We start from the raw sequence: 144,179 nt of genomic DNA on the forward strand, positions 1-144,179 counted from the left end.
TGCACCGGCCGCCGCCCAGCTCCGTCGTCGCCGCCCGTAGCACCGTCGCCGCCTCCCGCAGAATCGCCGCCGTCTGCACCGGCCGCCGCCCAGCTCCGTCGTCGCCGCCTCCCGCAGAATCGCCGCCGCCCAGCTCCGTCGTCGCCGCCCGCAGCACCGTCGCTGCCTCCCGCAGAATCGCCGCCGTCTGCACCGGCCGCCGCCCAGCTCCGTCGTCGCCGCCCGCAGCACCGTCGCCGCCTCCCGCAGAATCGCCGCCGCCCAGCTCCGTCGTCGCCGCCCGCAGCACCGTCGCCGCCTCCCGCAGAATCGCCGCCGCCCAGCTCCGTCGTCGCCGCCCGCAGCACCGTCGCCGCCTCCCGCAGAATCGCCGCCGTCTGCACCGGCCGCCGCCCAGCTCCGTCGTCGCCGCCCAGCACCGTCGCCGCCGCCGCCGGCTCGTCTTCCCCCACCTCCAGCCTCCACCTCCTACCCCACCTCCTCCTTAGGTTAGCAACTAACCTAAGTTAAACATTAATTAACTAACCTAAGTTAACCACTAACTTAACTAGACTTAGGTTAACTAACTTAACTAGATTTAGGTTAACTAACTTAACTAGATTTAGGTTAACTAACTTGACTAGACTTAGGTAAACACTAACCTAACTGACTTAGGTAGTGTAGACTTAACTGATTAGCTTAACTTACCTGACTAATGTGACTTACCTGACTTAAGTGCTTAATGTGATTAATGTGACTTAATTAATCACAACCTTCATTTTTTCATAAAAAAATTTCAAAAAATTTCTAAAAATTCCTTCTGCCAGTTGCCAATTTTTGGACCTTTGTCTGCTAGGAAATGCCTTTCCTATACTTTTAGAAAAATCCATCTTTCCTCAAATTACCCATAAATTGCCAAAAAAATAGGAAAAATCATTTAAAATTTGTAAAAATTTGTAAAAAATTCTAAAAACCTTCTAAAAAATTCCCCTCACCTCCCTTGCTCATTTTCCATTTATTCCAATAGATAAAAAATTACAACTACAAATAAAATAAAATAAATAAAAATAAAAACCCAACATCCATCAACTTAATACATCTGCTAAGGTGTTGTTTGTTGTTTCATCAGTGCTTTTTGCTTTTCCTTTCCTGGGACTCTTCCGTGCGCATTCCTGCATTTCATACACACCCTTCCAGGTATTTATTTTCTGTTATTTATTTATTTATTTATTTTCCCCCTTAATCACAATTAATTGTTAAAATAAACCCTTTAATTCACCCACCGTTTCCACGTGCATTCGCGCTAAACACACATTTTTTAAAAAAATTAAAATGAACCAGCCGATCACTTAGCACGCGCTACGTGCGCTACAGAGGCACTCTAAAATTTTTATTAAAAAGAACCAGCCGTCACATGAGCACGCGCTGGCAAAAAAGCGCTCCACATCACCTTAATTATAATCAATGAATTGCATTTAGAGACCCCGTCGGGAATCGAAGTCCGGGAATCGTATAACTGCACCGTTTAACCTAATAATTGGTAAAATAATTTGTAATAAGGAACCGCCGTTTTCTTATTAAGGTTTATCACCTTAAGCAAGAAAAGTGCATTCACATGGAAAACCAGCTAAATTGCGTAAAATGCTTCAAAAATTAATAACTCAAAAACCGTGCACCGGAACAGGGGTAGGTAAAAAGGAAAAATGGTCAGTTCAAAGGGAGGAACAGGGCTATAAGGTTGGATGTGGATTTAAGTGAACGTAGGGTGCATGCACATAGAAGGACCGCAAAATCAAGGAAGGAAGGAAAACTGCAAGGAAACAGTCCCAAGGGTGGGTGGAACAGAACCGGGTGGGTGGGAAGGGACCCCATTAGGATAAAAGCAAGTCATGGTATTCATGCATGAGCAAAATAAGGCATATGCAGATGAGGATGCAATGTAGACGCGCAGGGACGCGTCCCCACACTTAAGACCTTAACGGATAGGGTTAACTGAACAACAGGGACCTAGGACCATGCCACAGACCATCCACTAACTTCCCCACACTTAAAACATGACCATCACTAAGAAACAGAAGTTTGTAGGGTTAGAAAAACTTGGCCCGTTTCGTCAAGAATCAAGGTTGAGTATCGATGGCACGTCCAGTGTTGTTGTCGGTGCTGGAGGGACCAAAGCATCTTTACAGCGCGCATGTCCGTCATGGCAGGGACCACGCGGCAGCACCCAGGGAGGTAGCTAATGGAAGGAATCGCAGGAAATTCGTCGATGATGAGGGATATTGCACTCAACTCACAGTCACTCAATTGGAATGAAGGAACAGTCACTCGCCCCATGACTAATATCACTCGCAGAAGAATAATTAAAACCCATATCGCATACCCGATTGAGGAATCGACAAGGGGGAATGGTGTAGAAAGGAGTATGCCAGGGTGCACAGTTGATGGTGCATTAGTGCGTCCAACCCGTCTGGCATAGGTGCAAGGAGGAAGGCAAGGGAGCCTTATGGTGCCGTGTACAAAACAGGGTGATGTGTCTTGTGTTGACGGTAAAGACCCATCCCGTGGGTGCATAGGGAAACGGAAACATACCTGACTCCAAGTGTCGTAACGTCCCTCAATCTCACCTCTCGGTATTTGATTGAAAAAACTCCAGTCACACTCACCCCACCCTCTGTCTCACTCTCGGTGGATAGATACAGGAGGGCAGCCTTTTCCTGAAACCCATTGATGTAATCCTCACAGTCACTTGTGCAAAAGTGTATGCCTTGTGCGCATTTGATGGTGCAACGGTGCATCCCGCCCTGTGCCGGCATACGGTGCGAGAAGGAAGGCCAGGGAGCCTTATGGTGCAGTGCACAGAACAAATTGTGCTTTGTGCGTTGAGAGGCCCATCCCGTGCGTGCAACACTTCATTCACACTTCTCACCTCTAATTCGATTGGAAGGGAAAAGACTGGTCACTCACCCCACCCTCTGTCTCACTCGTTGTTGATAGATACAGAGGGCAACCATACTCACTTCCCCATCCGGTTAGGATGAAAGCTCACATCACTCAAGGGGTTGTCGATGAAGATCGCGTCATCAGTTGTTGAAAAGGCGTACCCAGGGAGGTAGCCATCAAATCGAACATTGTATTGGATAGGAACATGTCATCTGCTAGAGGACAGTTAGTCACTTTGCAAAGAGACCCAGGACACAGCGTACCAAGGGAGGCAGCTTCGGAATTGAATCCGAGGGATATCAATCAATGAATCCGCTTTCTGGACTGCTGGGTGTTACCACCTTTTCCACAGCCAGCTTCTCGCCCAAGGGTGTTTACCACCTTTTCTTGGAACGAGGCCCGCTATGATAGGGAATTGCTTCCTTTTCTCTCATAACAGATTTGTTTTGTTTTGTTTTTTTTTTTTCTTTTTCTTATTCTTATTTTTCCCTATTCTCGAGGGTGTTTCCACCTTTTCTCGAAGAATAGGTCGGCATGACAGGGACCTAAGTCCTTTTCTCCCATGACCGATATGTTTTGTTGTTTTTTTTTTCTCAAATTGAACAAGGGAATGGTAGAAAGACCATGTGTCAAGACCCACCTCGCCACTGTCGCTGGTGGAAAATAGAGAATAAGTGATCAAGGCTGGAAGGGGGTTTGGAGGGGACAGAGGGTTGCGTCCACTTCATCAGGAGTGTTTGAAGAACGGCTATCAGAAGTAGCATCATAAGAAGTACAATGCCGCGCCAACGAGGGAAAGGATCAAGTGTCCGTAATTGTCAAGATCCCCAAGGAGGGAAGTACTTCTTCAGGCGATATCCATTGATCAGAAAGGGATCATCAGAGGCATCAACAGTTTGTACTTGGACAGAGCCATTAGGGTTGACTGCAAGTACCTTATAGGGGCCCATCCATCGCTGTTGAAGCTTGCCAGGAAACTTGCCAAAGCGTGAATCATAGGCTAGGACCAAATCACCTTCTTTGAACTCCTTGTGCTTGATGAAACTGTCATGGTAAGCCTTACGTCGAGCTTGCGTGGCTTCCATGCACTGTAGAGCCATCCTGCGAATTTCGTCCAAACATTCCAAGTGCAAGAGACGGCGTTGCAGTGAATCGTCATCCCCCAAACGCTCTTTGATCGCCACTCTCAAAGAGGGTAGTTCCAGTTCAACAGGAAAAACAGCTTCTGTTCCATACACCAACTGGAAAGGTGTTTGTCCCGTTGCTGCTTTATGGGAGGTTCTGTACGCCCAGAGGGCCTCTGTAAGTCGATCGTCCCAATCACGACGATGTGCGGCAATCGTTCTTGTCAGAATCGAGCAAAGGATGCGATTGGTGACTTCGACTTGGCCGTTGGCTCTGGGGTAATAAGGAGTGGACTTGCGATGGCGGATCTTATACAACTCTGTCAACTCTTCCATGACTTTGTTAAGGAAATGAGTGCCTCTGTCACTTACCAGCTCTAAGGGACTGCCAAAACGGGTGATGATATTCTCGTACATGAACAGGGCCACGCTGTTACCATCGTCCCGCTTGAGGGCTTTAGCTTCACACCACTTTGTGACATAATCCGTACATACGAGGATGTATCGGTTCTGTCTCCTTCTGGTAGGAGGGTCGATCGGACCTACGAAGTCAATGCCCCACTTCTCAAACGGCTTCAAAGGAAGGATAGGTTGCAATGGCATGGCACTTGTCTTGGTGGGTTTCCCCATTCTTTGACAAGCATCACATCTTTTACAGTAATCATAGGAATCTTTGTGAATGGTAGGCCACCAATATCCTGCTAGCAGAGCCTTCCTGGCTGTAGCTTCTCCTGCAAAGTGACCTCCACATGGCTCGTCGTGGCAAGCCTTCAGAACAATCCAAATCTCTTCTCCTGCAACACATCTTCGGAGCACTTCATCTTTGCCCTTCTTGTACAGTGCACCACCGAGCAGGGTGTAGGGGGCTGATTCTAGCATGAGCTTCTTCCTTTCCCGACTAGAAATACCAGGAGGGTATTGTTGGGTTGCCAGCAGATTGGCAATATCTGCATACCAGGGAGTTACAGTTTCTACCAAGAATAGGTAAGCATCAGGGAGATCTGGATCAGCCTGCTCCTCGTCTGCAGTTTGTGGGATACGCGACAGATGATCAGCCAGGACATGGGAACGACCAGGCTTAGTAACCACCTCAAAGTCGAACTCCTGGAATAGAAGGAGCCATCTCATCATTCGTCCTTTCACATCTGCTTTGTTCATTAAGAAGGACAGGGCCTCATGATCCACATAAAATTTAAAGTGGGTAGATAGGAGGTAATGGCGAAACTTCTCCAGGGCAAACACCATTGCCAAGCACTCCAGCTCTGTCACTGTATAGTTTCGTTCCCTATCAGTGACTTTTCGGCTTGCATAATAGATCGGTTGATCCAACTTTGAGGAGCCCTTTTGGCAGAGGACAGCACCTAAGCCTTCAATTGACGCATCAGTGTGTACGTGGAACTCTTTCGTCCAATCAGGAGGTTGCAGAATGGGCGCCTCTGTAAGACACTGCTTCAGAGTGTGGAAGGCTTTGTCACATTCTTCTGTCCAAGTAAACTCTGCATCTTTCCTCAGGAGCTTATGTAAGGAGGTTGCCTTTGTCGCAAAATGGGCTATGAACCTTCTGTAGTAACCCACATGGCCTAGGAATCCCCTCAACTGTTTGAGGTTGGTGGGTGCTGTCAGAGCTGAGATCTTTTCGATTTTTGCAGGGTCTGTTGATATCCCTTGTGCAGAGACAATGTGGCCCAACAAGACTCCAGAAGAGACCCCAAAGATGCATTTGTCGGGGTTAAGGGAAATCCCATACTCCCGGCATCGGTCAAAGCATTGTTCCAAATGTCCCCAGTGTTCACTGATCAAACTATAGACACAGAAGTCATCCAAATATACCTCAATAAAGTCGTGCAGATGATTTTGAAATGCAGCCATCATGACTCGTTGGAAAGTAGCAGGGGCATTGCAGAGCCCAAATGGCATCACTCGGTAAGCGTAGGTCCCCCATTCTGTGGTGAAGGTCGTTTTGGATTGGTCTTCTTCTGCGATTTGGACTTGGTTGTATCCACTGAACCCATCCAGAAGGGAATAAAGCTCATGTCCTGCCACTGTGTCCAACAGTTGGTCTGTGAAAGGAATAGGAAAGTGATCCTTCTTTGTCTTGGAATTAAGCTTTCGGAAATCCACACATATTCGCAATTTGCCATTCTTCTTGGGTACAACCACGATGGGTGAAACCCATTCACTATTTGCCACTGGATAGATGAACTCGGCTTCCAGAAGCTTCAGCAGCTCCGCTTTCACCAATGTGGAATAATTTGGGTTCATTCGCCTCTGTCGTTGCCGTACTGGCTTGGCATCAGGCTCCAAGTCAATATGATGTTGACATATTGTGGGATCAATCCCTTTTAGGTCCTTGTAAGACCATGCAAACACGTCCAAATTTTCTTTCAACAAGTGGTACAAGGTTGACAACTCCTCTTCTGGGAGACTGCTACCCACCTTCAAGTGGCGTTCAGTGCCTTCTGAATCCACAAGGGTTAACTGCCTTTCACCCTCTACTTCACGGATGAAGGTCCCGCGGACTGCTTCTGGATACAGATCCGACTCCTTCAAGGGAGTGGTGTCCTCTTCTGATGTCCCACTAGAACCAACTTCGTCTTTTGGTGGAGACTTAGGTTGCTCCTTAAGATGTTGAAATGGAATTAGAGCCGTTCCGGGTTTGGTGTCAAAATTAATTACCTCTTGGCTTGAGGACTCATCTTCTGATGATACATCCAGGAACGTCACATAACAGGGACCCTCTGATGCTTGTTGGGTTTGTGGGACTGGTGCTTGTTGGCATGGTGCATCATCATCATCTTTCTTTGGCAAGGATAGGTTAGGACGGCATAAGCCACTGCTAAAAAACGGCTTGCTCTTCTTAATCCATTTCTTATAAAGGTTTTGCATATGAGAAGATCCATTTACCAAACCAAATGGTACCATTGCCATTCTGTCCCATAGCATGAGCTCATCGGCTTCTGATGCTTCTGGAACTTCTTCCCCAAATGTATCCTCTTCAGGTGGGATAGACCCCTCTGACTCGCTTTCATCATTCTCTTCGTCCATATCATATTCATCCTCTTCTGTCTCTGTCTCTGCTTCTGCGTCTGCTTCTGCTTCTGCTTCTGTCTCTGTAGGAGCTCTGTAACAGAAGAACAGATTCTCTGGTTCCTCTCCTGCCGCTGTCTCTGCTTCTGCTTCTGCTGTGACCATGTAACAGGGAGAGCAGTACATCCATGCTTCTATCTCACTGTCAGAAGTGATTTCAGAAGTCATGCCTGGTTCAGGCAGGAAGTATTCACCCATTGATAATGGCTTTGCATCCTTTGGAAGTCGGCTTACTGTATCCACTGTTAAGGAATGTGCCACTGTTTTCGTAGGAAGGATTTGTTTGACAGCATCTTCGTCTGCTGATGTTCCATCCGTAGCCTCGTTAGGGGAGTCAGAAGATAATTCCAAGGAGGTGGATCCATGTCCTTTTTGAGAACCATACAGTTTCAGCACCACTTTGTTGGGTCCTCTGCCCAAGGTCAAAGTTCCTTTAAACCAATCCGTCCTTGCTCGGGCTTCAAAAAGCCATGGTCTGCCTAGTAACAGAGGATAGGATGTACCATAAGAGTTTGGCTTCACCACCAGATAGGTTAGCCAATAATCTTTTCCAGCCACTGTAGTCTTCACATATGGGAGAATGCCCAAAGGCTTGATTCTGCTCTGATCCGCCAGTCTGATGAGCCATTGGGTTGGTTGCACACCTTGTAAGCCTAAATCCTTCATCGTCACATCCGTCATAATGTTCACTGATGAACCACCATCAATCAGTGCATTTGCAATGAAGCAGCCTTCTATCCACACGCCAGTCTCTGGGGTACCCGGATCTAAAAAAGCATTAGCCACGTCCACTTCTTTGACAGGCTCTGTAGCCTTGTTGGACTTTGTCGCTGTTGAGGGAGCAATCCTTAAGCCACGTCTTTTTGTCAGTATACTTTTGAATCTTTTCCGGCAACTGGGGGACAACATCAATAATTGTCGGAATGTGAGGTTTGGTTTAAAGGTATCTAGATCTCTGACCAGATCGTATTCCTTAATAGGATCCACTGGCTTCTCTAACCGGTTAGGGAATGGGGCAACACCCATTTTCATTTTCCCTCTTTTTTCCAGCAGAGGCATTACAGAAACTTCTTCTGCCACTTCTGGCACGTCCTCCTCTTCTGTATCCTGGACCTCTGGTCCTATCTCTGTAACTGTCTCTGTAACTCTCTGTGGCTCTGTAGGGCTCTGTACGGCACTGTTAAGCTCTGTTCTGTTCTGTTCTTCTGGTGGAAGATTGAACTTCACTGTTCTGGCCGGAGGGTTATTTTCTTTCTGGATAGGTGGTTCCTTCTGCTTTGCACGCGTGATGGCAGCAACTTCCAATTCCACCAAATTGGAGGTAGGCTCTTGGGCCTTGGTTGGACTATCAGTAGCACTGTTTTTCACTGGGGCTGGGCTTGGACAGTCTTTTGCAGTGTGGCCTTCTCCTTTGCATCGACTGCATAAGGGCTTGTAATCCACTGACCTTTGAGGATTTGGACAGTTTGGTGAGATGTGTCCCTTTTCCCCGCATCTGTAACACTCCACTTCTGATCTTTGACCACCGCCAGACTGTCTTCCTCTGTAACTTTGAGAAGGAAATCTTCTGGGTCCGAAATTAGGACCAAACTCTCTAGGCTTGGGTCCAATATCTTGTGTTGTCATTTTGGATTCCAACAAGTTGAATCTTGCATCTTCTTCCTTCCTTCTCCTATCATGCATCTCCTTCAGAGAGCAAATGTCCTCTGTATGGTTCTTCCGCAAACAGTAGGAACAGAAGGCCCCAGGAATGGTTGGTTTCCGTGTACATTCAGTGGCTAAATGGCCTGCTTGATGACACTTACCACACCAAGTATTTGACCTCATCACATCTCTTCCTGCTCCTGCAACGTTGGATATGCTCGCTGTGTTCACTTTCAGCGTCTGTAGTTGCTCTGTAATCACATCCATCAACTCCTTCTTAATGTTTGCAACTGAGTTAGATAAATAATCCTTCAAGCTTTCTCCTCCGGACGTACTGGCAGGAGGGTTTTGAGGAGTCTCTGTAATCACTGCATAAACGGGTTGGGCTGGTACAGAGGGGTCTCTGTTCTGGTTCTGATTCAGAGCTCCTGTTTGAACTGTTGGCTGTTGACCCCAGTTGGTAGGGTTCCACTGTTGCTGCTGATTTTGCATTGAGGAAATTGGTTGAGACCATGGTTGTTGTGGTGGAACCACCATTTGAGGCATGGATTGTGGCCATTGTGGATTTGGTGCACTGTACTGTGATACCGGGGGCATCTGTTGGTAGGGATAGGGAACAGTCCCTGCAACTGCATTTGGTGGGTACATCATTCCTGGCACCAGAGGAGGTAGGACTCCTCTTCCTGTATTCATTGCCAATCTAGCTTCCACTTCATCGTACAGTCTTGCACCTTCTGTTGCAGCTTGCAGGGTGGCTGGTCTTTGTAGCTCCACAAACTTACGGACTTCTGGTTGTAATCCTCTGAGAAACACTCCCTTCTGAATGCCATCATCTAGATTATGGTTAGTCCATCTCTTCAGGATGGATTCCATTCGTGAGACATAAGCTTCTACTCTTTCTCCAGAGGACTGACTTAGGTTCATAAATTCCTCTCTCATCCGCTCTTCAAAACCTTCACGCCTGAATTTAGTGAGGAAGGCCAACTTCAGGTCGTCCCATGTGCCAAAAGTTCCTGCTGCTTGTCTCTCATACCACTGAAACGCCGCGCCCTTGAAAGTGGCGGGGAATATCGCTAACCAATGCTCAGGGGTTCTGGCATTGTTAGCCACACACGCTACCATAAACTCTGCTACATGAAGATCAGGGTCTTCATTGTACTCTCCCTTAAAAACTGGCAATGGGACTACATTCGCTGGCCTGTCATCAATATTTCCAGGACGGATCTGGCTTGGAAGTGGACCTCCAGCAGGAGGAGGAAGGGCTTGATGTGCCATTGGGACTTCTGTAAAGAGTTCCGCAAGGGCGTCCAAGGCGGCTTCTGCTGCGAGCTCGCTCTCGGCTCTGATTCTTGCTTTCTCTCTTCTCACGTACCTCTGGACTCGTTCCAACGCTTGCCTTTTTATTGCGTCATTCATCAGGGGGTTGACTACACTATGTTGTTAGTGCTCCACAGAGGGTTAACAGAAGGCTTCAGTCTCTGGAGGACTCTCTTGCCAACATTTCTTCTACTTCTTTCCTCTCAACGTCCCTAAATTCTACTTTCATGCCACTGCACAGAGGAAGGTATTCGGTTCTGAAGGTGTCAAAATGCATACGTCTGAGCATGGTGGTGGTGCCATCATCATAGTAATGCCAGCTTCTGATGGTTTCAATAGTGTATGTTGTGAAAAACACTCTGTCTACCAACTTCCAGTGGGTTGCTAATTGAACAAACAGAAGATTATCAGTACACCAAGCATCCCATGTATCTTGCTGTTGAGCGTCCACGAACAAATTCCAACTCTTTTCCTTCTTGTCCCTGTGAACCTCTACAGACCAAGACTCCTGAAGCTTCTTCACAATCTCCCACTTGATGTTGTCTGGAAACTTCTCAATGAATGCCAAATCTTCCATGGATGTTCATTCTCTCTGTTTTTGCTCTTCAGTTTGTTCCCAAACAGTTTGCCACCAAGATGCAAGTTTCTGCTGCTTCAATAGGAAGAGGAAACTGTCCACCACATAGAGCATGCATCATGATGGTGATGTGTTTCCGCCATTGTGGGATGAACTTCTTGTGAAGAGTGGCTTTAACTATGAGAAATTCCAACTCTTCAGTGGAAGAAGGAATTTTACAAACATCCATTGAATTCTTCTCTTCTTGGCAATGCCAATTCCTTCATTTTCAGCCTCTTTTTGGTGCTTGTTGTTGGCAAGTTTCCCCGGCTGCGCACCAAAAACATGGAGCCCCGAGAGGAACACCAAGGAAAAGGGAATTCTCTTGCAAGAAAATCTATCTTGTAACATCAACAAGCTTGTTTATCATGTTTCATATCATCACAACGAAGAAAAGAACACCAGGCACAACAAATCTTCATGCAGCATTATGTAGATCTCCCACGGTTTTTAATAGAATCAACCATATTCTTCAACATCCTCATAAAATCTATCAATAGACCAAAGAAAGCAAAGAAGTACACCATCTTGGAATGGAAATACATCACATAGTATTCATCTTCAATATCTTCATAGTCTTCTCTCTCAATCTCTCATATACAATCACTCTGTTTCAATAGAATTGGCTATCTCTGACTCTCTCTCACACACTCCATCAATAATACATCATATCCTCACTAAAATCTCTCAAAATTACTCTCAATAATCACTCTTAGGTTGTGGATACCCCTCCCAAGAGGTATGTCTGATATGAAAGGTCACCAGAGCCACTACAGTGTCTCTTCACAGCTCACTACTGTCACTTCACTCTAGTCTTCTCTTGAGTCTTCAACAGCTACTTCTTCCACTTCCTTCAGCTCTTTTGCACTTGTATTCACCTCTTTCCAAGGCTAGAAAACTTTCCCCAAAGTCACACATACATTCCACAGAACACTTACAGAACAGTCTACAGAACAGTACCAGAACAGCTACAGTACAGAACAGAACAGAAACAGAACAGAAGCAGAACAGAAACACAAGCTCTACAGAAGACCTACAGAAGGTTACAGAAGGTCATCAAAACTACATAACTCATTCTCAAACCATTCAAAACTCTCACAAACCATTCACTAAGCTTTCACAATATCTCATTCTTCATCAATCAATACTCCTTCCCTCCTTACAGAAGACAATCAGAACAAAACAGACCAAAACAGAGCAAAACAGAAGGTATACAGAACCAATCAGAACCTATCAGAACATCACAGAACCATCAATAAACATCATGATCTTCCAAAACACAATCAATATCATCTAAAACACTCTCAAACCACTTCCTAATCAACCAATCATCTCATAAAATCAACCATTCAGCTCTCAAAAACAACAAAAATCAGCCAAAAAACAAGTCATTTCAACACTCAACATGTGCACTCTCATTTCTGTTTTTTCATCATCTTCCGTTTTGACTTGTTTCTTTCTTCAGCTGCAGCTTTGCCACTTCCTTTGTCACCACCTATCGTCGCTCTAGTGCTCGCCCATGTTCTCTTCGTTGTCTTCAGTGCTTCATCTTAGTTCTAGTCTTCCTTTGATTTCAACTTCATCGTCACCTCTTCAGTTTCCTCCCTGCATTTTCTTTTGGTTCTTTCACTATGGCCATCTGCAAAACCAGCGACGTACTTAGTCACCTTCATCTGCATCATCGGCAACCTCATCATCATCTTCTGCTGGTCAAACGTTTGTCATCAGCTTCTCATAGCCACTTCATCATCGACATCACCACCTTCTGGCTCTCTATCGGCACATTGTCCTCTCTCATTGTAACTGCAAGCCAGTTTCAGCACTACCTTAGTCCTGCGACGTCTACGTCTTTCCTCTTTCTCCTCCTGCAATAGCTTCGTCGTCAGCTTCAAGTTGTCACCCTCATCAACTTCTTTAACTGGGGCTTCTTCGTCGTCACTTACCGTCTTCTTTAGCAGCTTCACCGAACTCCTTCATCCGCTTCGTCTTTGCCTGCATCTTTGTCTTCCAAAGCTCTCCGATACTCTACTTTCCCTCTTCTTTCGTTCCCTTCCTTAGCTTTTTATCCCTTGTTGCACCACCCGGAAGGCCTTAATTTATCGACTTCTAGCTTTAGCTTTCTTATGCTTTATTGAAAACACACTTTCTTAAATGTCATTGATTATGTCATCCAATTTGCTGCAAATAGACGGATCTATTTTCATTGGAAAGGCTGAATGAAGTAACCCTTAATATCTTCTTAGTAGCTTCTCTCTTTTCTAGTCATCAAGAGCGCATTGTATGCCATTAAAGCGCTTTACTCCTCTACATTTTGGAATTCTTCCCTATAACCACAATTATTGTCTTTGTCTTGAATTCTACCATTGAAACCTTTAAAGGTTTCCACATTCCAAACCCTTTCAACCACAGCTATACTGTGGTCAAGCTCATATTGCTAGTGAAACTTTCTCTTTAAGAGTTTGTCTTCTTCACACCTGAGATCATACCACAGTAAGTTTCCTTTTTCTCATCAAAGAATACAAATATTGGATGTTGCAGTGCCCACTTAGATGTCATTGACTTTTGTAGATCTTAAGTCCTTGAGTCTTTAGCAAAGAACATACTTTAGAAAATACTTTAGAACATACTTTAGAAAAGAACTTCGTTCCTAGTCACTCATGCAGTTTGCAAATTTAAGTCCGTGCAATGCAATTAATTGAGCAATGCTTCTACGCAAAAAACTATGAATGTATTGAAGAAATTGTGCCTAGCCTAACTACATGTGCTCGTGTGTCATGCAAATGCAAACACAAATGAAACACACAACGAAAAATAAACTCATAATGACGCTGACTTAAGAGACCAAATTTTTGGCAAAAACTTCCACCCTCAGGTTTGCAGTGGTAGACGCGTAGCGTCAAGACAGCGTATGACAATTTGCTTGCTGGAAATTGTCTCTGTCAGGGTGTAGTTACGAACAGAGGCTTGCTGAAACTTTCGGAAGTAGTTCAGGAAGAGTTTGGCGTGAATAGCTGCTATGGGAAGGTTTGAAATTTTGAAGCTTTAGGAAAGCTCAAAACCTTAAGCTTAAGATTTTTAATAAAAAGCCTAATCAAATCATTTTGGTTTGCGATAGGATGTCGTCGTCCTAATCAGCATCGTCGAAAACATATTGCCACCCGCTCTGCAGACGCTGGATTTGAGTGGTTAAGCTTTATTATAAAGCTTATTAAGCTTTGTAATCTCCAAGCTTAATCAATTGTTCTTTGTCAATAAGACTAGTTTTCAAAGGAGCTTGGGAGGTGGTCCTCCATTGCAAGAGAGTGGTCCTTCGCGATTTGATGGGGTTCTTCACTACCAAGAATACGCTGATATTGATGGTTCATCACAAGATTGCCTATAGAGCCCGTTCTTTCCAAGAGCTTCGCTTTCTGCGAGATGGTAAGCGATTGGAAGCTCGTGATCTTAGCTTCGCTCTGATACCATCAGTGTGCAGATCAAATGCTAGATGCGTACGTAGTGAGCACTGGAAGGTCCCCAAGAACAAAAGAACTCTACAAAAGCTCATAAGCCACTACAACAAAAAGGCCTCTTCGATGCACTCTTAGACGCAATTTTTGAATTGAGAGAAAATCTTATGGGCGCGTCTATAAGCCAGTCTAAATGCGTGTGTACCATTTCGCGTCTATAGTCGTGTGTATAAGGAAATCCACACGCACCAATAGACGCGCATATACACGCATAAATAAACGTGCAGACGAAAATCAAAATTATTATTTATTTAATTTCTTTTGTGCGTCTACAAGCGCATCTACATGGAAGATTAGACGAGCACATAGACACGTGCATAGACGCACTTTTACATGCGCCAGTAGACGCAACCACAAAACCAAAAATCTCATTTTTTTAAAAGATATTTCATTTCTTTTTATTACTTTGAATTATGTAGAGCGTCTATGGGTGCATGTACTCTTCATTCTAGATGCGAGTATAGATGCACATTTTCTGTAATTTAGATGCGCAAATAGACATGAAGCACAGAATTGGAAAAAAAACCAGAGAGCATGGCTCTCTGGTTTTTTTCCCCCCTCCCATACATCAAATTGTGCATTTGGGAAAAACACAATGGATCTGAAGCCATGAGAATTGAAAACAAAAACCCATGTATTCATTATATATAAAACTCATTAGAGTCTTGGCATAGCCAGGATGTCCTACAAAAGGGGAATCATGAGCTTCCCACAATATCTTTTGCTAAGTGGCTGGCTTGCTGGTATGCACATCCTCGTTCTGTAGTAGACAAGTCCACTATTAATAGAAAATTCCTGATACTTTGCCTGCAACCTTTGGTTCTGATCCTTGATAGAGATCTCTCTTAGCATCGTTTGGTAGGCCGGATCATGGCATGCATCCTCTCTAGCTAACTCAAGTATTGGATTGTTTGGCATAGATACTTTTGTAGCTAGAGATCTAGCTGTTGATGGATTTTGCAGGATTAGAGAATTAAGGAATGCCTTGCAACTAAGTGCATCGGCAACTACATTCTCTTTTCCTGGTCGGTACTTGATTTCAAAGTCATACTCCTCCAACACTTCAATCCACCAACGTTGCCTCATGTTGAGCTCATTCTGGGTAAAGATCCATTTGAGACTCTTATGGTCAGTTTACTAGAGTAAAATTGTTACCCAACAAGTAGTGTCTCCAAAGCTTTAGAGCATGGATGACAGCTAGCAATTCCAGATCATGCGTAGCATAATTCTTTTCATGAATCTTCAATTTCCTTGAAGAGTATGCTACTGGATGACCTTCCTGCATAAGTACACACCCCAAGGCAAGTGTGCTAGCATCAGTTACTACTTCAAACTCTTTATTGAGGTCTGGAAGTTTTAGAATAGGTGTTGATACCAAACTTTGCTTCAATCTATCGAAGCTATTTTTTTCGGGAGTTGACCATGCAATGGAAGTTTGCTTCTTTAGTAAGTCCATCAGAGGTGTTGCAATCAAAGCATAGTTTTTTATGAAGATCCTATACCATCCTGTCAATCTAAGAAAGCTGCATATTTCTTTGACAGATGTTGGTATTGGCCATTCTAGCACATCTTTGACCTTGGCTGGGTCCACTAAGATTCCATCTACTAATACTATGAATCCCAAGTATTCAATCTGACGTTTGAAGAATGCACACTTCTTCATCTTAGCATACAACTTATGTGACCTCATTGTTTCAAGGACAATCCGAAGTTGGGGTTCATGATCTTCTTCCTGTTTGGAATAGACTAAAGTGTGGTTGAAGAAGACAAGTATGAAATCATCAAGATATGGCCTAAAGATATCCTTCATTAACCTGTTGAAGGTGGCAGGTGCATTCGTAAGCCCGAATGACATAACTAGGAACTCAAAGTGCCCATATCTTGTATTGAAGGCCGTCTTGGGGATATCTTCTTCCTTGATCCTTATCTGATAATAACCTGACCTGAGATCAATCTTGGAGAAGATCTTTGCACCTTGAAGACGATCAAGAAGCTCATTTATTCTAGGAATAGGGTACTTATTCTTGACCGTTGCTTGATTCAATCCTCGGTAATCAATACATAGTCGAAGTGTCCCATCTTTCTTTTTCTGGAATAGTACTGGAGCTCCCCACGGTGAACTGCTAGGCTGGATGTAGCCCTGATCTAGTAGTTGCTTGAGTTGTTCCTTCCGCTCAATTGCTTCTGGTATGGACATTCTATAAGGTCTTTTTTCAATTAGCGCAGCTCCTGGTACTAACCTAATCTCATGATCCACTTCTCTTTGAGGCGGGAGTTCTGTCAACTCTTTAGGGAATACGTCCGCATATTCCTTTAGCCAAGAAGGTTTCTCATTAGACTCTTGCTTTTGATCTAACTTGTTGAGTTTGATCAAGTAGATAGGTAATCCTTTTTTGACTCCTTTTATGATTCGAGATACTTTGGCCAATTGGATTCTTGGCACTCTAGTCTCACCTTGAGTTGTGACTAATTCCCTTTCAGAGTTTCGAAAGGAAACTTGACCCTTTCCACAGTGAATGTGGGCATCATTAGGCCTAAGCCAATCCATTCCGAGTAGTCACTCATGGATACCTAAATTCATGACTCTGGATTTGACCGAAGTCTTCTTTCCTTCCATAAAGAATTCCACCTTAGCAGTTTGCGTGGTACAAGTAACCTCACGACCATTTGCCAATTCCACAAGCAGGGTAGGTGCTTCTACTGTGGCTATTCCTAATCTTTTTGCACATGCTGGTGAGATAAAGGAATGTGTACTGCCACAATCAATCAAGGTCTTGATAACTTTACCTCAAGCATCCTTCCCTCTTATTTTTCTCTTCTGTTTCATCCTCATTCTACTGCATCTTCTTCTTCTTCTTCTTCATAATATGATATGCCTTCTCTTTAAAAATAAAAAGTTGGAATGCAAGTCATATCGAATCTTGGCAATAGTGATGGCCAGCGGGATGACAAGCCCTGCAGAGACAGTCTCACAGTGGTGCACTTGAAGGCCTTCCTTGAGGCTTTGATTCGCCACCACTGCTGCTGCTCCCCACCTACATATCATACATTTACTGAGGACTCGTGGATGTGGCTGCATCGTCAACCTGCAGTATCGATTGTTGCTTTTCCTTCATGTTCTTGCTTCGATGAGACCTTGCAGATCGAAGCTGAGTTATACCTCCATAGCTCCCTTCTTCTCCTTCTTCTTCTTGCCGATACTGTTGGTCTTGCTTTTATTCTGATACTTTTGCATCTAGATCTCTCACTCTCTCTCCACCAAAGATCAAAATACGAATGATATGGTTGCCATCTGCCAGAGGAGACTGCGACTCCATCAGTATATCATGATTCCAAACCCCTCTAATGGCTCCTCTAGTTGTTGCAGAACTCCCAAATGGTAGCCGAAAAAAAACTATCAAAGCTTTGCAAGAATTCAAACCTTGACAGAATGAAACAGAGGAGTGCATCAAGAGCGGTAGCATCTTGACAACATTGCAATGAACATGAACAACATCAAATCTATCCTTCTTTCTCGTTTGTTTCTTGTAAATCTTAAGAGCATCCATAAGTAGCCCCCTGGCAGGTTTTCCAAAAATGAAGAACCCAAGGACAGCACCAAATCTACCAAAAGAGCAAGCCTCATGGTGAAATCTACAATGCCCCTGCCCTCAAAAACCTTCAAGAAACACCCTTCTTCTCACCAAGAAACCATTCTCACACATAAGAGAGAGGCACACAAGAAATATGACCATCATCTTCATCCTCGCTCTCTTCTTTTTCCATTGAAGAGAAATGTTAATCGTTAGATGAACAAGGTGGAAAATCTGGAAAAGCTAAAGCAGAAGACAAAGGCCAAGGCAAAGTGAAACGGAGGACGAAGGCGCACCAAGAAAAATCTAAGAGTGCAAGCGCATCATGATTTAATCTAAAGAGTGCTGGGCTCTCATCCGTGCAATTTGTAAATGTAGATAAGCAGTGGAAAGGAAGCTAGGAAGATAGAAGGACAATGGGAAAAAGGGCCTAGGCCATGGTCGGGCATGTAAAAAAGGGGATAAGGGAATGACCACCCAAAAGGGATTTAGGGTTTTGTATATGAAGTTGAAAAGTGAATGAGAAGCTCATTCTTGTGTGTGGCCAAAGCTTCTTCTTCTTCTTCTCTTGTTTCTTGCCTTCTTGCTTGTGCTTGAGTGAGGAATTGAGGGAGTGAGGGAGTGAGTGTGTGAGAGTGAGGGATCGTGGAGAAGAAGCTCCCCATCTTCTCTCTTCATCTTCTCTTCTTCTCTTCTCTTCTCTTCTCTCGCGCGGCTATGGAGGATGGAGCTTGACGGAGAGGGCTTGAGGTTGCTTGAGCTTGCCGCAAGGATCGTGGAGCTACCGGAGTGCAAGAGAGAGGAGGGAACTCGATCGAGCATCAAGATAAGCTCACTACACCCGTAAGGTAGGCATTGCGTGTCGACTATGTGAGAGGTAGCCATGGCCGCTCGGCTTGAAACGCTTGATCATTAAGAGGTCCGTAGGTCTCGGGGTAGAGCTCTGTAGCTCCCCTTCATTTTGGTTCCGTTGCCGAGACCGACGGAATCGAGCCTTGAGTGCCGCGCATCGAATCGAGCATAGAAGTAGGGTTTTAATCCTTGGAGCAAGTAAGTATTTTGATTTGTTGTTGAATATTAGAGTAGCACCATCCATCTCCATCTCTGTTTTTTATTTTTGTTGCATTAGGTTAAGAATAGGATAGGAAAAAGAAGGAAAACGGAAAGGGTTCTATTGCTGCTGGAAACAGGAAAATAGGGGCACAAATTCAAATTTCTGGTTAGAAGAGTGTGAGGGATTAGCTTCTAAGGTTGCATCAGGCTGGGATGGGGCAATAAGAGGCCCAGGGAACCAAGAAAGACAACATTTGACATTCTACTTTGTGAGAAGAGAGTGAGCTTGAGAGCCAGGGAGAGAGAGAGAGAGAGAGAGAGAGAGAGCTACAGGGAGATCTTTGGAGTGCCGATCGATTCGAGCACCACAATGATTCTAGGTATATCTGGCATTTCGTTTTGCACCTACTTGGAAGGCACGGGATGATTCCATGGAGTAGGCGTTGAGCTTGAGGCATCGCGCACAACCCGCGGACTGTCATCTACTCAGTCGGACCAGTCCATCCGATTCCCACAATAGGACCACCCAATTTCTGGAGTCGGACCATCTGACTGCGAGAATCGGACCACCCTTTTAATCCGATTTCAATAGTCGGACCCAGTGCCAAAATCGGACCACGTGTCCTAGTCTCAGAATTGGACTAGCTGCAAGGATCGGACCACTTTTCCTAGTGTGAGAATCGGACCATTGGTCCTAGCGCCAAAATCGGACCACATGTCCTATCGCAGGATTTGGACCACCCTGTCTAACTAGGGAAATTGGACCAAAGTAGAAATCGGACAACCCCGTCTGAGTCCCACAATCGGACCACTTCAGCAAAACTTAAAATAGAGGGTTTTTGAACCTGCCTGACAATCCTAGCCACCCTGTTCACATTTCTAACCCCCCTTGGAAACCCGATTTAGCCCTTAGAAGCCAAAGACTAGACAGGATAACCGAGGATTCACCCCAAACAGCTAGACACTGAGTGGACCAAATTTAGAACTTGACTTGACTTTCAGTAACCAACCAACCAACCCTGAAGCAGAATAGAGAACGCAGCATGGACTTTCAGTAAGACCTTAGATCAGCTAGAACCTGCTCTTAGAGACATATTAGGGAAAGGGCTGAGTTTGCATTGATTATTTCCTACATCTGCACCTCACTTTTGATTTTATCACCAGAGGTGCACTACAGGAAAAGAAAAAGCTTGTTTTCGTACTAAGCACTAGAAAGCACGAAGCACAACTTGTGAATAAGATTGATAACTGCTTTCAATAACAAGGAACTTATCAGGAGATATAATAACATCAAGGAACCCACTATTAAAAGAAGATCCCAAAACATAGTTGGGTGCCTGAGAGCCCCATCAGTAAGACCTTAAGAGGACATGAAGATCCAGAAGGCGACAACATAGAGGATTAGACGCTGCCGGAGCTACTCAAATTGATCAACGACCTTGTGGAGCTAGAAGTGGGAGTAGTGTCAGGATCATGAGGCAGACAAGGAGAGGACCGACTGGACTTGGGAGAATTCCCAAGCAGTCTTAGTGCAAGAGTTGGTCAATGAGTATGACTTGTTGACTACAACGGTAGTTCAAGGCAGACCAGTAGAGGAAGTGGTAGCAAGCCTAGAAGAGGAAAGAAAGGCGATTAGAAATGCGCTAGAGAGCATAATTGCCTATAACCATGAGTAGAAGGCTAGGAAACTCCAACAAGATGTAGACATGTACGAGGCCCGGTGTGTGCTAGCCTTGGCTAGTGCATCCAAAGCAAGGCCAAATGTAGAGAGAGAACGAGCAGTAGAGGCTAACTTATCGTTGAGTGAACTCGTAGCCAAGTGGCTCATGGACAATACGTCTGCTGAGCAGAGCGCAACAGCCTTAGCCACTGCATTACTCTCAGGATTAGGGGTCACGCAAGGAGCAAAGGGAAAATCTAGAATCCCTATTGTAGCAAAGCAGCTAGATAAGTATGAACCTAGCAATGACCCATATAATTTGTGGAGAAATTTGAACAAGTTTGTGAAGCAAACGATCTCACGGACCTTGCACAACGCTCTCAAGCTTTAAGTCAGTGCTTAGGTGATAAGGGGAGAATTTGGTATACTAGTCTAGATGCAGCTGAGCGCACGAACTTTGCCCATCTTAAGGACCTCTTTATCAAGAGATTGTCTAAGGTAGGGTACTCTGACAATCTCATCGTCCAGTTGATGAATGTCAGACAGAGGGAAAAGGAAGACATAAGGGACTATGCCACCCATGTGCGTAGCCTCTTCAAGAGGATCCCTGCAAATGAGCAACCTAACAAGAAGGCTGTGTCTACCATATTTATAAATGGAATTCAAAGCGAGGAGCTCTACAAGGCTTTGGCTAGTAACTCCACTCTACACCTAGCCAGAGTCTTTGAAGAGGCAATAAGGGTGGACGATCAGCTTAGGGAGCGAAGCACGAGGAACTCCAGTTGGGACAGTACAAGTCAGAGAGCTCTAGAGCGGTCAACATTTTCAGGAGAGAGACAGAACTCTAGCATACGGGATAAGGGAAAGAGTGTTGACCAAGGCCAAGGGCTGGCTAAGGTGAGAATGGAGCTTGTACGATTGCAAGACCAAATGAGAAAACCTATGCGATTGCATGTGCAGTGTATACACTGTGGTGATAACCACCTCCCAGTCAAGTGCCAAGATCCTAGATCTAGACCGTGCTCGAACTGCGGTAGGTTCGGTCATGATGCATTACATTGCAAACTGCCAAGGAGATTCCCATATGCACAGCAATACAACCCTCCATACTTAGGCAACAGGCCACCTAACCTCTTTGGCAGGGGAGCCCAGTTGGCGCTTCCAGCACCAAATGACGCAAGACCGGCCATCCCTAGGCTAGAGATGAACCCAATAGGCATACCCAAACCACCAGGGTCCTATGTAACCCATCTATCGAGTGATGCTTCTATTCACTATGTGGAAGAACCTAGTGAAGAGGAGACCTACGTGAACCCATACATATCCTATGATGAGGAAGGCAATCCAGACGACCTGATGGACTACCGACCAGTACCGGTAATGGTGCTAGGTAGAGGAAGAGGCAGAGGCTTTGGGGGACCAAGCCAAGATCCAATCTCATGCTGGACTTGCGGTCATCCAGGCCATATTTCATCATGCTGCCCGGAAAGGGAACAAGCAAACAATGACAAAGCTGACCTTCAATGCACCGAGTGTGGAATCACACACCTATTCCCTGACTATCCTAGAAGGAAGCCATCGACTAGTTCTGCCAACGTGCCCTCATTACCCTTGGGTTTGTTCAGTGTGGAGACCTTTGACAGTGAGGATACGCCCATCCCACTACTTGTCATGACACGAGCACAGACAAAACAAGCAGGCATCTCATTGTCTGGGCCAAGTAACCTAAATGCAGTCTCATCGGGAAAGAAAAGCTGAAGGAGAAGGAGAAAGAGAACATACGCAAAGATTACCCTTAAGATTGAGGAACCTACAATGCTAGTGACAAGAAAGAGGGTCACTGATGCAGAGACAGAGACCTTAGCTCCTAAGACAACAGAACTAGGGAGTGCCAAAGTAGAGGAATATCCCCATCCCAAACGGCAACTCGAGGCTATAGCCAAAGTCAAGGAGTGGGTCAAGGATGCCCAGGAACACCTTATGGACGTAGAGCCTATACTAGAAGACCAAATTGAAGACCTCTCTAGTGTGAATACACCTGTTTCACCATCGCGACCTCAATCGGGGAACGCACCCACACCACATGAGATGCCATAGAGGCAAGACCAGGAAGAAGCATGTCAGCAAGCTAACCAAGACATATGGCCAAAGAGTGCTGACCAAGGAGGAAGGCAACCACCCAGCAACCTCCTCACCACTTTAGTAACCATGCTAGTAACCTTGAGCCTAGGAGATCTACTTCGACAGCACCCTTCCTTATGGCAAGAATTAAAGCACTAGGTGGAGGGAAAAGAGGAGCACACTGCCGCTGACTTGCAAGAGCAGGATGCAGTCACGCAGATTCCAAGCCTAATGCTACACTCAGTTCCAAGGTCGCTGCACGTCAATGCTTTCTGGGAAGGCACTGAGATGCATGCAGTCTTACCTATCTTAGCCTTGGGGGATGTAACATGAAAATGAATCGTAGACACAGGTGCCGATGTCAGTGTCTTGAGCCACGTAGTTCTACAGGCTTGGGGAAACCCACTCGTGGAAATGGCTAGGTTCAATGTCACATTAGCCAATGGAATGAAGGTCAGACCATTCGGGGTCCTAAAGAGCTAGCCAATGAAGGTTGCAGAGGTGCAATTTTTCATGAATTTCATTGTCATGAAGGGAGTGGACTACGACATACTGCTAGGCTGACCGTAGATGAGGAATGCTTGAGTTATTGAAGATTGGGGTAACAATCTCATCTTCTTGGGGAATAGAACAGAAGCGATAAGGGTTGAGATGGATACTTGGAAGACTACCCCAGCCAACCTTGATGCTATCTCAACCATGCTAAAAGGTGATGCACAGGCAAGCAAACCCTATGGGTCATTGACCAAGTACATCCCTTGCCGTGAGGACGAGCGGGATTGGATGCACGTCTTGGCAACCATTGACCTACCGTTCTCAGATGAGGAAGAGCTATATAGGCAAGCTGCTAAATCCCCAAGCATGCCAGCAAGGGAACCCATCGTGCCACTTTGCATAATGGCAGGAAGCTCACGTAACCCAGGGAAACCGGTCTCGTTCCATATCCCCACCAACAAGCGCGAGCTTCAGGAAATCATAGAGTACCTGACCGATAAATTGAAGGGCAACATGGCTGTCAATCTAAAAACCCTAAGTGATCTTTTGGCTAAGCTTGATTGGAAATGGAACAAAATTCACGATCTGAACCTATTATAAAATTGGGCTTTAGTCACTAACGAAAAGGAGATTGGAGAGGAAAGTCTGGGGGATGACGAGCAGTCATAGGGGCAAGACTCTGATGATGAGGAGTACGAGGACTACCGCTCTATTGGAGACGAGAGTGAAGAAGAGTTAGACACGATAGAATATGACACTGAAGGGAGAACGATTGAATAGATCAAGGCAGACTCTAGGCCTAGAAGGGAAAGGGCAGGCTGGAATGAAAGAGGAGTCATGCGGATGGAGTGCGATAGATCCTGGTTGGAGCACATGGGAGCCATGGATTACGAGTAGGAAAGAGTGGAGCAACCATTGGTAGTTCCAGTGCTTAAGACGGATACACCTACTGAATTACGACCCCTTGGCGAAACTCCTTCCTCAAGCGAGGGATGTGAGTTTAACTCGGAGTCAGAAGTCAGTACGGAGAGTGATCCCGAAATACCCCAACCCTCTAAGGTCAAACACACCAAAGGGGACTTACCAGTCCACCTAGGTGTAGACGACTAAAGGAAGAGGCCATGAAGTAATCTAAGGACTCAGAAGCCGAGAGGCAAAAGAAGCCACAAGATCTCCCCAAACGCTTCACAAAGTTTAAGAAGGGTGATAGAGTGGTGATTATGCTAGGAGCAAAGAGACAAGGGCAAACCAAGGAGCCAATTGAGGGATCCGCCAAGGTCAAAGAAGTCAACTTGGCAGGGGAAGGCGAGAAGTCTTGACCTGTGTTCGTTGGTGATGACTTGACCAGGGATGAGGAGGCTAAACTTGTTGCTCTTCTACAAGAGTATGTTGGTGTGTTTGCATGGTCCTTGGAGGAACTTAAAGGAGTCAATCCTAGGGTTGTGACCCATAATATCCCAATGGTTCCAGATGCAGTGCCAACAAAGCAACGACTTACCCTATGAGTCCCAAACACGCCTATGTAGTGAAGGAGGAAATCGATAAGCTCATGAATGCAGGATTTATATATGAGATAGAGCACACGAATTGGGTATCACCTATAGTGATCATTATGAAAAAGAATGGTAAAATTCGAGTGTGCATGAATTACAAGAAAGCTAATGCCGCTATGAAGAGGGACAACTACCCCTTACCATATACCGAGCACATGTGGGTAGCAGGCAAAGAAGCCTACAGCTTCCTAAATGGCTTCTCTAGCTATAATCAAGTGCAAGTGCACCCTGACGACAGGCACAAGACTACCTTCACCATGGAGTGGTGTGTATTCGCCTGCATCGTTATGCCCTTTGGGCTAATGAATGTGCCTGCAACCTTTCAACGATTAATGTGCACTATCTTCAAGGATATGCTTAGATGCGAGCTAGAGGTGTTTGTAGACGACTTATGCATACACTCTAGTTGGGCCGAACACATAGAAAAGTTGAGAGCTATCTTTGAACGGTGTCAGTTATATAACCTCTTGTTGAATCCCTTAAAGTGCCAGTTTTGGGTGAAGCACGGATGCATCCTAGGGCACGTAATGTCAAGGAACGGCATTGCCACTAACTTCTCAAAAGTCAAGGTCATTGTTGACCTACCACCACCCATTAACTACAAGAGCGTTCAGTGTTTCTTAGGCCATACGGGATACTATCGATGCTTTATATTGAATTACGCACTGATTGCTAGAACATTTGATGGACCTAAAAATGGGCCAGCACTGGCTCATGCACTAGCCGGGCCTCGTCACTATGCACAAGATAACCCCTCAGCCTCGCGGCCAGGAGCCTCTATCAAAATCTCTGCCTTCCTAAACACTGCGTTTATAATACGTTGTAGTCTAACTGATCCTAACCCAATATTACTCCTCAGAGAGAGTCCCTTTCACATAGCCAAAAGGCTCGAATCACATACACATGGGGTTCCTCCTACGGCTGAATGCCGTCAACCCTCTGCGACTCTCCTACACCTTGGGGATTGGCCCCTCGATGCGTCGCTCAACATATAGACATTTCGCACAAAATCCACTCAAGGTACCATTTAATCGTATACAAGAATGTACCATTCTCCTTACTTCTCTTTTCCCTAGACCCCACGACTAGCATATGGCTTAGGGTGTCCTGTCTCTCACTCAACGTGGGTCAATGTCCTAATGAAAACAATTGCTGTGCATCTAGGATTTCTGATACCTTTAAATATTTCCATGATTTATGCATAGTGTGGATGCCAAGTGCTCAAATAGTTATGAAATCAACATTGTGCACATGTGGAAAACATCCTTTTAATGACTTCCAACTACCGTTCTTTTGCGGCGTTGCACAGACCTAGCACCAAGGGAACACTCGTGCTACTAGGCCCTTATTTTATAATTATTCACCGTCCTAAATGCTATGCATAGAAATCAGCAACTCTTCCATCATCTCACATGGCATTTAGACATATTTCAACTACTCTATCCTCCTATCGATCAAATGTTACCTTGTTGTATGGATTTATAGGGCATTTTGCCATCATTTTATGTGTAAAAAGCGGGAAAAACACACTAGAACAAGAAGGTGGGGTTGAACTGAGGCAAATCCTCATGCTTCAGTCCCCACAAACATTCACAAACATTTTTCTTAATTTTCATTAATTTTTCGCACCCAAAATGCATTTTTCCCCTATTTTTAGTGTTTTTTCTCTATTTTCCTTGTATTTTCCCTTATTTTCTGCATTACTTAATTACTAAAAAATCAAAATAGGTTATGGCCTGTGGCCCTTAGTTCCTTCTTGCAGCAAAATTGAAGATTTAGTTGGTGTTCCTATTCATTTTTCCATTTTTATGTCCAAAACCATCATTTTCCCTTAATTTTCCATATTTTATATGTTTTAGCATATTATTTTGAACCACAAGATGCATATTTTTCTGATTTTTTGATTATGACCAGTAAGAACTCATGGAAAACAGCAACATAAACAATTTTTAGCCCACATAACAACATTTCATCAATCAAAAGCCATAAAATCCTAAATTTCCTTTGAAAATTTTGAATTACCGCTTATTTGCGTGTTTCGGGTTTCATGTCCATGGCTGTAAATCTGAAAATCAGCAGCACTTCATGTCCAGCACAATCACAAATCACCATTTCCAACCCGTGGAGCAATCCAATCCATGCCGGACAAGCCTCCATCATTCTTTCTTCTTCCTTCTTCTTCCCGCATGAACTTGCCTTTAGAGGAGAGAGCGGGAGGAGAGAGAAAGATTGATTTTCTCTCTCCCTCTATAGGCTGCCATTCCCCGCGTGGATCGAAGCGATACGGAGCGGATGATGAATGCGGAAGCCTGGCAGGATTCAATCTATGGCTTACTTGACAGAAGGAATCTCCATTTGAGGGGGGGGGGACACGTTTTTTTTGGCGGCTGAAAACAGCCGCCGCCCCCCCTCCATCACGTTTTTTTTAGGGGGGGTGCCAAAGGTCACCCCCCTCTAATCACACCTTTTGGAATTTCCCCTTTGGCCCCTTTTTGGGCACCCCGACCGGTTTTTTGGCCACTACCTCATACGGACTCCGATTGTCGTGCTGTAAATTTCTGGGCGTCCCTCTCGGCATCCCAGACAGGCCTGCAGCTGCCACATCCTATCCTGACTGACAAAAAAATTACTAAAAATCCGGACGTGTCACTTGGGCGCCCGTCGACTGCTTATGCTTAAAATCGTCCTAGATCGAGCCGCCGCCTTTGATGGTGAATATTTTTCCCTTGAAATTCATAATTTTTTACTAATTTTAAGCACTTATCGGCACCAAAATTCTGCTTTCATTGGCGACCACGGGATAGGGTGACTCAGCCCGTCGAATCCACGAACATACCTGCACATACACAACCAAAGAAGCATCAAACTGATACAAAACAATTATATAATAAAACTCAGCACAATGCTTCCCCTACCCCTGGACAGAACCAAAGCATGATATCCACAAGGAGTAGGCCTAGCATCATCTAATAAAAGATGCGAAGTGAGTCACTGACCACCTGCTCCAACACGGCCAAACTAAAAACCTATCAAAGAGGTTGCCCTAAGTGGTAGTCTGAATTACTTACCCACTAAAGACAACACAACTAGGAGCTTCTACAAGGTGAGGACTCCTATAGCCTGATCAAAGAGTATTTTCTTTCAGTACATTTCTTCTTTTAGGGTTTGTATTGGATGAACATACTTGGGCATGTAAAAAGGAGGGAGATGAGCGTAGTGACCCAAGGAGAACAGGGCATCGGCCTCAGGACCTGTCTCGGCACCCAAGAACCTACCAAGCCCTCGCAAGGTGACACTTAATCCTTTTCTAATGCTCACTTTTATTTTCGCTCCAACCTTCCTTGTTTTGTCATCATTTTTTTTTTTCCAGCAAGAAGCCACCCCTAGGAAGACAAGGTATCGGCCCTGGGTCTGATTCGTCCCCAGGAACCTACCAGGCCTTCGCAAGGCAATGATCAACTGCTTATATATTTTCATTTCTGTTCTTTTCTTTCATAGGGGTTAGAACCCCTTTTTACACACCTTCGTATTTATATTCATCTTTTAGGATGTACAGAATTTCTTGGCATCATCATTATTAGCTTCTGGCAAGCTTCTCTAACTGCCTCACTACTAACAAGAACTCCTAGAGCGGCCACCTAGCAGGCTAGCAGGACAGGGCCACTAAGACTTCCTTCTAAAACAGGTCTTTCGATGCCTAACAATGTCTTTACAGGAGGCAATGACTACTCCGACCTCCCTCGAACATACTTAGCCTAAACCTGGGACTTCATGCCTTGGTTGCTGGTCCCCAACAAAAATGTATCCCCTCGACAAGTACAAATACACATATAACAGGAAAGAAATGTACTCGTAAAGGAGAGATATCACCTGGATTGGCCACAAGAAGCTTCCATCGCAGTAAAGGCTCCTCCAGGCTCCACCAAATTCCACGAACACGAAACCTGTCCAGCACAACACGTAAAACAAAAACCCGATTAAATGCATCTGCACTAGACAGGGAAATGGCCCTCTTGGCCTAATGAAATCAAACACTTCACTACAAAACTGAATCGGCCCTCTTGGCCTAACGAAATCAAACAATACTACGCATAACATCCTCCTGGAAACAACTATGATAGACATCAAAGCATACCATTCCCAGGGGAACAGGGCTTGTAGCCCTAAACTAGGTGCATTAAATTATGACCCATCCCTCCTGCGTATATCGCAAGAGGTGTTTGCATCACATGTCGTCTAATCAGTCTATGGCTCCAAGATAATAAAGGCAGATGAGTCTCGCTTGCCCTCTGCATCACCCAGATCAACCATCGTCTGCCAAAGAGGGCATGTTCAGAAAGCATACCTCACAAACGACCAGGTCCTGTCTCACCATCAATAGATATATCGGGACAAGGGCCACAATTAAAGAAGAGGTCTTCTTCATACGCAAAATTAGCCAAAGAATCGGCAAACTGATTCCAATGCCGTGGAATTAGCTGAAAAGACACCCTATCAAATTCGTCCAGCAAGGCTATGGCAGTATGATGGTACATGAAAAGGATGGGGTTTCGTACCATGTACGTCCCATTGAGTTGATTTAAAACCAACTGAGAGTCCCCTTTCACCAACAACTGGCGGATACCACCCTTCTTCGCAATATTCAAACCCATAATCAGGGCTTTGTATTCTGCCATATTATTGGTAAAATTCACCCCGAGATAAGTAGCTAACTTCATGACAATGCGTCGTCGGGGGTCTCGGATGACAACTCCTACACTTCCTTTTTTGCATGCACCCCTGGACGCCCCATCAAAGTACAAGGTGTACGTCCATAAAGGGTTTACATATCTCGCCATCCGAAACTCTACTCGTAATTATGGTAATCGAAATTCAGCATATTCAACGGGTGGACTGTAGGCTCTATCCCTCCATCATCATTGAATTCAACAGGGATGCTTGTCAAAATTTGTAGGCAATGATGGCAGAAGACCTTGATCTCCCAAATAAATGTCCCGCCTTCTTGCTCAATCACCTTGTATCCTTTGCTCCACCAAATGAGCTTTCCCTGATGATACCTCTGTTCCAAATATGGGTGTTCTAAATAAGGGATCAGACGACCCATCAACCTCTATCACGATTTCCTTGCAGATGTTTGATCGATCTCGCCTAGAGCTGCAAGGTAGTCATAGCATTAGTGCAATCAGAAATAATAAGGTTTAATCTTATTAAGATTAACCTTATTTTTAAATTCTATCCCCTCAAGGTCAGTTAACAAAACTGTGGATTTATTCTTTCCTATTCTAACGATCCTATAGGGCCCATCCCATTTGGGCTCTAGCTTGCCTGGAAATAATTCACGTCGTGCGTCATAATACATAATAATCTGTCCTTTCTTGAAGGTGTATTTCTTGGCTTTGAGGTCGTGTAGCTGCTTCATTCGGCGTTTTGCCACTTCTTGGTGTAATAAGCTCTACAGCTTAAGCTCATCTAAATGTGCCAGTGTCGTCAAGCGCTCAAAAAGTACGTCTTCATCGCTCAAAGAATGATTGATGGCAAACCGAATAGTCGGCACCTCAATTTCTAAAGGCAAGACACACTCCTCCCCATATACTAACTTGAACGGAGTATGGCCAGTGGCTCGTTTGAAGGTCGTATTATAAGCCCACACTGCCACGTATAACTTTTTATCCCAATCTCGTTTCTTTTTTGACACAATTTTGGACAGCGTGCCCACAACTACTTGTTGGTGCTTTCAACTTGCCCATTAGCTTGCGCATTATATGGGGTTGTCTTGTTATGCTTGACTTGCCACATCTCTGTCAAACCTTTAATCATCTTATTCAGGAAATGTGTTCCGCGGTCCGACACTAATTCTTTCGGCAAACCAAACCGGCATATTATCTGCTCTAAAAGGAAACTAGCAGTTTCTTTAGCATCATCTTTCCTTGTTGCACGTGCTTCTGACCACTTTGTGAAGTAGTCAGTTGCTACAATGATGTGCCTCTTTTGTGTAGTCAACGACGGAGTAATAGGACCCACAAAGTCTATTCCCCACTTCTCGAATGGAAGTATCACCATAATAGGGGTGAGTGGTCGTTTCCTATTCTCTCGACTATCATGTCGTTGGCAAATATCGCATCTCTTAACATATGCAAACGCATCCTGGAAGATGGCAGGCCACCAATAACCTGCTCTTAAAGCCTTTTGTGCTGTAAGCCGTCCAGCAAAATGGCCACCGCAAGCAGAATCATGGCACTCTTCCAAAATGAATGGCACCTCGTCAGGCATCACACACCGGCGATAGATATCATCAACCCCTTGTCGATATAATGTACCTGCAATCAAAGCAAACTTTAACGCTTGCTACTTAATTTTTCTTCTCTCAGCTTTAGATAATTCGGATCCCGCCTCTCCTGTTGATAAATAATGCGTTATTGCAGCATACCAAGAGGGAATAGATGCCGTATCTATTTTAAATAACAACTCCATGTCACTGCCTTCAGCCACAGATTCTTTCGGCTCCCCAAAGTCCACAAGACATTCCACGATGCCTTGCAACCTTGGTGGCTTACTCCTAATTTCATAATCAAATTCCTGCAAAGTGATCAACCACTTTGCTAGACGATCAGGCAGCTATAGCTTATTCATCAATAATCGAAGCCCCTCCGCCTTCGTATAAAGTACGACTTTCTCATAGAGAATATAATGCCTGAATTTCTTGGTCCCAAAGACAGGGATGCCTCTCAACTCATCATAACTCTAGGCAAAGATATCATGGAATTCCTGGATCAAGACCACATAGTCCTCCCTTTCTGCTGAGCTGAGCATAGAACCTAATTTGATTGGCCGCGAATCATCAGGCGTACCAAGGTCTAGCTCGATAACATCTGCATCTCTTATACGATCTTGGCCCTCTATCGGCTCATTCAAAGTGATCTGATAGATGTCTTCCGTGGTGGATTCCTCTTTGGACTCATCACTCGATGATGTCTCACTGGCAGATAAATCTTCTAACGTCTCCAATTCTGTAGAAGATAGAGGAGCTCTCTCACTCTGCGGGGACTCAGGATAAGCATCAACCACCACACGCTGGGCACCTCTACCGAATATTAGTTGACCGGCGGGTATATCTACTTGGCAGTCTGCTTGCAAGATCCAAGGTCGTCCGAGTAATACTTGGTAACTTGGATGGCCTACAAAACGAATCACCCTAAAGTCCAACAGGCATTCTACATTTGCAATAGTGACATGGACCTTAGTAATGCAGCCTTCCGGCTGTCTCAAACTATCATCTGCCATTTTGAGGATTGTGGAGGTATCTTTCTGGATCGCAAGACCCAACCTTTCCATCAGTTCAGAACTCATAATGTTAACAGATGATCCCGTGTCGACAATGGCATAGTCTACTAATATCCCATCGACATAGGCTGCAACCCTTGGGTAATGCTTCTCAGCATGCTCGAACCAGTCATCACCAACTCGTGCAATACCCAAAGGTTCTACGATATACCCAGTATGTAGAATCTTTCTAAATTCCTTGCGTACTCCTGGGAAAAGCTTAATAAGCTGTAAAAGATTCACATCCGGCTTGACTTCGCAAAGAGAGCTCGCCAAATCGAATTCATGATAGTTCGATAGAGCTCGCTTTTCACGCCAAACCATCCGCTCTTTAGGTCGCTGAACTGGCTTTAATGCCTCCTTTTTAACTTTCACCTTCTTCTTTGGTGGTTCCTTATCGGCTTTACTTTCTACGGGCTTCAAAGGTCCCCCTTCCATGGCAGGATCCAAAACTTGTGTTCCTTTGTCGCCTTGTTTAGGGTTTCCGTCCATAGGCTTATCCTTGTCGACTTCTCTACCCTTTTGACCTCTTGTAAGAACAGCACGTAGATTAGAGGTTTCAGCATCGTTAACACGTACAACCTCAATCAAACTAACCCCACTACCACTTGGTAGCTCCTCCAATGTAGTCTTTGGCCGTTGAAGTATTTGTTTAGGCCCGTCCTCTCGCTGGGAATCATTTCCTTGGGCACGATGATTAACAGGCCCTGGTTGCCGACCTCCTCGCTGGAGGGAATTGATCTTACTCCAGCAAGTAGCTGCTAAATGGCCAGATTTTCCACAAATGTCGTACTTAACATTTGGGCAATTTCTTGAATAGTGCTGCCCACCACACCATTTGCAACTAAACCTTGACGGTGCACCCTCCTCTGGGTATCTACTTCCTATCAAATTTTGTTATTTTTTAAGGAAGTTGACATCAACGGCTATTTGTCGATACTGCTCCATAATCATGTCGGTATAATGCTTCATCATGTCCTTAACCTCGCCAAGAACATTGGAAGCACTCGACTCATAGCCTTGGTCATTACCATGTCGTTCCATCGGCCTAACAATTCGATTAGGCACAGGTTGTTGAACCACAAGCATGGTGTTAGAATTGACCGCCTGGCCTCCACCACTTGAAGCCATTTGACTGCCCGTAGGCATCGACATGCTAGGGGGAGCCAGTAATAAAGGCACATTCTGTATCATGTTCCCTCTCCCATTAGGGTTAGCCATCGCTATCCCTTGACCACTACTACCATTGGCCATTGCCACATTGTTTCCCAATACTAAACCCATATTCGAATTGCCTCGAGAAGCATAGGCTGCTTGTAGTCGGGATTCCACCTCTTGTGCTCGTGTAATGGCAGTATCTATATCCCCCAAGGGGACACTACTCAACTGCAATTGGATATTAAAGTCCAAACCATATAGGAAATATTGCAATTGGGCAGCTGCGGGGATAGGAATAGAGGTGTCCAACTTACGGAAAACCTCTTTTATTTTCTTCGCATAAGCACGAATATCCTCGTGTGGTTCTTGGCGGGTCACGTTGAGTACACGCAACCAATATTGCCCACCCCTTTCAGGGGCAAACTCCCTTCGAAAAGCTCCATAAAATGAATCAATATTCAATATGGTTCCGACTTCTAAACCATGATACCATATAGCAGCTCTTCCTTTGAGAGTCATATTGAAGAACATCATTAAATGTCCTTCTTCTTGAATGCGACAGTTAAACATCAGCTTTTGAAACTCCCTAATGTGGAGTTCCGCATCTTCCTCAACTAACCCATTAAAAATGGGTAGCGGGTAACCTAGAGCCGGCAAATCCGTTGTTCCTGCTGGAATTGCAATAGGCTGCACCATGACGAGGATTGGGTTTGCACTAGGAATAGGGGACGGTGGGGTTACACCTCCCCTTGATGTACAATGGCTTATGGCAGAAAGGGGAGCACTAGAGCTTCCACCTTCTCCTAACTTGGTACTTGTGGCCCCAAGACCACTAGATCCACTCCCTCGTAAGGATTCAGCACCGATACGCTTAGGGGAATATCTCCTAAAAAATTCAGCACGTCGCCTAGCTCTTTCGTCTCTTTCTTGCTTTTGGATTTCTGCTAGACGATGCTTATCAATAAATAACGGATCAATCTCAGTATCCTTTGGCATAAACTGCTAGTTGGTCCCTAGACAACTAGGATTCGAGAACCGCCACTTTTAAGGGGCTCCCGACAGACGCACCACTCATGGACCTAAAAACGGGCCGGCACTGGCTCATGCACTAGCCGGGCCTCGTCACTACGCACAAGACAACCCCTCGGCCTCGCGGCCAGGAGCGTCTATCAAAATCTCTGCCTTCCTAAACATTGCGTTTATAATACGTTGTAGTCCAACTGATCCTAACCCAATATTACTCCTCCGAGGGAGTCCCTTTCACATAGCCAAAAGGCTCGAATCACATACACATGGGGTTCCTCCTACGGCTGAATGCCGTCAACCCTCTGCGACTCTCCTACACCTTGGGGATTGGCCCCTCGATGCGTCTCTCAACATATAGACATTTCGCACAAAATCCACTTAAGGTACCATTTAATCGTATATAGGAATGTACCATTCTCCTTACTTCTCTTTTCCCTAGACCCCACGACTAGCCTATGGCTTAGGGTGTCCTGTCTCTCACTCAACGTGGGTCAATGTCCTAATGAAAACAATTGCTGTGCATCCAGGATTTCTGATACCTTTAAATATTTCCATGATTTATGCATAGTGTGGATGCCAAGTTCTCAAACAGTTATGAAATCAACATTGTGCACATGTGGAAAACATCCTTTTAATGACTTCCAACTACCGTTCTTATGCGGCGTTGCACAGACCTAGCACCAAGGGAACCCTCATGCTACTAGGCCCTTATTTTATAATTATTCACCGTCCTAAATGCTATGCATAGAAATCAGCAACTCTTCCATCATCTCACATGGCATTTAGACATATTTCAACTACTCTATCCTCCCATCGATCAAATGTTACCTTGTTGTATGGATTTATAGGGCATTTTGCCATCATTTTATGTGTAAAAAGCAGGAAAAACACACTATAACAAGAACTTGGGGTTGAACTGAGGCAAATCCTCATGCTTCAGTCCCCACAAACATTCACAAACATTGTTCTTAATTTTCATTAATTTTTCGCACCCAAAATGCATTTTTTCCCTATTTTTAGTGTTTTTTCTCTATTTTCCTTGTATTTTCCCTTATTTTCTGCATTACTTAATTACTGAAAATTCAAAATAGGTTATGACTTGTGGCCCTTAGTTCCTTCTTGTAGAAAAATTGAAGATTTAGTTGGTGTTCCTATTCATTTTTCCATTTTTATGCCCAAAACCATCATTTTCCCTTGATTTTCCATATTTTATGTGTTTTAGCATATTATTTTGAACCACAAGATGCATATTTTTCTGATTTTTTTAATTATGACCAGCAAGAACTCATGGAAAATAGCAACATAAACAATTTTTAGCCCACATAACAACATTTCATCAATCAAAAGCCATAAAATCCTAAATTTCCTTTGAAAATTTTGAATTACCGCTTATTTGCGTGTTTCGGGTTTCATGTCCATGGCTGCAAATCTGAAAATCAGCATCACTTCATGTCCAGCACAATCACGAATCACCATTTCTAGCCCGTGGAGCAATCCAATCCATGCCGGACAAACCTCCATCATTCTTTCTTCTTCCTTCTTCTTCCCGCATGAACTTGCCTTTAGAGGAGAGAGAGGGAGGAGAGAGAAAGACTGATTTTCTCTCTCCCTCTACAGGCTGCCATTCCCCGCGTGGATCGAAGCGATACGGAGCGGATGATGAATGCGGAAGCCTAGCAGGATTCAATCTATGGCTTACTTGACAGAAGGAATCTCCATTTGAGGGGGGGGGCGCGTTTTTTTCGGCGGCTGAAAACAGCCGCCGCCCCCCCTCCATCACGTTTTTTTTAGGGGGGGCCCTCTAATCATACCTTTTGGAATTTCCCCTTTGGCCCCTTTTTGGGCACCCCGGCCGGTTTTTTGGCCACTACCTCATACGGACTCCAATTGTCGTGCTGTAAATTTCTGGGCGTCCCTCTCGGCATCCCGGACAGGGCTGCAGCTCCCACATCCTGTCCTGACTGACAGAAAAATTACTAAAAATCCGGACGTGTCACTTGGGCGCCCGTCGACTGCTTATGCTTAAAATCGTCCTAGATCGAGCCGCCGCCTTTGACGGTGAATATTTTTCCCTTGAAATTCATAATTTTTAGCTATTTTTAAGCACTTTCCGGCACCAAAATTCTGCTCTCAACATTGTACAAGCTGCTGATCATATTTGAGTGGACTGAGGAATGCCATGAAAGGTGAGAAGGATTGAAGCTTGCACTTGAGAGCTATGGCGGGAGAGCAAGAGCAAGAGAGAGAGAGACAAGAAATGGGAACTCCAATAGTCACAATGTGTGACCGGGCCTTCTTTTATTCAAACTGTCACTAAAAGAATAAAGAATAAAGTGATGGTGATGGGCGCTTGCCACCTGCAGTGTGTAGTGGCAGTGATTGTCAGTGTAGTAATACACGAGCGGCTAGGTGGAGGCGCCTTTACCCCTAACAACCTCCCACTTAAAGGCGAATCTGCCCTAGTGAGGAGTGAAAAGAAAAAGAAAAAGACAGTACAACATGTACACATGTACAACAGGATGAGGAAAGATGTCATCTCATCCCACGCCCATCAACCTCCCGAGGAAGGCAAAGCGCTCTGTAGAGAGGCTTTTCGTGAGCAGATCTACAAGATTCTGGTCAGTCGAGATCTTGACAAGATCAATAGACTTGTCCTCAACGACCCCACGTATGAAGTGATACCTCACCTCAATGTGTTTCGTCTTCGCATGGAAGACCGGATTCTTGGCTAGGGTTCTTGGCTAACTGAATAGCACTCATAGAATCTGAATGCAGTGTAGGGAGAGCATCAATACCAAGGTTAGCACCCAAACAACCCAACCAAATGGCCTCCTTGTAAGCCTCAATGGCTACAACATACTCGGCCTCTGTAGTAGAAAGGGCCATGCATTTCTGCACCCTGGATATCCAAGAAACAGCACCTCTAGCATATGTGAATACATAGCCGGAAGTGGACTTTCCACTATCTACATGTCCTACATAATCAGAATCAATGTACCCCACGACTCCTCTATCCTAGCTGACATAGCATATGCACATATCTGCAATGCCCTTCAGGTACTTCATGATACCCTTCACGGCATCCCAATGCTTCTTGCCAAGTGTAGCCATATAGCATGCCACAACACCAACTGCAAAGGCAATATCTGGACGAGTGGCTATCATGGCATACATAAGACTGCCCACTACGGATGCATAGGGAATCTTGGCCATCTCGGACCTTTGCTCATCTATCTGCCGACAATCAGCATGTGATACCTTCATATAAGAAGGCAATGGACAGCCAATAGGCTTTATGTCCTGTATGCGGAAGCGCTCAAGAAATTTATGAATGTATTCCCTTTATGACAAGTAGAGGAGTCCTTGATGCCTATCGCGTCTAATGCGCATACCAAGTATGTGAGCGGCCTGTCCCAGATCTTTCATCTCAAATCTCTTCTTGAGCTGAGCCTTAAGAGCATCTAGCTCATCATGAGCTTTCCCTACTATCAGCATATCATCCACATAGAGGACCAAAATCAATAAAGAACCATCACGGGCTTTCTTCGTGTAAAGACACGGATCCATAGCACTGCTACTATAGCCCTGTGACTGCATAAAGGCATCAAACTTATGATACCACTCCCTAGGTGCCTATTTCAAGCCATAAAGACTTTTCTTCAATTTGCACAATAGGTGCTCCCTGCCAGGTTCTGCAAAGCCCTTAGGCTGTTCCATATAAATCTCATCATGCAAGTCCCCATGTAAGAAATCCATCTGGTATAAATCCAAGTCAAGTTGAGCAACCAAAGCCAAGACTAAGTGCAAGGTGGTCATCTTAACCACAGGAGAAAATACCTCATCAAATTCCACAACATGCTCCTGCTTAAAACCCTTTGCTACCAATGTAGCCTTGTATACTGACTTGGGGTGTCTAGGGGTACTTTTCAGCTTGTACACCCACTTGCATGGCAAAGCCTTCTTGCCCTTAGGTAAGGAAGCCAAATCCCAAGTCTCATTCTTATGCAAGGAGTCTATCTCAGACTACATAGCCCTCTCCCAGGAGTGACTGTCACCCCTGCGTATAGCTTCATCATAAGTGAAAGGCTCTCCTGCATCTGTAACCAAGACATAATGCATCGAGGGCTGAAATCTATCAGGTGGACGTCTGTCTCTAGTAGATTGTCTCACAATAGCCCAACTGCCTGTCCAACACCCTGACCATGAGCATCTACTGCAGCTGTAGGCTGTCCAACTGGCTGTGCGGGAGCTCTCGGCTCCTCCTGAAATATAACCCTGCGGATCTCAACAACTCTCTCAGGCTGCCTATGCATCTTGTCTTCATGGAATACTACATCATGACTGTGGATGACTTTCCACGCCTGCAGATCCCAGAGACGGTAACCCATCTCGCTTGCATCCCCATAACCAAGGAAAATGCATTTGACACTCTTAGGATCCAGCTTACTTCTCTTGTCCTTGGGCACATGGCAAAATGCCTCACATCCAAAGACACGGAGATGCGCATAAGAGGGAGGTTTTCTAGTCCATACCTCCTTGGCAACCTAGAAATCCAAAACCACTAGAAGGTGATCTGTTTATGATATGCACAGTTGTACTAACTGCCTCAGCCCAAAAGCTCTGTGGTAAGCCTGCGTGACTAAGCATATTACGTACACACTCCTAGATGGTTCTATTCATCCACTCAGCCAAACCATTTTGGGGGGTGTAGGGGGCGGTCAATTGATGCTTAATACCCCTCTCATCACATAACTGCTCAAAAGTACGTGAAACATACTCACCCCCATTATCTGTCCTTAGGCATTTTAGCCTATACCTAGATTGGTTCTCAACCAATGCAAGCCATCTCTGAAACACAGCCAAGACATTGGATTTTAGCTTAATGGGATAAGCCCAAAATTTCTCTGAAAAATCATCTATGAAAGTAATAAAATACTTGGCACCACCCATAGACTGATAAGGCATGAGCCCACATACATCCGAATGTACCAATGCCAAGGGCTCACTCATGTGTGGCCTACCAGACTTTTTATGCATAGACCTAGTCTGCGTGCCATAAAGACAATGCTCATATGAATCAAAACATGCATAATCAAGGGCCGGTAAGTACTGCAAACTAGAAAGCATTTTCATTCCCTTCAAAGATATATAGCCCAAATGGGCATGCCAAAGAGATACATGGGGAATAGAACCCACAGACAAAACATGATCAAGGGAAGAAGCTGATACAATCAAGGGATAGAGACTGCCAGCCTTGGAACCTCTCACAATCACAAGTCTACCACGAGTGATCTTCCATGCAGAGTCTCAAAAACATACATGATATCTTGCATCATCAAGCTATCCAACCGACATGAGACTGCGTGTCAAAGTAGGTACATGACGTACATCCTGCATAACAAAACTGCTGCCAGAAGAAAACTGTAGCCTAACATCACCAATGCCCACAATATCAAGAGAGCTGTCATCTCCCAAGCGCACAGAATCCGAAATAGTATGGTATGAATGAAACCACTCTTGGCAAGGTGTCACATGAAAGGACGCACTTGAGTCCAAGAGCCAACACTGTGCATACATAGAGTGTATCTCTGTCATCTGCAAAGCACTAGAAGAAGCTGTAAGGATATAATCATCATCATCAATATCCTCAGGCTGCATAACATTGATCTCTTCAATTTTAACACTGGACTTTGCAGGCACTATGCTGCGATCAGAAGACTTATCCTGCACTTTGTCTTTCCCCTTATCTTTGCGCCTTTCATTGTGTTGTTCATGGCATTTGTGGCCCATTATGGCCCTTTTTCCCACAATAGTGACAAGTAACATCTGCATTCCTGCCACGGGATTTGCTACATGACTTTCCACGAGACTTGGACCGAGATTTCTGAGAATCCCATCCACGGCCACTGCCACTGCCATTGCCACTGCCACTGCCATGCTTTCCATATCCATCATTCTTGTCTCTAACTCTCATAGAATGCGACACACGAGAGGCATCCAAATTCATACGGTTAACTTCTTCTTGCAGAAGAGCACTCTCAACATCAGATAATTTCAAGGTAGCAATAGAGGCACATAATGCAGTGCGAAATACATCCCATGACTCGTTAAAGAGTACCAAGCAAGAAAAGAGGAGTGACATCCTCTACAAAAGTGATGTCTTGCGAAGTCAAGTTCTTGGGTATAGTATGGAATTGGCTCAAGTGAGGAGACATAGTCACATTCTCCTTCATGCACAGATCCATAAGCTGCTTCAACCAATACACCACGTCGATGACGAAGTGGCTGTGAGAAGCCGACGATGAACGTCTGACCAGCAGAAGATGATGATGAGGTTGCCAATGAAGCAGATGAAGGTGACTAAGTACGTCGCTGGTTGCAGATGGCCATAGAGAAAGAACCAGAAGAAAACGGAGGGAGGAAACTGAAGAGGTGACGATGAAGTTGAAATTAGAGAAGACTAGAACGAAGATGAAGCAGTGAAGACGACGAAGAGAACATGGGCGAGCACTGGAGCGACGATAGGTGGTGACAAAGGAAGGGGCGAAGCTACAGCTGAAGAAAGAAACAAGTCAAGACGGAAGATGACGAAAAAGTAGAACCGACAGTGCAAAAGACACAAAAGACCAGGACCGAACTACAGTTGAAGATGAAGGACATGAACGATGAAGGTGACGGAAGCATGAGAGTCGAAGGACGTGGCATATAGGGAAACGAGGAAAAGAAGAGAATCGGCAATCTGCAGAAGAAGAAGGATCGAAGGAAGAGAAAGGTGATGCAACTGATGACTACGGAGTTACCATTGTGGGATTCGGACATGAAAATGATCGAAGTGAAGTAACCGAGGAGCTCTGCGACTTCGGCGGATGTCTGGAGCTGCTGAAGGTTGACGAGGATGACAAACCTGTAGTGTTCGCGTGGAAAGGGGTTCCTAATGGAGTTCTGGCCACTGTAGCGAGAAGGGGCTAAACAACCTGAACGCTTCATCGACAACCGTGAAGATTAAACAAACAAAATGATAGTCTGCGAAGACACATGGATTCTGAAGAGGCTGGCTCTTCATGTTTCTCTTCCTCTCCTATCATCATCAAAGGGACAAATCAAACTAGTACCCACTATTTTAGAATATGTTCTATTTCTATCCTTTCCAAATACTTGAGATGTATTACTTGTATTGAGCTCTATTATTTTGTAGCCCTATACATGCCTCTATCTTGAACTCCTTATATTGAATCATGATTATGCTCATCCATGACATATAGATGTGTTGAGAGTTGGTTTAAAATTCATAATATTTTGCTTCCATCTCGCAAAGTGTCCCTGTGGTGAGCAACTTCACAAAACCTCGTACAAATCCTGTGCAACAATGTAGTCTACATGCAAGAACTATTCATGAGAAGGAGGCCGTCATCAATTACCATAACCGTTTAAAAAAAAGCAAGATCAATAAACAAAGCAAGTTCATGGTGATCTTATTCACGTATGACTAGAGAACGAGCGACGGATCCTCATCAAATCCAGGTTAGGGTTTTCAATTTTACGCAACTTTTGTTTAGTATTCTACACTAGCATGTCATTATTTACATTGAGATCTTAGTTAATAAATTAAATGAAATTTTATTTACGACAATTTATTCTAAAATTATATATATATATATATATATATATATATATATATATATATATATATTATTGACACCTTATGCCTACCTGTTACTAAGCCCTAATATTATACTAAGTTCGAGAATCTATATTCCTTTTTTTTAAACAATTGTCTAAAATTAGCAAGTTTTTGTTAAATCTTTAATAGAATAATAGATTTATATTAAATTCCTTTTAGTCTTGACATGTAATTAGATTTTGTTTTAGCACCACAATTAGTAGTCAAATATATTTAAAAATATGCTCATAAATTACTCTTAGATAAATTAGTTAGATTAAATGTCGCAATTGATATTTTAAACATTCTATATAAATTGGTTGAGAAAATGATTTAGATATATATTTTAAAAGATATTTTATGCTTACGTAATTACATGGTAAAACCTTACCTAGGTATTCTTACATTTTCTTTTGGTGTTGATTCTACTTTAAGAACATTGGTTGAAGATTTTTATTGGCCACAAATGGAATCTGATGTTTCTAATTTTGTTTTCAAGTGTTTAATTTGTCAAATAGTCAAGCGACACCATGGTAAGCAATATCATTTGTTAATGCCTTTACCAATTCCTAAACGACCATGGGAACATATTTCAATGGGTTTTATAACTGGTTTGCCTAACACACAAACTAATCATGATATGATTGGACTATTGTAGATCGATTTAGCAAACAAGCATATTTGCTTTCATGCAAGAAAACACTAATTGCATCTCAAGCTGCACAATTGTTTTTGAAGACTTTTTCACTAACCATGGTTTGCCAAAGGCTATTATTTTTTATCGTGATTCTAGATTTTGCAATAATTTTTCACTACAAGATATAGACCTTATAGCGACGTTTAAAGGGACGAAAATACAAACAACAAAATTTGCCCCTGTCGTCGCAAAAAGCGTCGTTATTGACGACGCCATAGAATCGTCGCTATAACCGTCGCTATATGCGTCGCTATATGCATCGCACGGTTACAGAGAATTTGCGATGCTGACAGCGACGGCAATAGCGACGCGTGCAGTAAATTTGCGACTCAAATAGCGATGGTAACAGAGAAAAAAAAAATTTTGTGGCAGGGCAGCACATATAGCATTGTGTGCTGTATGAGAGCCATACAAAATAGTTTTTGCACTGCTTCATACAAAGCGTTTGCAAACAAAAAGAATGTATACTGAAATCATAAAACTGATGGATGAAATAAATACATGATATCGCATAAAATGCGATTGGTACAATCATAAAACAATATCACTAATACATAGAAAATGTCTACATAGATCGGGCGACTAAAAACTAAAGGTATGTGAGCTCTAAGGATCCAAGGGCGAGCTACAAATCGTCGTCCCCCGAAAGCTCTTCCCGCTGTAAAGGAGCATCAAACGGATTCTGCAGAAAAAGAAACAACATATCAATCCACCATACAATAATGCATTTAAATATCTCATGGTAACTACGGACAAGAAAGATGAGTGACTTACTGGGCTGCCGCGTCTATACAATCGGTCGATCAATGATCTGAGACCGTGCCTCTCCGCATATCGAGTCTCAAGGCCTTGCGGATAGCGATTTGTAATGGAGTGCTGCAAAGAAAACAAAATGCTAACTGTTAGAAACATGATTGTCAGTACAAAGAATATCTCAAAAAAACAAATAAGCAAAACAAAAGAGAATCTTACAAAGTCCTCCAAATATGTCCTGTGGCCACCACTCCCAAGATGATGTACCGATCTGGCCTCGATTCGTGCCCTCGCCGCCTCCCGCTGCTGACTCCAACGTCCTGACGAATTTGTAGCCTCCTCCCTCAGTCGGTGCCAGTCGTCTGCATCTAACCACTCGGGCTTTGGAGCCCCACTCTTGATTGCCTTGCGTGCGTCAGATCGTCTATGTGACATGTATGCATGCATGCAATCCATCATCCAGCCCGTAGAGAATCTATCCACTACGGCTGGCACCGGGAACTCCTCGTGCAAGGATGCTACTATGTACTCCTTGCTCCCCTCCGGTATGTTCCTCCAATGATCCAGGACGTTGTGCCCAAAAACTTGTTGGCACAACTCCCTCATGCGAGCCATCACCCTCCTCCCCTCATCATTCATGATGATGGCTCCTGACCTGCCATCCACTAGGTATCCATAATCCCTAGGAGTGTGCCTTGTATGGGCCCTCTCCCATCTCCGTCCATGCTCCTGGGCATATCCAGGAGACCCCTGAACATCCGGTGTACCGACGGGGGTACCCTCTCCCGGAGTGCCACACAAAGGGGTGCCACCAGAGGGTGTGCCACCAAAAGGAGTGCCACCAGAGGGGGTGCCACCAAAAGGCGTGACATCTGCCGATGGCTGCGCAAAAGCCGGAGTAACTGGAGTGGACGTCCCCACAGGTGTGACAAATCCTAGAGGTGACCGAGCTCCAGCTGAACGACGAGACGGAGACACCGCGCCCGTGTCTCCACAGCAGTACCCCCCTGATCCTCCTGCAGTCGCAGTCCCTCCCTCTGGCCCAAGTCGCGAGCGTCGAGATCGTCTACTCGAAGCTGAAGCATCTGATCGCGCCGAAGCTGATCTAGCAGAGCGCCCTGACGAAGAACGAGACAGCTCCTGATCTGCTATCTCTCTGAATCTGGCGAGCTGATCTGGAGACATACGTGCCATCATCTCCTGAAACTCCTCATCGCTCATCCCTCGACTCATCCTGAAAATGTCGATACCTGCACAGATAAAAAATAATGTTAGAATAATCAATTTAAACTATACAAAGCACATTAATAAAATCATTTTTGAAAAATCCCTCTTAAAATGCATATCTTATCTACCTTTATGGAAGATCTAAACAACGAATTGAGTAATACAATTCTCCAAGAATGAAGTATTCTATGGTCCCATGTTAATCTCCTGACACAACTCTGCATACACTGGAAGGTCGATAGACATGTCACCACAAAACAACGAGTCTGTCTCGTTCTCAAAAAATTGTACGACTTCTGTATTTCCATCATTGTTAGCCGATGCAGGCTCCAAGCTTGCGGTGGCCTCCACCCCTTGTAATTTCGATCCCTCTTTTTGCATATTTTCTTCATCTATGCCTGGAACATCGCTTTGATCGTATACTCTCGCACCTCGAGGAGTTGAAGGTATAACATACCACCATCGAGGTTGTCGGGGATTTGGATAGAAGATTACCTGTTCACAAACACTTACAAACCGTCTTCAAACCATTGTGACATAAACCATGTCGTATTACAATTAGCAAGCAAATGCCTAGTTGCACCTGTTCACAATGGGCCGGCAACACAAAGGTGTCGCGCAAATCCATCCATTTTTTTTCGGAATCTATTTCGAGAAATCCAGATGGACCTCATCGAACTATTGCGCCAGCTCCTCCAAGTACCACTTTGAACCACTGCACGTCGAATATTATCATGGAGAAGCTACGGTAATTCACCGTAACAATACTTTGCAAATTCCCAAAATAATCCATCTCATCCACAACCGTGTTCGGATCCGTTGCTCGTCACCGGCTCTCTTGCTCAAACCTTGCCATGATACCACAGTCCATTGTGGAGCGCATTTTGTCAATACGCTCCACCCGAAAATGCCGTCCGCGTGACCACGCTGCACTATATATTTTGTACTGCACATTGAAACACTCAAATTAGATGTAGCAAGCAAATTTAGATACGACACATTCTAAACCCCTCATTACCTTTGGACTACATCCCCTCGAGAACTCCCATTCCTCCATTGAGACCTCTGTCCCTTCGCTGGATGCTGCGGTCAAGGCTCCATGCAACCATCGTGTTGACATAAACCGCGGCATCTCCTCCATGCCTTCGGGATATCGAATCGGTCGGTGACGCGTACTGCGTCGGAATACACGTCCATATTTTTTACTTTGTAGCGGCCCGAGACGAGCAAGCTAAGGATGAGATGTCCTTTCTTCGTAGAAAGCCATGGAGGAATGTTATAGTTGACAAGCACTATAGGCCACACACTGTAAGAAGTCGAGCGCAGACCGAATGGGTTCACACCATCCATGGCGAGACCGAGCCGAAGATTCCTTGGCTCTCGGGCAAAGCCTGGGAAGGTAGAGTCAATGTGGCTCCATGCGCGCGAATCTGCTGATATTCGTTGCACTCCATCCGTGGACCTATTCTGCACATGCCACGTTGTCAAGCTTGCCATGGCAGACGTGCGAAACATGTGGTTTATGCGGGGGATGATCGGAAAGTGTCTGAGGACTTTTTGAGGGATGGTCTGCCCTTGCAAGTCCTGTCGATACCTGTGAGCACCACACTTTGGGCATGTCTCCATAGTCTCGTATTCATCTCGAAACAATATGCAGTCGTTGATACATGCATGGATGTTATTGTAGTCCATGCCAAGCTTCCGTAAAACATGTCGCGCATCATCACGAGACTCGGGCATGGTGTTTGCAGGTGGCAATATATGATATTTCAATAACCTGAAAAAATCATAAAACACCTTGAAAAATCTATCCATGTTTGTAATAATACTGTTTTTTAAAAAAACAATGAAGTTTGTGTGCAAGGTACCTGAATAACTCAGTCACACTCGTATCGCTCCAACCGTATTTTGCTTGCACACTTAAGAGTGCAAGCAATGTCTTCAACCGAGATACTCGGCACCCATCATATAATGGTATGGATGCTTCCTCTCTAAGCGGGTCAGATGTCTCAACATCCATGGGAATCAATGCATCGATCATTGCCTCCATCTCAGGCTCCAAGATTGTAGGCAAGTCGGGAAGGTTGTCTATCTCCTTTGGCATTGACGGTATAGATGGGCCTTGCGAGTGGTCGATTGGCTCCTGCAATCCATCCATCGCACGTCCACGAACTCTTCTAATTGGCCGCAAAGGGTGCACTCCCCCTTGGGTCGAGACATCACCCCTTGGATACAAAATTTACCAACAAGACCCAATCTTATTGTGTATGGTTTTAAATTAGCTTGAGAGTACAATGCATGAAAAATGCTAACTTCAAATTACCGTTTGCTGAAAGTCCGCAATCGCTTGATCAATGATCTCAGATTGAAACTTGCCAAATCGTCGTACGTGTTCTATAGACAATCGGCGTTTTCGTCTAATTGCCAACTTGCATTGAGAGCAAGGACATGGGACACGCTGATTAAGATACGACTCGCGGTCTTGAACAATAGGACCTTCTTCGTTTGCCATCTTATCTACATTACAGCAAACAAGGCTTAAATGGATAGCTTTATGGAGATGTACGTCAAGTTGCAAGTTGACCATAAACCTTGCATAAACCTTGCATTGTATATAGTAGTCGAGAGATTTTCCGATGTTATATCTTGGCCTTGTATCATGCTCAACGATTTGTTTGTCCCGGTAGATAATTTTTTGTTATATCTCGGCTTTGAGTATAAGTAATCCATTTTAAAATTAATGCGCGCCATCTATGAAATTTTATAACTATAGTAATAAAATTTATTTCAATCAATTCTACTCATAGTCATAAGACCTGAGAGAAATTATCCTATACTCAATTTAAGGGTTTCTTCTTCTATAACAATAATTTTGGGTTCATTTTGATGAAGTACGTGGCCGTATGCAAAGCACATTGCATACCATTATCAATACGTATATTATCTTAAATTTCCTTCCCTTCCCTCTCCCTCTCTTTCTCTCCCTCTCCCTCTCTTCCTCTCTTTCTCTCACCCTCTCCCTCTCCCTCTCGTTCTCTTTCTCTCCCTCTCTCATTTCCTCCCTCCCCCTCCCTCTCCCTCTCCCTCCCTCTTTCTCCCTCTCCCTCTCCCTCTCCCTCTCCCTCGCTCCCTCTCCCTCCCCCTCCCTCTTTCTCTCCCTCTCTCATTTCCTTCCCCTCCCCCTCCCTCTCCCTCTTCCTCTCCCTCTCCCTCTCTTTCTCTTTTTCTCCCTCTCCCTCTCTATCTCTCTTTCTCTCTCATTTCCTAAACAAGCAAAAAATAAAGTGATTTAAACATCCTCCAAGCAAAAGGGAGACGGAGAGATACAATGCACTCTCCCTCTCTTTCTCTTTCTATCCCTCTCTCATTTCCTTCCCCTTCCTCTCCCTCTCACTCTCTTTCTCTCTCATTTCCTCTCCTAAACAAGCAAAAAATAAAGTGATTCAAACATTAAACAAGCAAAAGAGAGAGGGAGGGAGAGAGAGAATGCACTCTCCCTCCTTCTCCCTCTCTTTCTCTTTCTCTCCCTCTCCTATTTCCTCCCCCTCCCCCTCCCTCTCCCTCTATTTCTCTTTCTCTTTCTTTCCCTCTCCCTCTCCCTCTCCCTCTCCCTCTCCCTCTCTTTCTCTCTTACTCTCTCGTTTCCTCTCCTAAACAAGCAAAGAAGAAAGTAATTTAAACATTAAACAAGCAAAAGGGAGAGAGAGAGAGAATGCACTCTCCCTCTCTTTCTCTCCCTCTCCCTCTCTTTCTCTCCCTCTCTCTCCCTCTCGCTCTCCTTCTCTTTCATTTCCTCTCCTAAACAAACAAAAGAGAACGATTTAAACCTTCAACAAGTAAAAGAAAGAGAGAGGGAGACTCACCAATGAGATATGGAGAGCGTGGGCGGCTTCTCTTTGCAACGAGGGCTCCTCCTCTCCTTCACGAACAACGACGGTGGCGGCGGCGGCGGCGGCGGCAAGTCTCTTCCTCCTCTTCTCTCACAAAGCCTTGGCTCTCTCCCTCGCTCTCTCCCTCGCTCTCGCTCTCAAAAGGCGAAGAAAACAAAATGAAAACGGCGCTCTGGTTTCGGCCGCGCTTTTTTTCCCTGCGGCGTCGCTATATGCGTCGCAAATGCGACGCAAATAGCGACGCATATAGCGACGCCAATTGCGACGCCTATAGCGACGCCGATATCCGCCGTCGCTAATCGGCGTCGCTATTGCCCCATTCCCTTGTAGTGTTTGGACTGCTTTGTTTGCTAATTTAAGTACTAAGCTTGATTTGTTTGTAATAATTTTTGGATTGCTTTGTTTGCTAATTTAAGTACTAAGATTTTGCAATAATTTTTGGACTGCTTTGTTTGGACTACTTTGGACTGCTTTGTTTGCTAATTTAAGTACTAAGATTGATTTCTCGTCTGCATTTTATCCTGAAACAAATTGGCAAAACAGAAGCTACTAACAGTACCATCCTAGATCTTTTACGTGCATACACAATTTCAAAACCACAAACATGGGATATACACTTGCATTTACTTCAATTTGCATATAATAATACACCACACATAGCTACACAAAAGCACCATCTGAAATTATTTATGGATATAGATTGCTTACACCTGTTACATCATTGTCAAACAAAGTTAAAGCTACTGATGATATTGCCAATATGCAAGCTACTATTTTCGCTGAAGTTAAAGATTTGATTGTGAAAGCCCAGCAATCATACACTAAACAAGCTAACAAGAAAAGAAAAGCCTTGAGTTTTAACGTTGATGATTATGTTTGGTTACGCATTGAAAAGAGAAGATTGCAAAGTGTTGAGAAACACCTTGTTGTTAAGTTAGCACCTAGATTTTATGGACCTTTCAAAATAATTCACAAGATCAATGACAATGCATTTTAATTAGAACTACCCCAACATTGGAAAATCCATAATACTTTTCATATCATTTTGTTACGACCTTTTAGAGGCCAATTACTTGTACACCCTGTCTATGAAAACCCTCCTTTATTAGACGAAGAAACTGAAATCCTTGAACTTGAAACTATTCTAGATACTGACTTTATGACCACTAGAACTGGCCATAGATATTCTAGATATTTGGTTAAATTTAAAAATCATGTTGTTGAAGAGGCCCAATGGATGCACGCCCACGACCTAAGTGCTTATCCCTCACTGCTCACTCCACATTGAGCTAATAGCAATTGAGGACAATTACTATCCCACCCTGGGGGTATGATGCCATGAGGCATATTCCACTGTGGATTCCGTGAGTTATATTTATTTTCCACGGTGGATTCAGTGAGGTTTTGCGGTGGATTTTGTAAAACTATATTTATTTTTTGGGGATGGATTCCTTGTGCAAGAAGTTGATTTGTAGCTAAAGACTGCTAGATATTCACTTTTGTCAGTTTAATTTTATTATTTTCTAACAATTGTGAATGCTTCAGTTGATGTGTAGAGTAGGTAGCCATGGCGTTGGGAAGCATCAGACGATGCCATGTGTAATATTTTCGTTGATAATATTTATAAACCATGTCATAGTCATGCAAGGGAATTCCAACATAAAAAATACACTAACGGTGTGATTTTCAAATTATCCACAACGTATCTTGATCTCCACTTGCATAAACAAGTTAAAAGAAAAAAAAACCAATTTAGTTACGTGGAAACCTCCACTTAGGAGGCCAAAAATAATAAACTTTAGGAATAATGGAAATTATTATTATTATTATTCCCCCCTTTCCCCCAGTCGACTGTCGTGCTGGAGGGGAGGGGAATAGCAAGGGTGACTGAGCATCCTTGTTGGATGCCGTAGAGGGGATGAAACCCATGCATGAACCACGTGGGGGAGGGGAGGTACCTCTCCCTCTCCCATATAAACCCCCTGTGGGGAAGGGAAGGATTGGAGGTGGTCGTGAGAGGAAAGAAAGGAGCCATCGCTCTGCTGCAAACCTCGTGTTGCTGCCGAGCTGGAGGAGGAAGGTGATAATCGAACGCCGCCAGATAAGAGTGGTGGAGAGGCAAGAGCCGTCACGCACTGAAAGGGAAGAAGTGGGGAAGTACAGCCGCCACAGGCTGTCAAAAGCATGTGAGGGAAGGAGCTGAGATTCATGAGGGAGAAGCATAATCCTACTGGCCGTAAGGGAGGAGAGCTAGGTAGTCGAAAAGCTGCCGGAGAGGAGGAATGATGGAGGAAATCTCTACGTGAGGAGTGCGCCAGCGCCGCTGTCTAAAGCCCGTACACCGTCCCGAGACGCTGAATCGATCTGCCTCTTGGTGGCCGCCATCAATTCTCCAATAATCATCCCCTTGTTTTTCTCCCCACGTGGTTCTAAAACCCCAAAAGCTTCTAAGAAGCTTCTTGGAAGCTTCTAAGGGGAAAAGCGAAGCCCCCCTTCCTGTGGCTTCATGAAGCCTTCTTCTTGAAGGTTCTTATAACCTCTTTACCCCCTCCCCCTCCCCCCCCCGGATTTAATTCCCTCACAAGCGATTCATACACCTTTAACCCCCGTGTTAAAAGTCATTAAGCCTTTATAAGTCTTTTTTCCCCCCCCTCCGTGCTTAAATCCTTAAGCCCCCTTCCCATGGATGGAAACCCCCCCAAAAATAATTAAGGCTTAAAAAGTCTTATTACCTTTCCCCCGTGCTTGAATTCATATGCCCCCCCTTCTTGTGCTTTTTGAAACCCCTTTTCACCCTTCACCTTTCCCCTTGGCTTGGAACTTACATCCCCCCCCCCCCCCCCCCCCCCCGTGTTCAAAAATCCCTTCAAGATCCCCCTTCCTATACCCTTTCACTCCCGTGTCCAAAGATCTCCCAAGGCCCCCTTCATATGCTTTTGAAACCACACTCACACACACCCTTTTCACCATGTATATACCCTATAGGGCCTTTTCTTTAGGCTTTGTAAGCCTTTTCCCCCAAAAGAAACTAAGACCTTAAAGGTCTTATTACCCCTCCTCGTGGCTAGACCCTTAACTATTCCATGCCTTTCCAAAATACCCCTTGGACTTGGTTTCTCCCCTACTCGAAAAGGAGAAGAAGAGTATTGATGTGCAAGGGAGCGACGGTGGAATTCTGAAAAGGAGTGTAAAGCTGCTTCCACGTTCGAAGGACTACAGCTGCGATGCCTCCTAAGAAAGTTCAAGGAGTAGCTGCGGGAGGGTCATCTCCCGGTATCCATGTGGATATCTCACCCCAAACCCAGGTTTTTCCTTCTTAATTTTATATCGGTTTTAATTCAATCGTGCAAGATGAATTATTAGGGATAAGATATATTTTGTCCTAGTTATTTACGACGAAGGAATTTAGTTTAATTGAACATGCAAAATAAATAAAGTATAAACATAGTTTTCCTTCAAATAGCATTATGCATTGAAACGAATTATGAGCAAGATTATTTACCCACTAAAGTAGTATACTTCGATTAAGTCTAGAAGGTATAAAACTGCATCTTGCACTATTAACCCCTATTCTTTTTACAACGAATCATCATGGGAAGTGCAAATCATGAAAGGATTCTTGTGATGCTTACTCTAAGAAGTTATCATTGCTAACTGCATAACTTAGCAAGGGAAAGATTGCTTATTTAGCATGAGTTTGTTCGCAAAGAAAAGGAAAGATTAGTTGAATTAAACCTAACCCCAAATCGATGAGGTATATGATTGAAAAGTCAATTGACACGTAAATAACAAATCATACTGAAGTAATCTCAAAATTACCTTCTAGAGTTAACCAAATTAAAAATGCTACGAAATATTCATTGGGAATGAATTAAAATCCAAGAAACATTTATACCTTAAATACTTGCCCACATTCCCTGATTGTGGGGTCAGTAAATTGTAAACGTAAAAGAAATTAGGGTTCATCCCTGAGTTTCTTAAAAGAATATAATAAAGCTAGGAAACCCTAGGTCTGACGAACGTCAGCTTAAAGAAACTGAAACGGATTGTTTCGTAACTCCATTATTGCATAGTACGATGCAAGACTTGCGCGGCAAGTATGAAGTTATATGGTCATGTGATTGATTCACAAGAAGAAAGGCTAAATTCCCGCAACAAGGATGGCGGATCCTTACGCAAGTTATCTTGCAAAAGAATGTATACTTTGATATCCTTCCACGTAAGGAAGGTTAAAAACCGGAAATTGAAATATCCAATGAACTTTAGGGTTTGACCAAGTTGGATTAATAGGATACGCCCTAACCCAGAATATAAGGAATCTTGCCAAGTTGTAAGACACCTCGGATCGAGTGCTGGATGCATTTGAAAGGAAAGACTCCTTCCTTAGTAGTTTGCCAACAAAAAAATAGATCAATGGAAATGTTTGTGCTTGCTAGAGATTTTAGAGCACTGTTTGACTTGTTTGACCAATGAGTTACAAAATAAATAAGTATCTATACTTCAGGTTGAAGGCCTGAAGGAAATGGCAGCTTCAGTTACCCCCGTCTGCCTGCCTTACCCTAACCAAGGGGGTTGTTGACCGTGCCGGGAACGTGGACTGAACCCGCCACGAGAGGTCTCTCCATTGAGTGCTCCTTGGAGCAGGAGGACGCTTGGGTGCCAGGGGGGCTCTGGCCGTAAATCCCTTGCCTTTCGGGTCCTGCACAAGAGGCTAACGTGACTCGGGATTGGATCTTGAGGCCCGCATACTAGTCTACGGGCGGAAACTTGGAATAGTGATCCCTGTGGATTGCTGGATAGCCTTCGGGCAGATTATGGATAAGCCTACGAGCAGAGCTTTTGTATTTCAAAGATAAATATGATGGCATGTTAATAAAGAACTTATCTAATATTGTTTTTCTATGTCACGTGATAAGATCACGTGAAGGAACTGATGCTTAACGGATTAATTAAAGAAGCTGGGTGTTACATGTCCAACTAATGTGCTAGATAATTACATAACTAAAACAAACCGAGGAAAGTGCAGAGGATGGGCCATGGGTCCGTCCTACGGTTGGGTGGTCCCGGTTGGCCGAGAACTTTTCTCAAATCAGGAGGAACAGGAGGATGGTCGTCAAAAGGCACGAATAACAAAAGCGTTGACCTAGAGTTATGTCTTACCCGATTTACGCTGTTTTAGGGGAACGGAATGGGACTATACCTTATGTCAGAGAGGTTGAGCTTTGCATTCTCTCTCGTTTCCCATTCTCCTTGAACCAAGTGCAGCATGAATCCGCTTCGGACCTGGCGTTTCTACGTAAAGTAGTTTGCTTGGGTCCAATGCTAGTTTCCGTTAGGAAATGACCAATCAGGAAAACCCTAATTTCGGTCGATCCTAAGTGGGAACGGCCAGAATACTTCCGCTACATGGCAGACGCGGAAAGCCCTAGATCGCAAATCCCGTAACATTCCATAGGAGTGCCGGGCGGAGCTTTCTAGACATCCTTTCCAATGGACTGCTAAGATGTGTCCTGGATGATACTAGTGGACATGTTACGGTTTGTATCAGAGCCGACCAACAATGGAATTGTTTTTATAAAATCTCAAAGAAGTGAAGTAAAGTAATTGTTGTTGTCCAAACATTTCCTTACCTTCAATGTTGTCTTGCAGAATCACGAAGCGTGGAACAAGTTCTTGGTATTTTGAGTCATGTTTATGACTGCAATACATTCTCCGCTTTATAGACAAAGGATTGGGATGATGAACATCCTAGAGCACATCTATAATCCATCACCTTTATACATGGAACGAAGATGGACGGGTGCTTCAGGAATCTACTATATAGCCGCCCACCGATTTTCTTATCTACAGACCAACCTAAAGAGAATCAAATGGTTGGAAGACCTGAAAGTCGTGAAGCTGTTCATTTTTGTGGAAGCTCACGTAAATTTGACTTTACATATTCGAGGTCAAAGGGTTGAGATGAACTCATATGTATATGAGGAAGTAACCCGTGTAATTCCCGCTAACAGGATTAAAGTGTTGGGCCGCTGTGAGAAGTATGGATTCCAACGAAAAGGATATCCGGAACTTCCAATGATTTATCGATTCCTGAAGATCCATGACCCAAACCCTTACTATTACACAGTTCCTATAGATAAATGCAATACAATGTTGTTCTCCCCAAACTAAATGTAACAATTGGCTTATCATCGCATGAAATGTTGTATTTGAAAGGGCTATGCCCATATAAATACAAATAAAGACTTCTTTTTATCAATGTTTGGCTATGCATAAGAGTTGATAAAAAGTTAAGTAGCTACATTGTTTACGAGATAGTTGAATTAAAATTGTAATATAAACTAACGTCGATTATTGTATAATAACGTTAAGAAAACCTTTATTCAAGCACAACCCCAGGTACAGGTTCCTAATTCGTCTCCTACATCAAGTACTGCTGTGATCCAGGAGAAGAAGTTCCTTCTCAAGCAGATTAAGCCACCCGAGTTTGACGGGAGAGGTAGATTCGTCTAAGCTGATGCTGAAATTTGGATTGAATTCATGGAGGATTACTTCGAAGTAGCTGGTACTGCACCCGCTAATTAAGCTATGCTCGCCAAGTTAAAATTCACCGGCGAAGCCAGACTTTGGTGGAAGCAATGGTGCAGGGATCAAGGGATCGTAGAGGGATCCGTTACCTACGAGAAGCTGAAGAAAGCCGTACAAGGAATATACTTACCACCTGCATATCGCACGCAGAAAATGAATGAGTTCTACGAGCTAAATAGCTAGGACTTACTCTTGATGCATACTACTCTAAATTCGTCTCACTTTTAAAGTATGCACCACAGATGGACATGACACAGCAAGTGTCCAAATTTTGTGTGGATTTAAATCCACCAGTAAATACCCGTCTCGAATCTATGCGTCCATCAGACCTTCAAGATGCACTCATTTGAGCGGCACCTATAATTCAGGAGGTGCAAGCTAGACCAAGGGGTAACAAAACTTGGTCTTATAATGACCCAAATAGAGGAGCATTCAGACCTCAAATGAAGAGAGTTCAAGGTCATAATCAGGAACAAAGAAAGAAAGCAAGGACGAATAACATCAACAACTTTGTTCCTACTCAAAGTAATGGCCGAAACCTCCGTTGTTTCCATTGCAACGAACCTGGTCACTTCAAGAGGCAATGTCCCAAGCTTGGTGGAGGACATCGCCAAGTGCCTTTCCAAGGAACAAGCCGTGGTCAAGGAGCCGCTACCCGAGGAAGAGGAAGAACCGCTTGCATTGCCAATAGGCAAATGTGCGAAGAAGGTGAAGAAGAAGATCCGACCATGGAAGTAGAATTCGAAAGAGCGACAGTCCATGCTGCTTTACACAAAAAAGGGCCGAATTGCCAGTTCTTGGTAATTCAGACACCGTCAGACTATCAAAGTAAAGGTTTCAAGACCTTGATTGATTGTGGCAGTACACATTCCTTTATCTCACCAGCATGTGCAAAAAGATTAGGAATAGCCACAGTAGAAGCACCTACCCTGCTTGTGGAATTGGCAAATGGTCATGAGGTTACTTGTACCAGGCAAACTGCTAAGGTGGAATTTCTTCTGGGAGGAAAGAAGACTTCGGTTAAATTCAGAGTCATGAAATTAGGTATCCATGAGTGTCTACTCGGAATGGATTGGCTTAAGCCTAACGACTCCCACATTCACTGTGGAAATGGTCAAGTTTCCTTTCGAAACTCCGAAAGGGAATTAGTCACAACTCAAGGTGAGGCAGGAGTGCCAAGAATCCAATTGGCAAACGTATCTCAGATCATAAAAGGAGTCAGAAAAGGATTACCTATTTACTTGATCAAACTCAACAAATTAGATCAAAAGCAAGAGTCTCATGAAGGACCTTCTTGGCTAAAGGAATACGCAGACATATTCCCTGAAGAGTTGACTGAACTTTCGCCTCAAAGAGAAGTGGATCATGAGATTAGGTTAGTACCTCGAGCTGCACCAATTGCAAAAAGACCTCATAGAATGTCCATACCAGAAGCAATTGAGTTGAAGGAACAACTCAAGCAACTGCTAGATCAGGGCTACATCCGGCTTAGCAGTTCACCGTGGGGAGCTCCAGTACTATTCCAGAAAAAGAAAGATGGGACACTTCGACTATGTATTGATTATCGAGGGTTGCATCAATCAACAGTCAAGAACAAGTATCCTATTCCTAGAATAGATGAGCTTCTTGATCGTCTTCAGGGTGCGAAGATCTTCTCCAAGATTGATCTCAGGTCAGGTTACTATCAGATAAGGATCAAGGAAGAAGATATCCCAAAGACGGCCTTCAATACAAGATATGGGCACTTTGAGTTCCTAGTTATTTCATTCGGGCTTACGAATGCACCTGCCATCTTCAATAGGTTAATGCAGGATATCTTTAGGCCATATCTTGATGATTTCATGCTTGTCTTCTTCGATGTCACTTTAGTCTATTCTAAACAGGAAGAAGATCATGAACCCCAACTTCGAATTGTCCTTTAGACAATGAGGTCGCATAAGCTATATGCTAAAATGAAGAAGTGTGCATTCTTCAAGCGTCAGATTGAATATCTGGGACTCATAGTATCATCAGAAGGAATATCAATGGACCTAGCCAAGGTCAGAGATGTGCTTGAGTGGCCAACACCAGTATTCATCAAAGAGATACGTAGCTTTCTTGGATTGACAGGATGGTATAGGGTCTTCATCAAAAAACTATGCTTTGATTGCAGCACCTCTGATGGATTTACTGAAGAAGCAAACTTCCATTGCATGGTCAACTCCCGAACAAAATAGCTTCGACAGATTGAAGAAAAGTTTGGTATTAGCACCTATTCTAAAACTTCCAGACCTCAATAACGAGTTTGAGGTAGTAACTGATGCTAGCATTCTTGCCTTGGGGTGTGTACTTATGTAGGAAGGTAATCCAATAGCGTACTCATCAAGGAAATTGAAGAGTCATGAAAGGAATTATGCTATGCATGATCTGGAATTACTAGCTGTCATCTATACTCTAAAGCTCTGGAGACACTACCTATTGGGTAACAAGTTTACTCTAGTAACCGACCATAAGAGTCTCAAATGGATCTTTACCCAGAACGAGCTCAACATGAGGCAACATCGGTGGATTGAAGTGTTGGAGGAATATGTCTTTGAAATCAAGTACCGACTAGGGAAAGAGAATGTAGTTGCCGATGCATTTAGTCGCAAGGCATTCCTAAATTCCCTAATCTTGTAGAATCCATCAACGGCCAGATCTCTAGCTACAAAAGTATCTATGCCAAACAACCCTATACTTGAGTTAGCTAGAGAGGAAGCATGCCATGATTTGGCCTACCAATCAATGCTAAAGGAGATCTCTATCAATGATCACAATCAAAAGTTGCAAGCTAAGTATTAGGAATTTTCCATTGATAATGGACTTGTCTACTACAGAACAAGGTTGTGTATACCAGCAAGCCAGTCACTTAAGTAGAAGATAATGTGGGAAGCTCATGATTCCCCTTTCGTAGGACATCCTGGCTATGCTAAGACTCTTAATGCAGTTAGGAAGAGATGCCATTGGGAGAGGCTCAAAGGTGACGTTCTCAAATATGTCACTGAGTGTTTGTCTTGCCAACATATCAAAGCCGAACATGTCATGATGCCAGGGAAATTGCAACCACTTGACATCCCCCAAATGAAATGGGAATTCATCAGTATGGATTTTGTTGTAGGCCTACCCCAAGTCCAAGGAGGATACAACTCCATCATGGTTGTGGCTGACATGCTTACTAAGGTTGCACACCTTATTCCAGTAAAGACAAACTATAAAGCCTCAGACATTGCAAGATTGTTTATCAAGGAGATATTCAAGATCCACGGTTTACCCAGAAGAATCATTAGTGACCGTGATTCTCTCTTCACATCACACTTCTGGAGAGCTATCTTTGAAGCTATTGGGACTCAACTCTGTTTTAGCACCGCCTACCATCCCCAAACGGATGGCCAAACAGAGCGAGTAAATCAAGTCATCGAGGATATGCTTAGGGCATACTGCTGTCGAGAGCCGAAGAGGTGGATTCAATACTTGCCTTTGGTAGAATTTGCATACAATGCTTCTTATCAGCAGAGCATTCAGATGACTCCTTTCCAAGCATTGTATGGTCATGACTCTCGAAGTCCCCTAAACTTTTCTGATCCAACCCTAAGGGTTGAAGCGTCAAGGAAGATGTTGGAAGAGATGAATGACCAAATAAAGTCAATAAGACAAAACATCCAAGCTGCCAAGGATAGACAGAAGGCATACGCGGATTTGAAGTGTCAAGATAGAATCTTCGAAGAAGGAGACATGGTCTTCATTTGCGTACGCCCTAAAAAGAGTTCTCTAACCTTAGGAGATTGCAAGAAACTAAGTCCAAGGTATTGTGGACCATACAAAATCCTCAAATGCCTAGGACCTAATGCTTATAAACTGCAACTCCCTGAGAACCTAGAGGTTCATAATGTATTCCATATCAGCCTATTGAAAAAGTATGTACCTAATCCTAACCACGTACTTGACGACCAACAAGTTGTAATGCCTAGTCAAGGAGTCCTTGAACTATGGCCTGACAGGATCTTAGATGTTAGGGAAAGACAATTAAGATTGAGAACTCTGAGAGAATGCCTCGTCCAGTGGAAAGATTATCCCGAGGAGGATGCCACTTGGGTAGATGAGGGCACTCTCAACCATCAATATCCCCAGTTTACCTCGAGATGAGGACATCTCGATTCCTCCAAGGGGGAGAGAATGTAATATTTCCGTTGATAATATTTCTAACCCATGTGATAGTCATGCAAGGGAATTCCAGCATCAAAAATACACTGACGGTGTGATTTTCAAATTATCCACAACATATCTTGATCTCCACTTGCATAAACAAGTTAAAAGAAAAAAAACCCATTTAGTTACGTGGGAACCTCCTCTTAGGAGGCCAAAAGGATAAACTTTAGGAATAATGGATTTATTATTATTATTATTCCCCCCTTTCCCCTAGCCGACTGTCGTACTAAAGGGGAGGGGAATAGCAAGGGTGATTGAGCATCCTTGCTGGATGCCGTAGAGGGGATGAAACCCATGCATGAACCGCGTGGGGGAGGGGAGGTACCCTCCCTCTCCCATATAAACCCCCTGTGGGGAAGGGAAGAATTGGAGGTGGTCGTGAGAGGAGAGAAAGGAGCCATCGCTCTGCTGCAATCCTCCTGTTGCTGCCGAGCTAGAGGAGGAAGGTGATAATTGAACGCCGCCAGATAAGAGTGGTGGAGAGGCAAGAGCCGTCACGCACTGAAAGGGAAGAAGTGGGGAAGTACAGCCGCCACAGGCTGTCAAAAGCATGTGAGGGAAGGAGCTGAGATTCATGAGGGAGAAGCATAATCCTACTGGCCGTAAGGGAGGGGAGCTGGGTAGTCGGAAAGCTGCCGAAGAGGAGGAATGATGGAGGAAATCTCTACGTGAGGAGTGTGCCAGCGCCACCGTCTGAAGCCCGTACGCCGTCCCGAGATGCTGAATCGATTTGCCTCTTGGTGGCCGCCATCAATTCTCCAATAATCATCCCCTTGTTTTTCTCCCCACGTGGTTCTAAAACCCCAGAAGCTTCTTGGAAGCTTCTAAGGGGAAAAGCTAAGCCCCCCTTCCTGTGGCTTCTTGAAGGTTCTTATAACCTTTTTACCCCCCTTGGGATTTAATTCCCTCACAGGCGATTCTTACACCTTTAACCCCCGTGTTAAAAGTCATTAAGCCTTTATAAGTCTTTTTTTTTCCCCCTCCATGCTTAAAGCCTTAAGCCCTTTCCCCCTTAAGCCCCCTTCCCATGGATGGAACCCCCCCAAAAAAGAATTAAGGCTTAAAAAGTCTTATTACCTTTCCCCCGTGCTTGAATTCATATGCCCCCCCTTCTTGTGCTTTTTGAAACCCCTTTTCACCCTTCACCTTTCCCCTTGGCTTGGAACTTACATCCCCCCCCCCCCCCCCCCCCGTGTTCAAAAATCCCTTCAAGATCCCCCTTCCTATACCCTTTCACTCTCGTGTCCAAAGATCTCCCAAGGCCCCCTTCATATGCTTTTGAAACCACACTCACACACACCCTTTTCACCATGTATATACCCTATAGGGCCTTTTCTTTAGGCTTTGTAAACCTTTTCCCCCAAAAGAAACTAAGACCTTAAAGGTCTTATTACCCCTCCTCGTGGCTAGACCCTTAACTATTCCATGCCTTTCCAAAATACCCATTGGACTTGGTTTCTCCCCTACTCAAAAAGGAGAAGAAGAGTATTGATGTGCAAGGGAGCGACGGTGGAATTCTGAAAAGGAGTGTAAAGCTGCTTCCACGTTCGAAGGACTACAGCTGCGATGCCTCCTAAGAAAGTTCAAGGAGTAGCTGCGGGAGGGTCATCTCCCGGTATCCATGTGGATATCTCACCCCAAACCCAGGTTTTTCCTTCTTAATTTTATATCAGTTTTAATTCAATCATGCAAGATGAATTGTTAGGGATAAGATATATTTTGTCCTAGTTATTTACGACGAAGGAGTTATGTCTTACCTGATTTATGCTGTTTTAGGGGAACGGAATGGGACTATGCCTTATGGCAGAGAGGTTGAGCTTTGCATTCCCTCTCGTTTCCCATTCTCCTTGAACCAAGTGCAGCGTGAATCCGCTTCGGACGTGGCGTTTTTGCGTAAAGTAGTTCGCTTGGGTCTGACACTAGTTGCAAAGGGAATTCTCTTGCAAGAAAATCTATCTTGTAACATCAACAAGCTTTTATTTCATTCTTTTGATCATCAAAACAAAGAAAACAGCAAATCTTCACACATCATCATAGTAGATTTCTCCCACGGATTTGATATAATCAACCATAATCTTCAACATCTTCACAAAATTCTTCAATAGAACAAAGAACACAAAGGAATACACCATCTTTGAATGGAAATCAATCACATATTATTCATCTTCAATGTCTTCACAGTTCTCTCTCTCAATCTCTCATATACAGTCACATTGTTTTGATAGATTTGACTATCTCTGACTCTCTCTCTCTCTCCATCAATAGTACATCATATCCTCACTACAATACTCTCATAATAACTCTCAATAATCCTTCTTAGGTCGTGAATGCACCTCCCAAGAGGTATGTCTGATATAAAGAGTCACCAGAGCCACTACAGTGTCTTTTCATAGCTCACCACTGTCACTTCACTCCAGTCTTTCTTTACTTGAGTCTTCAGTAGCTACTTCTTTGACTTCTTTTAGCTCTTTTGCACTTGTATTCACCTCTTTCCAAGGCTAAAAAACTTTCCCAAACTGCACTCTCATCCAACAGGACACATACAGAGGCATACAAAAGGTCTACAGAACTAATTAGAAGTTCAACAAAGAGTTACAAAAGGTCAACATAAAGCATCAGAATCACATAACTCATACCAAAACCATTCCAAACCATAAAAAATCACTCAATAAGCTTTCAAACAATCTCAAACCCTATCAATCAATACTCCATCCTTCCATACAGAGAGAAAACAAAACAAAACAGAAGCTATCAGGACCAAATAGAACATATCAGATCATCAACAGAACTTCACATCTCTACTAATAACATCATGAGCTTAATAAAACCATTCCAACCTATCCAAAACACTCTCAAACCACTTCCAAACCAATCAATCATCTCATAAAATCAACCATTCAGCTCTCAAAAACAACAAAAATCAGCCAAAAAATAGATCATTTTAACACTCAACATATCCCCACACTTAATAAGGAAACGTCCTTGCGACCCAGGAAAAAGGGAATACAAGTTCATTCAAGAGCTCAACTTTGATCTTCAATAAATCTTCAAAAACAATCTACCCTAAACCACGACCCCAACTTATAACCTGTATCTGATATAAAGAATACAACGAAAGGAAAACCCTTTATACATTAACACTTCTTATCAAACTAGAAATCACAGCAAACTTGTAAAGGATATAAGAGGTTTCTTCTTCTGTATCAGCATCTTCAACTATCCAACCAGCAACACCATCACCCCAATTCTCCAAAAATGTAGCTCGCACGAAAGCAAATCGAATAGGCAACCACCACGATCTTATCACATAAATTAACCCACAACACAAACACTACACACAACACAACCATCTGAAGGACCCCTCCAAAAAGAGAGATTTATCATTAAATATCATCCACAATACATTGCAAAGGTATCAATGGAGATGATCCCTTTTGAAGGCTTGGTGATTTCGAAAACGATCCATGGACAAGGATTCATCTACAAATGTCTTGGGAGGATTCTGAAATTGAAGGCAACACATACTTTCCAATAAGATGAGGTATCCGCTAGGCAAATAGAGGGCATGAAAGTACAAGACATCTAATTGCTGGGAATCAATGCTCACATTGACATTCATGCACAACTTTGGAATAGGTTTTGAATCATTATGGGAATGCCTATGCATATACGCCAGGTACCAAGTAAAATGAGCAGTTAAGCGCACAGGAGGATCTGCAGACTGAGAATATTGCTGAGCAAAATGCAGATAATTCTGATAAGCCTGACTTGCACTTATCCATTCTCCTGGGATCAATGGCCAATTGATTTGAGGTCCAGTAAGGGAATCATTTGAACTCCAGCCTCTTCTTCGAAGAATCTTCTGATCAAAACCTTGATACCCACTAACCAACTGAGGAGGATTAGGAATAGAAGTGTTAGGAGACAGAAGAGGGACTAATGAAAGAGGATGAAGCAATGGATAGGCAAAATCATAAAATGAAGAATGGATTAAAGATGGATTTGCTGAAAATTGAGGAGATTCGATTAAGAAAGGCGTTAAAAGATAAGCAGGAAAAGTTGATAGAATGTTAGGGGATGGGGAAGAACAATGATCAGGAGGTAGAAAAACTCGATCTTCAATAAAAGAACAATGGGTAAATATAGGAATTTGAGGAGATCCTTGAGGTTGGAAAAGAAGGGGTAAAATGACCTTTGGGTTAGATTGAAAAAGGGAAATATAAGCATCATACCTATGATCCATTTGTTGATAATGAGTTAGGCATGGTAAGGACACCTAAAGCTAATCTATGATGATAGGCTTCAAAGAAAGAAGTATCAAATGGGGGTTGGTTGGAGAGATAGGCTAAAAGATCTACCCTCAGTTGGTTAATGTTCTGGGCATGAGCTGAATCTTTGACCTGACAGTGATTCAAAATTACAGCATCAACCATAGTGTGCCATGAAAACTTAGGACACTCAGCCACCTTTGAAAAATATCCCTGGAACATCTCATCAATCCTCAACTCCAAATGTTGGACATACAAAGAAGCTTGCAATACCACATTGTCGACATACCAAGCCAGATCTTCATCATCTGGAATCAGTAAATCACCCCTCAAATACATATAGGACAAAAGCATCGTATCTGGAGTGATAGAGTCTTCAAAAACCATCCACACTACTTCTATCAGCAAATCAGATGACGAGGCCCTACTCCATCCATCCTCTGGAATAGGTAAATCCATCGCGGAAAGTTTTATATAGAAGGCCAACTTCTGTTGTTGATAATGGACAAAAAAGGAATGATCTGGTGGAACATATTCTTAATACTGCTCAAAAGAAGACCATAATAAATCTATGCGAGATTGCAATCTTTCCACCTTGGCCTGAAATAAGGGATATAATGTAGCATGTCTCTGAAGAGCTACCAAGTCTGCAGGGGATAAAAGAGAAACAGGCTGCATAGGACTCTGTGTATTAGACCGATACTAAGCCAACTGATCTTTGAGTTGCTGGATTTGAGTATTGCTCTGGTCTAAGATAGTTGTGGTGGATTTAAACTTCTCTGCTTGGGCAGCTATCACCTCCTTCATCTCTTAACTCTCCTTCTATAACTTATCCCTCTCCTCTGTTACAGCAACCACTTGAGACCTAGCTTCTGCCAACTCAGCTTTCAACTTAGAGATTTCAGCTTTCTAAGTATCCATGAGTTTACTCTGTTGCTCCATTTGCGTACAAAGGTCAAATAATGTCTCCTGAGCAGAGGCTAACTCAGTATTGGTTTTATTCAGTTCCTCCTTAGACCGCTGAACTTCATCATAAAATGAAGAATATAATTGCTGGATACAGGCAGTCATCGAAAGTTCAATAGAACTCTGGATATCCTTGCACAGGAATGGAATAGCATCTCCTGTTACCAGGCGGTGAACAGAAGGAATAGTAAGCTCTAGCATCCCATCTCTATGGGCTCTGAAAAGATTTGGCGTCTGAAGGAATGCAGGCAAGGTGTTGCAAGACTGGGCAGGAACTGTCACTAGAACTGGAGGAGGAGGAATAGGCACTGACTTAGCCACCCTCTTGAGGCGTTTTCTCTGAATGACAAGGGGAGGAGGAGAATCATCATCCTCAATTATCACATCATCATCTTCATTATGAGGCGGAGGACGAACTTCTGGAGGATCAATTGGAGGTAAAGGAACTTCCTTTGCAGGGGCAGCATGTAGCAAGAAGACATAAAGGAAGGACCCAAATGTAACATTAGTCACATTTCCTCGAGTAGCTCGGATAAAGTGGTGATCCATCTTGGAGAGAAGGTAGGTACTCCTATCAATAGTTATGCCTTTCAAAATCATTCGTGAAGCTATAAACAACTCCTTGGAAAGATAATGAGATGGGGATTTTGCAGGCATGAACCTATCCTGAAGGAATTGGCATAGCTGTTTTCATAGGGGATTGGAAATCATGGAGACACCGACTCCTGACATGGTAATGACCTTCTTCGAATCAAGAACATCTTGAGTTTGCTTCTGCAATAGCTTCAAAATATCGTCATTGGCGAACAACTGTCTGGCAGTAGAGACAGACTCCCCACGATATGGCAGACCAAGAGCCTTACCTAGACTCTTCGATGTCAGAAGAACAGTAGTGCTACGGACTAGACCAGACCTCTTACTGTTAGAGGTTAAAAACTCGTCACAAATGGTAGGATCATCTGGAACCAGTGGGAAAGAAAGGCTCACAAACTTGGACAAGCCCGCTTTAGCGACAACGTCCGAATGCAGTAACAAAGAATAATCATGTAAAGCCAAAGGAACATACTGGATTCGGGGAGGAGTACGAGAGGGCGCCATTCAGATGGTTACACACACACACCACAAACATAAACAAACAAAGAGAATGCTTGCAAAGCAACAGACGAAAACCAAGGATAAGATATCAACCAAGGTGGTAAAATGTGACTCGACCAACTATCCCCAAGCAAACCACAGCCTAAAAAAATTTCGACATGACCTCTACACATATGTGACCGAAAGCTTTATGCGATGCAACATGCAAACACCCAAATCCCCGTATGAGGCAATAAAGAAAAAAAAAACTACACACCATATCCACAATCGTATCAAAGAAACTGAACCAAAACATAACAACAACCCACACATATCATGACCATAACTTTGATAATCAGGTTTGACCATGGAGACAACTCCAAAGACTTCATGTACCCATCCCACGAAGCGTATTTATTGAAAAAGGAGAAAAAAGTGCAGTGAGGGGAAGTAGTTTAATGAACGGTTCATTGTATGAATTATTAAGAAATGGGTACATTTTTAATTAAGTGTTAAACCTTAACAAGAAAACGACGGTTCCTTCTTAAAATTTTAATTACAAATTATTAAGTTGGAGCGGTGCATTGATCCGAATCTCGGACTTCGATACCAGACTGAGGTCTCTAAATGCAAATTCATTTATTAGAAATTAAGATGATGTGGAGCGCTTTTTTGCCAGCGCGTGCTTTTGTGACGACTGGTTCATTGTTATTAAAAATATTAAGGTGCCTCTAAAGTGCACATAGCGCATGCTAAGTGAATAGCGGGTTGATTTGAATTAGAAAAAGGTGTGTTTGGCGCGAGCGCGCGTGCCATGGTGGTGTTTAGGATTCATGTTAAAGATTAAACGTGAATTTTGGGGTAGCGGAAAAAATAAAAAAATATAAAAGAAAAAATGCCTGGAAGTGGGTGTATGTGTATGCAATGAATGCGCATGTCTCAATCCCCAAAATGTAGGTCAGCAATCCAAAAAGAAAAACCACGGACTGAAAATAATTGGACACACGACATAACAAGATTAGTGTATATGAATTTGTTTGGATGACTGATGGCTTATATGTTGTTGTTTTTTTTAAAAATTAAATGTTTTGTATTGTTGATTGTGTATTTTGGTTTTTATCTGTGTTTGTTTGTTGTAATGTTTTTTTTCGTGTTTTTGTTGATCTTTGTGGCAAAATTTTGACAATGAAACACATATAAAAATGTTTAAGATTTTCAACATCTATCCACCACGTGTGACCAAGTTATCTGGATTTTTCCATATTTTTCATCTTGTGTTTGGAATTAAAGAGGATTTTTCATGAACTTAGGCATTTAATGAAGCATTTTTGCCATAAAATAATAATGGAATAAATTGACACAGCATTTTCAACTTAGGAAATATTCCAAAAAAAAAAGCAAAGAAGTTGATGAAAATTCTAAGAATTTTTCTGCAATTAAATTGGTATTTTTACTAATTTTAATGAATTTTTACTCATTTTGTATGCATTTTTGAAAGAATTTTTACTTTTAGAATTTTTTGAAATTTTTTTCCTGAGATTTTTAGTTTGGAAAAATATTTCAATTGACTGCAAAAATATTGGAAATTATTTTTTGTTTTTTAGGAATTTCTTGTATTTTTTGGATTTTAATTGATTTTTAATTAATTTATGAATTGTTAAATGTATTTTTAGGGTTTTTTCGGGTTTGGAAATTAAAAATTTGGGAATATGTACCCAAGAATGGATTGCGTGTCAGCTGCGTGTGAACAGCTGGCTGGTGCACACCACCGCACGGACAAGCTAACGCGCGTCCCCGCGCGTGAACGGCCGCTAACGGACTCCCGCACGAACAACGCACATGCAAATCCACGCATGCGAACGACAGTCGGGGGAGGGTGGGGTGAAGGCAACGGGGGCCGGGGGGTGGGGTCTAGTTAAGGGGGGTTGGGTGGGAATGGGGTTTTAGGGAGGTTTATGGAAATGGGGGGGATGGGGGTGTGCTTGTGGTGGGTATGGGGGTGTAGGGTTAGGGTAATGGGGGGAATTAGGGTGTGCTAAAGGGGTGGGTGGGTGAATGACTGGTGTGTTTGGAGGGTGTGTGAATGGTGTGTAATGGGGGGTTGTGTGAATGGTGTGAATGGGGGTTTGGGGGGAGGTGGGAATGGGTGGGATGGGGGGAGGTGTGAATGGGGGAGATTGGAGGGGAAGAGGTGGGAGGTAGGGGCGGAAGAAGTGGGAGAGCAGGCGGAGGAAGGCCGGTAGGAGGGCAGCGGAGGCGCCCCAGTGGGAGGGCGGGTGGCGGAAGGCCGGTGGCGGGCGGCGTAGGTGGCCACAGGGCGGAAGGCGTCAACGTAAGGGCGGCGAGGTGTGGCGAGGCCCAGGGCTGGCGTGGCGGAGGCCCAGGCGAGCTGGCGACCAGGGAGGCGAGGGCGTCCACAGGAGCGGCGGGCGGGGGGGGGGTCCACAGGAGCGGCGGGGCCCAGGCGAGGGGAGAGGAGGGAGGGAGGAGAAGAGGAGGAGGAAGAAGATGGAGAAGAGGAGGAGGAGAATGAAGATGAGGAGGAGGAAGGAGAATGGAGGGTACGGGGAGAGAGAGAGAGGCGGAGGAGAGAAAAGAAAGAAGGAGAAGAAAGAAGGAGAAAGAGAGGGGGTGGTTGGGAAGGGACGCGGGAGGAGGGAGAAATAAGAGTATTAATTAATAAATTAATTTTAAAAAAAGAAAAAGAAATGAAATGAAAGGCGGGCCCTTGTCCCGCGTGCGTGCGCGGGGCGGGGTAAAAAAATTTACAATGACTGGATCAGAATGGCGCCGGGATGTCGGTACGGGGCACGCGTACGCGATTGAGGCGTGCGGAGACGCGTGAAATTGAAAACGGCCGCGTTCACGCGCGGGACGAGTCGCGCGAAACACGTATAAACAAGGAAAAATTAATATCTCACAATCCAGGCATCAAAACAAAATGTCGTAAAAACAAAAATTGGGCAGGACGGCGGGGGGAAGACAGGGAAAAGGTGCAACGGTAGTTCCGGGGGGTAAAGGGCGTTCACATGCAAAAAATGTAAAAAATGGCCTAAAAAACGCAAACGAAAATTAATATCTGAAGATCCGTGCATCGGAACAAAGTGCGGGAAAAAGGAAAAATGTGCAAAAAGACGTGTCCGACAATCTTATCACGTCAAAACATGGTTTCGACTGGGATAAGACGCGTTTACATGGAAAAAACCCAAAAAACAGACCCGAAAATGGAATCAGAAATTAATATTGGACGAACCACTTGCCAAAATGACATGCGGTAAAAAGGAAAAATGTCCGCAGGAAGGGGTGGCATAGGGTTGTCATGTTAGAACACAGTTCCGGCGGAAGTAGGAGGGGTTCACATGCGAAAAACACCAAAAAGACACCCAAAAACACATTTAAAATTTAATAATTAAAAATCCAGAAGTCGAAATTGTCAAGATTGTGGGAGAGAAGGAAGGAGTCTCGCTTGAAGCCTTCTTGCTTGCACAATGGGGGAAGACACACAAGGGTGGAGGCTGAAAACAGTTTTCCTCTTCTTAGTTGTGTAAGCCAAAAAGAACTCAAGTACAAAGAAATAGAAGAACCCTATATATGGGTCTCAAACCAAACTCAACTAACTAAGGTGGCATACTAACTGAGCCACGAACTAGAGTAGATAAGGATAGCTATCATGTAGCTATTATTCATGGGCGGTGTACCAACCGCGTCTGCAACTGACAAGTCGGTGACATAAATACACAACGGTCACCCTGGCGTATCATGAGTGGAGCTCGATATCTCAACACTCCCCCTCGAGCTCAATCCCAATTCCTGCACTCCAAGCAGGTCTCTGAACTTGCACAGCTTCTCTGCGCCCAATGCCTTCGTGAATATGTCAGCTACCTGATCCTCTGTGCTGACATAAACTAGATCAATAAGACCTAGTAAAACCCTCTCTCGCACATAGTGATAATGCACCTCAATGTGCTTTGTTCTAGCATGATAGACTGGGTTATTTGCCAAGTGTATACTACTCATGTTGTCACAATAAATGACAATTGGTCCATCTGTAGACTGATGCATATCATAAAGTAGCTTATGCAACCAAGCTACCTCACATGCAGCCATTGCTGCACCCCTGTACTCAGCCTCTGTGCTCAACAAGGCAACTGTAGGCTGTTTCTTGCTGCTCCAAGTGACTGCAGCACTCCCAAAAGAGAACACATATCCACTGGTAGATCGTCTATCAGAAATACTACCAGCCCAATCAGCATCAGTGTATCCATGCAACTGTATCTGAACCCCAGTCTCATAAAATAGTCCATACTGCAATGTGGACTTTACATACCTGAGTATGCGTCTAGCCGCATCCAAATGTGGTTTCCTTGGAGCCTGCATAAACTGACTTACCAATCCAACAGCATAGCTCAAATCTGGCCTGGTAATAGTCATATAAATCAAACTTCCTACTATGCGTTTGTACATAGTAGGGTCTTCTAGAAGCTCACCTGCATCTGTGCTCAGCTTCACATTTTGCTCCAAAGGAACTGAAATAGGCTTACAGCCTGTCATCCCATATTTGGACAGCATGTCCAATCCATACTGCCTCTGCAAGAGCTGTATCCCACTTGGTGATCTAATCACCTCAATGCCCAAGAAATAACGCAGCTCTCCCAAATCCTTCATCTCAAACTTCTGCTTCAATAGCATTTTCACATGAAGGATATCTTCATCACTGTCACCTGTCATAATCAAATCATCAACATAAATGACAAGTAGCATAATACCTTTCTCTGTTTTTCTCACATAAAGTGAGAAATCTGCCTTGGAAATCTGAAAGCCAATAGTGACAAGATATTGTCCTATCTTGTCAGACCATGCTCTAGGTGCTTGCTTCAAGCCATACAAGGCTTTCTTCAACCTGCAAATAAACTCAGGATGAACAGCATGCACATAACCTGGTGGTTGCTCCATATAGACCTCTTCTTGCAAATCACCATGCAAGAAGGCATTCTTTACATCCATCTGATGTAAAGACCATCCCTTTGATGCAGCCATAGCAATGACTGCTCTTACGGTTGCCATCCTTGCAACCGGACTGAATGTTTCTTCATAGTCAATGCCATATGTTTGTGCATACCCCTTGACTACTAATCTTGCCTTGTATCTATTCACAGAACCATCTGCATTGTGCTTCACCTTATAAACCCACTTACAGCCAATTGCATTTTTACCTTTAGGCAAAGGTACCAATTCCCATGTAGCATTTGCTTCCAAGGCATCCATGGCTTTCTCCCATTTTTCTTTTCCCATGGCTTCCTCAAAAGAAGTGGGTTCTAGTTCCTGTATCACTTTAACCATATATGCATAGTGAATGGCTGTAAGTCCATCATATTTCAGCCTATCCACAGGATACCTAGCTCTCGTAGACCTGCGCAAAGTAGGTTCACTCCCAGGTGCTCTCAAAACATCCCTGGTCTTCCTTACTCCAGGTGTAACAATAGAAGGAATACCCAACTCATCATCAATGCTCTGTTCTGAGCCACTGGATTCACCATCCACATAAGAGTGACCTGCATTCACATCAAACATGGGCTGATCAACCTTCTCTTTTCCTTTTCGTGATACCTGCATACCACTATCTACATTACTTTGAGAAGATTCTCCTGATCTCAATCTGCCTGTCCATGGTGAAGAATGTGAACCACTACTAGAGGACGCTCCAGGTCCACTAATATTTTGTGACTGCTGCTGTGAATTTTGTGCAGCATTACCATTTTTTGCATCTACATCATCAATCACATTTACTGGTTTATACCAGCTACTCATCTCATCAAAAACAACATCTCTGCTCACTGTAAACTTACGAGTAGAAGGGTTATAGCATCTATACCCTTTTTGCTGCAGAGAGTAACCAATAAAGATGCACTTCTCAGCTTTTGGATCCAACTTGGATCTCAACTCATCTGGCACATGTACATAGGCAATGCAACCAAAAATTTTCAAATGAGAAATATCTGGTTTCCTACCAATATACCTCTCCTCTAGAGTCATTCCATGTATTGCTGCAGTGGGAGTCCTGTTCATTATGTAGACTGTTGTAGCAACTGCTTCAGCCCAATAAAAATCTGGCAAGTCTTTTTCATTGAGCATGGCACGAGATACCTCTCCAATATGCCTGTTTTTTCTTTCTGCAATTCCATTTTGTTGTGGGGTATGACTGCATGAATATTGCTGCTTTATGCCATGCTCCTGCAAGAACCTTGCAAACTCATTTGAGAGGTACTCTCCCCCTCCATCTGACCTTAGGCATTTTATCTGCAAGCCTGTTTCTTTTTCAACCATAGCTTTAAGAGTTTTGAAATGCCCAAAAACTTCACTTTTCTTTTTCATAAAATACACCCAAACTTTTCTGCTATAGTCATCAATAAAACTGACAAAATAATGACAGCCTCCAAGAGATGCAGCTTTAGTTGTCCACACATTAGAGTGGATTAATTCCAATGACTTCTTACTCTCTTGAACATGTCTAGGAAATGGTTTCCTTGCCTGTTTTCCAAACTGACAGGCTTCACATACCTTATGCATTTCTGCAACCTTGAATTTTGGCAAACCTGCAACAATATTTTGGGCCTGCATTGATTTAAGTTGCTGTACATTAACATGACCAATGCGTTTATGCCAGATATCAATATCTGCAACTACACCGGTCCCATGTGCAAACATTGCTGCACTCAATTCAGACATGTCTGCATCCAATGTAAACATTCTGCCCTTATTCTTTCCTTCTGCTATCAAGCGACCTTTATTTTTCATATCCTCAACAAAGCATCCATGAGGATTAAATCTGACCTGCAAGCCCTGCTCAACCATTTGACCAACAGAAACCAGATTCTTGGTGATATTCGGGATATGAAATACATCGGACAGGTATTTCTTTTTCCCATCCTGCATAGACAAATGAATTTTTCCAATCTGCACAATAGGATGTGCAGTATCATCACCAGTCTCCACAAATCCTGGTTTTTCCATTTTCCTTGCATCCTCCATCCATTCTGCATGACCTGTCATATGGTTTGATGCACCTGAGTCAACATACCATACATCGTTGCTTTCTTCTGCACTTGTCACAGAATTGTTCATGTGCTGCACCATAAACAGATGCTCATTTCTGTCATCATCCTGTCTACTAGAGGATGCATAATTTCCTTGTTGTAGTTTTCCATTCATGATGTCATTCTGCTTTTTATAGTAGTCTTTAGCCATATGACCCATTTTACCGCAATAGTAGCATTCAACATTACTGTTTGCATTTTGGCCTCTTTGCCATCCACCATGACCTCTTTGGCTCCCCCTGCCTTTAGAGTTACCACGTCCTCCTCCATAGGACTGGTTTTCTTGAGTTTGCTGCATATTCTGATTTCTACCACGGCCTCCATATCGGCCTCCTCTACCTCTGCCTCTACCTCTTCCAGCATTTGAGTAGAAGATAGCTTCTTTTGAAGTTCCTCCTGAAGAAGATGCACCACCATTTCTTTGCTCCTCAGAAATTAGAAGAGCAATCAGCTCCTCAAAATCAGGAAATCTTTCACGAACTGAAATGGATGTCCGAAACTGTGCATAATCCTTTCCTAGACCATTCAAGGTCACAGAAACTAAATCATCATCTTCCACTGGTGACCCAATGGAAGCAAGTGCATCTGCAATCTTCTTCACCTTCATGTGGTAGTCGTTGATGCTCATATTTTCTCTTTGCACATTGTGCAACTCTTGCTTGAGCTGCATTTTCGTGGCTTGCATATTTGTGCTATACATTTTTGACAAAGTATCCCATGCCTCCTTTGGCGTACTTGCATCCTGAATATGCACAATCATAGAGTCTGAAATGCTGATAGACAGCCAATACATAACTTTTCTGGCTCTCTCATGCCATGCTTTAAATGCCTGCATTTGCTGTTGATTGGGAACATCAGGAAGAACTGGTTCTTCTTCATTTCCTACAACAAATTCCCAATATCCTTTTCCCATAAGGAAATTCGTCACTCTAAACTTCCATGCTTGGAAGTTGTTCTTGTCAAGCTTTTCAGTGAGAATCTGTGAAAGAGAATCAGATGCCATTACAGAAGACTGCAAAAAATTTTGTCACTGCAAAAACCACAGCTTCACCCTCACAAGGGAAAATCTTCAAAACTGGCGAAAGTGGTATTTGACCACACAGTCACTTCCTAGTGACGATTTTGCATCAACAGGCAACATGGATGATTCTGTAACTCCCAATGTCTCTGCGCACAAGCATACAATGCAATTTTTACAGTAACTATTCACCGACCTGTAGAACAGTGGCTGCACAGCATAAAACTGGGCCTTTTCCTGAGTGCGTGCAGAAAACTTCCGCCTCCAAAACAGGCCCCGAAATGGCCTCAAACCAAAAAAACAAGGTCGCCAAGGGCTAAAGCCTTTCCCGCAGCATATACTGCCCTCTTGCTTCACCGCGAAGGGCGTCTCAACCTGAGACAATGCACTCCTACACTTTCCGACTGTGCTACCTGCAGAGATCTGCTCCCAAAACAGAAAATGAAAGCAACACTACTCCTCTTACCAGAACACCGCGAGCTTGGCTTGGTTTCTTGAGCTCCTTACCACGAACAAGGCTCTGATACCATGTCAAGATTGTGGGAGAGAAGGAAGGAGTCTCGCTTGAAGCTTTCTTGCTTGCACAATGGGGGAAGACACACAAGGGTGGAGGCTGAAAACAGTTTTCCTCTTCTTAGTTGTGTAAGCCAAAAAGAACTCAAGTACAAAGAAATAGAAGAACCCTATATATGGGTCTCAAACCAAACTCAACTAACTAAGGTGGCATACTAACTGAGCCACGAACTAGAGTAGATAAGGATAGCTATCATGTAGCTATTATTCATGGGCGGTGTACCAACCGCGTCTACAACTGACAAGTCGGTGACATAAATACACAACGGTCACCCTGGCGTATCACGAGTGGAGCTCGATATCTCAACAGAAATAGGGTGGAGAAAAAAGGAAAAAGATGGGGGAAGGCGCGTGGACACGGCTGTCAAATCAAATTGGAATTCCGATGCAAACATGGCAGGTTCACATGGAAAAATGTCAAAAAGACACACGAAAAAGTCTCGAGAAACCACAAAAATTAATATTGGACAAACTGTGCATCAAAATGACACGGAGTAAAAAGAAAAAATGTCAGGGAGAAAGTGCTGGTCAGGGTTTCCACGTCAGATTACTGTTCCGAAGCAAGAAAAATGCGTTCACGTGGAAAATTGTCCAATTTATGCAAAATACTTCACAAATTAATAACTTTAGAACCGGATGTCGGAATAGAGGTTGGTAAAAAGTAAAAATGGTTAATGCAAAGGGATGAATAGGGCTATAAGGGTGGATGTGGATTTCAATGAACGTAGGATGCGTGCACATGGCGGGATAGCAAAATCAGGGAATGAAGAAAAATTGCAAGGGAACAGCCCTGAGGGTGGGTGAAAAATGAACGTGTGGGTTGGGAAGGGACCCCATCAGGGTAAAAGCAAGTCATGGCATAGAGGCATTAGCAGCTTGAGGCATATGCAGAGGGATATGCAATGTAGACGCGTAGGGACGCGTCCCTACACTTAAGACCTTAACGGATAGGGTTAACCGAGCAACAGGGACCTAGGACCACTCAATAGACCAACCGCTAGCGTCCCCACACTTAAAACATGACCGTCACTGACAAAACAAGGTGTAGGGTTAGAAAAACTTGGCCCGTGTCGTCGAGAATCAAGGTTGACTATCGATGGCACGTCCTGTGTGGTTGTCGGCTACTACAGGAGGTACCAAGGTTCGCTCCAGCACACATCCGACGTGGCAAGGACCACACGGCAGCACCCACAGAGGTAGCTAGTGGATAAATCTCGTCGAGTCGATGTCATTGACGAAGGAGAGTCACTCAGCTTACAACACTCAGATGGGATAAGAGAACAGTCACTCGCCCCATTACGGACATCACTCGATGAATAATGATTGAAACCCATATCTCACACCCGGTTTAGGAATTGATAAGGGGGATGGTGCAGAGGGAGTATGCCAAGGTGCACAGTTGATGGTGCATCAGTGCGTCCAACCCGTTTGGCATAGGTGTAAGCAGGAAGGCAAGGGAGCCTTACAGTGTAGTGTACAGAACAGGGTGGCGTGTCCTATGATGACGGTAGAGACCCAACCCATGGGTGCATAGGGAAATGGAAACATACCTGACTCCAAAGGTTATAACGTCCCTCAATCTCACCTCTCGGTAATTGATCGAAGAAACTCTAGTCACACTCAGCCCACCCTCTGTCTCATGCTCGTTTGATAGTTACAGAGGGCAGCCCTTGCCTGAAACCCATTGATGTAATCTTCACGGTCACTTGTGCACAGGTTGTATGCCTTGTGTGCATTTGATGGTGCAACTGTGCATCCCGCCCTGTGCTGGCATACGATGCGAGAAGGAAGGCCAAGGAGCCTTATGGTGTAGTGCACAAAAACAGATCGTGCTTTGTGCATTGAGAGGCCCATCCCGTGCGTGCAACACTTCATTCGCACTTCTCACCTCTCATTTGATTTAAAGGGAAAAGACTGGTCTCTCGCCCCACCCTCTGTCTCACTCTCTGTTGATAGTTACAGAGGGCAACCCATACTCACGTCCCCATCCGGTTAGGATGAAAGCTCGCGTCACTCAATTGTTTGTCGATGAAGATCGCGTCGTCAGTTGTTGAAGAGGCGTACCCAAGGAGGTAGCCATCAAATCGAACGTTGGGTTAGATAGGAACATGGCGTCTGCTAGAGGACTGTCAAACACTTTGCCAAAAGACACAGGACACAGCGTACCAATGGAGGCAACTTCGGAACTGGATCCTGGGGATGTCAACTGATGAATCCACTTTCTGGACTGCTGGGTGTTGCCACCTTTTCCGTAGCCAGCTTCTCGCCCAAGGGTGTTAAACACATTTTCTTGGAACGAGACCTGCTATGACAAGGAATTGCTTCCTTTTCTCCCATAACAGATTTTTCCTTTTCTTTTTTTTTTTCTCTTTTATTTTTCTCCTACTCCCAAGGGTGTTTCCACCTTTTCTCGAAGAATAGGTCGGCATGACAGGGACCTAAGTCATTTTCTCCCATGATCGATATGTATATTTTTTTCTTTTTTCGAATTAAGCAAGGGAATGGTAGAAATACCATTTATTAGAACCAACCTCACCACTGCCGCTGGTGGAAAATAGAGGATAAGAGATCAGGGTTGGAAGGTGGGGCTAAGGGGACAGAGGGTTGCGTCCACCTCTTCAGAAGTGGCTGAAGAACGGCTATCAGAAGTAGCATCATAAGAATTACAGTGCCACGCCAACGGGGGAAAGGATCAGGTGACCGTGATTGTCAAGGTCCCCAAGGAGGGAAGTACTTCTTCATGCGATATCCATTGATCAGGAAGGGATCATCAGAGGCATCAATGGTCTGCACTTGGACAAAGCCATTAGGGTTGACAGCAAGTACCTTATATGGGCCCATCCACCACTGTTGAAGCTTGCCAGGAAACTTGCCAAATCATGAATCATAGGCTAGGACCAAATCACCTTCTTTGAACTCCTTGTGCTTGATGAAGCTGTCATGGTAAGCCTTACGTCGAGCTTGCGTGGCTTCCATGCACTATAGAGCCATCCTGCGAGTTTCATCCAAACATTCCAAGTGCAAGAGACAGCGTTGCAGTGAATCATCATCCCCCAAACGCTCTTTGATAGCCACTCGCAAAGAGGGCAATTCCAGTTCAACAGGGAAAACAGCTTCTGTACCATACACCAGCTGGAAGGGTGTTTGTCCTGTTGCTACTTTATGGGAGGTTCTGTACGCCCAGAGGGCCTTTGTAAGTCGATCATCCTAATCACGATGATGTGCGACAATTGTCCTTGTCAGAATCGAGCAGAGGATGCAATTCGTGACTTCGACTTGGCCGTTGGCTCTAGGGTGATAAGGAGTGGACTTGCGATGGCGGATCTTATACAGGTCTGTCAACTCTTCCATGACTTTATTAATGAAATGAGTGCCTCTGTCACTTACCAGCTCTAGGGGACTGCCAAAACGGGTGATGATATTCTCGTACATGAACAGGGCCACGTTGTTACCATCGTCCCGCTTTAGGGCTTTAGCTTCACACCACTTTGTGACATAATCCGTACATACTAAGATGTATCTGTTCTGTTTCCTTCTGGTGGGAGGATTGATTGGGCGGACGAAGTCAATGTCCCACTTCTCAAACGGCTTCAAAGGAAGGATAGGTTGCAGTGGCATGGCACTTGTTTTGGTGGGTTTCCCCATTCGTTGACAAGCATCACATCTCTTGCAGTAATCATAGGCATCCTTGTGGATGGTCGGCCACCAATAACCTGATAACAGAGCCTTCCTGGTTGTGGCTTCTCCTGCAAAGTGGCCTCCACACGGCTCATCATGGCAAGCCTTCAGAACAATCCCAATCTCATCTCCTGCAACACATCTTCTGAGCACTTCATCTTTGCCTTTCTTGTACAGTGCTCCACCTAACAGGGTGTAGGGGGCTGATTCTAACATAAGCTTATTCCTTTCCCGGCTAGAAATACCAGGAGGGTACTGTTGGGTTGCCAACAGATTGGCAATGTCTGCATACCAGGGGGTTACAGTTTCTACCAGGAATAGGGAAGTATCAGGGAGGTCTGGATCATCATGCTCCTCGTCTGCAATCTGTGGGATACGTGACAGATGATCAGCTACAACATAGGAACGACCAGGTTTGGTAATTACCTCAAAGTCGAACTCCTGGAATAGAAGAAGCCATCTCATCATTCATCCTTTCATGTCTGCTTTGTTCATTAGGAAGGACAAGGCCTCATGATCCACATAAAATTTAAAGTGGGTAGACAGTAGGTAGTGGCGAAACTTCTCTAGGGCAAACACCATTGCCAAGCACTCCAGCTCTGTCACTGTGTAGTGTTGTTGTGGTTGAACCATCATTTGAGGCATTGATTGTGGCCACTGTGGATTTGGTGCACTATACTGTGATACTGGGGGCATCTATTGGTATGGTAGGGGTAGGGGACTGTCCCTGGGACTGCATTTGGTGGGTACATCATTCCTGGCATCAGAGGAGGTAGGACTCCTCTTCCTGGATTCATCGCCAATCTAGCTTCCACTTCATTGTACAGTCTTGCACCTTCTGTTGCAGCTTGCAGTGTGGTTGGTCTTTGCAGCTCCACAAACTTACAGACTTCTAGTTGTAATCCTCTGAGAAACACCCCCTTCTGAATGCCATCATCTAGATTATGGTTAGTCCATCTCTTTAGGATGGATTCCATTCGTGAGACATAAGCTTCTACTCTTTCTCCAGAGGACTGACTTAAATTCATAAATTCCTCTCGCATCCGCTCTTCAAAACCTTCACGCCTAAATTTAGTGAGGAAGGCCAACTTCAGGTCATCCCAGTGCCAAAAGTTCATGCTGCTTGTCTCTCATACCACTGAAATGCCGCGACCTTGAAAGTGGCGGGGAATATTGCCAACCAATGCTCAGGGGTTCTGGCATTGTTAGCCACACATGCTACCATAAACTCTACTACATGAAGATTGGGATCTTCATTATACTCTCCCTAAAAAACTGGCAATGGAACTACATTCACTGGCCTGTCATCAATATTTCCAAGACGGATCTGGCTTGGAAGTGGACCTCCAGCAAGAGGAGGAAGGGCTTGATGTGCCATTGGGACTTTTGTAAAGAGTTCCTCAAGGGCATCAAAGGCAGCTTCTCCTGCGAGCTCGTTCTTGGCTTTGATTCTTGCCTTCTCTCTTCTCACGTACCTCTGGACTCGTTCTAACGCTTGCCTCTTTATTGCGTCATTCATCAGGGGGTTGGCTCCACTATGTTGTTAGTGCTCCACAGAGGGATAACAAAAGGCTTCAGTCTCTGGAGGACTCTCTTGCCAACATTTCTTTTACTTCTTCCTTTTCAACGTCTTTGAATTCTACTTTCATGCCACTGCACAGAGGAAGGTATTCGGTTCTGAAGGTGTCAAAATGCATATGTCTAAGCATTGTGGTGGTGCCATCATCATATAATGCCAGTTTCTGATGGTTTCAACAGTGTATGTTGTGAAAAACACTCTGTCTACCAACTTCCAGTGGGTTGCCAATTGAACAAGATTATCAGTGCACCAAGCATCCCATGTATCTTGCTGTTAAGCATCTACGAACAAGTCCTAGCTTTGTTCCTTCTTATTTTTGTGAACCTCCACAGACCAAGACTCTTGAAGCTTCTTCACAATCTCCCACTTGATGATGTCTGGAAACTTCTCAATGAATGCCAAATCTTCCATGGATGGTCATTCTCTCTTTTTCTGCTCTTCAGTTTGTTCCCAAACAGTTTGCCACCAAGATGCAAGTTTTTGCTGCTTCAATAGGAAGAGGAAATTGTCCAACACATAGAGCATGCATCATGATGGTGATATGTTTGTGCCATTTTGGGATGAAATTCTTGTGAAAAGTGGCTTTGATTATGAGAAATTCTAACTCTTCAGTGGAAGAAGGAACTTTACAAACATCCATTGAATTCTCCTCTTCTTGACAATGCCATTTCCTTCATTTTCAGCCTCTACTGGTGCTTGTTGATGGCAAGATTCCCCAACTGCGCATCAAAAATATGGAGCCCCAAGAGGAACACCAAGGAAAAGGGAATTATCTTGCAAGAAAATCTATCTTGTAACATCAACAAGCTTTTATTTCATTCTTTTGATCATCAAAACAAAGAAAACAGCAATTCTTCACGCAGCATCATAGTAGATTTCTCCCACGGATTTGATATAATCAACCATAATCTTCAAAATCTTCACAAAATTATTCAATAGAACAAAGAACACAAAGGAATACACCATCTTTGAATGGAAATCAATCACTTATTATTCATCTTCAATGTCTTCATAGTTCTCTCTCTCAATCTCTCATATACAGTCACATTGTTTTGATAGATTTGATTATCTCTGACTCTCTCTCTCTCTCTCCATCAATAGTACATCATATCATCATTAAAATACTCTTATAATAACTCTCAATAATCCTTCTTAGGTTGTGAATGCACGTCCCAAGAGGTATGTATGATATAAAGAGTCACCAGACCCACTACAGTGTCTTTTCATAGCTCACCACTGCCACTTCACTCTAGTCTTTACTTGAGTCTTCAGCAGCTACTTCTTTGACTTCTTTTAGCTCTTTTGCACTTGTATTCACCTCTTTCCAAGGCTATAAAACTTTCCCAAGCTACACTCTTATCCAACAGAACACATAGAGAGGCATACAGAAGGTCTACAGAGCCAATCAGAAGCTCAACAAAGAGTTACAGAAGGTCAACAGAAAGCATCAGGACCACATAACTCATACCAAAACCATTCCAAACCATCAAAAATCACTCAATAAGCTTTCAAACAATCTCAAACCCTATCAATCAATACTGCATCCTTCCATACAGAGAGAAAACAGAACAAAACAGAAGCTCAACAGAAGCTATTAGGACCAAACAGAACATATCAAATCATCAACAGAACTTCACATCTCTATTAATAAACATCATGAGCTTAATAAAACCATTCCAACCTATCCAAAAAACTCTCAAACCACTTCCAAACCAATCAATCATCTCATAAAATCAACCATTCAACTCTCAAAAACAACAAAAATCAGCCAAAAAATAGGTCATTTCAACACTCAACATAGTTGCCGTTAGGAAATGATCAATCAGGAAAACCCTAATTCCGGTCGATCCTAAATGGGAATGGCCAAAATACTTCCGCTACATGGCAGACGCGGAAAGCCCTAGATCGTAAATCTCGTAACATTCCATAGGAGTGCTGGGCGGAGCTTTCCAGACATCCTTTTCGATGGACTGCTAAGACGTGTCCTGGATTATACTAGTGGACACGTTACACCATGTATTCTGATTATCGCGTGTATTCAAATTACCTAGAAGAATTATTATTTTTTATGGGCATGTGCCTTATCATTAAAGGTGTGGCGTCAATATTTATTTAGGTGCACTTATTTATTAAAGTCCTTGACAAACATTTATTATTTAGGTGTGCTTATTTATTAAAGTCCTTGACAAACATTTATTATTTTGTATGCGCATAGGCACTCCGGTTTAATATTTCATTATTGGACATTGTATTTGGGCACATCCCGTGATTTTTGGGATGCCCAACCGCTTTATTCTTTATTTGGGTAAAAGCATACAAAAAATCCAAAAGCATGCTAATTGTAAATTGGGTGATTTTTGAGCTTCAATATTAATAAATTTATAAATACATGCCTTGTGGAGTGCTCACACAAGACCGGGGGGAGATTGTACCCAATTTGTCTCTTTTCTTCATGTCGTGCAAAATCTTCTTCTTGCTTTATGAGCTTTTGTAGAGTTCTTTTGTTCTTGGGGACCTTTCGGCACTCACTATGTATGCATCGAGCATCCGATCTGTGCACCAATTCCAAAGAATGATGTCCTCTAGACCTTCAAAGTGAGTGCATAATAAAATGATAATTAGTGAATGCCAATAGATATTGGCCAATCCTCTTTTACATCACTAAGTACGGACTCCACCCATCTGAACTCAGGGTGTGTGAGGTGGTAAGTTTTAGCCATTCCTTAAATGCCGATCTAGCAATGGTGATTACTATAATAGAAATCCAACCACTTAGTTAAGCATCTCAACTATAAATAGATAAGTCATTTTGGGTCATGCTCGACAAATACTCTCAGGGGGTCAAAGGAATTCAAACATGGATTCTTGCTTAGAGAGGAATTCTCTTGAGTCTAGGTTTTGTAACAATATACTTACAAAATTAGATTGGATCTATTGCCAAGAGTGGACCATGAGCTACACTAGAAGCTTGTACTTTAAGCTTGAGGGAGCAGCAACATATGTGATCTTGCCAGTCTAATTGAAGCCATTACTTGACCTGAATGGGAGATGAGGCAATCCAACATTGCATCAAAATGGACCATGGTTGACCCAAGTTCACATCTTTCTCATGAGATCAAAGGTTAACCTTTGTGTTTTATCCTAAAGAGATTCAATGCCTACCCCTCCATCAATCCTATCAACAGTGATGACATGAGTGAATCTTATTCCCTTTGTAGCTCGAAAGGAATTTCTTGAAGAGTTTCTCCAACAACCATTGCTTGAAAAAACTATAGAAGTAGAATAGATAAGATTTGAAAGTCAAATACACTTTTATATCTAACAATCTCATAGTTAAGAAACCATTTCTAAGGCTCTTTTCACATGTGAGAGTAATAAGCTCTATCTTGGTTTGATTTATCTTGGAGAGGTAGATAGCTCAACAAACTCCCTTGGGCTGATGCACTACTCCCATCGACTAAGGGAAGGGGTTTGATGATGCCTACTCTTATTTTGAGGTCAATCTTGTGCAAGAGAGGATCTATTATTAGAGCAAAGAGGAGCAGGGCTAGCAAACAACCTTGGTGTAGCTTTAATGCAAAGGAATTAGAAATAGCACCATTGATCTTGATCACTTTGTTGATGCATTTGTGAATAAAGCTAGCCACCAATGATATGAAAATAGGAGCAAACCTTAAAGGAGATATAACTCCCATACTAAAGACCAATTCACACAATCATACACTTTGTTTAGATCCATGTTGACTAGGACACATGCCAAGAGCATAGTCAATATGAAAGACTAGATTAAGGATAACATCTTGAAATTTTATGCAAAATAACCCATATTGTTTTTCATGGATAATTGTAGAGAACAACATCTTGGCTCTCATTGCCAAGGCTTTGTAACTAAAATTTAACATAGTGGGAGGTCTCTAGTTAGTTACCTTGGTCTTGATCGATGGTTTTGGAATTACTTTATCATCCCCCTATTGAAGGACTATAGTAATGATCCTTTCTTTCTTATTCAATCAAGCATGACAACCATATCATCAAGCAAGAATCCTAGATTGACTAAAATAGCTTGGCAGAGAGACCATCATGGCTCGATGATTTTCTCATGATTTCCTTAGCTTCATCTTCATCAGCACCACCTTGATCTCATTGACGATGAAGGGTCTCTCAAGCAGCAATAAGGCTTCATTGGGTGGAATCAATATGCATACATCCTCAAGAAAGCTTTGAAGATGAGAGACGTAATCCGCTAGTAAGGGGGGCTCAATACTAATAGTTGTTGAAAGGTGGTGTTAAAAAATGATAGATATGCTCTTCACATTAGTCACACTAAACTTTCACATGCATCTTCTATGCATGGAATAGCCTTTGTTTCTTGTTTCACTTTCAAGGATTTGAAGAAGGTAGTCCCACTTACCTTAAGCATAACTTTGAAACTTACTTCTCATCATTATGAGAGTGTCCATGCATGTACACTAGGTACCAAGCAAAATGAGCAATCAATCTAACTAAAGGATCAATAGTTTGATGATGGATTTGAGCAAACTGCAAATAATTCTGATAAACTTGGATAGGAGTCTACCAATTCCCGAGATTTACAAGTCAATTAATGTGAGGTCTTGTCAATGAATTAGTTTGGCTCCACTCTCTTCATCTTTGTATTTGCAAATCAAAACCACAGTGGCTACTAACCAAGTAAGAGGGGCTAGGAATAAAAAAGGTAGAGGGAGGAAGAGGAACAAGTACCAAGGAATGAAGTGATAGATATGCAAAATTATAAAAAGGAGAAAGGGTTAAAAGTCAAGATTTGGGTGATTTTACTAAATTAGTATAAGAAAGGATTTAGGAAATAGGCTGGAAAAGTGAAAAGGAGTGTGATAGACAGTGTAGAACAAGGAGGAGTAGGAGAGAAAACATGATCAATAATGAAGGGGCAATGAGTAAAAATAGGAATTTGAGAAGCACCTTGTGGTTGGAAAAGAAGAGAGGAAATAATATGGGGAGTTTTTTTAAAGGAGCGATAGATAATAATCCAATCTATGGGCCATTTGTTTGATAATAAGTAAGGGAAGGCACTGATGGACCTAGAATAGAGCAATGATTATAAGATTCAAAGAAAGAGGTATCAAAAGGAAATTGATTAGAAATATGGGCTAAAATATCCTCCCTAAGTTGGTTAGTAGTTTGTAATCATGTAGGAGCTTTCAATTGCCTCTGATTCAATACCATAGACTCAATCATGGAATGCCAAGACACCTCATAACATGCATCCACTTTGGAAGGATAAGCCTAAAAAATGTCATCCATCTACAGCTCCAAGTGTCTAACATAAAGAATAGCTTGTAAGATCACATCCCCCATATACCAAGACATATCCTTATCATCAAAAATCAGGAGATCACCTCTAAGGTACAAATAAGATATCAGCATTGTGTCTGGTATGACTAAATCTACAAAAACCATTCTTGTAACTTCTACTAAAAGTTCTGAAGACCAAGTACGAGTTCATCCATCCTCTCGACAATGCAAATCCATAGTGGACAACTTCATATAAAAAGCCAGCTTTTGTTGCTCTAATAGTGTATAAAGAAGGAATAATCTTGCTGGATGTATTCTGGAAATTGCTCAAAATAAGAGCACAGAAGATCCATTCTAGACTAAATTATTTCCACTTTAGTTTGGAACAAAGGACGTAAAGTAGCTTGACATTGAAGAGTACCCTAGTACATAGCTGATAAAGATGGTCCTAATGGGCACCCTAGGACTTGGAGGAATGGAGCGTAGTTGAGCCAACTCTTCTTTTAATTCTTCAATCTTGGTATTCTAATTCTCAAATGTATAATTGGCTGATTTTAACTTCACTGTTTGGGCATCAATTAAAGCTATAAGCTCTTGGGTGTCCTGAAAAAGATGGCACTTATCCTCATTGGTAGTAACTACTTGAGCTTTGGCTTCAATCAACTAAGTTTGCAAAGAGGATATTCCACTTTTTGGGCTTCTATCAACTAATTTTGTGACTCCATGTGCTTGAAAAGATTGGAAAGAGTTTCGTTAGTTGAGGCAATCTCAGTGTTAGCCTTATGTAACTCTTCTTGTAGTGTTACATCTCCTCATGAAAAGAAGAATATAGATGTTGAACACAAACACAAGCTGTAAACTGAGATCTCTATAGAACTCTAAATATCCCTACAGAGGAAAGGAATAGCATCTCCTGAAATTAGGTGATGCAGAGAAGGAATTGGTATATCCAAACTATCATCTCTGTGTGCCCTGAATAAGTTTAGAGCTATGAGGCATGGAGGAAGGGGACTGCTCGATGTTAGAGGGATCAACACTCAATATAGCTACTCGCTTTAAGCACTTCCTCTAAATGACCATAGGAGGAGGGGAGTCATGATCTTCAAGGTTCAGTTCAGTATCTTCAAGAGAAGGAGAGGGAACTACTGAAGGATTTTCAAGATATAGTGGAATTTATTTGGCAAGGGTAGAGTATGTCAGGAAAACATACAAATAAGAGCCATATGTGACATTAGGCACATTACCCCTAGTCATCTTAATAAAGTGTTGATCCATTGGAACTCCATTCAATGGTTATGTCCTTGAGCACTATTCTAGCAGTAGTGAATAATTCATTGGACATACAATTGGTCAGAGTCTTGGCAGGCATAAACTTATCCTAAAGAAACTAACACAACTATTTCCAAAAAGGATAAAAAATCATGGAGACATAGACCCTAGATGTAGTGATGACCCATTTGGCATCTAATAATTTGTTCTATCTCTGTAGTAGTTTCAAAATATCAGCATTGAAAAAGAGCTTACAAACTGTTGGAAAGGACTCCCGATGATAGGGAAGAGATAAAGCCTTCCCCAATCCTTGAGATGTCATTAGAATAGTGGTACCTCGAGCAAAGCCAGACTGCTTTTCTATATGAGGTTAAAAATTCATCACTTTATAATAAGATTTGATATCGTCAACTAAGAATAATCCCAATTGACCAACGGAATATACTCAACTGGAGGAGGAGTATGGAGTGCCATTTAGATAGAAAAAACAAAACACACCACAATCAGACACAGAGAAGACTTGCAAAATAGTAAAACAAAGAACCAATAAGATATTGATAGAGGATCTATTCACAAAAGACCACCCCAAGCAAACCACATCCTAGAAAAAAATTCAGCATGACTTACCCACACATGTGCAACTGATAGCTTCATGAAATGCAGCAATCAAGCATCCTAATCCCCATATCAAGCAAAAAAATAAAAAGAAATATACATATTGTATCCCAAACCACATCAATGTGACCAATAAAACCAAAAGGAAAACACAAACTACACCACTCGAGACACAATTGCACCAAGTCTAGATTGAAACCTATCAACATGGACTGAGTAATCAATTGTGTCTCCCTTATCCCATGTATGAGGTTCATTGATTAGATGTGAAATGTATAATAAAGATGGATTTAGGTCTAATGGTAGGTGGATTTTATTAATTATTGACAAATAGCTCAAGTTTTATTAGGTAATTAACCTTAAAAAGAAAATGTAATATTTTCCCATGAAATATTAAAGAATTTTGACCACTACACACCACATGCAAGAGCAGCTTAAAATAAGCTCCTCGCGACTAGAAGAACCTTGGGCTAAATGTTCCACCCTCGCGCATTAATAAACCCCACCCGCATGGTGCATAAGAGGCCACGGCTTGAAGACTGCAAGGTCGCACGAGAACACCCTTTACGGGAAAGGCAAAAGGATAATGGTTAAAATTGAGGCAATTTTTTTTTTAATTTACCCCCTCCCCTCAGCCGATGCATGGCAGGGGGAGAGGGAGTGTGAGAGGAGTGGTGTAAGTGGTGAAGTGCATGGGGGAGGGAGGAGGCATGTGAAGCCACGTGGGTGGCTATCTCTCCCCCCCTTTAGCCTACATAAACTCCCCCTTGGAGCTTGGGGAGGAGGGAGGGAGGCCGTGCTGTCAGAGGAGCGCGGCTGTGCCGTGTTGCCGCCAGGATCTACCGCCATCGACACCTGCTGCACCACGCCGTGTTGTTGCCGCCTCATCACCATCGCCATCACAGTCGTCATCCTCACCCTTCTCCCAATCATCACTCTTTTCTCTCTCCACGATCGTTCTGATAGAGAAGCTTTAGAAGCCTCTTTGGAAGCTTCTAAACTAAAGCCTCCATAGCCCCTTGTTACCTGTGCCTCCTTTGAGATTGAAAAACTAAGTCTCCAAGGCCCTGGTCCTGTGGGGAGAGGGAGATAACGTACGGACATCGATTCGATACACGGACTGACTTAGAGGGGATTTGCTGGAACGAAATTACTGTGTCACATGGTCCCCCAAACAGAAGATGCGAGGCGCACACGCGGGAGCTTCTACTCCAAGCTAGCGTATGGATAACACCCTGAACCTCAATGCCAAGGTTCTTAGAAATTGATTTTGCATGGAAAGAATGCATTTAATCATGTCTTTAATTCACGTAGCCAAGTTAAAATTACATGGGAAAATGTATTTCCTTGAACGATTTACAAGAGTTAGTGCATATCGTGCATTTGGGTTTGCTTGCATTTCCAAGTCATAATCCTAAACGCATATTGCATAGGTTAAAAAGATGAAAATTGTTTAAATGCATCCTTGTCTTCCTTGCAAGAAATAACAAGCGCATAATGCATTTAGGTAATAATTCCCTAGATGCGACAAAGAGCTCTTAAAAATATTGAGAATCTCAAACGAGGAGGAGAAGGCTGTGGTAAAAGAATCCAAGTAGCAAGGTATATTTTCTTTCACTTGAAAAATCTTAAATATGGCTTTATTTAAATTACTTGCATTGATTTGTGATGTTAATTTTGCTTAGATCTCTTCTACAACCAAATGCAAGTGAAAGAGATTCTTTAAAAGCAGCTCAGTTTTATTATCATCTTCTTCCTTTAGTAGTTTCAAAGGATATTTTGGAGAAGAAGAAATTTAAAAAGGCAAAGAAACAGTGCTTGGAGTCATTTGTAAAGGATCATTCTTTGGATTCTGAGTTAGTACAGAAAACACTGGATAGTATTAGTATAAGTCGAGATGCTTATATGCAACTTTTCTAGCTTTTACAATCAAATATGAAGCAAGGACAGGTATGCAATTGCATACTTCCGAAGCCATTTGTGGTTAGGACTATCAGATAGAGAGTTAATAACAAAGTGATGGGGATTCTAGGTGAGCCTTTTCATATCAAGGCTACCTTCAAGGGCAAGAAAAAGGAGGTTACATTCAATGAATTTAACAATATTTTCCTTGACTTGCCCACCCTACAATGCATAATGATTAAATTTTATGACTTGTTAGTAGCAAAGGCACAGGGAGTGGCTAGATTTGTGATTAAACTTGAGGAAAGTGAGATTCTGAAATGCAAAAAATTGGAGAGAATCTCTATCACCTTCATGAATAGAGCACTTTCGTTAGGTCATTGCAATCACTCAACATCATTTAGTGTTCAATCTGAATATAACATCTGATGGCTAGGAGCATTTGAGGTAGATACTGAGCATGACATCTGTAATTTTTCAAGTGTTATTAAAAATTCTTTCTATACTAATCAACGAGATTTTGTTCAAATACTTGTAATAACAAAATTTTGTTACCTATAAGAAATTGTTGAACTACTCTTCAAACAGGAAGCAAGGACCTTGAAGGGAAATCGAAACAAAATTTTGGGAGAAAGAAAGACAATATCGGAGAGGATGACTTCGAAAAGCTTTTATATTGATTGTCAAACGTGTGTTGATAGTTCCAACGAAAAAGTTTGCGTAATGATGGAAAAATAAACGCGGCTGCAAATTTGGACGAAATTTCCAATATTTTTGTATGCACGAAATACCTAAGAATATGTGCGCACGTGTCTCACTTAACACACCATATCAAATTTCTTAGAAGATGTGCGCACTCCCTTTTTTCAAGAATACATCGCACGTGTTTTACTTTGCACTTCGCCAAGTAATGCATGTACCATCGATTTTTAAAAAATCCCCCAATAAAGGGAAACAACGGTCGAATTCGTTTCATATTTTTATGGTCATGGAGCACATTTTCGTGTTCATGTAATAGGGTCTTTGAGTTGTGGTTGTGAAGAACGTATTCGCGTTTCACCAGAGCTATTGACAAAATTGGTTCTAAACGGATTTTTCCTAGCAAAGCGCCAAAGAAGGTATGGTTTTTTGCATTTGTCCTTCTCAATGCCTAGGCATCCATTCAATGCATTTTTTTGATAATTTTCCTTAATGTTTTTTATTACTATGAGCTTATGAGTACCATAGACGAACTTTTTCCATAGTGTGAGCATTCCTTAATGTTGTGAATATTTTAGGTAGTTGTAATGTTGTGGAGATTTTAGGCAATCCTTCAAACTTTTTCCTTAATGTTGTGGAGATTTTAGGTAATTGTAATAGCATTCCTTAGATTAATGTTTTGTTTTTCTTTGTTTTGTTGATTCTTTTGCTATTTATGTGTTTTCTGGTGAAATGCGAAAATAACATGCTGCAAGGAGGTCTCTTATCTGAAACTCGCATTTCACTGGACACACTGGACAAGAAGTAACATGTCTTTTTTTGGCAAATGGCTAGGACTAAAGCAACATCAAGGAAGGAGAAGATTAATCCTAGGGGTTTAACATCAAAGATTCATCAATCTTCAAAGCCTCAGAAGCTCTCTAGAAAGTCAAAGCCAAAGAGAAAGGTTTTTCAAAATGTCAGGTGCCTAAGGGAGATTAGGAAGGCAATAAAGGCTCTTGACAATGCAATTCCAAAGTTGTCTTTTCAAAGGCTTGTCAAGGGAGATATGTGACAAATATAGTTTGGATAGTTTCAGATGGACAAGAACAGCCCTTAATTGTATACAAGAAGCCATAGAGGATTTTTTTAGTTGAGTTTTTTCATGCTCATAGGCTCACACTCATGGACAAGGACATAGTAATTCTTAGGAGGCTAAGATATAGATTTTCAAAGTTCCTTGAGCCAATTCCCCTCACTGATGAGAAGACATTTAATATCCTTAATGTGCCCCCAACTAGGAGAAAGAAAGAAGATTCTGGTCCCAAGGTTGAGGATGTCACCCATGAGAGGGATACAAGGCAACATGAAAAAGAGGAGAAAGCTAAAGAGGAACAGGCAGATAAATGGAGCGAGTATAGGAGGCAAAGGGCTGAAGAAAGGGAAGTAGAGCAACTAGAGTCCTTTGAAAATGAGCTGGCCACCCTTCTTGAAGCAGCTAATCCAAAAGGATTCAATGTGTTTTGTTTCTTGCCTGGTGACTTAGACAAAAGAACTTAGATTATCTCCTTTAATGCTGTATGTGTTCAGATTCTTAAGGATAAAAGAAGAGAAATAAATGACAGTATTATTCTTGCTAGCCTAAGGTATATCCACCCATAATTACTTCTTCTTTTTGATATTTTTTTAACAATAAGATTTTTCTTGTTTATACTCACTATTTCTATGCCTTTTCTAGGTGTGTAATGCATAAGTTTCCTTTGGATATGCAACAAAAAATTGAGGTTCTTGATCCATCTATCTCATTCTTTATGAGGAATGAGCTTGATACAAGTTTTGTTGAGCAGTGGTTCAATCTGATTGACTTCGATACTTTGGAGCTCTTTATAATTCCATATAATGAAAATTAAGTGATTCAATATTCTATTAGAGTTTTTGAGATTTTATCCTACTAATTTGTTGAGATATGATTGCTTTTAGTTCTCATTGGAGCTTGATTGCAATAGACAGTGTGGATAAGCAATGTTTTTTAATTAACTCTATGAAAGGAAGCCATGGAAATGCTAAATTGTAAGTTATATTATCCAAGGGCTCCTTGATATTTCTTTTTTTTTTTAAGTACTCTAAATTTTAATATATTTTATATATAGAGGTGCAAAAAGATTAATTGAAGAGCTAGAGAAAAGGCCCCCTATGCCGTTTAATTTGCTTGCAACAATGCAATATAGAAAAGTTGCAGTAAGTTATTGATTAAAATAATTGAAACATAAGTTTATTCTATGAACTACCATTCGTAAATTTTATAGTTTTACTTTGTGTTGGTGGTTGCAGTGTCCTCATCAGGATGATAGCTATTCTTGTGGCTGGAGGGTGATTGCAAATGCTAGAAGAATGGTTAACTTTGTTTATCTTAATGATGATAAACATGTAAAGGTAATATGAAAGATGCTAAACTTTAAGATAGATATTCATTGTAAATAGTCCATTGATTATAAAAATATAGTCTATTGTAAGAACAATAATGAACTAAAACTCTTTTTTCTATAAATGTGTGATAGTTTTCGAAGGATTACTATGCATCTGAGCATGTTTGGTACGTCAGAGCAAAGCTCTTGAAGTATATAATGGTCAATTGTATACAACCAACAATAGAGATTGGTGGGGATTTGCACCATGAAGGAGATGCGGTGCCTATAACCACGAAAGGTGAAGGCACAACTTCAACACCTTTACCCATACCTTCTATACCCAAGACATTAAAGAAAGGAAAAAGGACTCCTAGAAAGGATAGTTCTCCAAAAAAGAAATAGCTTTGCCATATCGCCTTGTAAGCCTTCATATATAGAAATTTTCCCTTCAACCCTTGTATATCTCATAGAGATGGCAGATAGACATCTGCTACAAAATTTGTACATATATTTTATATTGATAGTAAAGATATCTTTTCTTGAATGTCCTTGCAGTGTATATTATTTTCTCTCCTTTTCGATATCTACAAAAAATAAATTACAAATGTTTGTTAGTTAGGAAGTGAGATCTTGATATACATGTAAGTAGATATAATATGATGTGAAAACTTACTCGTTTCTTGTCAAGTTGGAATACAAAGGAGCATGGTAGTTCAATGTCTTCATTTGTAAATCCATCCTCACTTGATGTAGCGTACATGATTTTCTAATATTTAAGATTGCAATAATATCCTCATTGAACCAAATATCAAGATCCACTATAGGACCTTTGCTGAAATCATTAAGATTCTGGTCTAAAGCAACTAGACTACTACCAACAAAATGCCATCAACTATAGTAAAAGCTAAGGATAAAATTTTGAGTAGCAATCATATATTTACAAGCTATAGAGTCTTGATCTATCTTACATATAAATTTTCCTTCTGTCCTTCTATCCCATCCTTCATCAACAAATTGTATGATATGATCATATGTTAGTCTCTTCACTGAAAGCATGGTTTTTGTTATTCTTATCTCCATATTAGAGAAGAAATCAATAAATATATTAATAGGCATAAACAAAGTAACTTTTCTTAGCCTACTTGAGATATTAGATTTTAGTGCTTTCTGGATCTCAAAAAATACCTTACATCTATAGCCCTCACTAGTAGCTAGACTTGGCAAAGGCCACTCAAAGCTTGAAAAATCTAGCAAAGGAAGGAGGTTTATTGATCCCCATTGGCAACGCCGCATAGGAATAACATAAGAATGGTCATAAAAGAATATTCCATTCTTTGCAAGCTCTGTCTTCTTTTTGCCTCTATACATTTCTTCTCCAATTGAACCATGTATAACATCAATAATATCAATAATAGACTCCACTGGTTGCCATTCCTCAAGATTAGAGGGATAGACATCTACAAGACAAACAAATATTATGATGGAAAAACCTAAACCATGTTTAAGAAATGAAAAACTTTAAGAATCAAATTCTTACAATTTGGTCTATGCATTGGAAGCTTTGAAGATCCAGGTTTCAAACACAACTCTCTATTGCATGAAAACATGTTGCACTAGTACCTCTTTGATACTATTCTTATTTGCTCCAATCTTAAGATCTCGGATTCTGCCCTTCCAAGCAGAGATAAACGAGCTCTCATGTCTTTGCCTTTTTCCACGTTTTGCTTGTTGCATGGTGATCCAACTACCTTTGTTAATGATAGTAGGAATCCATCTTCCATCAGTTTGAAATGAGTTAAACACTGATATGGATGTGATTTGGGAGCTTGGACGCCTTGTTGAAGGTTGAATTTCTATATCCATGGTAGAAGAGAGAGAGAGAGAGAGAGAGAGAGAGAGAGAGAGAGAGAGAGAGAGAGAGAGAGAGAGAGAGAGAGAGAGAGAGAGAGAGAGAGACACAAAGGACTAGGCTACCACAACGGAGGGAAAAATAATAGAGGAATAAAAGAAATGAGAGAAAAAACTAAGCGCCATGCTTTTCACTAATTTGAATTTCGATTACATCAGTCATTATCATTAATCTAGATACATCATTAAATAAAAATAGCTGAGACTCTATGCCATTAATGCAAAAGATGTCATAATCACGAATATAAGAGACTAAAAATAGATAATACAAATACAAATTTGTAATATTGTTATATTTATATATTTTTGTAAAATGTTTTTTTTTTTTAATAGAAGTTTCGTTACGAAGGCTTTGCTCTTATTGGTCTAGAGCACTCTCTCTCCACATTCTAAAAGGCATTTTCGAGACCTCAAAATTCCCCTAATGTAATCATTGACGTCCATAAAAAAAAGTTGTCCAAGTAATTGCATTGCATGGAAGGGATTTATGTACCATGCATATTGCATGCGATGTTAATTGCATCCTAGGTTCGCTAAGTGCTGAAGAACAAATTAAATCAATAATGGTTCCATATCATTCCTGCATGGACTTTGTTTATCGAAGTTGGATTTGGGAATGGATGAAATTTCATATTAAAGCCAGAATTCAATGCATTAAGTGAAGGGTTATGAGAATAGTTCTTGTTGGAAATTCAACGTAGGTTTTTATATGAGTTAACCGTGAATTCTCTATCGTTATAGATTAGGCAAGGAAAAGAAATGGTCATTTTATATTTAAAGTTGCATAGAAAGGAAAAGTCTATGAATCACAATATTTGCATGAAATGTCATGTCTTGCAATTACCTTCTTTTAGGAAAATATTGGCATCTCTAAGGAAAGATCTCTTCTTTCCGCAAGACAATTAGTTTGATTAGGTGTAACTCAAATGATGATTACCTCAATGTGCTAAGTAGAGTTTAGTATGCTAAAAATTCTGCCTAGTATCGCACTTGGGATGCCAAGCCAAGACTTTCAATCCCAAGATCCTACTCACATTTACAAAATGCTAGGGCTAGCTGAATGCCTATACAAGAATGATCTAGGATTTTTACCCTAGGATAAATTGGCCTAACACTAGACTTCCGATTTGAGTTTAGAAAACCTAAGGTCAAATGTTATCGGCCTAGTTGGGTTAGATTGGGTTGGGTCAAGAGGACTCCCAAACCCTACATCTTAACCAAATGTATTTATTGGCCAAGGAACGTCGTTAGATGGGAGAGATGATCTCGTAAGTCAGATGCGACTCCTATGCAACAAGTTGCAACGTTGCATGGTTTTGTATTAAATCACAAAATAGAATTGCCACTCCTTAGAATGGGGTTGGCAAGTCCTAAGTTCAAGTCAAACCATCTTGAGGATGAGTAGTCATCCTATTACATCACCTTCCCTTGAGGCCGATTTGCCAAATTAGAGAAGTTGTGTATTTCCTAGCAAGCAATTGACCAATCAAGTTGGGGCGACGAGGTTGCCCAGGATTTACTATCTTAATTTAAGGAACCTACGGTGTTTGTTAATTGGGTTAGCAGGATATAAACCCTAAACCAAGGATAAAAGGGTAAATGAAAAAATCCTTGGGGATCTTGCCAAGTCGCAATTGATCCCAGATCGAATGCTGGATGCATTTGGAGAGAAGGATTCATACCTTAACAGTTGGCCAAATAAACGACCACTGGATTGATTGTGTTTTGTATGGTTAGTAGCACTATTTGTACTTCTTTGCTCAAGGAACTAAAGATGGAAAGATAATTAATGCTTCAGGTTGAAGGCCTGGAGGGAGAGGCAGCATCAGTTACCCCCGACTGTCTGCCTGACCCTAATCAAGGGGGTTGTTAGCTACGCTGGGTACGTGGACCAAACCCGCCACGAGAGGTCTCTCCGTGGGTGCTACTTGGAGCAGGAGGGCGCTTGGGTGCCAAAGGGGGCTATGGCCATAAATCCCTTGCCTTCTGGGTCTTGCACAAGAGGCCGACGTGACTCGAGATTGGATCTCGAGGCCCACATACTAGTCAACGGATGGAAACTTGGATAGGTAATCCCTGAGGATTGTTGGATTGCCTTTGGGCAAATTATGGAATTGCCTTCAGGCGGATTATGGATTAGCCTTCGGGTTGGATTATATGATGTATTCCAAAGAAGGATAAATAAGATCAATTGTTGAAAAGGAACTTGCTTGACATTGTTTTTCTATGTCAGTGCTAAGATTACGTGAAGGAACCTGTGATTAACTGGCTAATTAAGGGAGCTGCTTTTGCATGTCAAACTAAATGTGTAGGTAATTAGACAAATAAAGCAACCCTGAGGAAAGTGGGGTGGATGTGGCCATAGGTCCGTCCTACGGATGGGTAGTCCCGGTTGGCCGAGAACTTTTCTAGAAGGAATTTGACAGCAAGGAATGATGATCTAGAATCTAGGATACTAGAGACCCGATTTATGTTATTTTAGGGGAATGGAATGGGACTATGCCTTACGGGCAGAGAGGTCGAGCTTGCATCCCTCTCGTTTTCCATTCTCCTTGAACCAAGTGTAGCATGAATCCACTTCGACCCTAACATTTCTGCGTAAAGTAGTTTGATGCTATTACTCTCTAGGAACTTGACCATTAGGAAAACGCTAATTCAGGTAGGTCCTAAGTGGAAACGGCTGGAATGCTTCGGCTACGTGGCAGACTCCGGAAAACCTAGATCGCAAACCCTGTGACATTCCATGGGAGTGTCGGGCGGTGCCTTCTGGATTCTCTTCCCGATGGGCTGCTAAGACGTGTCCTACGAGAGAACAGGTGGACACGTTACAGTTGGAATCAAAGCGAACCAATGAAGAACTAATATTTACAAGAAAAATTAATGAGGGGAAGTAGAGCAAATGTTATTGTTAAAAACATTTCCTTACTTACGTATCAATGCTGGCCTGTAGAGTCGTGAAGCGTGGAACAATTTCTTGGTGTTCCAGGTTATGTTTACTGCGATGCATGCTTCGGATTATCAACAGAGGATCGATATGATGAATATCCTAGACCGTATCCACAATCCTTCACCCCTGTACGTGGAATGAATATGGACGGGTGATTCAGGAATTTATTACATAGATGCCCACCGACTTGCATACCTTCGAACCAACTTGAAGAGAATCAAGTGGATGGAGGACTTAAAGATCGTGAAGCTGTTCATCTTTGTTGAGGCTCACGCAAATGCAACCCTACATGTTGGTGGCAGTCGAAAAGTCAAGTAGAACACGTATGTGTACGAGGAAGTGACCCAAATAATTCATGCCGATAGAATCAAGGTGTTGGGATATTATGAGAAGAACGGGTATCAAAGGAAATGATACCTTAATCTTCCTATGACCTATCGATTCCTGAAAATCCATGACCCCAATCCATACTATTACTCAGCTCCTGTAACTGAATGTAACACAATCTTATTCTCCCCGAATTAATGTATCAACTTGTCCCATTTTCCCAAAAATAATTGTACTCGAAAGAGCTATGCCCATTGAATAAAATAAGACTTCTTTCGGGCGTCAAATTAGTTTAATGTGCACATGGGTGATTCCACAATAGGTGATCCTGCAAAATTCATATTAATTAATTAAGCTTTTATGCGGGTGATTTCTTAAAATACATATCAAATTAATAGACGTTTATGAGTTTAGAGTGTGTACTCAAATTAAATTAAGGTTAGGATAGTGTTCCAACCTATCTTTATTATTTGTAGCTGAAGATTGATAGGTATTCACTAGTGTTTGTTTATTTTATTTATAAACAATTGTGAATGCTTCAGTTGATGTGTAGGGCAGGTAGCGGTGTCATTGTTGCAAAAATAAGCGGCCACATACCAGAACGATGTTTCTGTCCCTTGAATATTCTATAATCATTATATGCTTCCATGCTAGGAGACACAAACAAAATCCCTCGAGCTTCAAGATTCATTTAAGCATGAGCTTTGATTGTTCTAGCAGCCATTGAAACCAGTACACCCTTTTTTGACATTTCCCAAAGGCCCTCTATATTTGGCATAATTTAAGAATGATCTATGCATAAAACCAATTCCGTGTGTTTTTGTAACAAAAACACATCTATAACCAACAAGCCCCTACGAAGGGCAAGTGAAATTGAGTTTTGTTCTACCCACAACATCTCCTCAAGGACCCATGTCAATCAGCTCACCACGCCTATGAGACATGCTTTCTATGATGGCTCTCGTGTGCTCATCATTTACCTCAATAACAACTTCCTCAATGGGTTCAAGTGTATTCACACATATAGTCTGACTCTATTGGCATTCCATGTATTAAAATACGACTATTGCTTGCTTGGACTTCAAACCTATCAAGGCCCAGGAAGATAACTTTGGTGTTGAGTGCCATACTAACGAGAAGCACATACTGAATACATAATGTTTAAATAGAAGCTAAGTTATGCTTTCTTCTCAAATGTGTTACTATAACAGGAATATGATATATCAAAAAGAACAACAGTAACTAACGAGCTTCTGGTCCGCAAGACGCTTTAGCTCCAAGATTCACATGAATATAGCATTTGTGAGAAGCCTTTTTGACTATAGGAACACAGAGTTTGTATTAAAGATTGATCAATGACATATTTGAAGGTAGATCATTCTAGCCATGATCTTTTAACAATCTCAAAAGATTCTAGAAGGTACATTACAATGTTGATATTTTTCTATAAGTTGCTCAATTTGAGCATCATGAGTGTCTTAAAGGCTTGTGAAGGAGTGTAGTTCCTGGAAATGTCATGAGATTCAATTTATAAATCCTTTTCATGTTGTCCTTGAATGAGTGTCCACAATTTACATCTCTTTCTTTCTCTTGTAGTCTAATCTCGGAATGAGAATAGATGATTGCAACAATGTCCATACTCTGATTACTTGTCCTTGACACTTCCTTCAACTTCTCTCCTTCATAAGCTCTATTGTGGTGCACTAACCCTCGGAGTCTTTCAAAATGAACATTCTCTTCATATGAGCATGTTCTTCCTTGCAATACGCCTAGCAAAAATATGCTTTGGAATAGAACTTCGTGCCCAATCATTCATGCAGTTTATAATTTAAAATCCATGCTATGCAATCAATCGATCGATGCTTCCACACAAAAAATTATGAATGCACTGAAAAATTTGTGCCTAGCCTAACTACAGGTGCTCGTGCGTCATGTAAATGTAAACAAAGAGACACATACAATGGAATATGAATTCCTAATGACACTGACTAATGTGATCAATTTCTTGGTGAAAAACTCCACCCTCAAATTTGCAGTGATGGACGCACAACGTCACGACATCCGCCCCCTCCAAACCTGCACATCCTCCGGATGGGCCACAACTACCCATCCTCATCACCACCAAGCTCGATGGTCAATGCAATCTCTTCATCTTCTGTAAAAGCATCTGCAATGTCCACATCTTCATCTTCATCATCTTCTAGCTCAAGTCCATCATAAAGCTCATCATCCAACTCCTCAACTGCATAGGTTGCATCATCTCTTCTCTTGAATAATTTGATTCTCTTCCCTTCAATAGGAATCCACAAGGCTATGTCATCAAGCTCTGCTAAGGAATATGTAGCATTGTCATGGACATACTCTACCAAATAAGGCCCAAACCATCGTCTCGAAACCTTGCGATTTGCACTATACTGGTTGTCTAGACGGCTTTCATAGACCAACACCCAATCTCCTTCCTTAATCTCTTTAGGTCTCAATTTGTGTCTATTATCAAAGTGCTCTTTGTTGCAAATCCTAGCCTTTTTGAGCTTTTGAATTGCTCTCTCAATATCTTCAGGTCTTCTCTCTAATTGATGAATACGAAGAGCCAAATGATATTCTCTAGTCATCTCTTCTTGTTGCCACGGTAAAGCACTCCAAGTAAGTATGCAAGTCTTTGTAGGCATGACTAGCTTCTTCCCATACATCAACTCAGCTAGCATATAACCTGTACTCATACTATGAGTAGTGTGATTAGCCCATAAGGCATAAGACAACAACCTAGGTCACTCCCTGACCTGTCCACCGCATACTTTGTCCAAGGCTTTCACAATCAACGGATGGCCTCTTTCGCTCTTCTTGTTTCCTTCTAGATTATATGCCGAAGTCAAAGCAAGTTTAATGCCAAGGCGAGAGAAAAACTCTCTAGCCTCATGAGCATCCAACTCACCTCTATCTATAGTAATTTTTCCAATACATCCATACCTGCAAATAATATCCTCCAATAGAAACTTACAAACCACTAAAGTATACTTTGTTTGTAATGCTCTTCCTTCCACTTAATTTGCAAGATCTTCTCGTGCCAAAACAATATAGTGCATCTGCCGTAAACCAACAAGCATAGAATCAAATCAAGAATGCACTTGTAATGAATATATAGTGGGTAGGTAGGATGAAGCTCATCTCTATGCCTCACTGAAGAGAACAACTGACAATCAGGGCATGTCTCAACAAACTATGAGATATTTCTGTACATGCCTCTCCACCAATAGCGCTCTCTGATCTTTTCATAGGTCACCCAAACAGCTCAATGTCCATCCCAAAGACTTTCATAAAATTATTTCATGATCTATACCTGTGAAGCTCTATCATAGACAACTCTCAATGGTTGTCCTCCTCGCTTTGGTGGATGCTTCCAAAGTAGCCCACTTCGCAAGAAGAAACCATAAGATTTTCTCATGATCTTCTTGAAGCCTACATCAAACCATCCATCATGTCTAGACATGGTACTCAAATAACGACCAATCTATAAATACTCTCCTGTATATAAAGACTTATCAAAGCTTTTCAAAGCAGATACATGACAAATATGATTAGCATGCATGGCTGAAAGATCAGCTCCATTAGCATCATCAATGCAAGAAAAATCCATATCATCATACCTTGCTCGTGAAAGCATATCGGCTACTTGGTTGTCTTTACCTGCTATGTGCTTGAACTCAGGATTCATGGATTTTATGTGCCCAATCCACCTAAGCATGGCAATATCTGGAGTAGAACAACTCGTGATCATACCTAGAAGAGTTAAACAATCAGTCTCGACCACCATAGCATCACCAATGAAGTATTCTATGTCATTCTTGAGAGCCATGACAACTCCCAAGAGCTCCCTCTCAATCTAAGAATACCTATGTTGCCACTCATTTAGGACTTTCACCCCATACCTATTCCCATCTTCATTGTCTTGGCCAATATCCCGATAGGACTGGTATCGATACTAAGAACAATAGGTCTCCCACACTCATAATATGCCTTTCAAAGAGTTAGAGTAGCTCTCAATCATTTCTTCAATTTCTGCATAGCTTTAGTATGTCTCATCTCCCAAGAAAAACATTGCCCTTTCCTCAAGAGGTGGTAGAGATCATTTGCAATATGAGTAATCGAAATAAGATAAAACACACAAGCTCCAAGAAACATGCAAACCTCCGAAGTAGAAGATCAAGTCTCCGCAATCTTCTCTATTGCATCAACCTTTGCAGGAGAAGGCTTCTTGCCATAATATCCACACATATGTCCAACAATCAAAACTTCTCTAGCTCCAAAAAATAGAATTCAACCCTGATAAGGTCAAATTTACTTCCTCTAGCCTGCAAAGAATCCTTTCAATATCTCTAGTATGTAAAGCCACAAAGAACCTACATCCATGATTATCTAAAGAATCATCCTTCTCTTTCTCCAAGCAACCCTTGATAGGTAAGTCATCAATGAAAGGCATGGTAAGCTCAGAAATAAAATATTGTAAGACCTTATTCATCCCATTCATCATATGGGCAATCAAATTAGTAAGGCCTAAAGGTGTCTTCATCGTAGTCAAATCTCTACTCTCAAGGGCAAGCTGGAATTGGTCATATCTAGAATAAAGATCACCAAGTGAATAGATAGCACGTCCATCAAAAGCTTTGGCAAACTCATCCACAATAGGTCCTACGCCAATATTTTGAATAGTGACCTTGTTCATTAGCTGTAAGTCCTGTATGAATCTGAGTTTCCCATTCTTCTTTGGAACTGTGAACCATCTATTGGAATATGGAGCTGAAGATGGCTTTGGCCGCTACTAGGAGATGAGAGCTTTCCCTGACCTGTACCACTATCATCTCGCAAGACAGTGGTACCTAACAAAAATCTAGCTCTCCTGCTAGAAGAGGGGAATCCCTCAAAGAATCTTTATTCTAATGATGGTTGATACAAACAATCATGAATTGGACAGCTCTCTTTCCATCCTTGCTTCGGATCTGTGCATAGGCAGACCCATCATCCAGAACCTTAGTCTCCATCCGAGACTCAGCAATAAATAGCTGCCCCAAAATAATAGGATAAGGACAAGAGTTTTGCACAAAGAAATGATAAGACTCACCCACATCTCCAAAATAAATCTTCAAGTTTGGACAAGCAGCATACAAATCTCCTGCAGTGTTGTTGGCCGCACACATGCGCCAACCATGATCCACATCAACTGGCCATCTTCTAGTATCATATAAACCTTGCACTATGACATTAATCTCAGAGCCATGATCCAAAAGAGCAACACAAGGAGTCTCTGTCTCACCAAGCTTGACTATAGTCTCTATAGTCACAGGAGCCCAGTGACTACGAGAAAAATGGCTACGAGGCACCAATCTAGGCGCATCTTCACTTTCATCATACTGTACGGGCTGAAGTAAAGGATAAAGAGACTTCTTGAACTACATACATAAAGCTCCATTAGTAGAATCCTCAATAGTCTCCTCATCAAAATCAATCTCCTCAATCTACAACCCTATAGAGAATAGCCTCGACAACAGGTAAAGCCTCTTGATGGATTATTTCCTGTGTCGGTTCTTCAATAACCTATCATTTTCTTTTAATGATGTCGATGATAACATCATGAAATTCTCTTTTGGCAATCCCCAAGACTTCTCTAAGAGTAAATTCAATTTTTCAATTAAAAATTCAATCCTCAATTACCTTTTTTGAGTTCGTAGTCGTCTCTATGTCAGATAGCAGCTTGAATCCAGGTTGCTTTTTCGGCTTCGTATCCTTTGTCTTTGGGGCCTTTTGATCTTTTTGTACTTGCGGCTTCTGAACATCAGCTATACTTTGCAGTCCTGAAGAAGAAAGTTGAAGAACTGGATCACTCCTCCTAGTCACCCTCTTCGATCCTTTAGGCTGATCATTTTCTCTTTTTTTCTTCTCTTCAACAAGTGCTTCAAATCCTTGAGATTTCATGATGTAAGCATAGATAGAAAAGACATCAACTCAATCATTCCATCCAGTCCCTTTTCTGATTGTATCTCTTATGGCTGAAAGTTCTGATGATGAAGCTTTTTCCTTCTTCTCTAGATGTAGTGCATAGGACCATAAACGAGATTTATCCTTCGGCAACTGCTCCAACTAAAGATCTTAGGTAGCAGCTTCTCTAGACTCCTCCAATAATTTCTTCATACAATCTTTACCAAAATTTGGTTTAATTTGTTGCTCTGTATCTCCAAAACATATCATCTTCTCCTTCCAAACTACCAACTTCAGTCTTTATGCCTCTTCAAAATCTTGATAGTCCTTTCGCTCATGGTCTAGACTATCACACCACATGCAATGGTGAACACAATTATTTCTGGAAGAATTTCTAGGAGTAGAAGAAGTTGGGGTAGAAATTGGAGTTGGGCTAAGTGGCTGCTGCTCCCTTCTGGTTATCTTAATTTGAAGATCTTTCAAGTTCTTTGAAATTTCCTCCACCATATCTTCAACACTCAGTTTTGTAGATGGTTGAACAACCGCAACAAGAATAGGCATATGCATAGGCATAGAAGTAGGCATAGAGACAGGATGAGAAATAGGAGAATAAGTGGATGGTACAACAGGAGAATTAGGAGAAGTTGAGGTAGGAGAAGATATTGCTGGTGGTGGTTGCATGCGTTCTACAAGAGCGAGCCATCCATCTCTACCTTTTTGTCAATGTAGAGACCGAATCAATAGCATCTTGCCAATCTTTCTTTAATCCCATAAGTTGTGTATGTTCTTCAAGAAGGTCTCCCAACTCATCTTGAAGTGCAGGATTAGCCACTTGCAAGAATAACTCCACTTTCTACAATTTTAGAGTTCTTTGCTCTAGTGCATCCAATTGATTATATCCCTCTTCAAAATCCCGCAGCAACTCGAAAGCAACAAGTCCTTTGTTGGGCTAATAGACCCAATCTATGAATGTCTTCCATGTAGTAATACCATAATCCTCCAAGAAATATTCATCTTTGAGCACTTTCTGAAAACATTCCAGTTTGATTCTTGCACAAATAAATCTATCACTCTAACTCGCAAAGCAGGAGTGACAAGCCATAGGAAATAGTTGCTCCAGTTGGTAGGAACTTTGAAGAAGTGCATCTGGGTTTCAAAGGATTTAAGATAGGTTGAAACATTCCAGTCATCAAATAATTTGCTCTCACTAACCACTGCCTCAATCACTTTGGTTGCACCATGCGTATGCTCTTGTTCTTGATGCACCATTCGTTGTTGATCTAATTGTTGTTGATCTAACTACTGCTGATGCTGCATCGATAACTGCTGATGCTGATTCTACATCATAATGACTAAAGAAAGAGTTTGCAATAAAGTCTTCATCTCATCAGTTGAAAAGGAAGAAGCAGTCAATGATGTAGGTGGATTTTTTGAAGAATCTCCCATCTCCATGATTAGAAGCGATGCTTTCACGACGTGTTTACTAGATGTCACATGATAACATGCACCGGGGTTCGTGAATGTCACTCGCCGCAGGGATGCTTTGCAAGATGGGAGCAAAGATGATGCTGAGTACTTAAATCACGATAAATTTTTGATAGGTAGAAAGCACATTCGATTGAATACAAATGATAAGGTGAAAGGGGAAATAAAAATTTCCAACTTTACAATTTTTCAGAACACAAGATCCAATTCACCAAATTCTTTATTTGATGCATTCAAAGAATAAATTTCATGAATCTTTCTCAAAGATACTCAAAGCTCCTTGCTTACAATAGAGGGTAATTTTCCATGGTTATGCATGAAAGAGGGGCAAATTGAAGTGAAGAAACTTCCAATTAACAAGATCCTAAGGGATGAGAAAAAAAACATTTTTCTTGAAGATAATTTGATGCCATCCATATTTCATTTGAATACCTTCAAAGATAAGGCTCACGATGTAATACCTTGAAATATGTCATATTGATTTAAGATAATAGTCTTGTTTTGTTCTCCTTCGAATTCTTGAAGTAGAAGTATGGCAATAGTGTGCTTGATTCAGCTTGTCCTTGACATCTTTCAAGTTTGACTCAGAATTCATAAGTACATCCTTGACCTTCTATTTTGATGAAATCAATGCCTATTTTCCAATCACCAAGGCTTCCTTCTCCAGCCCAACTCAATTACTTCTTAACGACAATTGTACAGCCTCATCTTGATGAGAAACTAATAAGAAGTATTCCAGAGCATTGTACTTGGATACCAACATGGCAAACCGGGGAACTTGGCCCCTCTCATTGATTTTTAGAGAGAGAGAGACACCATTACTGACAATCATGAGATTTTGAGATTGCACACATAAGCTTATTAGAGCATATATAAGGGTATGAATTCATTTGAGGCTAGGAATCATCATATGACAAATGAAAGGAAGTAGAACAACAATCGTAAAATTCTGTAGCATATGGAGGATCATCTGGCTTCAACTCATAGTATATTTTTTGATCATCATGGTGGCGTGACACGTAAAAGGATGGGTGGAAGCGACAGGACATGGAGGAGTTTGGCAGAGGGTCATAGAGCAACTTGCAGTGCTTGCACACTCTTTGCATCTCTTGTCTTCAGCTTTGTCGTCACCTTTGTCTTTGTCTCCTTCTACCGTCGTCACTTGACTTTGTCACCTTCGGTCTTCGTCTTTTGATCCATCGTCATCTTCATCTTTGTCACCTTCTGCCATCGCCTTCTGTCCGCCCTGACTATCGTGCTCTCGCTGATGATTAGAGCTCGCTGTATTCTCCATTTTATAATCGTCCACCACCTCGTAAGCTTTTGAAAAGCTTTTAAAAAAACATTGTGCGTAAAATCAATGGCGACGCTAATAATATCGTTCTACTTTTTCGTTTGAGGTGCCAACGAAAAAATTTGAAAGCATTCCTTATTTTTGATTCTGTTTATCATCATCGATTATGTCATTGCTGCAAAAAGAAGTGGCCATAGACCAGAACGATGTATCTTTCCCCCGAATATTCTATAATCATTATATGCTTCCATGCCATGAGACACAAAGAAAATCCCTCGAGCTTTAAGATTCATTTAAGCATGAGCTCTAATTGTTCCAGTGGCCATTGAAACAAGTACACCCTTTCTCACATTTCCCAAAGGCCCTCTATATTTGGTATAATTTAAGATTGATCTATGCATAAAACCAGTTCCATGTGTTTCTGTAACAAAAACACTTCTATAAAGAACAAGCTCATGTGAAGGGAAAGTGAAACTGAGTTTTCTTCTACCCATAACATCTCCTCAGGTCACGGTGGGTTAGGTCCATATACCCGGTGCGGCTAACAACCCCCTTGGATAGGGCCAGGCAGATAGTCGGAGATAACTGTTCGTGCCTCTCCCTCTAGGCTTTTAACCTGAAGCATTAAGTATTTTCCTTGAATTAGTTCCTTTGAGCAAAGAGATCAAATAATGTACCTAAGTACAAGCACAAACATTTCGGAGGTCGGCGACCGACTGCTAAGATGTGACTCCTTTTTCTTCCCGGATGCTCTCAGCATCCGATCTTGGGTCTTTCCAAGACTTGATGAGATCCCAATAATCTCAAACAAGATTACGCAAGCAAATGATCTTGGTAAGATATCTTATTTTTGACTAGCAAACTCCTCCCAGCCCTTTATTTGATTTCTGAATTCACTTTCTGTTTGGGATCTCCCTCGCGGCACGAGAGTTTGGGCCTTGGGGAACATGGATTTTAAAATATCGGGAGGCATGGTGAGAACAAGGCTTATGGAAGCCTTTAGTGGAAGCTTCCAAAAAGAAGCTTCTAAGCTTCTGTGGCAAAGAAGTGACGAGGAGAGAGAAGATGAGGATGGAGGTGGAGATGTCGATGAGGATGAGGATGATGTTTATGATGATGATGGAACAGCCTGGCGGCAGCAATATGTCGGCATAAAGGTAGCACGACGTCCTCCTCAGGCAGCAGCAGTCACATCTCTCTCTCCTCCTCCCCCTCACACTTGAGAGGGGGGGTCTCACTACAAGGGTACACACATATAGCGACGTTAAGTAGCGATGTTTTTTTTTTCGGCGTCGCTATTTACGTTGCTAATCCTCGAAATATTTAAGTCAAAAAATGTGTCGGTATTAGCGTCGCTATCTGCATCGCTAAAAACGTCGCTATTAGCGACGCTAATAGCAACAACTTACTCTGGTAACATTTCGCAGAAACCCGAATGTTTCTTTCAAACGCGCGTGCGAACTGCAGTAGCGAGGCGAAGGCGGAGAGAAAGAGAAAGGGAGGTGAGCAAGAGAGGGAGGTGAGCAAGGGAGCAAGCCGCGAGCCACGCGCGAGAAGAGGAGAGTCACCCGCACGAAGAGGTCGTGGAATGGATCATAAAAGTAAAATGCTTTGGTGATGTTACTATTACTCATGAGAATACGTTTGTGAGATTTAGAGTCTAATTTCTTTCTATAAGCATAATAATGCTTCCAAAAACTTTCAAACAACTCACTACTAGCGTTTGACTAATAGCGAGAGAAAGAGAAAGGGAGGTGAGCAAGAGAGGGAGGTGAGCAAGGGAGGTGAGCAAGGGAGCAAGCCGCGAGCCGCACGAGAGAAGAGGAGCGTTGCCCACACGAAGAGGTCATGGAAGAAGAAGAGAGCACAACGGTATGCCCTGTTTTGGTTTCTTTACAATCTTTGTTTTGCTTTGCAATGTAGGTTAGAAAGTGTTGGTTTCTCTTCAATCTTTGTGTTGCTTTGCAATGTAGGTTAGGAAGTGTGGAAAGAGAGAGAAATGGAAGGGAGTGTTTTCAAAATTTTTCTTGTGTTGGTTTTTATTCTTTGCAATGTAGGTTAGAAAGTATTGGTTTTTCTTCAATCTTTATGTTGCTTTAATTTGCAATGTAGGTTAGGAAGTGTTGAAAGAGAGAGTGTTTTTATATTTTTTCTTGTGTTGGTTCTCTTCAATCTTTGCAATGTATATAGGGTAGGAAGTGTTGAAAGAAAGAGAAATAGAAAGGAGTGTGAAGGGGGATGCTTGTTTTGCTTGATTATAATTTTAGAGAGAGAGTGAGAGAGAGATAGAGATGTAGAGAAAGAGAAATGAGATGCTTGTTTTGTTTGGATTGTATCTTTTGCAAGATCTTTCTAAACTACATATTCATCCACAATGATATTTCTAGATGTAGAAATACTTCTTTTTCTAGGATTATAAAAGTAAAATGCTTTGGTGATGTTACTATTACTCATGAGAATACGTTTGAGAGATTTAGAGTCTAATTTCTTTCTATGAGCATAAGTAATGCTTCCAAAAACTTTCAAACAACTCACTACTAGCGTTTGACCAATAGCGAGAGAAAGAGAAAGGGAGATGAGCAGAGAGGGAGGTGAGCAATGGAGGTGAGCAAGGAAGCAAGCCGTGAGCCACACGTGAGGAGAGGAGCATCGCCCACACGAAGAGGTCGTGGAAGAAGAAGAGAGCACGACGATATGCCCTGTTTTGGTTTCTTTACAATCTTTGTTTTGCTTTGCAATATAGGTTAGAAAGTGTTGGTTTCTCTTCGATCTTTTTGTTGCTTTGCAATGTAGGTTAGGAAGTGTTGAAAGAGAGAGAAATGGAAGCAAGTGTTTTAAAAAATTTTCTTGTGTTGGTTTTTATTCTTTGAAATGTAGGTTAGAAAGTGTTGATTTTTCTTCAATCTTTGTGTTGCTTTAATTTGCAATGTAGGTTAGGAAGTGTTGAAAGAGAGAAATGGAAGAGAGTGTTTTTATATTTTTTTTTGTGTTGGTTCTCTTCAATCTTTGCAATGTATATAGGGTAGGATGTGTTGAAAGAAAGAGAAATGGAAAGGAGTGTGAAGGGGGATGCTTGTTTTGCTTGATTATAATTTTAGAGAGAGAGTGAGAGAGATAGAGATGTAGAGAAAGAGAAATGAGATGCTTGTTTTGTTTGGATTGTATCTTTTGCAAGATCTTTCTAAACTACATATTCATCCACAATGATATTTCTAGATGTAGAAATACTTCTTTTTCTAGGATCATAAAAGTAAAATGCTTTGGTGATGTTACTATTACTCATGAGAATACGCTTGAGAGATTTAGAGTCTAATTTCTTTCTATGAGCATAAGTAATGCTTCCAAAAACTTTCAAACAACTCACTACTAGCATTTGACCAATAGCAAGAGAAAGAGAAAGGGAGGTGAGCAAGAGAGGGAGGTGAGCAAGGGAGGTGAGCAAGAAAGCAAGTCGCGAGCTGCACGGGAGGAGAGGAGCATCGCCCGCACGAAGAGGTCGTGGAAGAAGAAGAGAGCACGACGGTATGCCCTGTTTTGGTTTCTTTACAATCTTTGTTTTGCTTTGCAATGTAGGTTAGAAAGTGTTGGTTTCTCTTCGATCTTTTTGTTGCTTTGTGTTGCTTTGCAATGTAGGTTAGAAAGTGTTGAAAGAGAGAGAAATGGAAGCGAGTGTTTTCAAAATTTTTCTTGTGTTAGTTTTTATTCTTTGCAATGTAGGTTAGAAAGTGTTGGTTTTTCTTCAATCTTTGTGTTGCTTTAATTTACAATGTAGGTTAGGAAGTGTTGAAAGAGAGAAATGGAAGAGAGTGTTTTTATATTTTTTCTTGTGTTGGTTCTCTTCAATCTTTGCAATGTATATAGGGTAGGAAGTGTTGAAAGAAAGAGAAATGGAAAGGAGTGTGAAGGGGGATGTTTATTTGCTTGATTATAATTTTAGAGAGAGAGTGAGAGAGATAGAGATGTAGAGAAAGAGAAATGAGATGCTTGTTTTGTTTGGATTGTATCTTTTGCAAGATCTTTCTAAACTACATATTCATCCACAATGATATTTCTAGATGTAGAAATACTTCTTTTTCTATGATCATAAAAGTAAAATGCTTTGGTGATGTTACTATTACTCATGAGAATACGTTTGAGAGATTTAGAGTCTAATTTCTTTCTATGAGCATAAGTAATGCTTCCAAAAACTTTCAAACAACTCACTACTAGTGTTTGACCAATAAAGGCTTCAAAAGGAGTTGTGCCTTTCAAGGCATAGTGGAAGATCTATTAATTGTTATAAAAATGTATGTGTGTGAGCATAGTTCAGAGCCGACCTCAAAGATATATAAGTTTAGAGCCGAACTCAAAGAGATAGGTATGAAAATTAAAAAAAAAAGACCTGAAATATATATAGTGGAGTGGTCCAAATATACAATATAGAATCATTATTAAATTATCATTCCATTACATCGCAGTCAAGATGTCTAGCACTCATGACCAACATGGTGGGGATCGTGAGGCTTGGCTCAATCAATGTGTCCCCTGTCCATGCACGCAATGCAAATTGCCCATTCGTCAGAAACGTCGTTTGTCCATAGAGCATATGCAACGGTATGGAGAGTTTCGGGTTGAGATAATCGACCAAGCAGTCTTGAATTACAAGATTGCAGTAAGTTCTCTCTCATTACTATATGACATGTAATTGATTTAAGTATAACAGTTTGGGGTCATCTTAGAAGTTAGCTCCTTAACGTCCTTTACAGGGTCAGGGCCATGTCGATACATTGCAGTCCGCAGATCTCTTGCATCCAGTAAGACGGGTTTGTCCGCGCTCTATACAAATGCCGTCTGAGATAACTAATTGTCTCATAGAAGGTGATAACTCTCAACCCCCTTCTATGGGTGAGAATGCTGGAGACATGGACGATCCTCCTGCTTTTTTGGAGCCCGAGTTAGAGGACATGATCGAATCATTGTTTCTGACAGACTCGGAATCCCAAGATCTTTTAATTGCGGAGGCTGCCATTCCATTGCATGATGGGAGTCGGGCATCCCATTTTAAGACACTTCTTGCATTGTTGAGCATACAAACAAAGTATGGATGGAGCGATGCGAGTGTGACAGGGCTATTCAGGTATATTATGATGTGTATGATTCTTTATTGAAAGCCATTAAAATGTACTATGTAGTACTCTAATAACGTGCTTCATTGCAATTTGTAGAACATTGAAATCTTACATGTTGCCTACCCAAAACACGATGCCTGAGTCTCATGATGATGCAAGACAAGTGCTATGAAAGCTAGGCATGGATTATAATTGCATTCATGCTTGCCCCAATGATTGTGTTCTCTTTCGGGGAGAGTTTGAATTGTTGCCCACATGTCCCAAGTGCGGTGCAGACAGATATCGAAATGACTTGCAAGGACAGACTGTTCCACATAAGGTTTTGAGGTACTTTCCGCAATTCATTATCTAATATTATTATTTTTCCTTGTATGTGTAGGTTTAGGATTTGGGCACGGATGACAGGATGAGTCGCGATTTTACAGATGACGACATTGACGCGATGCTAGCGCGTTTCTCACCAGAGCAACTAGCACGGGTCAGAGATAGAGCCGATGCACAGCTTTCCCGTTCCACCTCAGCACGATCGGCAGACTCTGGACGGTCCGATGCTTCGGTCTCCAGGAGACGCAGTCACAAGTCTTGCTTTGCTTCAGAGTCACGTAGTCGAGGAGGAGGCAGCTCCTGTTGTGGGGATACAGATGCAGTCTCTCCCACTCGCACTGCCACCAGGGAGTCAACACCATCTTTCACTGGCGGTGGCGGGCAGACGTCTACTGCTTCCACTCCTTCAGGCACCCCAGTGATCACTCCTAGGGCCGACAAGAAGTATACGAAACCCACTCCTCCACGTATGTATTTTTGCATCCTTTTTCGCAGTAGCACTTATCAATTCAAGTTGTGTTTGACACATTTGTATTAATGTCATGAAAGTACCCGTTTGCAAAATCTTGCAGGTTACTCGTATCTCATAGATAAGGCCACTGGCCATTTATACATGAATGATGAGGGAAAAGATGTCATCTCTAGGATGCATGAGTTGTGCCAACAAGTATTTTGGCACAACATTACAGACAAGTGGAAGCAGATCCCAGATGCCAGCAAGGAGTACATAATCAATACATTGTATCGAGAGTTCCCTCAGCCCTCTAGCAATGATAGATTTTCGAGAGGGTGGATGATGACACGTATGCATGAGTATCAGTCGCATAGGCTGTCTGATGCACGCGAAGTAGTCAAGCAGGGCAAATTGAAGCTAGAGTGGCTGGATACAAAGGACTAGAGTAATCTCCAGGATGAGGCAACATCCACTCTAGACAAGTGGAAGTAGCAGAAGGACGCAACAAAGGCGTGCTTGGACGCAAGATCAGTGCATTACCTCGGTAGCGACGGCTACGCAACATTCCTGGCAGATTTTGTAAGTATTAATAGGGTAGAGTACTCTAATTTAATGACATCCATGTTGATGTATGTATTTCAAACATGAATCTCAAGTACGTTGTTTTTCAATGTTTGTGTGCCATAGCAAGGTTTTATGAATCACGACCCGACTTCACTAGAGGTGACATACGGGGAGAAGCATGGCTTGAGTGCCCTGATCGAGAAGCTCTATGTTCGCGGAGGACCGGTAAGTAGTAATAAATATCATTCCTAATTTGAGAAATCTGTCATTATATGTCAGTTTGTATTTGGTACTCACAATTATATATGTATTTGCTGTTGCAGGCTCCCTTTGATATGCCACTACAGCGAGAGGAGTTGTCTGATGGGGATGAGTCGCAGAGAGCAGATTAGGCTACATAGGATTACTCCCCATCTTGTATTATGTAAGGCCTTATGGCCTCTGTCCTCCATATGTAATAGCTAAGTGTATATGATTTGGACTTCTATGTTGTAGCATGACTCCATATACACATCTCCATGTTATTCACCACATATTGATGTACATGTGTATACATATTTGCTTTGTCGCAGTAGCACTTCTCAATTTAAGTTCTGTTATTTTCTTTATCAATGCAGTGCACATTTGTGTTAATTAATGTCATGAAAGTACTTGTTTGCAAAGTCTTGTCATTATTTGGGATCGATTGTCTAACTTCTTTGACAGCAGGAATTGTCTCTTACCCCTATGTGGCTCTAACTGTGGCAGGGCTGCATCTGCAGGGCTGCATCTGCAGTGCTGCCACAAAAAAAAATTTCTGCAACTGTCGGTATTAGCATTGCAAAATAATTTTGCAATCTTCGGTATTAGTGTCAGAAATTCCTCTGTAAAACTGTCGCTAATTTCGTCAGTATTAGCGTCGCTAAATAGCGACCCTAATACCGACGAAAGTAGCGACGAAAATAGCGAGGCAAATAGCGACGGTTTTGTAGCGACGCTAATAGCAAACATCGTTATAAACGTCGTTATAGCATGTATATGTTGTAATGTCTTATAGGTGGAAGGGGAAGGGATATCCATACACATGGCTAATTGCATGCTTCCTCCTCCCCCCGTGCTCTCCTACTCCACACCACTCCTCTCACACTCCCTCTCCCCCGCCATGCAACGGCTGAATGGGAGGGGTTAATAGTAAAAAAAATTGCACAAAATTTAACCATTATCCATTTGCCTTTTCCCGTGAAGGGTGTAATTCCTGTGTGGGCTTGTTGTTTCAAGCCACGGTCTCCCATACACAACACGGAGCTGGAGTTTATTAATTCACGCAGAGGGAGCACTTAGCCACCAACATTTTACGATGCGGGAGATTACTTTGAACCACTTTTTGCGCATGGTGTTGCGAGGTCTAAAATCATTAATAGTCCGTGTGAAAATATTACAAAGTATGCATTTTTTTTAGTCAAGGACTCAAGAAGAAGATACTTTAGGAAGCTCATGACTCTCCATTCTCAAGACACCCTCCCTATGCAAAAATTCTCAATGCTATAAGGAAAAGCTATCATTGGGAGAAACTCAAAGGAAATGTACTTAAGTATATTATTGAGTGCTTAAGCTTCCAACAAATAAAGGTTAAACATGTCAAGATATTAGGTAAGCATTCTAGCTACTTGATATCCCTCAAATAAAATGGGAATTTATCAATATGGATTTTGCAGTTGACTTACCCTCAATTCAAGGAGGATACAACTCAATCTTAGTGATTGTGGATATGTTGAAAAATGTTGCACACCTTATGGAGTCAAGATCAACTACAAGGATTTAGACATTGCAAGGCTCCTTGGATATTTAGGCTTCATGGATTGCCAAAAGGATCATCAATGAGGCCATGGTTCTCTATTCACTTCTCATTTCTAGAAGAGCTTGTTTTCATTGAACACAACAATATCTTAGTATAGCTTACCATCATGAAATTGATGGCCAAATGGAGTGGGAAAATAAATTCATTCAAGACATACTTAGAGCATATAGTTGCAAAGAATTGAAATAGCAGATACAACATCTATCCTTGGTTAATTTTTTTTACAATGCATCCTATCATCAAAGCATTCTAATTACTCTACTTTAAACATTGCATAAGCAAGATTTTCTTACATCACTCAAATTTTTTGATCCTATCCTACAGGTAAAAAGAAGCTTTAAAAAGTCGTCAAAAGAAATGGATGAGAAAGTTAAGGCTATTAGACAAGATATCCAAGCAACCAAAGTTTAGTAAAAAGCATATGTTGATCTAGGAAAGCAAGAGTAGATCTTTAAGGAAGGGGACATGGTCTTTAATTATCAGTGTACACCCTAAGAAGAGTTCCTTGTCCTTGGGAAAATTCAAGAAGCTAAGTCCCAAGATATTGTGAACCATACAAGGTTATCAAGTATCTCAGACCCAATGCATACCAAGTTACAACTCCTTGATCACTTGAAAGTTCACAATATGTTTTATATTAGCTTATTGAATGGTTATGTTGGTAATCTTGGTCATGTTCTTGATAATCAACAAGGTTTAATGCCAAGCCAAGGATTCCTTGAGCTTCAACCTAATAGATTACTTGATGTAAATAAGAGAACCATGAGAAGCAAAACCATTAGAGAGTACCTCATCTAGTGGAATATTTATCCTGAAGAGGATGCCACTTGGATTGATGAGGAAGCATTATGTAGGCAATAGCTTCAAGATGAGGATATCTCAAATCCTTTAAGAGGAAGAGGATGCAACATCTTGGGTTCCCCCATCTCCATCACATGTGAAAGGTGGCATAATGGGGATTAATAAAAAGGAAATTTGATAATCTTAATTTGAAAGACTTTCTATTTTCAATTGACTCCATCCATCCAATGTCATGCCACCACTCCCATTGCAACACCATCACCATCATGCAATTCATCTCTCCACCACACACACGTTGCCCCCTCAACTCATGATCTAGCCATCTTTCTCTCACCATGAAAACACTCATAAGGCCTTCAAAAATTACAAGAGTGAGAGGAGTTGATACTAATAATAATAAAGGAAAGGGGGAGGGTACCTCCTCCCCCCCTAAGGCTATATAAGCCTTAGTGTGTTAAGGTATTGACATCAATTTTTATTAGGGGAGAGAGAGAGAGAGAGAGAGAGTGTGTGTGTGTGTGTGTGTGTGTGTGTGTGTGCTCATGATATATATATATATAGAGAGAGAGAGAGAAGGATAGAAAGAGTGTGTGTGTGTATGTGTGATAGAGTAGCAAAAGAGATAGAAAAGGAGAGAATTGAAGACAAAGGTGAATTAGAGAAGTGTCCCCCTAATTTCTCCCATGACCTCCAACCCTAAGATCTTCTCTCTCTATCCAAGTAAGGTTCTACTCCATTCTACATCCTTGCCAGATTTTCCACAATCTCCCAAAACCATATTACACTCCGCTTGCTACTATCTCAACATTCCATTGGTAATCTTTCAAGACCACCAAAGCTAAGGGATGCACAAAGGTAAACATCTTTGCCAAGAAATGGCACCCAAGATAATAATCTCAAGAACTATGAGTGTAAAAGTGGGAAATATAGAAGCAAATAACAACAATGAACCAACTCCACTAAAGAAATTCCAAGTTCTTCTATTGCATAAAAATCCTTGTAATGAAAAAGAATGTTTTGATGCTCATTTTAGAAGAATAAGGAAGTTATCATTTAGAAATAATTTCAATCTATGCATCTTTCCTTACAAGGCTTGCCTTAAATTAGCCAAGTAAATTAACTAGGATATTGTACCTCTAATTAGAAACATTATCTTTAGGGCATGATGTAAATCTCCCATAGAAAATGCTTAGGATTGTGTTTATGTCTTTCTCAAGGACAATACCTTGCTAAAAACTCGTACATGTAGAGTAACTATCCTCTTAGGATCCTCATAAGGATTAGAATGCTAATGGGATATAAACATGTTAATGTTTCATACATTGTGATTGTTGGAGTTTCCATGTACGGTGTCTCTCTCTCCTGCTCTCTTGCTCCATCCACTATAGCTCTTGCTTCCACTTATGTACTTTCACTCAGTCTTCACCTTTCAACTTGTATCAAAGCCAACCATTCAAGGTGCTTCTTCATCCTTTGCTTTAGTCAAAATTCAAAGTTTCAACTTAAGGTTTCAGGGTAGCCATTGTTTCTTCTTGCCGAGGTATGCATTAAGTATTTCCTTCTCCCTACATGTTCCAGCTTGCTCTCGGCTTATCAAGGAACTTCCCAGGGATTAGCTAAGCCTTGTTGAGTGCATTGAGCTGAGAAGAAACTATTCTATCCATTTTGAGTGGATACAGAGCATGCTCTAGAAGTCGTGGTGGATAGCTAATAGCTTGATAAGATTGTCCTATTTTGGCCATAGCTTTTGCATACAATATCAAATCTAGGTTTTCTACAGCTAAGAACGAAGAGCACGATGAGAGCTACAAATCTAGATACTTAGAGAGTTGACTCTATGTAGTTTTTTGTTCTCTGTTTCACATAGAATATAATAGTTTTGGTTTGGACATCAAATAGTAAATTCCATAATGTTTGATGCTTTGAGGATGCTATTTTGGTGCTAAGATGGTATGGTTATGATTTTGAGACTGATTTGAGCTTGAGAGAGCTCAAATTTCATTGTCATTTCAATGTTGTAATAGCATGACAGGAAGCATTTATCAGTGCAAAGCTTATGTTTAATGCTCATTTATGCTTTATAGGATACTCAATGGATTTATAACTATCGTGGCTGTTATGTATACTTTTTGATATGGTATGGCATGCTTTTGAGTTGAGATTTGGGCTTCATTACATTAATCTTGGATGTGGTTGCATGCCTTGGTTACTTTAGTGGCTTAACCAGTTATGAGCTTGAAAAATCTATTGGATTTTATGCTCCTAGCCTATGCTTCATACATCTTGGATACTCAAATGTCATATTCTTTAGGTTTTAAGGTTGCATTGATAATTTGGAATTTGATTTTGTTCCAATAGGAGTTAATTGTGCTACTTTGGATGTTACATAGAGCTTTGGATTTATGTAGAAGAGCTTGAGTTTTTTCACCGAGACCATGGGACGCTTCATGTACATGCTCTCTTGATATGTATTGGATGCAGTTACCCTATAGTGGACTGATTTGATCACTTACTTTAGAGTTGGCACTTATGTCTATTAGTATGCTGTTAGTGATATTTATATGCTTTTGGTTTATGTGTTGAGTGTGGTTCAATGGGTTATGCATTTGGCAGCTCTCCTCTCTTTATCTTGAGATATCCTATGTGCATGATGTCTATGTCTACTACCACATCTACGGTTACTAGTACTCTATAGTTGTGACAACCTTCAATGATGGTTGTTCTTAGTCTTTCTTTCTTGGTTGCTTACAATTGGTTATTGGCATATCGATGTAGTTATTATAGTAGCCTGCCATTTTAGTTTTATGCATTCTATCTAAGGGTTGTCACTTGGATTTGACAATTACTTGATTAGAGTTAGTGGATAGCTCATCGTTTTGGTAGTTTCTCTTGCTTAACTCCTGATTTGGTTGTGATTTTGGGGCTATTTGGTGTCACTCACAATAGCTTATTTGTCTTGGATTATGCTTTCATCTCTTACATTATGACTAGTGGGTCAAATGACATGTACTCTCTTTAACATTGAGAAGTTGGATGGCACAAATTACAACTATTGGAAGGCACAAATCTAGCAGACTCTGGTGAAAAAATTGCAAATTAAGCTATTGAGACATGAGGGGTGTAAAGCTTGAATGCTTTGATGCAGAGGATTGGGTTGAACTAGATGAGTTATGTAAATCTACAATCATTTTATCACTCTCTAAGCAGATCTACTATAATTTTGTCTTTAGTATTAGACCACCTAGCAATTATGGGATAATATTTGCAATGCCTATTATGATAAGCAGAGTCCTATCTCTCAAATATATTGGCTGAAGCAACTCATGGACCTTCGTATGAAGGAGGGAACTTCCATGTCTTCAGAGTTAAATTAGTTTCATTCAATTTTCAACCACTTTTCTTCACAAGGGATTAATTTTAAGAATATCTTCCTCCCTTGTTCTTGCTAGCTACATTGTCTAAGTCATGGGATACATTTAGTATTGCTATGTGTGATAATATGCCTAATCATGGGCTGAAATTGTAGAATATAGAGGGTGATCTCTTGAATGAAGAGGTTAATAGAAAGAATGTTGATGCTTCCCACACCTCTTATGCTTAGATAATTAGAGGTAATAATGGTAGGAGTGATATTGACCTCCATGGGAGAGAATCTTAGAAGTCTCATTCTTAGCTACGTGGGCAGTCCTACAGTAAGTCTCATATTCATAAGTCCACACTTACTTGTTAGTATTGTAGGAAGCAGGGTTGTATTCAACCATAGTGCCATAAAATGTGTGATAACAAGCATAAGGAAAAGGAAAAGGATGAACTGTAGAAAAATCATGATGATCACAACATTGTCCTTAAGCAAGTCTAATGTCAAAATTGAAGAGATTAATATTATGCATATTAATTTTGATAATGACTATATACTTGTAGTTTCTTCTCGTGATGTTTTATAGTGGACTAATCTCTCGTCTCCCTATGCTTAGTGTTGGCTACTTGATTTAGGGGCTTTATTTCATATCACTCATCGAAAGTGGTTCTACACTTATCATAGCATGAAAAATCTATTGGATTAGGTAATGACCTCTGGCATTGGATATTGTTGGTATTGGAGATGTCTAGCTATAGTTTCCTTTAGGTAGTATATTTACTTTGCATGATATATGCTATGTTTCAACTTTGAATAAATGCCTACTTTCAATAGGATAGTTGGATGATACAACTTATGTTGTCCCTCTTACTAATTCCTCATGAAAGCTTACCCGTGGCAATCTTGTCTTGGCACAAGGTGCTAAGTCTAGCAGTCTTTATCCCTTACTTGTATTTGGGGGTCTATTGATCATATTTTGGCAATGGCTGCAATACCATATGTATCATTATGGAATTGTCACCTCAGGCTTATGTCACTAAAGGGGATGAAAATGCTTACCCATTTGCAATATCTTCCGCCCCTTGACTATAAGTATTTTGATATTTGTGATCATTATCTTTATGGTAGAAAGACTTGTAATTTGCATAAGAAGTTTGCCATCACACATGGATGAGCCTGGCTATTGTTCATTTTAATATTTGTGGACATATGCCCTGTAAGTATTTAGTAAGGTGGTGCAAAGTATTTTGTTACTTTCATTGATGATTACTCGCATAAGGTCTAGACATATCCCATAAAGAAAAAATAAAAAGTCTTGGCTACATTTTAGTGTTGCCTTTCTTTTGCTGAGAACCAGTTTAGGCATACACTAAAATGCATACGATCTGACAATGGGAGCACATATGTATCAAGTCTTTGATTAGTTTTATTATGTGAGGGATATTAAACATTAGTTGGCTACCCCCATACACCCCACCCCAAAATGGTATAGCTGAGCACATGAATATGACAATTTAGGAGCGAGTTTATAGTATGCCTAGGTACGCAATCTTATTGCAATACTTTTGGACTCAAGTAGTTACTATTACCATATATTTGTATTAAGGGACTTTTGAGGTCTCGAAAATGACTTTTAGGAGATAGAGAGAGAGTGCTCTAGAATAATAGGAGCAAAGCCTCTGTATAACAGAACTTCTATTTTTAAAAATGTAAAAAATCATTTTACAAAAAGATATATGTATAATAATATTGCAAATTGTATTATTAATATCTATTTTTAGCCTCTTATATTTGTGATTATGATATTCTTTACATTAATGATATACAATCACGATAACTTTTATTTAATGATATGTCTGGATTGATGATGATAATAACATGTTTAATTTAAATTTAGCTTAGTAAAAAGCTTGGCATTTATTTTTTTCCCTCCTTTCTTTTATCCCTCTCTTGTGTTCTTCCCTCCTTTGTGGTAGCCTAGTCATCTGTATGTGTGTATGTGTGTGTGTGTGTGTGTGTGTGTGTGCGTGTGTGTGTGTGTGTGTGTGCGTGTGTGCGTGCGTTTACTATGGATATAGAAATTCGACCTTCAACAAGGTGTCCAAGCTCCCAAATCACATCCATCTTAGTGTTTAACTCATTCCAAAAAGATAGAAGATGGATTCCTACCATCATTAGCAAAGGTAGTTGGACCACCATTCAATAGGAAAAACATAAGAAAAAGCAAAGATATGAGAGCTCATTCATCTCTACTTGGAAGGGTAGAATCTGATATTTCAAGCTTGGAGTAAATAAGAATAGCATAAAAGAGGTACTAGTGCAACATGCGTTTATGCATAGAGAGCTATATTTGGAACCTAGAACTTCAAATATGTAATGTCCCCATTACTTACTTTATTTTAATAAACAATGTGCATATATATTCCAAATAAAATTGATTTATGTTGTACATTTAAAAAAACTAGCTCTAATTATGAAGATAATTGTTATTATTAATGAGGTATTATATACCAGATCATGGAAAAAAGACTTGGGAAACCCTCCTAAGACTAGCTTATTAAAACTACGTTTGTAGTATAGAACAACAAAAAGAACTAGCCTAGTGGATAGTTACTTGGTAGTTAAGTGCACTTGGGTGACGACACTACCGGGATGGGTGACCTCCCTAGAACATTTTTCTACAAGCTAGTGGAAGCTTATCATGCGCAGCCAACGACGCCAACAATCAAGCATTCATAGCCCATTACCAAGTATGCCAAGGCCAAGATGCTAAGGTCTATGCCTTCGTGCCACCTTGGTCGTACGCCTTGGAGTGTATTCATCAATTTTTATCTTTGCGCTACAAAAATGGAGCCCCCTTCTTGGCGTTGTAAAAAAATGCTTTAAAAAAGCGTTCTCTCTTTATCATCGATGATGTCAAAAAAATGCTAAAAAGCAAGCATCCTCTCTTCATGCCCCCCCCCCCCCCCCCCATTACTATATAAACATGGGTAAAGCATCATGCCAAAAACAACAATGACCCATGCAAAATTATCTCTGTTGTTGACGCGACGAAGCTCTACTACAATAAGTCGAATCTCTCCCTCTCTCTCCACACCTACACGGAAGCGCTGCTTGAATCCATCAGCTTCTTCCATGGCTCCCAAGAGATGTCGAGATGTTGAGCGAGGTCACGCTCAGAGAGCTCCCCAACGTGAGGAAGTGATCGCTACTCAGGGAACTCAACACACTGCTAAAACGCAAGACGAAGTTAACCCCGAATCCATTCAACCTAAAGGATGCATTATTCCACAACAAACTAAGGTTGCGGCTATAAATCATAATCACGGTGGATGACCAAACGGAGATAATCAGGTTAGAACATAAGAAAATGATCAAAATTAGTTAGAACTTACTTAAACTTGTAAAAGCATGTTAGTATTATCAAATGCTTTTTAAGAAGGAATACGAAAATTGATGAAGGGGATATATTCTATGAATCACATTGACAACTATGTTAAAAATATTTTATGGTTATGAGTGCTTTTGGATTTGTGAATGATGAGTTATGGATCTTATGATTCCGGACTTGCACAATCGAACGAGTTGTTGATTATGGTGGTGCGGGAGATTGGGGTCCCCAACCCAATGATCCCTAAGTAGTTTGCGGAGTGTGGAAAAACTTGCATGTGGGTGGGGATCCTACACTCCCGAGGGAGGTAGGTGTTTTTGGAAAAACTCACCTCAGGTGGGGGTTCTATGCTCCTAAGGGAGATGGATGTTTTTTATATTTGATCACTCGAGCACTTGAGAGGACAAAGGGCCGAGTGATAAGTGCCCGTGTTATGTAGGACGGCTCCAGAGGCTTAGGGAAGCTTAGAGAGACTTTGAGCCAATAAATTCCTTGTTGACTATGGATGGAGTGCGATCATATAGAGTTGGAAGGTCCTATCCTAGACTGGACAATGTCTTTCTATGGAAAGATGGTTTTGTAACACTCTCTGGAGTGATGGTGAAATAAAGTATCTGATTTTCGAAATGTTTGTTATGTGCTAAAGATTAAGTTTAACGAACCCAATTCAACAAAGTAATAAAAGGAAGCTAATTTTATATGTCCAAACAGTGTGATAGTATGCTTTGCTAATTATAAAACTAAGCAAACCCCATCAAGGAAAGTGGGAGGCTTCAATCCTAATGATTGGATGCCTATCACTAGGTGGACCTGATAAGTTAGGCAACTTTTTGAGTAACTTTACAACACTAGATAGAGCTGATTAAATCGTGACCCTCCCAATGTCAATAGGATTAGTTACCAAGTTTAACACTGTTTCAGGGGGACGGAGCTAAGATTTTACCTTATGGGTAGGGAGATCGAGTTGCACTATCCCTCATCTCTCACTCTCTTTGAACCAAGTGCGGGTGTTAACCTCACTCCTGCCTTTGATTGATTACAAAGTGGTCTTTCTTAGGTGGGCATTATATTGTTGTTAGGAGTGACTTGTTCATGCTTATCTTGTGAAGTAGAACTGAGATTCATATGTTCAACTAAGTCCAAGGTTTTCAATGGGGAGACGGGATGGTGATGTGCATGTGTATGAATCGATCAACTACTAAGAGGACTCCTTCGGGTCTGTTGGAGGAGGCACCTCACACGTGGTATCAAAGCCTAGGTTTCAGAAGAGCCTAGATTTCAAAAGAGTTTTTAGTGTAAGGTTAAGTAGTCAAGGTATGAAAGGAATTAATAAAATAACCACACTTGTTTGAAGAAAATTGTTGTCGATTATCCTACATTAACACTAGCATACACATTGTGCTCACAAAAACTTACTGATGAGGAAGCTACATGTTTGCAAGATATTTTTCCCATCATGTATCAAGTAGCCTTAGGGTTGAATAATCTCTCATACCACGAGGCTATATTTGAGATAATGGAAATGATCTTTATTCCTCCAATTTTATTGCTACCTTATCTTAACTCATGGTACATGAGAGATTTTTGGCCAAGGAATAGGTCACATATGGAGATATATTTTGGGTATAACATCCTTCTTCATTATGAACTATGGAGGATTCGATGGGCTGAACAACTAAGGATATTTAAGATATACCTTTGGTTCAGTGCCTTTGTTGAATGGTTACTAGACATTGAGAATGAGCCTACACCTGAAACCTTGTGGGTATATCAGAAAGTGCTACAAATAGTACCACCCGAGAGAGTTATTGTAGTACCAAGAAGGCCTTATTTTGGTACGGGGTGCTTTGGTTATCCCCAGGAACCACCATATTATGTTGTTTGCCATGTACATGAGAACCCACCAAGATATGAGAGTATAGACCCTGATACTTTTCACGAGGAAAGGATCCATGAGATGATGTATTGGTAGATCATAGTATGATCAATACATCTTTGTAAATACTTTTCATAAATATAAAGTCTTGTTATTATTTTTGAGGAGTGTGAGTTATGAGCTTATGATTATAATTGAGCTGCTTTGACAAGTTAATGATGAAGTACACTTTATGCGAGTGATTTTTGAGATCATGTACTCCACTACTTGCCAATCAAATATGTTGGAATTAAGAGAAAGCATAATGTCTATCTTAGAGAATACTCGTCTATGGAGTTGTTTAAGCTTATGAAGGGGCTGCAACTGGAGCCCAAATCTCAAGACAAGATGACCTTACCTGTACTTAGACTCAACTCTATATGAAGATGTGAAAGTCTATCTCAAGTTGTTGAAATGGCTTGAAGAACTAAAACTAGTTTAATGTTTCTTATTTGAAGGACAGAGGGTTAATGATACTATGATAATTAATGGGGAGCCAATGATCCTACATCATTGGGTGTATGATCAATATATAAAGGTTATCTCTCCCTTGATAGGATATCCCTTACCGTTGGGAGTGTTTCATCTGTCCAAGTAATTCATATTGGGGAGTGCCTGTTCTATTCCAAAAAGGGAAACTTAGACTCTGCATTGACTTCAGAGGACTAAACCAGCTTACCGTAAAAAACAAGTACCCCATACCCAAGATAGATGAACTTCTAGATTGCCTACACGGAGCCAAGGTTTTTTCCAAGATTGATCTAAGGTCCGAATACTATCAAATCCGAATCAAGGAACAAGATATCCCAAAGATTGCTTTACCACTAGGTATGGTCATTATGAATTTTTGGTCATGCCATTCGGATTGACTAATGCCCTAGCTCCATTCAATCGTCTAATGCAAGACATCTTTCGACCATATCTAGATGATTTTGTGCTAGTATTCTTTGACAATATACTAGTATACTCCAAATCAATAGAGGAACATCAAGGTCACTTAAGGATTTCCCTAGTAACACTCTGTGAAAATCAGCTCTATGCCAATATGAGTAAATGTGTATTTCTCACTGGCAGGATTGAATATCTTGGAAACATTGTTTTCACTAATGGAATCTTTTTAGACCCTACCAAAGTAAAAGATATCTTAGAATGGCCAATACCTAAGACAATAAAAGAAATCTGAGGATTTTGGGACTGACAGGATGGCACCAAATCTTCATCAAGGATTATTTCCTCATTGATGCACCCTTGAGAAATCTTTTATAGAAAATATAGTAATCCTTTGGACCATTGAGCATCAAGAAAGCTTTGATATGCTTAAAGAAGATGTAACCATTGCACATGTATTAAAACTCCTTGACTTCAGTCAACCATTTGAAGTGATCACTAATGCAAGTGGACTTGCAACAATTGGTGGGTTGCTAGTACAAGAAGGAAGGCTAGTGGTAATCCATGCCTTGAAACTATGGAGACACTATCTATTGGGAAGGGGATTCACTTTAGTGACAGATCATAAAAGTCTTAAGTGGATCTTCACCCAAGCTGACCTAAACATAAGACAAAGAAGATGGGTAGAGATACTGCAAGAGTTTGATTTTAAAATCAAATATCCTCTAGGGAAGGACAATGTTGCTGCAGATGCCTTAAGCTGAAAATCCTTTCTTAACAGCGTTGTAGAAGTTCGAAGCTTAAGAACCATATCCATACATGATAACCCTGTACTTGAGCTTGCACGCCAAGCTATTTCTTAAGATAATGAATATGAAGGACTCATGGATAAGGTACTTCAAGGAGAAATCTCTGAAAAAGAAAGGTCTAAGATTAAGGATTATCATGCTAGCAATGGTTGTCTATATTACCACGATCACCTTTGTGTCCCAAAAGGACCAGAAGTGAAGGCCAAGAATCTTATGGGAAGCATGTGATAGCCCCATTATAGGACATCCAGGGCATGCCAAGACACTCAACGCAGTTCGTAAGAGCTATCATTGGCCAGGATTGAAAAGAGATGTATTAAAGTATGTAACTCAATGCTTGACTTGTCAAAGAGTCAAGATAGAAAGGATCAAGATGCGTGGTGAGTTACAACCCTTGGACATTCCACAAATGAAATGGGAGTCAATAAGTATGGACTTTGTTGTTGGATTATCTACTGCTGCTAGTGGATATGACTCCATCATGGTAGTGGTTGATAGATTGAAAAAAGTTGCATGCTTGATCCCAGTCAAAACAACCCATAAGTCATTTGGCATTGCTTGAGTCTTTATCAAAAAAGTATTTAGGTTACATGGATTGCCAAAGAGAATAATCAGACTCTAGATTCACCTCTAAGTTTTGGACTTGCCTATTCTAAGCAATTGAAATGCATCCATGCTTCAATACTGCTTATCATCCTCAAACTAATGGCCAAATTGAGAGGGTGAACCAGACCATTGAAGATATTCTAAGGTCTTATTGTGGTAAAGAACAAAAATTGGTGGATTGAACATTTACCTTTGGTGGAGTTTGCTTATAACATTGCCTTTCAACAAACAATCAAGATGTCGCCATTCCAAGCCTTGTATGGGAAAGAATTTCATACACCTCTAAACTTCTCAAATCCCACTCTCAACATAGAGGCTTCTAAGGCTATGCTTGAAGAGATAGACTAACAAATCCAATTGTTCTGACATGACATCCAAGCTGCTCAAGATTGGCAAAAGTCCTATGCAAATCTTAAAAGATCCATAAGAACATTCAAGGAAGATGACATGGTGTTTCTAAGGGTAAGACCCGAAAAGAACTCATTATCCTTGGGAAAATACAAAAATCTTAGTCCAAGGTAATGTGAACAATATGAAGTAATCAAAGTAATGGGAAGGCAAGCATACAATATTAAATTACCACCCCATCTCAAGATTCACAATGTATTTCGTGTAAGCCTACTCAAATCTTATGTACCAAACCCCGATCATGTGCTTAATGACAAACAAATAGTCATGTCTGCCCAAGAAATTCTAGAAATGCAACCCGAGAAGATTCTAGATACAAGGGAGAAACCTCTAAGAAGTCGAATCCTAAGAAAACACCTAGTACAATGGAAGGATTATCCTAAAGAGGATGCCACTTGGATCGATGAGGCAATCCTTATGAAAGAAAATACCCCCAGTTTCTCTCAAGATGAGAACATCTCAATTTCTCTAAGGAGGGAAGAATCTAATGTTCTCATTACTTAGTTTATTTTAATAAACAATGTGCATATACATTCTAAAGAAAATTGATTTATGTTGCACATTGAAAAAAAAATAGCTCTAATTATGAAATTGGCTCTAATTTATGAAGATGATTGTTATTATTAATGAGGTATTATATGCTAGTTCATGGAGGAAAGACGTGGAAAACCCTCCCAAGGCTAGATTTATGAAGTTAATTGTTATTATTAATGAGGTATTATATGCCAGTTCATGGAAGAAAGACTTGGGAAGCCCTCCTAAGGCTAGCTTTATGAAAATAATTGTTATTATTAATGAGGTATTATATGCTAGTTCATGGAAAAAAGACTTGGGAAACCCTCCCAAGACTAGCTTATTAAAACTATGTTTGTAGTATAGAGCAACAAAAAGAACTAGCCTAGTGGATAGTCACTTGGCAGTTAAGTGCAGTTGGGTGATGACATTGCCGGGATGGGTGACCTCCTTGAGAGATTTTCTTACGAGCTAGTGGGAGCTTCTCATGCACAACCAAGGGTGCCAACGAAGCCTTCATAGCCCATTGCCAAGTATGCCAAGGCTGTGGGAGCTTTCGCTCAACCACCAAGACCCATGCACCACTTATTGTTTCAAGCATTCCAAGCCAAGCACTAATGGCTACCTCTCACATAGCCGATGCACCATCCATATCTATGGGTGTAGTGAGCTTGCCTCCATGCTGATCGAGTTACCTTCTCTCCCACGCACTTCGGTAGCTCCACAATCCAAGTACAAGCTTCAAGCAAGCTTCATCCTCAAGCTCCATGCTCCAAGCTCCATAGTCGCGAGCAAGAGAAGAGAATAGAAGAGAAGAGAAGAGAAGAGAAGAGAAGAGAAGAGAAGAAGATGGAGAGCTTCTCCTCCCCAGTCACTCGCCCTTACACACTCACTCCCTCACACTCTCCCACTCCCTCTCTCAAGCTCAAACTCAAGCAAGCAAGAAGAAGAAGAAGAAGAAGAAGAAGAAGAAGAAGAAGAGAGCCACTTTTGGCCACACATAAGAATGAGCTTCTCATTCACTTTTCAACTTTATATACAAAACCCTAAATCCCTTTTGGGCGATCATCCCCTTATCCCCTTTTTTACATGGCCGGCAGTGGCCTAGGCCCTTTTTTCCATTGTCCTTCTATCTTCCTAGCTTCCTTTCCACCGCCCGTCTACATTTACAAATTGCACGAATGAGAGCCCGGCGCTCCTTAAATTAAATCATGATGCGCTTGCGCTCTTTTACAAAGGTATTGACTTGCACTTTTCCTTGTGCGCCTTTTCCCCTTATTTGAGACTTTTCTGTGATTCTTGTGTTTCTAGATTTTTATTGGCGTGCCTTCATCTTCCGTTTCACTTTGCCTTGGCCTTTGTCTTCTGCTTTAGATTTTCCACCTTATTAGTCTGATGGTTAACATTACCCCCTCCTAGATGAGTGCCAGTCCCATGCACTCACCGTCGTAGGTAGTAGGCTTTGGCCTGCACTAAAGATGTGGGTGGAAGGGACATCGGTGGTTGCCATGGAGGAGTGTTGGTGGTGGTGTGGAGAATGGTCGTTGGTGGTGGTGTGGAGGATGGTCATTGGGGGCACGTTGGTGGCCTAGGTGGCTTGTGGTAGGATTGTTAGAGTTGGTGGTAGGGCTGTTCTTTGTTGGGGATTGCATTGATAGCCAGTACAAGTGTTGGTTTGTTGGGGATTTTGCACATGACGATTCTTAGCAGGCTTGTAGGATGATAAAGGATAAGAATTAAAAGTTGGGTGTCGATGAAGAGCAAATGACACTTTCGTTGGAGTCTTCAATACTTGTAATTGAAAACCTCTCATAGGTGGTCTCTCCCTAGGGGTAGTGCTAGTCTTCTCTATTGCGCACAAGACATAGTTCAATTAGTTTGGGAGACAGGTCAAACTCCAAGCAAGCTAAGAGTATTGTCCTGCACTTGAGGACCCAAATTTTATATATATTTCGGTGCATATATTATATGAGTGCTCGTGCATACTTAGATATTACGTAGTTAGAAGACTGCGGGCTGGTTTCTTGTAACAATGTGTGGATGAAGCAAAGTTGTCCATGTTGAGAAGAAGTATGCATGAAGGTGTATGAGACATACTTTGCGTTGTGACTACATGACGTAGCATAATTGAACACAGGGACACTGCACTTTCGGTAGCTTGAGCTATTGGACTTGCTTGATGAGGACGGTGTACTTTTCATGGCCATTCGTGCAGTGCTTACCACAATTGATTGCAATGGTATTAAGGCAGAGTGCAAGAGGGAATCGTGCGAATGGGTCAGGGTGGCAGGTCTAAATATAGGCGAGACAAGCTCCCTAGGTATGTCCTACCCTTGATGTGCCCTGAATAATTGTGGTGATGTTAAAGGGCTAGGGGACTAGGGATAGAGCTAGCCAACCAAGGTCACTGGATGTATCTAATTTGAGGACCCCTAGGTGCTATGTTGTGATTGTGGGTACTTCATATCTTTTCATTACTTTCTGTTCTTTTTTCCTTTTCCGTTTTCTTTTTCGATTCTTTTTCTTGTGCTTTTTTCTTTCTTTCTTTCTTTCTTTCTCTTCTCTTTTCTCCCTTTTTTTTTGGACTTGCCTGAGTACAACCATTGCAATATGTTGAGGCTATCATCCTTTCAATGGGTTGGGAAATGTCAAGCTTCGAATGCTCAAGAAATGGATATTACAGTGATGATTATGTCCTAGCCTCCTTGTTAGAGAAGCAGTTGTTGAGATGGGGAGATACACTTGAGATATTGCAACCCTCTTTGGAACGTGTGATATTAGTACAACTGGGGTAACAGCTACCATGAGTGCCCGGCGTAGAGTGTAACCCAGAAAGAGAAAGTGGTTAAGATCATGCTTTGGACCATGTGACATGGGCACTCGCAAGGGTGATTTTTGCTTTCGGCAGCATGGCTTTGTTGCGGCTCTTTGTGAGGTTGGTGGTCTTGTGGTGACTTGGGTATTGAACACGTTCACACGAAGACCTACATTGTCTTGCATCCACTTGTCACTTCATGAGAGTATATGCAAGTCGCATGCCTCAAGTACAACGAATAGATTCATTCATGTCAAGATATTACTTTAACAAAATCCTATGATACTAATTGCGATGCATATTCCGGTGCTTGTTAAAGATGTGGCATATATTAGCAATAGGTAAGGAAAGTGTATGCAGGTGGGGAGCCTGCCCCTTTAACCCTTTAAAGACAAAAAGTTATGGCAAGATGACCTTCGTGAAGCTGCTTATATATCATAGGGGCTACTCTATTTGCACGAGGCAGGGCGAGTCTGAGTGGTCGGGCGACTGAGGCTGTGCCGCTGAGGGGCTCCTGTGAGGTTGGACAGGGAAGATGTCAGCTGGGACTCGGATGGTGTAGTCCTTGGCCGCAATTGTTTCCAGAATGTTTTTAAACAATGCGTCAAAATCTTGCTTGTCTCGAGCTACCCTCTCCTCTTTCGAGCACCTGGTGCCTAAGCATCTGGTGGGAGCCTGCACAGCTGGTGTTGCCACACCCCGTGTGCTCCCTTGAGCCCTCGTCCTCTTGGCTTGGGGGGTTTTTGGTCCGCATCTTGGGTGGTGTCATTTAGGACCTCTTTTTGATGCGTACCTCTTTAGAGTAGGCACGTAGCATTCTGGTGGGGGTGCTAGTGCCTTATGCTCTTTTCGATGGTGGAGAGATTCCTTGCATGCTAGCTGCACTATGTGGTCCATGGCTGCTACCGTAGGGGGACCTACAAAATGCAAACCAAGGATTAGGCCCTGAGGTAGGATAAAACTATTCGCATTGAAGGGATTATACAGTGGGTTATCAAGCGCATATGACGAGGAGGGGAGAGGTGAGGCATGCAATGTTTGTTGTAGAGGGATGGCCCCCATGATGATGTTCATTTTGCCTCCAGCCCATTAGTAGATCTTGGCTTATGCTAAGTTGTGTGGACTAGTTGTCATGGAGTGGGGCAGGGCTCATCCTCAGAAGGATAGACCGAAAAGGGAGAAAGGTGTATAGAAAGGGATGGCACCCTGTCTACACCATCAGAGATGTTGGTCAAGGCTTCCTATGGTGGTGATGAGGGTTGCATGCCCTCCACTAGAGGTGGGGATGGTCACACAACTTCTAAATGTGTGGTGAGAGGAGGACCTGAGGAGTTTAGCCTGTCAAACCCAACTCCTCTCCTTGCGCTTGACTATCATTGCTTGTGTGTTTTGATATTGTCTTTACAAGGTCACAAAATTCATTGTTTATTTATATACATATTTACGAATTCATGTCACTTCACGAGGATAAAAGCCAATTGTAGAACTTTGGATTGTACTGGAGTGTGGCACACACATCTAGTACTCGTGGCAGCTTACTCAATAACGATAGATATTTTGCAACATCGAGTAGCATGGAAACTTGTCCGAGTCTATTAGCAATATGTAACTCCTCCTCAGTGAGAACCTTATCAGACAGAGAGTTCTCTTGGCTAGTTTTAGGTAAGTCTGTACCCCGAATGGCAGTCAGCACTCAAAAGGAAGTTGGTGCCACATAGGTTGGGTCTCTTTAAGACCGCCATTTGGCCAATCACTCCTATCATAATCTGGGCTCCTAGTTTGGCCATTACAACGTGGTTTTCAAACCAACGTTTTTCAAATTGACTTCGACCCTCTAATTGTCGCTTTAGTTGCTCTATCTTTAAGAGATTTGGTTGGCAAAGCACATCATTGAATGTTACAATTAAGTGTAGCTCATCGGCTTCCTCGTCAGAGGTGAGTCACATGTGTTCATGCAAGAGCCTGTCATAGTGCTCGCCAAGATGTTCTTTCTCTTCCCAGGATAGGGGAAATGGCAAGTATTCTTCAAGCTACTCTTTAGGGATTGCGCCCATGTCTGCCAGGACATAGACACGTGCGAACACTTTGAGCTTAGCATCCAACTCAGTTAAGCATTCTGTGACACTTCTATGTTCAATGAGGGCTTGCTCGGTTTCTATCTCATGCAAGGTTCTAGGAGTTTGCCTAGGCTTTAGCATAGCCAAGGGCTTAGGCCTAGATGAGCAAGATTGGTCAACGCTAGGATTGCTTATGCCCTCGGGGTTTCCATGTTTCTCCTGAGGCTTTGTTATTGCGTCATGGTTCTCCTTGGATGTGACTGGTATAAATTTGTCACCCTGTTGTGACAACGTTGTATCCACTCTTGATTGGTCAATGCAAGTTCTCTTATCGGTGGATTGAGTGTTGCAAGCAACCATTGATGGTCATGGCTGCTTTGATTTTTTAGAACACACGGATGTGTCTGAGGTTTCACCGCTATTAGGAGAGTCATCAATGGGTTCATTGGTGGATGGACTCGATGCTTTATTCCTTAGCTCTTCGACATTCTTGGTTTCAATCTTCTTAGGGTCCACAACCACCTGTAACTACTGTTGTTTTTGTTGTTTTCTCCTCTCTCTCTTGGTTAGTGAGGTGCATGACTTAATGACTCAATTCCCTGAACTAGGTTAGCCGTTGATGTGCTTGGTTGGGCCTCAGCTTTCCCCTTCTCTGGTGTGTCCTCATGGGATGTAGTTGCAACCTGATGGACAGCCTTGCTAGGTTGATTAGTCAGATGCACCATCTCCTCGGCCACATCTTTGAGAGGTTTCTCCTCAAGCCTAGGCTTTAGGTGCTTTGCAAGTACTGGAGTTGTCAAGGATTTTAGTTGTGGCACCTCCTCCATAGGTGAACTGCTAAGGACACATTTTGCTAGGGTCGTTGTCACGGCCAAGGGTTGTGACTGTTGTGATCCCTGGTTGGAAGTAGTAGTGGCTAGTCCAATGGGCTGGCTACTCTTGGTGGATTGCGGTGTCAAGTCCCTAGGGCAATTAGAAGTGGTCGTGTATTTTGTTTCCATTTGAGAATTCACTTGTGTAGATTGAGCATGAGTTGATGTAGTCACATTAGGTTGCACAAGCATATCCTTGGGCCGAGAGCTACGGATGGTGTCATGTCCCACCTCTTGGAGATTTGGAAGCTTAGATAGAGATAGAGATTGGGATTGAGCAGTTGCACTTGATGACTTCTATTGTGCTTCCTGTGTTCGTTTAGGGAAAGAGAGTGTAGGAGACTTGGGACTCCTAAGTGGCTTTGACACTGGAGATTTGCTTGTGGCTATTAGATGATTTTGCTATTTGCTTTGTTGAGCATTTAACCTTGTCATGAGCAATGTTGTGCCTATGATGCTTGTTATCCTCTTGGAATATCAAAGGCTTTTTGGGAACTAATGTCTTTGCATATCCTCAAGGATTACATCTGATACCTGCTTGTCAAGCATGCTAGGCTGAGGATCTACCCTTTGAGTGGTCCCGTTTGGTTTCTTGATTTCGATCGTGAGGGTCTCGATCACTCCACTGTTTTTGACTCGAGACTTGGTTTTTTGTTTAGATCTCCTTCTACGCTTCTTTGCTCTTGATACAATCTGGCCTTCAGTCGACGGACGAGGTTTAGCAAGGGGTTTTGGCACCCAAATCCATCTGTTACCTGTGTAATATCCTTGAGCATGTAGCAACGCTTTGGATATCCTTGAGCATGTAGCGACGTTGTGCTGACTCTCCATCGATGCCTTCGTCTATAAGGCTTGGGCTTTTTTTGGGGTCTTCTACGATATTTGTAAGTCCAAAGCCCATCCTTGACATTGTCTCCTGACCTTCTTGTTTCAGGCATGGCCTCACTCACTGGTTCTCGCTATTCGACCTGTGCTTGTATCAATTCTTCCAACAAGTCCTTGCTCTCATTTAGTAGGCTTGATTGTTATGTCAGCACCTTCCTTGCCTTTCCCTCGAGGTTCGATGATGTCACCCTTGCTAAAGGTTGTGAAAATCCTCACACCTAGTAGTGTCAAGTGTATCCTCTGTGCTACATAATCGGCCTCACACTTGGTCTCCCTTTTGAAGGGCCTTCCTAGGAGGGTTTCCTTTCTGCGATTAGCATTATTTGGAGGAACATGAAATAGGATAGGAAAGCTCTCAGTTTCAATTGTCGCCAGTCCCTCGCCCTCACACACTCACTCTCTCACACTCTCCCACTCCCTCTCTCAAGCTCAAACTCAAGCAAGCAAGAAGAAGAAGAGAGCCACTTTTGGCCACACACAAGATGACTGGCCAAAGACCAAGCCACTTTTACCCAGGTTAACAAGCCAACTCCTAAGAGTTGTTGCACTAAACAAGTGATTATTTCACTAATTGTTTTAATTTGACTCAACTTAGCCTTCCCTAAAATCTATAACGTTGTTTGTAGTAGTCCAACTGCAAAGATTCTAAACTTCAATAAATTATACTGGGCACTAAATTGCTAAACCTAAGATAACTATGGTTTCTCCTCATCTCTCAGAGGCAACTCCTCATAATGTACTCCTGCCATGCTAGTGGCGGTTTATCCAGGAAATGTTTTAAATGTTTTACTTTGGAAAGGTTGTTTCAAGGATATAGATCTCTTGGATCTATTTATATATCTCCATTTAAAATTCCTTTTTATGTTTCTCTCCACCTGATTAAAATTAATTCTTTTTATTTGTTTAATTTTAAACAAACATTCAAATCAAATTTTTTAAAGTACCATAAACCCCTAAATTTTAATCTCCCCTGGTAGACATTTCCCACTTCGTATATAAATTTCGTCGTTGCTTATTAGTTTTTAAATACTTAATTCATTTTGCAAATATAACGTCCTTTCCTTCTTTTCTATTATTAAACATCAACCAGAATAAAACAAGTTCTTCCATACTCTCACATTCATAATTTATTTTAAATTCCCATAGCACCCTTTTAATTTATCAATGAGTCCTAGTAGCCCTCCACTCCATATATTTAAGAAATTGATTGTAGAATGAACAACATGTAAAAATTTAACATAGATGCTAAGACTTTTCCTCATGCCATCCAATCATCAAATTATTTTGATTTTATTTTGGTTTTAATTTAAAATAAATTTTATAACTACAACCTAACATTATAAATCATTATAAAGTGTTGTCAAACTTTTTATTTGTAATTTCCCATGTTTCCTAAATGTTCACACCGCATATAATTTCTCTTATCAAAACTAAAACACCATATCTTTATACAAGCATTTCTTAAGTAAAATATTATTAAATCATTATTTCTTTTCTTTAATCCTTACAACATAAATGCACTAACCAATCAAAGATTTTGTTTCCAATACTTCACTAAGAATCCATAGTTTATATCAATAAATAACACATTTTACATAAAGGAAAACTATGCCTTTTCCTTAAATATAACTCTTTTCTAATTTTTAAATATAACAAAGCATCTTTAAAAATCTTGATAGAAATTCAGTAAATTTCCTGACTCATAAGCTTTATAGGAAAAATATCAGAACTTATAAATTTTCAATCAGTAATTTTATAAAATTTTATTTAAGATAATTTTGAGTCATTTTTAGTGTTTTCGACTGTTTTTGATTTTTAATAAATAAAAACCAGTTCAGATAAATGCAAACAACCATGTAGCATAAGAAAACAGGTTTAAAGACATATTTTAAAAATATTAAACTAAAGAAATTATCGTGCCATATCATTTATTTTAGATAAATCAATTAGACACTTACTTGCAAAACCCGCAGGTCGTGATTGCGTCTTTAGGGTCCGCGTCCTCTTGCAGTCCAGCCAAGTAAAGTCTATCTTCTATCCAGTCGTCTCAACCCCGAGCTTGTACTATTACTCTCGTTCTCCTTCAACTTCTTGCACTCAAATCATAGCAATACGTTGAGGCCCTAGAGTTGGGTGCTTCAAAGAAATCGTGGCGATGGTTTCGAGAGTAGACCACATGCTTCAATTCCCTTCCTTTGTTCTTCCAGAATGATATTCAAGACAAATCGATGGCTTTGCAATTGGTTATAAAGTGGTTTATGTCTTCAGGTCAAGCAAGGTAAGGCACCCTCTTATTGTCTTCCCAAGAGTCACATGAACTTAAAACTAGAAAGCAATGTGACTACCTTTGCATGATTATAATGCTCTTCAAATTCCGCACTCCTTATCTTCCAGCTCTATGGCTCTTGATTCTTTAATAACCAAGCATAGTGTTGGCTTAGTACTACATTGAGACCAACATATGACTCATATTGCATTTCTACGTTTGGAAACTCGAAGGAGTAAGTCTTCACACTAAGAAATTCTCCCGGTATATCAAGCTCCTTTACCAAGGAAGTGAAATCTGATGACTTCTCGCGATCAAAGCCGATTTCTATTTGACCGAGAAGCTCCAACTTGATCCCTTGATGCTCAATTTTCTTTCCTGGATGTGGAACAACACGCACACGATGGTGCCAATGCTCCTCGAATAAAATTCATAGCCACGGTTGATGATATAGCAACCAATCGGCCTAATCAAGAGCGACAGCTTCCTCCCTCCTCTCTCGCTCTCTCAGCATCTTGTTCGCCTTCCTGCCGGGACATCATGTGCATCCACTCCGTTCCAGCAGGGCTTCATCAGCGACAAGCGGAGTGCGAGGTGTGCAGGAGGTAGCCTTCTTTGGTCTCTCCAAATAGACGATACGATAGCAGAGCGCATTGATGCACAGGAAGTTAATGCCAATCAGGGGCGATCCTCGTGTCCACTCGAGTCCTGTCCTCTCTCTCTCTCTAATCAACCACATCTCCCCCATCTCACTTATTAGACAAGGCCGCCTGCTTGCTATTACAACTGCTCCACCAATCAAGCCGCTGGAGATACGCCATGGGCTCGCTCTCTCTCTTCTGCCTTTCACCAAGAGTATCCTTTTGCTGACGATCAGAGACTCACGACGACCATCGTCAACCTCGGATCAGATCATCGCACTCATCATCGTGCTCATCATCTTGGCATCGTAGCCATCTATCAGACCCGTTATCAAGTTTCTGTAAACCACTTCAGCACGATCATCCCGTCTCTCTCTCTCTATCTCTGTCGTTCTTGATGGCGGCCCTTATTTCTTCATGACCCCATTCTCCTGTGAAAATTTTTCAAAAGCAAAGAATAGGCAACTCGCCATCCCTTCCAGCATCTCCTTCTCTTCCCTTCATCAATCGGCGCCTCCCCATTCGTGCTCATGACCCCTCCTTTCTCCACGACATGTCAGTAACGGTCCTCCCTCCCATCGTATTCATTTTGTTTTTTTTTCTTTTCTTTTTTTAAAATTCCTTCCATTAAAGTTTTTTTTACCTATTAAGGTTTTTTTTTACTCTCCCCCAACACACAACCCCCTAAGGCAATCAAGGGAAGGTCTTTGAAGTGGATCTCGCACAAGTACAAAATGGAGAAATCCCATTATAGTCTTGAAGTGATTCGCCTTTGCTGCCTTCTCATCGGGTATAAGATCCTGTGTTTGTAATGATTTCATGTTGGCATTGGATTTATTATAGCTAATTGGAACTTTCAGCTCTCTATTTCATTTTCTTATGCACTACTCCTTGATTGCATTTATACAGTGGCATTCATCTTCAGTTGAAATAAACTGTGTTTGTAATCATTCGATGTTGGCATTGTAAGTCGTTATAACTGCCCTCCATGACCTAAACCATAACCTAAAACTACATAATCTGCCATGAATAACACGATTTCTAGTGACTCTAAGAATATGGATTGCATAAGCTCAAAGGACTTCATTTCTGCAATGTCCTACAGTCCCTAAGCCTTGGTCTTAATACCCTATTTCTGGCAAATGAGATATAAGAGTTTCTTATGGTTGTAGACAGGCCAAAAGATTGAATTTTGTACCGACATTCCCTGGCCAGACTACAAGGACACGGTCTCCAAAGACAGCAACAACGAACACCGCATCTGCATTGAATTCATGTAAAAATTTAGTAATAAGGTGTCAATTGTATACAGTTTTGCCAAAAAATTGTTGCAATAAATGGCATGTTTTTAGGTGTTGTCATTTCTCCCCCACTTAATTGCGAAGCGTCCTCGCGAGCACGGCTACATCACGAACATCCAGCATCACCAACACTGCTACCACGAGCACTGCTACGCAACTTTGAAAGAAAAATATACTCTCCTCCACTTAATTGCGAAGCGTCCTCGCGAGCACAGCTACATGATCTGCAAAACCGCACACGGACAACTAGTAGACACTGGAAAAGTAGAAAACAATACTTATTTGTGTCATATTAAAATGCAAACAATATAAATGTTTCAATGAAAAGATGTAAAAACTTGTGCAAACTAACATTCTCCCTTACTCACTCTCCCCACTGAAATGCATAACAGAGCTTCATCCATTGCATAGAATATACCGACTAGGAAACTGTCTAGAGCCGCTAAACAACAATAATCCCTCTAGGCAATAAATTGCCACACTACTATCCTACTAAAAATATTGCTTCTGAAATAGCATCACTGATAAGGTCGTTACTTAACAAAGAACCCAAACAAGGTAAACTAATACTACAACACTAAATAGGACTCCTAGGGTTTAGCTGCTAACCCTCCATGTTCTACTAGAACAACCAGCCAATGGTTCATAACTTCTAAGTGTCCAAGGCTCTTCTTTTAAGTTTATATTTTAATGTTTTTTTTTTTTAGTTTGATGTCAAAAGAGTATATACATTGATTCTCTTTCCCAAAAGGTCCCACCCCAAAGAGATACAAGGCATCGGACACAGGGCACCCGTCAAGGAAATCCCTGCAGCCTACCAGGACCTCAGAGGCGATGGTTATCTTCTTTTGGTTGTTTTTTCTTTAAACCCTGCAGTCTCAGGGTGTTTTTTTCTTGTTTATTTTTCTTCTTTCTTTCTTTCTTTAAAAGAATAAATATATAGACTCTTCCGAACTTTTAATATTTGGATTGGATTTTAAGGATTGTTTTGTTGTTTTTTTTTTTTTCTAAAGGATCAACTAAGAAGCTAAGAAGACATCACTTAATTGAACGGTCAAACATTTCAGCTCAACAACTTTGCTCGAGGAATCTAATCTAACGCATAATACTAGTCACTCTGCCTAGGCAAATGATAAGCAAAGAATACTCACCAGCTCAGCATCTTTCTTCCACGCTACTCCTAGTCAAAATTTCGTGGAGAGAACCTTGTTATTCAGCTATCCCACTTATCGCTAGAAAAGCGACCAAAAGATAAGGGAAAACTCTATAGGATTCCTAATCGGACACCCATACAATGAAATTCACTATGTTATGCACACATGTCACCCCCTTTTTTTTTTTAAATCACTCCCTAATGCTAAGTCCCATCCCTTGTGAGTGGACTTCATATAGAGAGAATTGTGTATATATATCATTCATATTTGTTTAAAATATTTAATTATAATTCCTCTGTAATTTACTTAAGTGTTTTTTTTTCTTCTTCTTCGACATCTCTAATTTCATTCCATCAAATTTTTTTATTCATGTATTTTTCAAAGTGAATATGAAATAAAAAGTTTAGGTATGAAACAACCTTGTATGTTCGTGGATATTGCAACTCCAAGAATCAATCAAAAACATACAACAGTGTGTAACGCAAAATCATAGTCAAATCTGCACATGAAACATACACTAGCCAGTACAATGTTAAAGGGTTAGATAAATAATAAAACTTCTCCCTGTACCAAAGAATTATCAAATACTCATGTCACAATCTCGATCAACTAGACTGTCATAACGCTCCCACAGTATATTTCTCCACTTGATAACCATTCTTACATATAGAACTGTCCATCTTACTAACTTAAATATCCCAAACTCCAGCACTGAAAGGAATATCCTGACCGTGCGTGCAACTAACTACCTAACTACGTGGAAAATAAAACTAAAGTGCATGAAAACCTACAGGATATCAATAACTCAAAGCATTGTATGTTTTTTTTTTTTTAACGATATATATTTTTGTTTGTTTGGTTTTTTTTTCAAAATGTAGAATAAAAGAAAAACATAAAAGACTAAGAAAACAAAGTATCTAGACTAAAATCCTCAAAGTCTCTGAGATCTTCTAGTGAAAACAATAATCCTAATCCGAAATCATCACCTCCATCTAAGTCAAACCTATTAACTAAACTATCATCTATAGGATGCTCAAGAATAGCCTCTAGCGTAGACATATCAGAAGTCACAGATCCGCTATCAGGTGCATCGCTAAGAACCTCCATCACATCATGGAGCGAAGCCGAAGCTGCATCATCATAGTAGGGCATAGGGGCCGCTGGTAAAGCATCTAAGGAATGCCCCTCGGTCGCATCCATGTACCAACAAATATAATCCCAACATGGGCAGGGAACACTAGTCTGTAAATCATGGTAAGATGGAGTAAGGCGGTAGACAGTGGAACGATATCTCGCAAATTCTGCTTGCTCTCGGCCTACCCTAGACTGACCAGCGCCGCGCTCAGGAGAAAAAACACTATTATAATCATGACGCTGGTAGGTATAACCAATCATTTTCTGCATGGCAGTGGTACCATAGCGTCAAAAGTATGTGCGACACTGCCAACACAAGAGCTGAGCACGCACAAATAAATGCCGCTGACAAGACCTACAACCAAAAGGTGGATGATACTGTAAACAAAAAATAATCACAAAGGAAGAACCACAACAGGCCTCCCCTCTCGGTGCATATAAAAACCTGTCATGCGTCTGAAAACGCGGAATATCGTAAGGTCCAGCATGAACAGGATCAGTACTATCGGCATCAATACGAGGGTAAAGCGCATCCATCCACAAAAAAGCCATACCTGCATCCCATTTAAAAAACCCCCCCCCAAGAAAGAAAAGACATCCAAGAGTGGATTAGACAAAATATTATTTTAACTACTAACCTAACTATACCTAGCTAGCCTAAGTCACAAAATGTTTAAGGCGCAGGCCATTAACCCTAAATATCTCATTTTCAGCATTAATATCCTGCACATCAAGAGAACCATTATCATAAACATTAATCACCTTAAAAGGTCCCAACCAACGAATTTTAAGCTTCCCAGGAAATTTATAATAACGACTGTCATAAAGTAAAACTAAATCGCCTTCTTTAAACTCCCGTACTTTAATATTCTGGTCGTGCCATGCTTTACGACGTTTTTGCATTGCTTCTAGACTTTGTAGGGCTAATAATCTTTCCTCATCCAACTTTACCAATTGTAAAATCCGTTGTTTCAAAGATTCAACCTCACCTAGTCGTAATGATAGAGCTACTCGTAAAGTGGGCAACTCTTGCTCAATAGGGAATATAGCATTAGTGCCATAAACTAAATTGAAAGGTGTATTTTGCACTGTCACCTTATAAGTAGTTCTATAAGCCCATAACGCTTCATATAAACGTTCATCCCAATCTCGCCTGTGGGAAGCAACCGTTTTAGTTAAAATCCCACATATAATGCGATTGGTTACTTCAACCTGACCGTTAGCTCTGGGATAATAAGGTGTTGATTTGCGATGTTTAATTTTATAGATTTCCATTAACTCGCTAATAAGACCATTCAAGAAATGGGAACCTCGATCACTTACTAATTCCAGTGGGCAACCAAAACGCGTAATAATGTTCTCATACATAAACTTAGCCACATCAATGGCTTTATCCGTTTTAAGCGCTTTCGCTTCCACCCACTTCGTAATATAGTCAGTACAGACTAAAATATAACGATTCGATCGATATCTAGTAGGTGGATCGATTGGGCCTACAAAATCAATTCCCCATTTCTCAAAAGGTGCTAATGCTAATATAGGTGTCAAAGGCGTAGCAAAACTCTTAGAAGGACGACCAGTCCTTTGACATACATCGCATTTGCGACAATAATAATAAGTATCTTTAAATAGAGTAGGCCACCAATAACCAGCCAATAGAACTTTTCTTGCAGTCAATTCACCGGCAAAATGGCCACCACACGGCTCATCATGCAATGCCTTAAGAACCACTGGTACTTCATCTTCCCTTACACAATGTCGATAGATACCTTCGCGTGGAAAAAATTTATAAAGGTAACCCCCTAATAATCCGTAGGAGCGTGCTTGCATTAATATTTGACGTTTCCTGCGCTTATTGGCACCAGGTGGATATCGAGCAGTACTAAGAAAATTTGCAATATCAGCATACCATGGAACTTGTGTCTCCACAGTAAAAAGTGATGCATCCGGCAAATCATCTTCCACACCTTCCTCCTTGTCTGATGTTAATAATCGTGATAGATGATCTGCTAGCACATGAGCTCTACCAGGACGAGTAACTATTTGAAAATCAAACTCTTGGAATAACAACATCCAACGAATCACACGTCCTAAAAGTTCTGCTTTATTAAGCAAATACTTTAACGCCTCATGATCAACATATATAGTAAACTTATTTCCTAATAAATAATGACGAAATTTCTCCACCGCAAATACCATTGATAGGCATTCTTTCTCAGTGGTGGTATAATTCCTTTCTGCATCACTTAAATTTCGACTCGCATAATAAATTGGATGATCCACCTTATTATCATCTGCTTGGCACAGAACAGCTCCTACAGCATACATAGATGCATCAGCATGAATATGGAATTCTTTTGTCCAATCTGGGGGTGCGAGTACTGGTCCTTCAATTAACTTATGTTTAAGAAATTCAAATGCTTTCTGGCAAACACCATCCCAAATAAAAGGAGTATCCTTTCGTAGTAAATTTGTCAAAGGTGATGCCACCTTTGCAAAATCGGAAATAAATCTCCGATAATAATTTAGATGTCCTAAAAATCCACGCAATTGCTTAAGATTTGTTGGAGGTGGAAGTGCAGAAATCTTAATAATTTTAGCTGGATCCATTGCAATACCTTCTTTAGAAACGATATGCCCCAATAAGGTTCCTTTTGGTACTCCAAAAACACATTTATCAGGATTCAAGGATATACCTACTTCATCACTACGTTCAAATACTTGCGTTAGTAACTCAGGCATTTCTTTTGCTGTACCATAGACACAGAAGTCATCTAAGAAAACTTCCATCCATTGACGTAGAAAATCTTGATAAGCTGCAATCATAACTCTCTGAAATGTTGCGGGTGCATTGCACAAACCAAAAGGCATTACTCTATAAGCAAATGTACCCCATTCAGTAGTAAATGTAGTTTTGGATTGATCTTCAGGATGAATTAGTACTTGGTTGTAACCGCTAAATCCATCCATGAAAGAATACAGCTCATGACCAGCAACCTTATCAAGTACCTGATCAGTAAATGGCAAAGGAAAATGATCTTTACGTGTTTTGCTATTCAGCTTTCTATAATCGACACAAATGCGAATCTTCTTACTATTCTTCTTGGGTACTACCACAATAGGAGATACCCATTCACTGTATGCAACAGGATAAATAAATCCAGCATCTAAAAGCTTAGTAATTTCAGCTTTCACTAACTCTGCATACACAGGGTTTGTTCGTCGTTGACGTTGACATACAGGTTTTGTGCCTGGTTCTAGATCAATATAATGCTGACATAATTCAGCTTTGATACCCTTAAGGTCCCTATATGACCAAGCAAAAGCGTCAACATGCAATCGTAAGACTTCTTCGAATCTTTCACGATGTGGCGATTCCAATTGGTCTCCTAAATTTAAATATTTTCCTTCTGCCATTTTAAGCTTAACTACTTCAACTTCAGGCTCTTCAATAAATAGAGAGTCTATTCTTCGTGGCTTAATTATGGGCACATCTTCGGATATCTGCATCAATACATTTTCAAGTAGGTTATTCTTAGTACTTGATTCCAGTGCTTCTTCTCCCACATTCACAGAATTTACTAAGGGTAAAGCCCTATAAGGAATAATAGCCAGGTTATCTTGCGTAGCACTATCAACTTCTACTCCATAGACATTTACTAACTCAGGAAAGGATTTTTCAGTATATCTCTTCCCATATTTATCTAAATCGCCATTATTGACATTTACATTTTTACGAGATTTCATGGTAAATGAGGTTCTTACAGAGTCAATTATGCTAGGTATCTGCTCTGAAGTACATGGATATTGAGCATGTAACCTACGACGATATCGACGTAAAATTTCGTTATTCTTTTCTAAACATTCCTGATCATCTAAACTCCAAAACCATTGATTATCTTTAAACTTGAGAATTAATGAATGTAGATTCTCATCCTCCTCGCCCTGAATTCGACAGCCCAAATAATGTATAACTTGTTTCAGTTCCACAAAATTCCTAGGTGCTGCAGGTTCAAACCATCTAAGTTGTGGCTCTTGCCCATCCCCATAAATGGTAAAATCCATTACTCTTTCTTTTGGATGAGGCAACACCACCGCTTGCATATTGTGCAATTTAACCTTAGTAGGTTCAGATTGGACTCGTTGATAACCAATTATCGATTCCCTAGAACAGCGATAAATCTTCTGCGCAATTCTGGTCGAACGCCTAAAAGAATGACACAACCAGGGAACATTTGTAGGGTTTTTCTCTTGAGTCTCTGGTTCAAAAGTATTCTTAGATTTATTTTTTTCCAAAAACCTATCAGTGTCTTCATGTTCTTCCCAATAATTTGTATCCATAGATAACACTTGGTCCATCTGTAACTCACCCCTACTGAATTTAGATTTCTCTTCTTCTAAATAAAATTCTAAAAGCGAGATTTCATCTAGATATCGCCTTTCTCTAAACTGAAACTCTGCCTTTTCCTTTTGCAACTCAGTAATCTTCTTCATTGCTTCATTTACAGCAGTCAACGCTG

The sequence above is a fragment of the Lygodium microphyllum genome, chromosome 6 (assembly GCF_053477565.2).
Source record: "Lygodium microphyllum isolate KBCC chromosome 6, Lygodium_microphyllum_v1.1.10, whole genome shotgun sequence".
Taxonomy (NCBI): domain Eukaryota; kingdom Viridiplantae; phylum Streptophyta; class Polypodiopsida; order Schizaeales; family Lygodiaceae; genus Lygodium; species Lygodium microphyllum.